General features: G+C 41.4%; 7 protein-coding genes across 18 annotated transcripts; 6 read left to right on the top strand and 1 right to left on the bottom strand.

The window, feature by feature from the left end:
* Nucleotides 1-9,086: 9,086 nt before the first annotated feature.
* Nucleotides 9,087-23,599, top strand: slc2a15b (solute carrier family 2 member 15b). The gene is made up of 12 exons (XM_029509194.1): nt 9,087-9,131; nt 11,757-11,855; nt 15,221-15,381; nt 15,504-15,628; nt 16,072-16,217; nt 16,605-16,737; nt 16,873-17,060; nt 18,945-19,055; nt 19,641-19,742; nt 20,248-20,323; nt 21,514-21,641; nt 23,381-23,599. Exons 1-12 carry the CDS (start codon nt 9,087-9,089, stop codon nt 23,597-23,599), a joined length of 1,533 nt encoding a protein of 510 aa, XP_029365054.1.
* A 21,436-nt stretch (nt 23,600-45,035) lies between these two features.
* On the top strand, nt 45,036-48,148 carry fgf8b (fibroblast growth factor 8b). Its single transcript, XM_029504468.1, has 5 exons — nt 45,036-45,128; nt 45,232-45,268; nt 45,841-46,021; nt 47,368-47,474; nt 47,743-48,148. The coding sequence occupies exons 1-5, from the start codon at nt 45,070-45,072 to the stop codon at nt 48,037-48,039; spliced, it is 681 nt and encodes a 226-aa protein (XP_029360328.1). The 5' UTR covers nt 45,036-45,069; the 3' UTR covers nt 48,040-48,148.
* A 1,657-nt stretch (nt 48,149-49,805) lies between these two features.
* dpcd (deleted in primary ciliary dyskinesia homolog (mouse)) lies at nt 49,806-52,817 on the bottom strand. Of its 2 annotated transcripts, none has more exons than XM_029512346.1 (6): nt 52,557-52,817; nt 51,967-52,047; nt 51,730-51,854; nt 51,491-51,624; nt 51,229-51,325; nt 49,806-50,730 (listed from the first exon to the last, which is right to left on the bottom strand). In XM_029512346.1, exons 1-6 carry the CDS (start codon nt 52,618-52,620, stop codon nt 50,626-50,628), a joined length of 606 nt encoding a protein of 201 aa, XP_029368206.1. In that variant the 5' UTR covers nt 52,621-52,817; the 3' UTR covers nt 49,806-50,625. The 2 variants fall into 2 exon arrangements, with proteins under 2 accessions (XP_029368206.1, XP_029368195.1); XM_029512335.1 differs by having other exon boundaries at nt 51,223-51,325.
* Nucleotides 52,818-52,881: 64 nt separating this feature from the next.
* poll (polymerase (DNA directed), lambda) lies at nt 52,882-57,914 on the top strand. Of its 2 annotated transcripts, none has more exons than XM_029500800.1 (9): nt 52,882-52,928; nt 53,677-53,820; nt 53,987-54,284; nt 54,471-54,588; nt 54,767-55,105; nt 55,268-55,441; nt 55,779-55,907; nt 56,581-56,749; nt 56,837-57,914. In XM_029500800.1, the coding sequence occupies exons 2-9, from the start codon at nt 53,706-53,708 to the stop codon at nt 57,196-57,198; spliced, it is 1,704 nt and encodes a 567-aa protein (XP_029356660.1). In that variant the 5' UTR covers nt 52,882-52,928; nt 53,677-53,705; the 3' UTR covers nt 57,199-57,914. The 2 variants fall into 2 exon arrangements, with proteins under 2 accessions (XP_029356660.1, XP_029356670.1); XM_029500810.1 differs by having other exon boundaries at nt 52,910-52,928; nt 53,677-53,744.
* A 302-nt stretch (nt 57,915-58,216) lies between these two features.
* wbp1lb (WW domain binding protein 1-like b) lies at nt 58,217-75,206 on the top strand. Of its 3 annotated transcripts, none has more exons than XM_029503347.1 (4): nt 58,218-58,587; nt 68,149-68,251; nt 70,005-70,166; nt 71,963-75,206. In XM_029503347.1, exons 1-4 carry the CDS (start codon nt 58,513-58,515, stop codon nt 72,763-72,765), a joined length of 1,143 nt encoding a protein of 380 aa, XP_029359207.1. In that variant the 5' UTR covers nt 58,218-58,512; the 3' UTR covers nt 72,766-75,206. The 3 variants fall into 3 exon arrangements, with proteins under 3 accessions (XP_029359226.1, XP_029359207.1, XP_029359216.1); XM_029503356.1 differs by lacking the exon at nt 58,218-58,587 and adding an exon at nt 64,225-64,299; XM_029503366.1 differs by lacking the exon at nt 68,149-68,251 and having other exon boundaries at nt 58,217-58,587.
* Nucleotides 75,207-80,170: 4,964 nt separating this feature from the next.
* as3mt (arsenite methyltransferase) lies at nt 80,171-84,807 on the top strand. The gene is made up of 11 exons (XM_029506582.1): nt 80,171-80,379; nt 80,538-80,571; nt 80,664-80,791; nt 80,873-81,023; nt 81,570-81,706; nt 81,799-81,868; nt 82,016-82,097; nt 82,177-82,308; nt 82,863-83,002; nt 83,080-83,202; nt 84,103-84,807. Exons 1-11 carry the CDS (start codon nt 80,363-80,365, stop codon nt 84,208-84,210), a joined length of 1,122 nt encoding a protein of 373 aa, XP_029362442.1. The 5' UTR covers nt 80,171-80,362; the 3' UTR covers nt 84,211-84,807.
* An 843-nt stretch (nt 84,808-85,650) lies between these two features.
* cnnm2b (cyclin and CBS domain divalent metal cation transport mediator 2b) lies at nt 85,651-120,350 on the top strand. Of its 8 annotated transcripts, XM_029500478.1 has the most exons (10): nt 85,651-87,360; nt 109,798-109,941; nt 111,344-111,485; nt 111,776-111,777; nt 113,298-113,464; nt 114,652-114,745; nt 115,996-116,058; nt 118,061-118,239; nt 118,753-118,867; nt 118,937-120,350. In XM_029500478.1, exons 1-10 carry the CDS (start codon nt 85,863-85,865, stop codon nt 119,032-119,034), a joined length of 2,502 nt encoding a protein of 833 aa, XP_029356338.1. In that variant the 5' UTR covers nt 85,651-85,862; the 3' UTR covers nt 119,035-120,350. The 8 variants fall into 8 exon arrangements, with proteins under 8 accessions (XP_029356338.1, XP_029356329.1, XP_029356313.1 ...); XM_029500469.1 differs by lacking the exon at nt 111,776-111,777 and having other exon boundaries at nt 111,344-111,481; nt 113,295-113,464; XM_029500453.1 differs by lacking the exon at nt 111,776-111,777 and having other exon boundaries at nt 111,344-111,481; nt 113,295-113,464; nt 118,753-120,350.
* The last annotated feature ends 1,546 nt before the right edge of the window (nt 120,351-121,896 follow it).

The raw sequence follows: 121,896 nt of genomic DNA on the forward strand, positions 1-121,896 counted from the left end.
CGGGAATGAGTGATGAGCCAGTGTTTGGGTTAACGACAGGGACGGGGTGTTAAACCTGAAGTGTTTAATTAACCCCACAATGGGCCTGCCTGTCAGGCTGTGCCCATTCCCTTTTGATGAAGACTTCAGCTCTTTCTCACACACACACACACACAATCAAAGACAAGTGTGCACACTCATACAAATTCACATGAACGCACACAGGCACATAGGCCCTTGGAGACACACTTAATAGCAGGTGCACACACACACACACACACACACACACACACACACACATACACGTATATATATGAACGCACACACCAGCCCAGGAGGGGAGAGGGCGAGGGGAGGGGAGTAAAGTGATAATGCTCCGCCACAAACGCAAGATTGCTTTTTTTTCTCCCTCTCCTTCTCTAAAGTCCATTTTCTGGGTCACTGCATTGCATTCATTACTGTCTTTGAAGACATTGGCCTGGGAAGGAATAATGCTTCCCTTTCACTCGCACTGAGAAAGAGTAGAGAGTTGTGAGCACCGGAGTCAGGGCCAGAGGCCTGGGAGGGAGGAGAGGAGGGCGTGGACGAGGTAATATGTGACATCTTTATCTGGTTTTAATTTCAGTCATAAATATTGAATGCTTTATTTGCTCATCTGCAGCTGCCTCCACTCAGTTAGTGTTTGTGTCTCTTGTCTTTTTTCTGCTCTGCCAGCACACACCATGTTTCTTATGTTATAGCTTGGGGCGAGTGAGAGAGAATAGGATTAGGTAACGATTTTTCCATTTCCAAATGAACTCGAAAATGGACTTTAGCCGATTGAAACACTAAAAATCCAGCCCGTGGACCCCTTCAGATTGAATGAATATGAATAAAGCATGATTTAAAATACTTTTGTCTCAGATCTACATCAGCAGGCAGGGAGGAGAGAGGCTATCGGACGCTCTCTGAGAGGGTGACACTGACATAGTGAGCATTATGGGAGTTATCTCATCCCTTGGGTGAATCAATAGGTGCCATATGACAGTGGCTCACCCATCAAGTGGTGCGGTGACTGGGGGTGATGCTGGAAATTTGCTTAAAGCCTACACCAATTAACTTCAACATGACAGATTCAGTCAGCCAATGAGTGAGCGCTTTGCATTCTGCCGCCTGCCCGACTCTGTGGGTACAGAAGGGAAACCTCAGCTGTGAGACGGATGGTGAGCTGCTTTTGTGTGTCTTCCTGTGTGCACACAAGCATCAACCCTTGTACATTAGCATGTGCTTGCTAAGATGAGGTGTGTGCGTGTTTGTGTGTGTGTGTGTGTGTGTGTGGGAAGGGAGGTGGTGGTGGTGATGGAGAGTAAATCTGCAATGATTCAGGCCCTGCTCCCGCTCCTTAATGATGATGTCAATCTGTGAAAATGCACGCACACATTGGAGCTGTCAGGGCCTCATCAATCAGAGAGGGGTTTGTCAAAGGAGCCCAGGCCCAGATTAACGAGGCGGGGACAATGACAGCGGCCCATTTGCATAGAAAATTACCCTCATCTTTAGGAAAGTGATAGCGCCATGGAACAGAGGCTGACAATGGGGATGTTAAGCGTGCGTTGTTGCAGCAGTTATTGAGGAAAGAAAGCATTTTGAGCTCTGTTTTTGTATTTAACTTGAATGTAGGAACGTAATTAGAACATTGATTGTAATATATTTCATGACATTTATTCTTGAATACAAACAACAAACTTTTGACATTTCAGCTGTGATAAATGGATTGAATAGGTTTTATGAAGGCAGGTAAACTGGGGTGCCTTTGTGCTTCTCACTGACTCTATCCTCAAACCTCCCTATAGAGGTACAACACTAGCAGAGTGTATCCCCCCTGCTGTCCATTTGCTTTCCTGCCCAAATGAGACAGTGATGAATCAAGTGGGTTTTAGTTCTGTTTTTATGAACTCCTCCAAGAATACATGCCGAGTCCATCTTTAGCTGCAGTTCCAGTGAAAGCTCCTCCCTCCCAGCTCGCTCCATTGTCAGGCAGAGGAGACAATGGTTAAAGCTACATATTAACTCGGCCTGTTGTTCGCAGCCATTCGGCTCTGCTGCCATCTGGCTGAATTGGCTCCACTCTCTATGACAAACAGGACAGTAAGGGTCATGTCACCTGCAGGGACAGGCCAGAGTACATTAAGGCAAAGGAGCTGAGTTCCAGCGTGTGTGTGTGTTTGTGTGAAAGAGGGTATCAAAAGGAGAATTGTCTCCGTTAGTTATGCAGAGAGTGTGTGGGAACTGCAGTTCAGAGGCAGTTTGTGCTTGTGCTGGCATGTGTTTTCAAGTATGAGCTCCTTGAGCTTGTGCACAAGTTCATGCATTTCCAAAATGCACCTGTGTACGAAAAGTAAGTTATTGTTCACCGTTTGTGTCATTGTGTTTGTCCTTTCACCACTAGAAGTGTGTGTGTGTGTGTGTGTCGGCAGGGGGCCTTCCTCACTAAGCGAGAGCAGGACAGTTAAGGTGTCACCGTCATGATGGAGAGGGTCCTCCTTCACAGGAGGCCAGCAGCTGCCAGGTTTTCAGCAGCTTGTGCCGAGGTCTCCACATAAGTTAGTGGTCAGAGGTTTGGGTAATGTGTGACGAAAAGGCCTGAAAAAACAAGATTTACAGCAGAGGTCAGGGGTCGGAGGTCAAAATGTGGAAGGTCAGAAGGTGCAGTTTCCCTCTCTAACACACACACATAGTGGGAGGCTTCTCTGGAAAGTATTGCTGAATAATGTTGAAATATTTTTGGTTTACTTCACTCAAACTACACAAACTGTATTTCTTCATTAACCTGTGGTCGCTTCTAACCATATAGATGACTTATTTTTATTAATGCAGTCACATTTCTATTTCATTTTCCCCGCTTAATTATATTTTCTGCTATTTTTTTGTTCAAAACATTGTTATCAGGCCAAATCGTCAGAAATCAAGAGCAGCTGCTGACTGTTTTGACCCTGGGAAGTTTTAAGAAAATTACTCACCTGTAAAATAGAGCAGTCTCTAGTGGAAAAATCCTACATCAGCTCTTTTTAATTGTTGGTGTAAATTAAATGTAAATTCATCTTTAGAAAAATACTGTTAAGATCTGAAACATATGCACGCATGAAGTGCAGGTTATGGACCTCGCTAAGCTTTCTCAGATTTAAATCAGGGAACAAAACATCAGTGTTTTCATTGGTACTGCCCCGTTACAGCCCTGCAAGCTGCACGGCGCGACACCAATAAAATTAGGGATAAAAATTATGTTGTTTTTTACGACAAAGATTTTTGAGTCATCTTTACAAGCTAAACAAAAAAAGGCCAAACTGATAATAGATGCCCTTTCTACTGTATTTCCTCAATGACCTTTAAACCTGGTTAAAGGAAAGTATCTCCACAAACTGTATTTAAGGACAGTAAATAAATAAATAGCCTCATTAATCACCTCTCGATCAGAGTAGACACTTAAACACCCTGACAGTCGACTTGGCATCCCCCCCTTATTACACTGTCATGAACCAATAAACACCCCTGCCAGTGCCACTAGACCAATCAAACACCTGGCATCTGCAGGTCGTTAGGGATGACGACGAATCAGATCCCGCGCTCAGGCGGAGGAGGGGGAGTCGGCTCCATGCCCAGATCCTCCTAATCTCACCAATGGGAATGCAGCACTCCTTGTAATCCAATTAAAGGAGCGTAAGCGGTTTGTTAGACACTGTGTGTTAATGTAAGCACTATCCAATATACTCTGGGTTGGTAACAGCATGGCTGGGGATACACTCTGGTCTGTGGAACATAGGAGTCGTATACAGCTGGAGGGGCTGCTGTGGTAATATTAGGATCAGCAGATTTCCATGGTATTTGCTTTGGCCTTTTGGAGTCTCATTTGTACCATCTCAAACCAGGCTTGTGAATACAGCAGAGGGGGGAGGAGGACTGAAGCTCTCAGAATAATACTGCTGACCTTTGGTTGTTCTTCTTTAGGCCTCATGACGAAGACCAAAGAGATTTAGGAGATGAAGGATGAGCTAGGCCTCCCACAAAGTCACTGACCAAATCTGTTTATCATGTACTCCATGTGTTTTCTAAAATACTAGTGTTTTCTAAAATGGAAATACTTCCTGTGCGCCTTGACTTTTTCCTCTCATTCTCATTCAGTCCCATTCACTCCTGGAACGTACAGTCGTGCATCTTAATTGCATTTTACTGTTGGTTTCTTTTGTACCATTCGCAGTCAATGTGGACGGAAAGATAAGTTTTGTTTTTTTTTTCTCATACTGGCACTTCCCATTTCCTCTGATTCAGCAGCTGCTCGTGAACACGCTGCATCTGACACAGAGGAACTTAATCATATCTCCTTTTTTCCCTCTTTCCCAGATGCACCGAATTGAACTTAATTAGATGCTACATCACCTCAGCGAGGGTCTGCATGGCAAATCTTATTAAGAAAAAGCAGTGTGTTTCTCCAACGCTCACTGATTCCTTTACATCTTGGCGTCTGTGGGAGAAAACCCCGCCGAGGCGTATTCTCCAGCCCCTGTAACTAATGACGGCGTTGCCCAGATCTGACAGTGAGCTGTGTCTGTATATTGTGCTTAATATCATAATAATAATGAGAGCAAATTAGAACAATCAATTTCCATGGCTGGTTGTTGATTGGAGGAGGAGGTGGAAGTGACAGGGGGTGATCCATCATCCTCAGCCAGTCACATTAAGGAGAGCGCCGAGGAGCAGGTGGGCTGGGCTGGGGGCCAGCCGCAGCCAATGGGAACGGACAGGAGGGGAGGAGGGAGATCCATTACACCCAGATCGAGCGCTAATGTAGCTGTGAAGTGGGTAAAACACAGAGCAGGGAAGAATGAGAGGAGAGGATGACTGGGTGTCAGCGAGACTTACGACTTCTTCAAGTGGACTCTTGAGTGTGTGTGCATTGTTTGGCTCATTTGTCCGTCTAGCAGCCAGAGTGTCCATACATCCTTCAGCAAGAATCACCAGCAGTGTAAACAAAGTCTTACGCAGCATTTTGTCCTTTTGTTTCAGTCCATAATCACAGACATCATGAACTGAGGCACGCGTCCCACAAGAGGTCACCAAAATCCCACTCCCTTGGCCACAACCCTGTTGCCGTTAAACCCATGGTATCATGTGTTTTCTTTTTTTGTTTTCTTGTTTGTTTTGTTTCGTTTTGTTTCTTTGTTAAACACCAATCCTAAATATGCATGTAAAATAAAAGATTTCAAATTTTCTGCCACAAGCAGCTGACCGTAGTAAAAACATAGATAAATAATTACAGTGGATGCAACTATTGTGAAAACAACCAGCATGGAATTGAGGCCTGGCTAATGATAGTCACTTCACTTCGAGCTTTTTAAATGTATAATCTGCGGAGAGTGACATCACACACTCCCACACTTCATTTACCTAACTCGTGTTCATCACACACACCAGGAAACACAGCCATCACTCAGCGGCTAATGTCCCACACTTCCGCCGGAGTTGCTCGAGCACGGCCAAAGCTGGTCAATTTTCAAAATCTGAGAAAGCAACATTAAGTATATTTCCACCTTTTATCAGCTCATGTTGGAGTCTTTCTTTCTAATCCTATTTCTGCTAAACGATGGCATGGGGCGAGTATATTAGATTTCATCAGCTGCCATCAATCATGGCCACACTTAACACGATCAGCTCCCCAGTTTATTCAGAGCGAACAATGGGGGACAGGCACGTCCCGCCTGCAACAGAGTAAATGAGGAATTTAAATACTGCACAAGAGACTACGGCAGCTCGGAGGGGGCTGACTGATTAAAGGCCACAATATCTGCTTTTCTAGGCAGATGATTTGTCAACGGGATGCAAGAGGAGGTTTATTGAAATAATGGGCTGCTAATGTGAGGTTATTCTGCACTTGCTGCACACACACAAACGCTTGTGAGGACACTCACTGAGGCAAAATGCCTTTCCAGTGTTTGTGCTCACACAAAACCGACAGACAAACAGATACACATGGTCTAATTTTCACACATCGCACATCCACAGGCCATGTGTCTCAGCACGGCATCCCCTACTGTTTGGTATTGATGGGTAATTCATCAAATGGCATCTCATTCACTGTTGAGAGGAAATTCAATTACATAGTTCCAGATAGTGATTATGATCCTGAGCTGTCCTTCTTGGAAATTATGTCAATGAGATGTTAATTTCCTTTCACAACTATTTTTTTTTTTTTTTTTTTTTTTTTGCCCCCATTTTTTCACTGCTATCTTAATGAACTGAGGATGGTAACAGAGGTGGGAGAAGCTGGGTGAGCTTCATTGCAATATAAAGGTCAGCTGTGCCAAATGAGAAATTATCTGAAATGATTTCCCCCCAGCTCTTACGCAGAGCCCTGATGACGTCACATGAGCCATCAAATGTGTATTCTATAATTATATAGCTACCGTGAAGCTGTAATCGTGTGGTCTTTCATTGTCTGTTACAGCCTCCAGGCTTGGTCTTGATCTAAGTCACTGGTGAGCAACAAATGAGCGCAGGGCTGACGTTGATGAAGCTCCATCAGGAGACACAGTTGCTGAGCCTCCTTGTTCACTTTTAACTTTGAACCGGCTCTCAGATGAATTACAGTAAGAGGAATCAGCATCTTTGCTGTTTCTTTGGGATCATAACAATTTCAGGTTTTAACATTACAAAGTGTAACGTGTTTTTACGATGGCCTGGTTAAAATGATGATGGCTGCTTGTCATTAGTTATGATTACTATAATGACGAGCTGTTCTACACATTATTAGTGTGATTTACAACAAGATGCTTTATGTATATATCACCAGATCCTTTGGGAGTGTGAAAGGGTTTAGTCTGTGCTGAGGCCCTTTGCGATGTCTCATACTCCCCGACTTTCCACACTGTCTCACCCATTCTATGACCAAGCCTAAAAAAACCCTTTAATAATAATAATAATAATAATAATAATCTTTTTCTTCTAACTTTCTGATTGATCACATGACCAAAAAAGAGGCAAAGCAACCAAAAGCAGTTGTGTAAATTAGTAAAGCTCGAAATAGTAAGAAAAACCCTTCAGGTTAAAAATACACTTGGCCTAAATCTCAGCAATGATTTCAGTGGGAAAGTAAGAAGAATAACAGAATACTAATAGATTAGTATTCTAATAGCATTTTGTGGAGTAAAATATAATAAAATAAATAAAACTGAAATAAAACATAGACTGAGGTACATTATCAAGAATTCAAATAAATAAAAATAATAAAAATAGTTGGTTAAAATTTTATTTATTTTACTGATTATGTTATTTCTAGGCATGATAAACACATAAAGTCCTTTCTGTTTGAAGCTCATATTGTTGTAGTTACTAGGCTGAGTAACCTCAGGTCATTTCTGAAGTCACTGTTAGTGGTCAATGATCAAACTTTCAGTCCTCCTCCAAAAACTGCAGCCATTTGAGGAATAAACTGATTCTTCGATATCTGCAGGAGATCAAATGATCTCTCCGCTGTATTCACGCATCCCGTCTTGAGAATATTTTCTTTTGTTGTAATAGAATAAAAGTTAGCCTGTCCCTCTTCCTGTATGATGTCAGCGCTGCACGTTGTGCCCTGTTCACACAATAATTGATTTGTCACCCATAAGCAGCACGATGCCACGGACATTTCACACTGATGGAAGTCATATGACACGAACCATTTGACTTGCATGATTGGCCATCTTGATTTGTTGAGTTGAAGTTATAGGATGAGCTGAAGGTGTTGTGTATGGGAGGCTACTCTGTGTAAATCTGAACCGTAGCAGGTAATAACAGTGACGAGGCGACAGCATCAGGAAGGTGAAATCATACAGAAAAAATTTTCTTCTATTCTTCCAGGACTTGAGGAGTGGAATGGAAATAACCACCACTCATCTCAACAGCCAATCCCAGCAACATTTTCTTCTATCATTTAATATGTCTCTGTTATTCTTGTGTGTGCTCGGCCAAAATTGTCCACATGAGAGCCACACTCCTCTAAAAGCTGTACTATTAAACTAGACTTGACAGGAAGCAGCTCTGCATGTCTGCCCCTCACTGACACCAGCAGCTTTATTGAGAAACAGGATTGAGCGTAACTTTGAAATTCTGTTATATTATTATTCCTGATCTGCTTCCTTCATGTGGTCACATGGCTGTCAGAGAAAACAAAAAATGTAGCTAGTCCACCAGTAAATCGTCCCAAGATTTCCAGTGCGAATAACATATGACTGGCAGCAGACACTGTGACCAAAGCCCATGAAGAGCTGGCCAGTGAGGAGCACATGCAACAAAGTCATGAGGAAGAAAGAAGTTTTCACACTATCTATCTTCCAAAGCTCAAGACAAAACATACTCCTAATGAAAAGTTTAAATTCCCTCATTTGAATTATTCATAGATGATATTTCAAATTAAAAGCCAGAAAAGAAAGACCACTGGTGCGGTACTGGAGTAAGTAACACAATAAAGTCCAGGATGAACCTTTGACTCTGTAAAAGGTGTGTCTGGTAAAGCGAACACACAAATTGAAAGTAGCTTTAGTAAAAATAATGAATTTGATACCTGAAGTTGAAAGAACTGAGGTACGTTGCTATGCTACTATGCTACCGCGCTGCCATATATCCTTACATTCAGATGTGCCATCTCAGTGTTTGGTTTGCAGGCTCTTGGGAACCAGCCAAACAAGTTTGCCAATTATATTACGATTACAAAAAACAGACAAAAACAAAGCAGGAATTAAAAGATTTTCCATTTGTACTTTGACTTAATTTTGATTTTAAGGGGGGCTCATTTTTCTTTAAAAATGCTTTTGAATTGCTGCTTAAGGCTGAAACCCTCCCACTGAGTGGGGGTGGGTGAAGGTGCCCCCGGGTGTCAGTCATGCCCCTGATGTTTACCCATCCTGGGACCGCCCCTGGACACGGTCACTTCACGGCCTGGACGGATGAGACACCACCCCCCACCGGGACACGCCCCCCTCTGTGACATAGCAGCATGGCCGAAAGATATAAAATGACTGATGCTGAGTGAGGGGGGTGAAAAAGTTGTGGGACTGTTTCGCTTCCTAAAGAAACAGGGATTATTTATGATTTAAATGGCGGAAGAACTGCTGGCGGACAACTATGGAAAAATCCACAAGGTGAGTGATCAGAAATGGGCTTCATTTGTGTGTAACCACACCATGCAAACGAAGTTGTCTCTGCTTCTTATAGCATCTAATTCTCAAAGTTTTTCATTTGGCACTTATCAGTCACAAACTTTATGACGCTTGCTTCTTCGCTGACCAATCGTCAGGGTTCAGCTTCAGTGCTCATCTAAGGTGCATGGAAAAGTTTCACAGGCGATTCAAACTCAAGCATCCACAATATCATTTCGTTGAGCCCAAATCTATGAAAAACAAACTTGCAAACGGATCTGGTTGCACAGCTGAAGAGTTGTTAAAGCTTTGCGGTCAGAGCTTTGACCAAAGTGAGTTAACAGTTTTGACTGGGCATCATTGTTTGCTGTGTGCTACTTTCGTGTGTAGTTGTCTAACAGTCTCCGTCAGGCCAAATGAAATTTCCCGAGGGTTACTGTGCTGTCATTGTTCAGTCAGTCCAGAGGCTTCCTTACTCTGCTGGGACTGCTGGATCTACTCAGCAGCAGCTGCCCAGCTGGCAATGGACTGACATTAAACGTTTAAATTGTGTTGAAATAATGTCAGTTCATGAGAAAACAAACAAACAAACAAACCATTAACTCAACATCAAAACAACCTTCAACACCAAATAGTTGAGGTGGTGTTGTTGACTCGCTGTGAATTCAATGCTGAAATATCAACAACTTTTGAGTTGTATGTCAAATCACATTATTCTCACAACCACGACTTTTAAAAAAAGTTTTTTGAAATATATATGTTGAAAAAATAACGTTGTTCCAACATCCAAACAATGCTGAACAATGCTGAACTGTTGAAAAAGTGTTGATACATAATTAATTGAGAGATCAGCTCTGAATTAAATGTTCTAAAAGAGGATGCTCTAAAAAACCACTGAGAAGCAGCTCAAATGGTATCAAATGGCATACCTTCTGTCAAAAATCTCAGGTAAACAAAAGTCAGGCATATATATATTTTACTATGACAACATTAAATATTTACACAGCTAATGGTCATATATAATATCAGATAACACCAACATTATTTAAATCATTCACGGGGGCGTCGGTTTGACGTTGCCAAGGAGATCTGTGCCAAATCTCACAAGAGTGTGTTGTTGAGACAGAGATAGGTCTTGAACAAAGTTAATTTTCTCCTGATGTGTCTGTCTGGAAATAGTCATTTTCGTGTGAAAATGTTTAGAACAGATGTGAAAAACGAGTTCAGCATTTATTTGAGTTTCTATGGGGCGGAAGGATCGACCATAATCTGTGTTCACGTAGACTTTTCTTATTGGAGTAAATCATGGGCGACGCTGTGGTGAAGGCAGAATTATGTCCAATAAGAGAGCCATGCACTGATAAACAGTGAGATTTACATCACTTGATAAAATTGTAAACATGGGTCAAATACAAGATTTTTTTTTTTTGCACCGTGTTTCAGGACATTCGTAGATCTGCAAACCGAGAGTGTTGATGTTTGGTGTTACTGGAGTTAGTTTACTTTAGAGATACTTCAGCAAAAACAGTAGCAAGAATATATACGATATATATTGAAAAGCAGGACTTTATAGTGACATTGAAATTTGAATGTTGATTGCATTTGCAAAATCTAAAGTAAAATAAATATTGAGTCAGTGTTGGCAAATTCACCCGTGTTTGAGAGACGTGACGTAGCAGAATTCAGTGGTTATCCAATACCGGCACCTGATGTTGATTCAACAGTGGCTCAACGTTAAAATGCCACATTTTGGGTGCGACCGCATCACTTTTACTTCATATAAGCAGCGGCGGGGTTTTATTCCATCACCGCGAAGGATGCTGGTACAGGCGGGGATATGTTGTGGTCCTTTTCGTCCTCGCTCCATAAAATGGTATGGATGTTTAAAAGCACACTATTATCCTGCTGACCTTCTGCCTCGGAGGGTTAGAGGACAAGTTAAGCTCAGTGTGCTGGAATTCAGGATGGCAGCTCCAGGCCTTTCCTAATGAAAATACGGTTGACCTCTGAATTGGGGCTCATATGACTTTGGACAATTATGTGATATTTAACATCTGTTTGTCATCTGTCCTCGTGACTTATAGAAAACGTAGTTATCTCTCTCTCTCTTTTTTTTTTTTTTTTTTTTTTTTTACGTTACAGAAGCCCAGTCAGGGCCGGAACAGACTGAGTCTGCTCAGCTAAATCAAAGTGCTTCTCTCAGAGCTAAGGGTGTTTATGATAAACACTTTGTGCAGTTTTGGGTTTGTCGCACAAACTCAGTCATGTGTTGCTCTGTGCTGCAAAGTCCAAAGCTCACAGACTTACATGTAACACATAGTATGATGCAGTGGAACACTTAATGCACTCAGAACGAGCTTATTCCTACACGTCTCGAGGGACTTCATTTCCAATACAGCGTTTTTCTGTCAAACATATAAAGCTGCTCATTATTATTGTTATTAAGTTCAGCTTTTTGTATGAGAAAATCTCCGGACTGTGTTAAATACACACACATTAACTTAATACCTGAGTTCATCTTAATCACCTGCTGTGATCTCTCTTTTTGTATTGCTGTGTGTTTTGACGCCTCTGGACATTTTTGTACTTATTGTCACTTTTTGTTTTTCTCCTTAGCTTTTTCCTCAGAACCTCACAAAGTCACTGCTGGCGGTTGCGCTGCTGGCTTCGTTAGGCAGCTCCATGCTCTATGGCTACAATCTGGCAGTTGTCAACTCTCCTGCGCAGGTTTGTGTCACTAAACATCATCAGCATCAATAATTGTCATCCCAGTTGAAATACTTTTCTTCAGTATTCAAAGTGTTAGTGAACGCTGAAGTTATGGGGGTCACCCCATCAGTTTAAACTTCAATATATGTTAACAGACATAGAAAAGATCAGATTTTATTTTGCTGTCTCATGGAGTCATGTGGACATGTGGCCCCCCCACCCACCATGTCATCAATGTTCGACATTTCTGCCCATCGTGCACTCTCTTCTGTACCGCTGATGTTAGATTTGTTGCAGTGCAGTGAGCTCTGGACCATTCCTGTTTGGCCATGGATGGCCTGACATTTAACCATGTGAGCTTTACTGCCGCGTCTAATGCTGGTGTAATGTTCTGTGCTAAGAAGGCAGTTACATGGAAAGAACTGCATCTGCTGCTTCGGGGCCTGCCGAACATGTGGCCCTTCACTTTGAAACTTTCTTCTCTTATTCACAGAGGGAGAATGCACATGTCCGGTTTGCTGCTCCTTCCCTGGTTTTTCTCACTGTGATTCATTCTTCAGTCGCTTGAGTGGCAGACAAATACAAGCTGCACGGGGGAGGGCTTGTCATCTCTCATTTAAATCTGTTTGCTGCACTTTGATCAAAACGATGGAGAATTCCGGTGCCGTCGTCGGATCACTGTCCACCCACTCTGTCCCCAGGTCGGCTGCAGGGCAGGTGCCACTGATCGCTGTAGCCCAGAAACACAGTGGCTTTACTTTGACTTAGTCAGCAAGATGGCAGACCATGTGCAGACAATACTAACTACATACAAACCTTTGTACAGAACGGCAGCACAGAAGTCATTTGAATATATTTTACAAATGAGTTTAATAGAACCAAGTTTATTTCTCCCAGCTGGGCCCTGTTAGCCGTCAGAAGTAGCTGGAGAAGAGCATATCCCAGCTCACATGGAGACAATTGCTCCGTCACGCAGTATCTTAATTATTCGCTGCTGATCTGTTGGGATAGAATCTTTAACCACGGTCCGTGTGACTTCAGTGGCCAGCGTAAAGTTTACTGCTGTGAATCCTGTGTGCTCCAAATCCAATTTTAGCTCTGAAAGGGTCAAATGGTTGTTTCTTCAAGTGGATATCTAAAAAGTTGTTCTGGGTTGACTCTGACAAAAGAGGAGTAACTTTGGCTTGAAGCACAAATATAACAGCTTTTCAGTCTTTTGAATATATTTTATTGCGATAAGCCTGAAATGAAAAGTTATTGGCTCTGTATTTTGGTTTTGCCTTAAAGTCAGAAGCTGGATTTGTGTTTGGTCAAAAGCGCTTTTATAGCTTCCACCAGTCCCTTGTTCTCAATCTTTCTTCTTCTTTTTCCTCTAAGAAACTCTCTAATATGAATTGATATCATGCTTCATCGCTCCAGGCGATGTTCCAACAAACTTTCATACTACTAATGTGATCGACGTGCACACAAACCAAGGGTGATCAAATTTGAATTGCTTTGTTTTAGGTAAGACGTTTCTTTTTTGCGTCACGTTTGTCAGTGACATCTTTAGACTGTTTTTGTGCAGGAGCATGGTGACGAGTTCCACCTTCCCTCCTCTGCCCTTTCTTTTCCATTACTTGCCACGTGCGCTTCTGCATCCGTATCTCACTGTATGCTGCTGAGTGACTGGCGAGAATGTGGAGGGAGCAAAGATTACGTACAACCGCATATCACCTCTGATCCACGGAAGTTACGAGTGCTGACGACATTCTGCAATAAATGAACAGAGCAAACCAGAAAACAAGAGTTAAAGGCAGAAAAGGTTGTGCACAGGATAACTCTATTGCACTCAAACTTTTTTGGTAGTTGGTGTTGGAACCCTTTTAACATGGATTGATGTGTGGCCGATGCCTGATCAGTTTAGTTACACTGATATTCCTGCCAATACAGATATCCGTTTTATTGGCTGTGTCCCTACATCCAGCAGCACAGTGCAGTTTTGGGCTCAGGACGGACTGTGTCTCACATTGTCCACTGCCCGTCTCATTGGACAAGGTCATACGCATGTTTAGGCTCCTTTATGTATGTTATGCATCATCAGTTTCCCTTTGATACATTCTTTAACCAGTAACCCCAAGTAAATGGAAATGTTTGGCAACAAGGCTGTCAAGGCTGAGTAAAGATGATAGCCCTCCTTTAAAACAGCAGGTATGTGTACATTATGTAGACTACACACTGGCTAACATGATCAAGTCGTGTTTCGCCAGCAGCAGACTCCTGCAAGATAATAGTCATTAACATAAACATGTTCAGTTATACGTCCTCTTTGTCGTACTGACCAATGTGAGTATATTGATCAGTGCTGATACTAAAACCAACCTTTTTCTCTTGTTTCAGTTTTTTTTTTTTTTTATGCTTCCCTAAAAGAGTATGAAGGAATTGTGTCTCTTGAGATAAATTAGATTTAATGTAATGGATTCTCCAGCCCAGTCTGATCTCAGTGGAGTCTTCACTGTCAGATAATCCTGAAAGGAATCTGATGGATATTGTTGTTGGCCCTTACAATGCATTTTTGTCACACCATAGGGATAACCACTTTCATTTTATCAAGCATGCAGTTTATGACCTCTTTCTCATCAAATCCAATTTGACTTTGATGGCGGGGGCTTGATCAGCTTCCTGTCGTATGAGGATGCCTGCATGTCCTGCCATCCCCCACTGCATTTTACACCCAATGCTGGTGAAATGGCAAGACGAATGTTGACATTTAGATGTGTGGCACTGCGGGAAATAATTAATGCTGTGTTTATGTAAAATTGCACAACCACTTCATTATTATATTTAATATGTGCTCAAGGTCCGTTGGCAGGGTTCATTCATTCACCTCCTACGGCTTATCCGCTTCCAGGTGATGGTGGGGGGGGGGCATCTGGAGCCAATCCCAGCTCAAACTGGGCCAGGGACGGGGTCACCCTGGACAGGTCACCAGTCCATCACAGGGCCAACACACAGAGAGACCAACAGCCACTCACTCTCACTCAGACCTACAGACAATTTAGAGTCACCCATCAACCCAAACATGATGTGTTTGAACGGTGGCAGGTTTCCTCAAAGAACATGCAAACTCCGCAGAGAAAGGCTCCAGGCCGGAACCGAACCTGCAACCTTATTATTGTGGGGTGACAGCGCTAACCATTATGCAATAATTAAATATTGTAAATATATATTTACTTTTTCTTTTTTTCTTTCAGAATTTAGGTTTTTTGGAAAGGTTTTTTTTTCATTATTTTTTTTTTTTTAGTTGTTCAATAGGTCTTGCAATTTTGGCTGTAAAATAAAAAATATATATTTATCTATTCTCTTGCTGAAAAAGGTTGAAATGAACTTTTTGTTTTGACCAGTTCATCAAAGATTTCTACAATGAGACATTGACAGAATTCTACGACTGGACTCCAAATGAGAGTCACCTCACCGTCTTATACTCTGTCACCGTATCAATCTTTGCTATCGGTGGGATGATGGGGTCCCTGCTTGTGGGCAGACTTGTTACCAAATATGGAAGGTTAGTGTTTTTGTGTATACAGCTTATGCACAATGCTTATTGTGTGTTTTTGATAAATACCTTTACCTCTGGCAGTACTAAGGCTGTCATTCATTCTGAGGAACCACCATGTGTTCGGACAGGAAGGGGACGCTGGTGAGATCCAGTGTGCTGGTGTTTACAGGAGGAGCCATGATGGGCCTCAGCAGGTGGTTACAGATGCCTTTGATGGTCATCTTGGGACGATTCATCACAGGCATACACTCAGGTAAGCCTGTCCCGGACATGTCACATTTGGACCGTTAAGAATATTAGACAGTTAGGATTAAGGTAAATTAAATCCCAAAGGACTTTTATTAGTGCCTCAGACAGGAAAATCCACATGTGATCGCAGCAGGTTCAGAAATGTAACCAATACAAAGTAAGCAAAATGGAGCTATTATATAAAAACTATATTAAAAAAGTACAGTGAAATTCAACCAATGCAGTTTATGCAGTATAGACAGTGGAACTGCACAGCTAGACTACAAGCCACACAACATACTGACTCTAAACAAATGAGGGTTTTTTTGTCGTTGTTGTTGATTTTTTTTTTTTTCCCAGGACACTTGTGCTCACTTGTAGATCCATCCAGTCCTCACACAGGCACCTTTGAGGTCTGCTTGTATTGGCCAGTATTAACCTTTTTATAATTACATTTTCTTTTAACAGGCATCTCTCTCAGCGTGGTGCCGATGTACCTCGGTGAGATTGCTCCTAAGAATCTGCGAGGTTTCCTCAGTCTCATCCCCAGCATGCACATTTGTCTGGGCGTCTTCATTGCTCAAGTCCTAGGCCTCCATGAGACGCTGGGGAAGGTACTGAAATCAGGGAGCTTGGCGTGGTGGTGATTTGAGGTTCAGCCATTAATTCAGACAGTGAACTCTGGCCAATCCTGATCTCGCTGCAAGCTAAGAGGGTGTGATCAGGTCGCGAGCAGCAGCACAAGGGCCTGCAAACAAAAACACCGTATGCCAAAGAAAGGCGTCACACCAAGCAAAAGTCGTATTATACAAAATGTGAGGAGGCTGTTTCTCTAACCAGGAAATGGAAAACAGACAAGAACTTTTCCTGCCATCCTCTGCCTCTTAATTTGGCCCATGCTGAGAAGCTTTAGACCGTTTTATGCCACGGAGATCATACGTGATTGCTGAAAGCAGCTGGTTGTTACTTTGAGTAAAGTGCTGTGTTTTCTTCTCATACAGGAAGAGCACTGGCCTCTGCTGCTGTCCCTGGTGGTGTTTCCTACAATGGTCCAGGTGATGCTGTTGCCATGGTTTCCAGAGAGTCCACGATACCTGTTGATAGAGAAGGGAAATGTACATGCCACCATTGCGGGTTAGAAAGAGGAGTCTTCTTTTTCGTCGTTCTTACGTTTGTTTCGTTTTGTGTTTAATAACATGGACTAACGACGTCTGAATTCTTTTTCTTTATCGTAACTACTTGACTGCCTTTCTCTTTTTCTTTCTCCAGCCTTAAAGTGGTACCGTCTCAAAGAAAACATTAATGCCGAAGTTGAGGAGATGCAGGAGGAGCAACAGTCCTTGTCCTCTATCCAGACTGTCTCTGTCTGCAGCCTGCTTACGGACCGCTGTGTCCGCTGGCAGGTCATCACCATTGTGGTGGTCAACATCGGCATGCAGCTGTCTGGAATTGATGCGGTGAGCGGAAGAAGCCTTGTCTGTGTGTTTGTGCGTGTGCTCACATTTTAAATGTGCAAGGACTGTGCGGCTCTCATAAGAGAGTGAGAACCCCTATTGCTACAGTTCCCAGCTGTGTTCCTCCCATTGGCACCTCCTCCTGTTCATACATCACAGTCCCACATGCAGCCACTGAGTGACGAAGCAGGGGGGCAGCAGCACTACGGCTCATTATCTCCTGGTCCTCTCTCTCTCAGTGTTACCCCAAATAAGAAGGCCCAGCCGCTCACACACAAAGCCAAACACATCTTTTCACCCATTGCTCCATGTGGATGGAAGCTGTAGGCATGCTGGCTCACGTGCTAGTATCATTTCCTAGCAGGGCTACACCCTGCCGAGTCCCACGATCCCAGTTGTTCCATACAGGAAAACCCTCAGACGCGCAGGAGAACATGTGTCCCTGTGAGTGCAATGGATCAGTGCATTTATTTCAAAAGAACTTAAGTTGAAATATGCCTGATAATTTCATGCAGAATGTTAAAAGTGCCTGTTCGTTAATTGTTTTTTTTTTTTTTTGTTGTTGTTTTTTTTTGCAGGGGCAAACAACAAAATGAAGTTGAATTTTTTTTTTTTTTTTTTTTTACTCGATAGCTAAACAATTTTAAGAAGTGTGTGCTGGCAGAGAAATGACTGCTGTGTTTTGTTTGCTAAGGAAATGCTACAGGCCCTTTCAAACAAGTGTTATCAGGGTTTGTTGCACTCTTGGCATGAAGTAAAGCTTATTCAAGTAGTCTTTCAACCATTCAGTTTGTTTGCACTTGGCCAGCGCTCCTCTTTATAAGGGCTGTTTATTAAGACAATTACCACATTTGGTGACATGGGATTGGTATATTTACACTTTTCCAGATGATGTTGTGTTGTGGCTCTTAAATGGCTTGTAATAAAATCAAAACAGCCAATGGTTGAGATGTGAGAGTCAAACAAAGGAGAGAATCAAGCCCATTGAACCATCCTAATATGTCTAAGGCATCTATTTTATTTCAGGAAGAAAATGGGGAAAGTGGCGGAGTTCAATTCGAACTTGTAAAGGCAATGTAGCTAATTGTCAGTTAGTAACAGCACTAGCTTCTACAATAAAAAGTGCAAAGAAAAGCAGGGTAGTTGCTGGCCAGTCTTTCAGATGGAAAGACTTTGGAGTCGAGCTGCTGATTCTTCAAAATCCGAGGTTTCAGATTACTAGCTTCAGAAAAGGGGCAGAATTTTTTGGTGCCTTCCTCTCACTCTATAAGACGATTTTCATGTGCAAATAAATGCATAAAAGAGACAACGCTCATATAAGCTATTGACTTGTGTGCAGAATGTCTGCTTTGATAACAGAAAAATGGGATTTTAATTGGGTGATGAAGACTTATAAGCCCTTTATTATATGCTCACACGTAAAAGTCTTCATACACTCAAAACAAAATCGTTAGCTCTACCTCTTTTTAACTTGTTCTAATTGTTGGTGTGTGTTCCCATTTTTCCATCGGTGTGTTTTTGCATATATGCTGCAATGGTGATAAAATGCTTTACGTATGGTTACTAAATCAACAAGACAGCATTTAACTGCACCGATCACGATCTTGTCCACACCTCATGAATGATGGATGTTGCATCAGCAAAGTGTGATTAATGAGAATACACAAATTAATTTCAAGGGGAGCACTTGTCAGGAGTCTGTACTGACTCAAATGCATGACTGATGGTTGCCCTGATGATAATGATCACCATGATGAATCACGTGGAAACACCAAATAAGCAGTGACTTTGTAGAAACAAAAAAAAAAATATATATATACTTTTGAGTTTCAAAGCATGTGTGTGTATGTCCGTTGTGTTCATCATATGTATAAATGTCTATTTCAGATCTGGTTCTACACCAATGACATTTTTAAGAATGCAGGAATCCCAGAGCCATATATTCAGTACACGACAGTAGGAACTGGAGCCATTGAGGTCATCTCTGGGGTGCTGGGGGTGAGTAAACCTTGTTACACTTTAAATACACTAAAAATGACACTATTGAATTTGTATGAGTGCTTCAACAACTCGTCATTTACTGAATTGATTTATTCCCAAAATATTGTCAGGTATGTATTCAAAGATCCTGGAAATTAAGGCTCTGCTGCTCCTCTCAGTTTTTTTTGGTTTTTTTTGTATGTAATTGTGAATTCAGGTTTTCAGAACCTGAATCAAGCAAAACAAAAAATTGAGTTGAGTTGTATCATTGTGCTTTTTGTTTTGTCTTTCTTGTTCGGTGTACATTTCTGTCATGGCTCATCTTCTACAAACTGGATTCTGTTGGATGCTGCGCTGCTAAATACCTGTTCCTATTACTATAAACATCAAAAAAATAAATATGAACCAGCCAGATTTAGAACAAAAGTTCCATGTTGAGCTATGTGTTACATAAACTGCCCAGAGGGCTTCAGGTATATGTATTTGTGTGGTAGCAAACCTGAAACAGGCTGAAGTGAATGCTCAGAGGATGACACCGTGACAGCATCAGGATAATGTTTTCTGCCAATCAGCCCCGCTCCTGCCTCTCTTTCCATCTTTCAGTGTTTCACTATCGAGCGTGTGGGCAGAAGACCTCTGATGATTGGTGGCTTCCTCTTCATGGGACTCTGCTGTGCTGGGATCACTATATCCGTCCTCTTTCAGGTACACTGTCTTCTGATGTCCTGCTGGTGTAGGAATATATTACATTGACTTGCAGATTGTGACATGGGGCACAGAGTGCAATGCTTACATTTAAATTTACGTGATTTACATTAAATAAAGCCTGCATCTTGTTTTTGAACTGGTTCCTTTCGATGGCATCCAGTCACCAAATGTTTATTTCAGTTCAATTTACTATGTAGCATGGAGAATAAATTGAGGATTATTGGTGAATATACCATATAAAGCACATATCTCCTCTTCAGTAAACAGCTGGGTGACTTTGGGAAACCCCTATTGACTCATCAATAACAGCACAAAGTAATTAATGTGCCATTAAGAAGTAAGTCAGGAGCGCCACATGGTGCTGCTCATATCTCATATTATAATCAGATTGAAAAGTAAAATGAATGATTAATTATAAAAGAAAACATTGCCTGTGCAAATTGTTTGTTAATGTTTACAACTCGTGACTTCAGACTCATGACTTGTGTTTGACCAATCACAGACACAGCTGGACTTCATGCGCTACATCAGTGTGGGCTGCGTTGTGGGTATCATTGCCGGATTCTGCATAGGCCCAGGTAAACATTATAGTGCCTCAACCTTAAAATGATCCCACACAAAAACTCCTTTTCCCCCTCTAAACCTTACAGCTGTGCTGGATTTAGGTGATCCTGTGTGTAAGGTAACACTGCTCCCTGGTGGACGCTTGCGCAATTGCAGGCACCAGACCTAAATCCCAGCGTCGCTCCCTCCCTTCTCCATCTCTGACTGTGAAGAGATATTGTATTTCATTAGTCTTGTAAATTAGGAAATTATAACTGCCACACTACATCCATTTCCACAGCCATTTGTAGTCTGGGTGAGTTGAATGAAGTGAATTAAGAGGCAGTAGTTTACAACATTGGGAGCCACGTTGAGTGGACCTGCGAGGAAGATGAATTAGAACAAATCTGGTTTACATAGCATCATCCGTCAAGCCGGCAAAATCTATAAGCCGGCGCACGGACGAGGATTTCTGTTTAGACTTTTAATGGCTCATTGTTCGTAAGCTAGCTGTGATGAATACGATCTGCTTCACACAAAACCCTGCATGCACAATGACACCACCCATACATACCACAGATGTTGACAAATTATGGCCTAGTTATTGGCTTGATGATATTAAACCTTCCTGTATGCAATTATCATGCACAGATAATGAGGATATCATTCAGAAAGCTCATCATTAGACCTTTTACTAATGTACATTTCTCCTCCATAGTTTTAATGTCTAACTATGAAGAATTGTTTGTTTAAAGCTAAGTAAACATTTCACAGACTCTATATATCAGGCTAATGAATTGCACAAGTCCGGACTAAGCTAGTCTGTTTCTTGTGGTTTGGAAGTTGGAGTTTTGCCAAGTTAACAAACATCTTCATCTCTTGTCAATCTCTGAGCGCTGAGTAATAATCAACACGTAATGAAGTACATGCAGAAAAAGGAGCGCAGCGTAATGGCACTGCTCATGTTCTGTTTATTTTGAATGACTACCAAAGAAAAGGCCTGAGTGGGAATATTGATAAACTAATTGATGAATGAAGACACTCACGTTAATTTCACGACACCCAATAAATTTCAACAGCAGCACTGAGTGATTAAATGTGATTTGTATTGCGACGCCCTGAAAGGAGGCCATTTAGATCAAACCAATGGATGAACCAGCTGAAGATGGTGCTGTTGTCAACATAAATCCACATAAATCGACACGTCTTTGTCTCTTCTGCATAGCTGGTGTTCCGTTCCTGATCACTGCAGAGCTGTTCAAGCAGTCGCACAGACCGGCGGCCTACATCGTGGCTGGGTGCCTCAACTGGTTGTCCAACTTTACCATCGGCTTCGTCTTCCCCTTCCTAGAGGTCAGAGCTAACTTATGTTCTGCTGTCCGTTTAACTGTCAGTGAAAATCTAATGATTTCTTTCTCGGGAGGCATTTCACATTCATGGGCTTTTGGTGTAACGGGACAGGATTTTGTTGGTGTCATTCTCCAGCCATGTTGGCTTGGAGGATTTTGCAGCCAAGGTCCATTTTGGCTCCGCACTCAGTATCAGACCCAGGGAAATAATGATAAAGGCTGTCTCGTTGAGTCTGAGTAGAGGTGACTCCCCAAATACCAATAAAATTACCAATTAAAATCTCAACCTTGCTGTCCTCTATTGTCCTCAGTGTTGTTCCAGTCGAACAAACCCAGAGGACAATGAGCTGTCCTGTGGGGAGTGATGATGTAAACCTTCATAGCCTCAGAGCTGAAAGTGATGAGATCCTGTGATCCTTAATCTCTGTTGTAATTTAACGGGAAAAAGAAGAAGAAGAAGAAGAAGAAGAAAAAAGCTTCAGAGCCGTCACAAGCTGTACTTTTACTTGATTTGCCTTTGCTAAGCTAAAGGTCCAGTTCTGCTCTGAATATGAAAAGACTTGTCAGGGCCAGAGCACCAAAGGGTGCAAGGACCCTACTGGAACTAGCGTTTATTATTTTAGTGTTCTGTTTATATATTTCAAGCCCTACCAGGAGTTGGAGGTGGAGTATGCTTGCTAATATAGTTTATAAAGATCCGACAACACTCAAACTGGGAGACAAAGCCCTTTAATATTTAGAATAAGGTATATAACCATCAGGTCCCTCTTACTCTGTATGAAATATGGCCCAGAAGCTAAAGAAATATTGTCCGTTTGCTCTTATTGTGTGGATGTGAGAGGAAGCAGCTCCTAACCTAATCCAGACCACCAGGCTTTTCTACGAGAGCTCTCCATTTATCACTAAAATATATTGTGTGGGTGGCGAGGACACACTTATGGCCATAAACAGATTTTAAAACTTATAAGCTGTGTCTGAGTTCAATCACCTGCTCACTGATTCACACCTCCCACTATAACAGCATTTTAAGTGAGCAGTAAATTAGGATTTCTGACACTTATTTACATACTGTAGTCACATGCAGGTGTAATGTTGCATGCCTATAAATCTACAAAGCATCAGCACATCTCGAAAATCTTGATGAATTGTGGGACTTTAAGAAGAAAAGCCTCTTTCGTGGCAGACGTTTCAACATGGAGTAGGAAGGACACTTCTGTTAATGATAGCATTTAGGGCGGCTCTCTTAATGATGCCAGAGAAAAGAAAAATGTCAGAAAGCAAACATCAGCAAATGTCACAGGTGTCAGGGTTTGCTTTGCTAACGTGCCCACAAACCAGTGGTTCTCGAATTCAGGGCTGCTGCCTCAAGTGGGACTCGCTTCCCCACAAAATTTCCTCACTAAAAGGCACATATTTTGCTCATGAGCAAATAGCAGAGTGAACTTTTTGAATAAAAATCCATAGATGAAAAGAAATATGCCTTTACATTAGTGGTGGTCGTTGAAGTGTGTTGTCTGGATATGCAGAAACTGTTTGCTAATACTTTAGCCACAATGACTTTAAAAGGCGGCAAATAGGGTTAGTGTTAAGCTTGTATTTAGTTTTACCATGGTGCCAAATAAATCACGTTTTTACTGGCTTCTAAAATAAATTTATCTGGCTAAAAAACTAACAAAAGTCAGAGGAGTAACTGTTTTTGTTTTTTTTTTAATCACACTTGCTTTGTATGTCCTCCCACTACAGCTTGCTATGGGTCCTTATTGTTATCTAATCTTCTGCGCGATCTGCTTGGGAGTGGCTGTCTACACCTTCTTCATCATTCCTGAGACCAAGAACAAAACCTTTATGGAGATCAGCCGGATGTTCGCCACCAGGAATAGCTTACTCAAAGAGGAGGTACTTCCTAACGGTCACTGTAAAATGGCTGTGATGAACAGCTATGGAACCCTCGGCCACCATTAAAAGTGAGAGCCCAGCAGGCGGAAAAGGACAGATGGACTGCTGTGATAGTGTTGGTGTCACCTCTGAGTATGGTGAAGGTAGAATCAGGTGGCCGTAAGGAGAGCTGGTGCTTCCTGTGGAAACAATAAGAAGTCTACTTTCACAGACTTAGCATGAACATACACACAAAGGTTGACAGTCATCACTCCTCACACGCAGTCAGACTGTAGCTCCTGTACATTGTGTGAGGTAAAAGTCAGTCAGTAATCGATTTCTCTGCATCTGGCAGCGTTTTTATGAGCCCAGTTGGTTTCTCACTGTACTCTGCATTAGCCTCACTTTGTCTGCAATCCATCCCGTGATCACTTTATTGTTCATAAGGTTCGCATTGATTGACCAAACAGTAACTATGAGTCAGTTCTTCCATCAGTTTACTGAGAGAGAGTATGCAAACTTTTTCTTTACAGCGGTCAAAGATATTGAGCAATAAAATATTCACCGTTGTTTTAACATGTTGACCTCAAGATGAATATTTTGACCAAGAACCTGAGCCTGTTTGTTTTGTCTTTCAGTAGTTTTCGTCTCTTTTTACGTAAGAGAGATAGATATTGTGGCTACTGTGGTAGCCATTTCATATTTCTTGACCAAGTATATGCATATACTTGTATGTAAAGCTTGTTAAAGATTTATAATTTATCAGTTTATCAAAAATGCTGTACAAATGTGTTCAGGTGTTTTTAACAGGTGTATGCTTTATAAGACCACTCTGAATAATGAACCATTGAACAAAGACTTTTGAACATAAAAATCTGTGTCATCCTTGTTTCAGATTTTTCTGACCCTTGTAATCACGAGAAGGAAAAAAAAAAAAAAACAGCAGCTAAATCGATGATGATGATAATAATCACTCTTTCTTCCACATTCGTTCAGCTGTGATGCCAGAAGTTGCCTCCAAACATAAAGAATTGAAATAGAGAAATATCATCTGGTGTTACAACCTGTCACCAAAAACAACCAACTCGTAACAAAATAACAGTTACGATTACAACAGAAATACCCACAAGTCAAGAAACGAGCACCAAAATAAAATTTGGGCCTCAGACAACCACGACCAAAACGACTCCCAGTACTGATGTAATAAAAGGAAATTGTGGAAGAAGCACTAAAAGCAACAGTGCTAACCGCTATGCGTGAGTGTTAACTCGCTGAGGAACTGCAATCCAGCCCTGGAACGAAGCGCGCTGTACACTGTGATCACACAAACAGCACCGTTGTGTGAGTGGGGGACAGCGCCATCGTCATGGCCGCAGCTTTCATGCTGTACCGCGTGACGTTGTATGGCAATTGTGGGAGCCGTACAGTACGCTGAAGGATTGGGAAGCGGCGATCGGCTCGCTGTCGTCCCTTTCCTCTGCCTTTAGGCTGGCTGATCCATCTGTCAGCACCCTGCAGAGGGAACCAGCAAACCCCCCCCCCTCCGACTGAGGCGGAATGGATAAACGTTGTCACGTCCCCGCTTGTCCTGATACCACAAAGGAGGGAGAGAGAAAGAGCAGGGGGTCGACCTGGCCAACAGCTAGAAACATCAGCGCATCACATCTGGATTGTTTCAGGGTGTGGCGCACTAGCTCAGGCTGCGGAGGCCCCTTCAGACAAACTGGGTGACGGAAGGTCAACCTTGGAGCTGGCGATCGGCCGCTGAGTGACAAATGGACAGAAGAGTCTTGAGTCCCGAGAGACGGCCACAAACAGGGTCGGTGCGGCTGTTCATATGTAACAAAGGGCTCCCTGTCACTGAGACTACAGTATATTTCTGTGGATAATGCCACAGTGTTGTGCACATGCGGAAACACACTCACACGCGGGGCTCACTCCGCCTCGGGCGGGCAGAGGCGATAAATCAAACAAATAGCATCACAGTCTGGAGAAGGAAGCATTCCAACAGATAAAATGCTCTCCCACACAACAAAGCCACACTCGCTGCGTAATTAATTGCAACAAATTACCTCTTCCTCTCCCTGTCGGCCCCCACCTCGCCTCGACAGGCGCACTACACGCCCGCGCGGTCGGCCGGTGCGTGAGTGCGCGCGGCGCACGCACACGCAGCAAAGGGACGCACGTGCGCGCGGCCCGCACCCTTCATAAGTGCTTTAATGTGGCTTATTGCAGTGTGCGGTCCCCTTAGCCGTGGAAATATTCGCTTGACGGATGTGCTTTGTCGCCGGCGCTCCCCGGCGGAGGGCGGCTGTCAGGGAGGAGATGATAACATTAACAGGGAGGCAAGGCGATGACAAATGCCTGTTATCAGCGAACGAGGCCGGTGACAAATCGAACGGCAGCGCCCAGGCAGCCCCGGCGCGGCGTAATAAAAAAGAAGATGGATGGCACACCCAGGCAGGGCCCGCGTTAATGCGATTTCCACTGCTCTCCCTGACTCCCAATTAAGGCTGGGGGAGGGGAGGGTGGGCGGATGGGAGAGGAGAGGAGACAGAGATTGTGTGTCTTCTTAGTGCGAGGAGAAGGAGCAGAGCTGAGGGATGGAGATGAGGAGGAGAGTGAGCTATGGAAGCCCGGAGGAAAACTTGAGGTGGCTGCAGTGGTATGGCAGAGAGAAAGATGTCAGCGAGCATGAAAGGTGTGACAAGAACAAAATGGAGGAAGCAGGAGAGAACATGCAGCTTTAATTGTCTGCAGAAGCCTCCCTTCCTCCTCATCTCAATCAGGGCCGTGTCTCTGAGGTACAGGGGCGTTATGTGTCTCCATGGCCAGGTGGAACATCAATAATCCAAAAAAAAAAATAAAAAAAATAATCCTTTTCCGGTATGAAATGTCTTGGCAAACTCTCGCTCAAAGGGCGAAGCTTCTTGATTAGCGGCATCACTGTGGATCAGGTCTGCATGCTCCCGCAGTTTTCACTTGGTTCCAGATTAAAGGGCTGCTCCTTAAATCAGATACTATAAAAACAGAGCTGACAGACAGTCTATGGCTCATGGGCAGACAGAGCTATAGAGATGAGCTACAACTCTTTCCAGGATGACTGTTCCAACTCATCCTGTCCAAGGACCCAGATGTTATCTCTTTGCTAAAAGGATCAGAGCAGGATATTGAGAAATTGCCTCGGGATGAGGGGGCATCTGTGCCCGAATACCCAAGGGCTGCTGTTTTGTCACTCTGACAGTGTTTTATAAAAGGCTGAGGAAGCTCGGAAGGCTGCAGAAACAGGGGCCCATATATCTCTCGCTATTACATCCAGGCTAGAAGAGAGAGGGCTGAAATGACAATGAAATATGGCCCCGGCTCAAAGGGAGAAAAAGAACAGGATCTAAAGAGGGATGCCTGAAACTGAGCCTGCAGGGACTGTGCTCCAAATCGGAGACAGATGCACAACTGTCCCAGGCACTAACCCTGTGCTATACTGCAAGCACACAGAGGTGAAAAGGAGAAGATATGTGGCTCAGAGTGGGAAGTCCTTAGAGAGAGCAGCCTCTCTGTGCCATTGCTGATATTAGTCTGAAAGAACAAGGAGAAATTAGAGCCCTGTAGGGGAAGGAACCATATAGGAAAAGAGAGAGAAGGAGGAGGAGGAGGAGGAGGAGGTAAAAGTCCAAACTCGGCAAAGACCCCTGCATCATTAAGTTGTCAAGTGGATGGGAGGCCCCGAAATATGACTTGGAGTTATTGCTGGGGCCAGGGCTGATGATATAAGAATTACAGTACATGGATCATAGCCGGATCGATAGGTAGACAAAGTCATTATGGAGGGGCTAGAGTTCAATGCCTCCCCAGGGCTGCAAGTGAGGACATAGGGCTTATATTTATCACCATGGCAATGTGTAACACGCACAACACACAGGTGGGTAGCTATATTTTGCTTGTTGCTCTTATTTTCAAAGCTATCTGTTCCAGCTGTATTGATCGTTCAAGTCATCTGTGGATGCAGAAAAGATTCTCCACGTTTCGTCACCTGGCGCTTGTTTGTATTTGTCAGCACGTGAAGGATGTCCGTACACATGTGCGTTCACAGGTAAGCTAAACTTCCTGGCCCATGCACATCAGTCAGCGGTGAGCATTTGTCCTTCTTTGCGCTCTGTCTCTGCAGCAGAGAGAAGCAGAGAGGGATGGGGAGCACAAGCGGGGCAGCATCGATCCTATCTGTGCCGAGAGAAATTAGGCATGAAATTAAAGCTCCCATCAAAGGCCAGGGCTGGCACTGTCACCTGATCTAGCACTATTTATACTCCCAAGAGATGATGATGATGTCTCCATCACACTGATGATTACAGGACAGAGTGAAGCGAGAGAGGGAGGGAGGTGGAGAGAGAGAGTCTCTCCACTCCATCCTCAGTGCCACTGACCTGCCATCATTTATACTGCCAGGGCCCAAGTGCAAGGTTAGCGCCAGCCTGAGCCCCCATAAATCACTGCTCTGCTGGACAGAGAGAGGCCGGGGTCAACGCCTCCTGCAGCCAACCTCTGCTGATGAGAGAGTATTTATAGATCAGGAAGGAGCGAGGGAGGGAAAAGTGTGAGGGCGGAAAAGGCAGGAAGTGTGTGTCAGTAAAGAAGTGCAGGTGTGATAAGAAATATTACCTATCTGCTATCAAACCTACGTGTTGGATAAAATGTAGCTTTAATACAAAAATGAAAGTGTTCTCCTGAAACAAAGTCATTCAGCACAGAACCCCTACAGAGTCGAGCAGAGCCCATGAGACAGCAGGGGGAGCCAGTTGACCACACATCCGACCTCAAATGCTCAGCTAGCTGTTTCCTCCCACGCTCAATGGCACGGGCAGGATTACAAAAATCTAAATTACTTCTGGCACCTAGCACTTCACTGGTATATGAAAATGATGTCCACAATTTGAATCTCACACATGTTTTTCCCCAGTCACATTCTGTTATGCCGAGCTGCTGCCAAGCACAGTGTTTTGACAGCAGTACCGCCGGCATAGCATGGGGCCGTAATGACCGGTGGCCAAAGACTGTCCAGGCTAAACGCTGGTTATGGTCAGCCACAAGATGACCGGGTGTCCCTCTGTCGCACTTTTCTTTTTTTGCTCCCTCTGTCTCTCCTCAGCCGTTTGCGTGCTGCTGGTCTGATGCTCGGTGCATCTCTCCAGCAAAAACAAACGGTGACAGTGGGCCAGATTTTGAAGAAAGAATAACTTAAAAAGGTGGTTTTCAGAGTGACTGTAAATCCTGCCCGTGGCTAATGCTGCATGCCCGTCGTGGGGATGCAGTAGGGGGGATTTTGGTAAATAGGCGAGACTCTGAAAATGTCGAAGGGATGACCATGGCCAGGGGCAGCAGCAGCATGGAGGTCAGACAAGCAGGTGACTGGTGACATTGGGAAAAGATATGGAGACTTTCCCAGTCAATGGCCCAGAGACTCGACTTGCTTATTTAACAGCAGGTGTTTTACTTTCTTGAGTACATTCGGAGACACTTTTACACTTTGAATTCAGATCTCAGAGGGAGAAATTATATTTCTGACACCATCTGTGTGACAGGGAACTTTAAGGCTTAACGAATTAAATTCAACATTAGTGCTCATGTAGCTTTGCTGGAGTTTAACAACTTTGACAAATATCAATATGTTGGCTGAATCTCGGTTTTTTGCAGTTAGTATTTTTATATTGGAAAATTTGGACGAAGGCAGATTATTTGCTGGCTTTAGCTTCTCATTGGGAGGATTTGTGCTGCACTGTTTTGGACTGCTGGGTAGCCACAACAAAAGAAGCTGTTTCAACATTTCAGTTTGGGCTCTGAGAAATTGTAAAATGGTTGTTAATGAACTATGCATTATCCAAATAATAGCTGGTTGCAGCCCTAACAGAGAATGCTTTTCATACTTAAGTTATGTCATGGATTTCATTTCACATTAAGCTCATAATGTTCTTTTATTTTACCGCCAGCCAACATCAGCTGTATTCAAGATTGTTATGTATTTACACAACCCACTACAGCTTTAGGTCACAAAAATGTTTCATGATCATTTTTATACTTTAGAATAGCTTATCATAAATCTGACACTTGGACGCAGAGCTACCTACCTTTAAATTAGCTTTTAATACATATCTTTACAATACAGACTGCACTTTATTTTAATCAATTTTCCTTAAACAAAACAAACAAACGAAAAAAAAAAAAACCCAACTCAATAATATGGAAAACTAAATTTTCTTTTTTAAATGTTACATTTAAATTACTCGATAATGCACAAATGTCAAATTTCTCTGCGCACAAGCTCTAAATTTCCATTCACAATCACAACCTGCCCCTGTCCAACATTACAATCTCCCCACCCTAGCGCCCCTCACCAGGACATGAAGGTCAGCGAGGCAGATAGGAGGGGTGTTTGATCGATAAGCACCACCTAACCCTTCGGCTCACTGACAGCTCCCGTCAAGTGTTCAGCAGGACTTGTATCAAATGGATCAACCCTTTACCCCCAACACCACCAACACCAGTACCACCCACCAGCCCCCCACTTTAAAGGAGAGCTGTCACTAACTGCGACTGTCACATACCAGTCAGGTGCTTTCAACACACTGATAAAGCGCCAAGGAATTTCACCAGGACTGTTGTCCCAACTGTACGGGGGAGGATGTGTGTGTGTGTGTGTGTGTGTGTGTGTATCCGTTGTGACCCAATTTTTTGGTCATCATTCAGATCAACCCACGAAAGTAAAATATCTGCTGAATAAAAATAGATATCCTCTGCATACTTTCATAGATTTTTCCATATTATATATTTGCTGCGACTAAAAGCGCCAGCTAGTTGAAAATCCAGACACAAAACTGCACAAAATCTTCATCTGAGGAAAAAACTCACTAGCAGAGATTCTTTGTTAGAAGAGACTTGCTACTTTCTGTATGTCACCGGAGAGATGCTCCTCAGTGACCCCCATCACAGATGTTGAGGCGGAAAAGTCTTTTGAGTGAAGTCTGAGAAAACTATGTTTGTGTGTCCTACAGCCGCCATAAGGCCCGCATTCTTAGGTTCTTAACACATCGACGACCGTGTCCTTAAACTGAGACGCAGCAAAGCGGGCTGCAGGCCCACAGAGTTGGTGTTTGTGTGTCTTAAAACAGCGGGGGGGTTTAAAGGAGTGACAAGGAGATAGTGTCGCTGATTGACAAGTGAAGAGCAACTAAAAAACGCTCCCCTTTGGAATGCGACAATCTCCCAGCGTCCCATGTTGCTCTGTGTCCGACAGTGAATTGTTAAAAGCATTCCTGGCAGCTGGGGTGAGTGTGAAAAGAGGGTGAAAGGAGACGGTCTGGTGCTAAAAGAGGAGTTTGTTTACCCCTAAAGAGGATGAAGCGTATCCTAACTGCCCAGAAAACGTGAAGATGAAGAACTAGACTTGGATGAAACGTTTCCAACTTAATTCACAGCATCTCATGTTTTTGATGTTTCAAAAAACACAACAGGCCCAAACTCCATTAGCTCCCCATCTTTTCTCTTTTCAAACAAGTCAACCCCACATTCTGCCTTTCAACTCAGGACAGTGGTTCAAAAGAGGCTTGGTGGTCCCTGAGCTCCTGCGGCCACATAACTACACCCCCACCCCACTGTCCCAAACCCACCCACCGAGGAGGGCAAGGTGGTGGTGGTTGCACTACAGGGCTAGGCCCTTTTGGAGCAGCAGGTTAAACCGACCACACGACAGGGGCAAAAGGCCCCGGCTTACAAGGTCTAATTGGTTCCACAGGTTGCAGACTACAGAGGAAAGAGGGGAACAGGGAAGAGGAGGAGGGTGGGGGGGTTGCGGGGTGGGGGGAACAGCAGGGAGTGAGAGACAGATAAATGGTGGGTCGGATAGTAAGGGAGAGAAGAGGAAGGAAGAAGGGATGGGGGGGTAGGAGACAGATAGAAAATGAGATCAGAGATGTAATAGACAGGAAAGACAGAGAGATGAAATAAGATGAGAGGAGTGGACGAATCCTCTTTCCATGATGCAACTTCTAGGTTTGATAGTGAATTTTACTGCAGGACTGAGCCAGTTTTTTTCTGAGCAGAGTTCAGCCTTTAGTGGTGAAGATTATTGTGCTGGATGAAAAGTTTTAAATATCCTTTTAATATCCATTTAAATATCTTTTCTTTGCCCATTTCAAAATCTAATTCTAACTTTATCTAACATTTTGCTGATGAAGTGATGCAAAGTTGCAGGTTGGCCATAATAAAAAAAAAACACATCATCCCAAACGCAATTAGTTTACTCTGTTCACAATCCTGATTTCATATGTTCATGTACTAACTTTAGCCATATTTTGTGTTTAACGTTAAACACAAAATACAGGTGCAAGAGTGATGGGAATGTTGTGCATTTTTTACCCAAAAGGGATCATAAATATCGTCACTGTCGAGCCCTTTCACGTAAAACCTCACATCAACGTCATGGTGAGGTGAGAACAAAAAGTGAGGGGATCACCAAAGTCATTAAAGAATGGGGGCAGTGAATTTCAAAATGAAGACTATATTTCACAGCAATCCAACTTGTGGTTGATGAGACAGATTATTGTACCGACTGCACTGACTGACCCTGCAACCGGGGCCCTGCTCACTCAGCATCGTAAGCGTCATCATGTTAGAAAAAGTTTATCATTTTATTGTAACTTCCAGGACTCACTGTAACTTTATAAATTAGACATGTGCAACACATAATGTTTTCTTTCAAGACATCACATAAAGTAATTAGCTCTTTAGAGGCAATAATGTTTTGTTGCAAACAATAAAAGCTCAGTGAGGTGAGGGACATTTTGTGAGCTTTAATCTGATGTGATGGTGTTTTCTCTGATAGTTTTATTTTATTGGTTAATTCAGTTATGCCATGATGAACACGTCCGCTAAATAACCAGAGAAGCTCAGCAAAAAGCCTGAAAGCTGTGATTCAGTCCTAAGGAGAAGTAAAATCTGGAACTGTTCAGCACATGAAGGAATGATTTTGTGAGCCCTGAGAGCATTTATTTCTTTTTATACCCTGACGAGCTTTAGTCTGTATTATTGGTAGTTATGAAGCAGAAAATGGTATTCCCAGAAAAGTCACCCTGGGCACTGTCACAGCACAGGGAATCTTGTCATTTAATCTAGTTAGGACTCTTAAAATATTGTTTTTTCTTAAAAAGAAAGACAAAAACTCTGCCAGTGTAATGCCCCTTGGAAAAATTCTTTACAATTTCTTGACAGATTTTTTTCTCATGAATAAAAATCTTTGAGCATACCGGCACATTGTGCTTTAGTTTATAATAAACACAGTTTTTTGTTTTTCTTTAAATTCGTTTTCAGAGATGGCGCCACCAAGACTCTCGATTCCAAATGTTTTATATGAAAAATAGTATACACTTTTTAATTGCAGACTGCTTCACCAACTTGCATAGTTCACCCTTTTATGAAGCAGGTCCAGTTTTACATCTCCGTGACATTTGTCCTAGACTGTCTAGACCATAGTAATAATACATATAAATTCCTAAAGTGAGTGGCATTCCCATTTGATGTAAAGCGATCCACTTTGTGCTTGCCAGGACTGAGCGAACAAGATCACTGACACTATTCCTGTTATATGATTTATTTGAACGAGTCACTAAGTTTTAATGTTCTAAGTCTTTGTTTGTTTGTACATGATGCTGCAGCTGTAAAATGGAGTGAAATCCACCAATAAAAGGTTTTATGAAGCTCCTCAACTAAAAGTTTTATTCCCTAACATATTATGCTGCCAGAAAACCTATTAGAGCTTCTTTTTATCATTTTGTTATCTCAAACTGGGCTGTAACCTGAATGTACGCACCTACAGCCAAGTTATATTACAACTGTAGTCAAGTCTAAACTATTATGGTCCAGATGTACTGAGGAGTATGTATTACAGATGTTAAATGGCGCGTTCATAGATGTGTTATGAATGTGTCAAATATCTAGTAAATGTAAGTCTTTACCACATCTTTTAAATGAAAAAGAACTTGAAATTATGTAAAATCTGGTTTCTCAACTATGTGTCAGGACTTTGAACAGGTTATTGGACTGTATCCCGACATATTTATAGAGCCCAGATCCATCCAGAAATTCAGCGGCGTAATGAGAGCAACACTGCCACTCTGCTGGCTAGAGAGACAGTTGGCTAACCACTGGGACTGTTAACTTTAGCAGAGGCAAAGTGTAGTGACCACAGGTTTAAACATTAGTGAGCTGGCCTGCGCTTCGTTTACAGTACGCAAAATATGTAGCGACAACTACCAGCTAGCTTAGCTTAGCATAAAGTCTGGAAACAGGGAGAAGGAGCTCACATGGCTGAGTCCACCCACCGGCACCTCTACAGCTCACTAATGAGCATATTGTGATCTTCATCTTTCTTCTTGTTCGGTCTATGGCTGGGCATGGTGACAGACTCACATACTGTGACACTCACTGGGCTTTTATTCCTCAGATCTGCTGCAAACTATTGTGCAGGCAGCGGACATCAGCCTGGCCTAACACTGTGATTCAGATTTGTGTAGATGTGTTTTGCGGGGCCTGGACAGGAAGAGCGCGTGCAGTCATCAGCCGGCTCTGCGTGTGAGGTGGGAAGAGGCCATCGGTTAACAAACCGAACAGGTTTGATATTTTTGATGGCGTATTTGAAGAAGATCGCCTCTGTTTATGTAGATGATCTAAACCTGTGTGTCCTTTTAATGTGAACATTTTCTGGGGGATGAAGGGTTAAGCCCTCAGTTTGGAAGCTGGAAGAGATAGGGACTGAGAGCAACCCATGAATCCTGCAGTCTCTGCAGGCCCAGCATGGTAAAATAATTAAGCTTGGCTTTGAAGGGGACTAAACAAACACAACAGCACTCAACACCAGCCCTATCCACTCTTTACCTTTTTCCTCCCAGCTTTAAAGTGGACTTTCCTTCTCTGTTTTCTCACTCTGTTATCTGCCACATTCAGCTCCTTGTGTTAACCGGCCACCCCCACCTTCACCCATACTTCTCATCCCTTCATCCTCCCTTTTTTCGTTTCACATTTTGCGGTCTCACTCTCTGTGCAGCGTCTCCTGGGGATGAATAGTGGAGAGTAGGAGGGAGGGAGAGAGAGAGACCAGGTGATTCCCAGGTCAGTTTTTTACATCTTCTACATTTGGCTTTAAACTTGTGGGGGGGTGGAGGAGGGGGGGCAATGCTGCTGGAATACTTAACTAGGCTCACTAATCCTTAATAGTTATGATACTATTAAAGTCCCCTCTGTTAAGTGGCCTTTAAAACACTTGACAGCAAGCGAATGGAAAACGTGTGATTAGATTCTTCTTGGTACTTTAAGTTCAGCCGGTGAGTTTTCAATAAGACAGAATGAGAAATGATTTGCCTCATTCTGTCACTTTTTTGTATTCATAGCATAAAACTGAGCACAGTTACTCTATTCAAGTCTTTTACGTGAAATTCCGACTTGCGTTCATGAAGAGTGGATGATGATGATGTTAGGTATGTTGCCTTTGTGTGTGATTCAGGATGCAGAAAGTTCATGGAAACTAATTTAAAAGAATGTCTTGTCATTTTGCAAAAAACTCAGTGGTTAAAACTTTCCCGGCAGAAGAGGGTCTAGATTTTAAAGGAGAAGTGCAGCACTTATTTACATTCCTGCGCTGAGTTGGATAAGAAGATCAATGCCACTCTCACAAATGGAGCTACCATTAGCAGTGTGTCTGCAAGCCTCACACAAAGACTGGAAACAAAGAGTAACAACTAACCAAGCTCACATTCTTCCTACCAGCAACTGAACGTCTCCGTTGGTTGATTTGTGTAAAAATTACACAAATAAAACATGATTCTCTCACGTTAAAGAGGTTTTTATTTTATCTGCGGGTGACCAGAGAAGGTCAGATGGTTGAAGACCATGCAATGGGCTTATTTACAATTTCCAGCCACATTTAGTGGTTTTCTCATTAGTGTTAGTGCTAACCTAAGCTGAGCATTAAGCAACCATAACTGTTAACAGCAAAACTTATTGTGCATGTAGGAAAAAAAAACCCACACATGGCTCCTACATTATATTAGCTGGAATAAATGTCCATCAGTGATGCAACCACAAAAGCGACACATGGCACTTGTTAGCTGGGAGGCTCGGCACTCACAGGAAAGTCAATTACAGCAAATTCAGTGACTGTGCACATGGCCACTTTTACCCACACACACAGCAGTTAAAGACATACAACCTACAACTTCAGCTTGGCATAACTACACACTTATGGCAATCGAAAGCAATCGGACGAGCCTGGATTAGCGCACTGATAGATTCCAGCAAGACTGTCCAGCACAAACAAATCAACTAATACAGGCAGTGCAAAGGGCAGCTAGTGTGTTCAGAGGGACAACAACAAGATTAGAAAGCCTAGAAGCTATAAAACGGAGGAGATATTTGAGCAGGACCCGAGAGGATGGTACAGATTCTCACCAATTGCTCATTTTTATATTATATCCCACCTCTTGGAGGAGTGTGAGGAATTTTAAAACCAGGACGGTGATCTCACCACAGAGAGGACTGATGGTGATGATGCTTGAGGGACATTACGTTCAGCTCCAAAACTGCAGCTCCTTTTTCTTACTTTACAGAAGCTGAGGCAGAAACACATTAACACTGGAGATGAGAACATTGTCCATTTGTCTTTGTTTCATGCCACAATCAGGGTTAGCACTGTGTCAGTGTGGCCAAACTAACATGATAGCGTAGATTTAAATCAGATCATACAGGCTGTTCAATGTTCAGCACCTCGTGACTGTCAAGAAGAAAAGGCGTATTGGTAATGGATGGAAGGTGTCCTTAATGTGATTACTGTTCTTATTACTGACAGCCCATAATCCTGCATAACACTTCTGACTGACTCTGAAACAAAAGGACAGACAGCTAAAAAAAACCCAGAGGTGGGCAAAGAAAGTTGAGTACCTAGACACTGGCTAGGAAGCGCAAGAGTTAGATATGTCACTGTTTTACTCAAAAACATGGGGAACACGTAAACTCCACACAGAAAGGCCCCAGGCCCGGGAACCAAACCCACAACCTTCTTGCTGTGAGGTAACAGCACTAACCACTATGCCACTGCACTGCCTGCATGTTGAGCTAGTCTTCACTACATTCAAAATGCTTTTTAGAATCTCATAAACGATATGAATTCTAACACGTAAGATAAGAATTAATATAGCTTCATGTACACAATATGAAGATTAGTTAGCAGGCGTCTGCTGTACCTTAAACTTCAGTGGTGGAATAATGCACAATTTGGAGAGTTATTTTCCAGACTTCTTGTAATGCCGTGTATTTCAGGCTATATATCTTGCTTATTTGTATTTGCAATCCTACCAAGTTATATTTGACAGTAAATTTTGAAATAGAAGGACACTGGAGACAACACCTGTTAGACCATTTCATTTCATTCTTTCTGAATAAAAGTTGAAGGCAGATAACTTCAAAAAACTTTTTTTTTTTAATTGTTGCATGTCTTTATCTTTTGAGTTTATGACAAGCCTCATTCAGACTCCTGATACAGCACTGACGGAAAATGTTTTTGATTACTATTTGAAATTCAAGTATCTTAACCGTTTTACCCAAATCTTCTTTTAAAACCTTTCTTGATTACAGAAACTTCATTGAAATTAAATGAAAAGAAAAACACCTCCACTATTTTTCATTTTTGTCACACTATTGTAAGACTATAACAGTTTAATTTCCTGAATGAACTTTCTCACAGCCGGCCTTGGCCCTACTCCTGGCCTACTTTCAGTTCATCACTGACCTTCAGTGACGCCAAGGATTACTTCCTTCATCTCACTTCGTTTTCACGCTATTGGATGATTTAGCGGTGAAATAGAGCGTCCGCGGCTGAAGTCGATGTGAATTTAAAACCTGGGTTCTTTTGGGTCTAAGATCTCTAACTGTGAGAGAGGTAAGGGGAGGAAATAAGTAAATAATAAGATTGAACAAGCTACTAAGAGAAGGATTAAGTAACAAAATCGTATCACTTCAATTTCAAAACAGTGAGAAAGCGAGAGAGAGAGATAAAGAAAAAGAGGAGAAAAAGAGTGAGAGAGAGAGAGAGAGGTATGGGGAGGTACGATTCCCAGAGGACCATTGAATTTCCCCTCTTTCTTCTCTGCGTTTTTCATGGTCCTCTCACTCCCAGGTCCACACAGCTGTTTCAGGGCCGGGGGCTTCTTTCTCCAGAGCCCAGATGAAAGAGGCGCCCTAAGCAGCCCTGCAGGTAGGTCTGTTAAAGCCATTGCTCTGGATGTGCACTGCCCAACACGTGAAAAAAAAAAAAAGAGAAAGAGTCAGGGAGGGAAAAAAGAGGGAGCTTGAAGGGGAAAAGAGGATGACATGAAAAAAGGGAAAATGACAAAATGTGTAGAAGAAGGAAAGGGGGAACAAACGACACATGTAACGGACAAGGAGAAAAGATGGCGATGGAGAGATGGGTGAGCGAGGGGGGAAGCTCAGAAAAGAGGGGAGGATACCTGGCCTCTGCCACCCCGATACCAGGAATGATGTCTGCTTTTATTGACTTTGTTAAACCATTTTCAATGCTACTTCCTATGTGTTTACAAGACAGTAAATCACGCTCCATTCGGGGTGGGGGGTTTGGGGGTGAAATATGGGGGAAACATTCAAGTCGGTCAGAACAAAGGCCGCTTCCACTGAGCCAACGACAACTTTGTAGCTTTCTACCTCGCTGCCAGCGCTGCACACCACACATGCACCTTTCCTCGCAGAGAATTGATGGTGATGCCACTGTGGGGCCTTTCGTCTTCATCGCTTTCATTTTCATCTGTTCTGACAAGGGCAAATGAGTAATTTAAGACTAAGTGAATGATAAAGTTGTTGTCGAGGTACTTAAAAACATGCCTGCCATGAGAAATAGCGAAGCGGAACCGCAATACTCGACTGTTGTTAAAAGCTTCTACAGAGAGCTTTGTTTAAGATCCCACAGAACACCACTCAAAGTCATTATGCAAACACATTTCAGTTATGGCAAAATTGGGTCCCCTTAATCACTTCTACACACCGGGGTCATTCCCAGACAGTCGTTTCATCTAGTTAAAAAGTCATTCTCTGTTCCAGTCAAACAGTGGCAAGAACTTTGACTGGATTTTCCAAATTTTCTCACTGTAACAATGTTCTCAGGCGCTGGCATTGTGACACCACCACATATACACTCACCAAATCATCACTGCATGTCCGGTCTGCTCCATCGGACTGAAAGGTAGACAGACACCCCGGACCCACCCCACCCTGATTACCTCACTTTAATGGCACAGTGCAGGACAACTAATGTCTTTCGAATGCTGTCTTTCCATCAGTCCAAATTCATTTGTAAAATGAGAAGAAATTAAACCTAAATCACGAGAACAACTTCAGCTGAACTTTTCATCTCAGGGAAGAGAGTTGCTGGATATACCTATGAGCACTTTATTGCTTCTTTACAGGGGAGGAGAGAAATGAGTGACAGTAACATGACAAAATATTTAGCTGAGCCAAAATGGATAAAGAGAAATGTCTCCAGAATGCGAATGTCTTCCCTAACAGAGTAACAAACTGTCAATAACCGGTATATAATAAGTCACCATTTACATCGTGCTTTATATCGTGGAACTGATTGTGTTAGAGAGCAGCTATAATCCTCTGGGTTATGAAACCATTAAAGAAAGTTGGCTGGAGGATGAATTATTGTTAAGTTAGATCAAGTTATTGTTTAAGTTTCTTCTAGGCCAACATCAAATCTACAAGGATTAATGTTAAGTCATTAACAAAGAGCAATAAAGTACACTGTTATGTATATTCATAAAAGATAACTCATTCAGTCATACACATTTAAAAATGAAGTATGCTGTTTTAAATTCATTCATTCATTAATCGAGTCTGTCTCAGTAAACAAGCACACTGCTAAGCCCCAGGTCACTGTGTGTCCATGGTAAGGTTACAACGTGGCCTTGACTCAGAGGTTTTTTTTTTTCTGCTCTGCTCAAAACACTGAAAATTATTCACAGTTAGAGTGGAACAAACTAGCACAGAGGTGTTTGTTGTACTAATAGGACTCTGGGGTAATAAGGTACACAGATGTTGGAGGGAGGGGGAGGGTGGTAAGTGTTTTAGGAACCCCTACATAGATAATCCAGCTATGGTAATAAACTGGGCATAAATGGCAACAAGTATGCTGCTAAACATAATATATCATTTATTCAAAAAAGGTAAGTGAACCTACGTTTGAATGGTAGTTTGTTCATTTAGATCCATATTGGTCAAAATATTAATATTAAATATTAATATTCAAGAAGGTCAGAGGTCAAATGGTAGATAGGAATAGTGACATATTATGGGTGGCATCCATTAGTCATGACTGCCAGTTAAATATGGGTCAGTTCTTAAAAATGTCAGTACAGAAGAGTCGAGATTAGCACATTAGTACAATGAATGCCAACCATGTCACCCTGCAGACATACTAGGAACAAATTGTAACTTCCAGTGATGTTGAGCCAGCACACTCTCAAGTCAGTTCAGGGTAAGTTTTGGTGTGGTGATTTGGTTACAGGCACATTATGTGGTTCACGTTGTTGCAACAAAGCAGCAGTGCATAATTACGACAGGTGTTTGAAGAGCCTTTCTCCTAGAAAAACCACTGAGGTTTGGGCGGCGAGTCACACTGCTACCAGATGACACTGAGATGCACAACATTTACTTTCCACCCAAACACACACACACACACACACACAGACACACACACACACACACAGACACACAGACACACTGTCTCATTATGTGTGTCTTCCTCCTTGGCTGGTATTTTTCTCTTCCTCTATGGTGTCTGCCTTTCCATTGGCTCTGTCTTATGCAAGAGTGTGTATTTTTATGTCTTGCATTAGCTAGGGGGGAATAATACCTCTTACTGAATGGTAGTCTGCTCTGGGGCCTTTTCAGACATTCAGTCACTCCTCTTCTAAGAATAACCAATGTGCATGTTTGCCAAAAACTTCCTCTCTCCGATTTCTTTTTTCACAGCGTCCTGTGATTACTGTTTTTGTACCTCACTCTCTGATGCTGAGGCTTTGTATTAGCAAACTGTGATCCAAATGAGAAAAGCAGCATTGGGAGACTAAGAGAAAAGGCAAAAGAGTGGGGAACTGGGGCAAAACTTGGACCGATGTCAACTTTTCTCCAACTCATTAAGAGGCCAGAGAAGCTGGTCACTAGAGAATCTCAGGAGTGGGGCAACAGACAGTTAGGTATGTAAAAAAGTAGCATAAAAAATTATAGCTTTTGATCATGTTTCAGAAGAAACCTTTCATGTACAGTCTGGAGAATTTTATCCAAACCTGTCTGACAGGTCACCTTAACCAAATGTCATGTAAGGTTGCCAAGATGGAATTGTTTCTAAATTATAAGTGGCGGTTGTGGACTGTAGTGAAGTCAAAGAGATATATTACCTCTAAAGCACTGAACCAAATGTGCTCTGTCAAGTTTTCTAAAGCAGCGAAGAGATTAAGGGTGCGGCTGTATGTGAGATGGCCAAGCTAAGTGTGTGTAAAGGAGCGCTTTAACATTTTTGTAATACATCTTATTTAAACTTACTTACATTCTTGCAGAATTCAATGAGAAGACTTATACCTCTCATGTCTGTTCACTCAGCACAGCAGCCAATTAACTTGCCTTAAAATAAAGACTCAAAACAACCAGAGACAAAAAGCCTTGCAACTTGCAACTAGCCTGTCCTCATATGTGTAATATGCTCATCATCACTTGTAATCCTCGCTAGTCGATGGGCTATATGGTCAGTGTTGGCACCAGCAGTCCAGCAAGTCCAGATGAAAGTTTGAATGCTCAGCATCAGACGTCAGGCCTTTACTCACAAAGAGTATGAACTCCATGTTGTCTCCACCAGGTCTGTTCTTCTAAATGGAGTTAGCATGCTAGCCAGTTAGCCCAGGCCTGTCATGTCCCCATAGCCTCCAATCTGCCCTGAAGCTGTAGCACTGCTCAGGATGTATTATGACCTCTTGTCTTGTAAATGCAATGATGGACAAAACTCTTTTCAAGTAAAAGTCACCACATGCTCCTGACATGAAACCACATTCAGCGGCACAGGAAACTTACAAATTGCCCCTTTAATTGTGGCTCAAACCAAGACTAAAAAGTGAAGTATGATTTTACTGGTTATTTCTTGGCCGGGTGCAGTTATTTCCTGGAGTCATGATGTCCGCTGGCAACCAACAGAGACTTATATTGAGTGTACAGACATATTACCCTAATAACATGCATCAGGTAAGCTACCAGTGGATTTTCTAGAAGCACAAGTGATGTTTTTTTCATCAAAGTCACAACTTCTATCAGAAACATCATTTTCCCAGAAAGCTCATCAAATCTCTTCACTTTCCCTACAAGATTGACTGCCACATAAACAATATTCAAGAATTAATTGAGGGAAAAACATGCATTACTTGGAAGAACAATATAAGAAGCTAAGTTCTCACAAAAACATTTTACCTAAAATTTCTTTTTTTTTTTGCATCTTATCGTGTATAAATTACTGTTAGTATCACAATTTTTAATACTCCTCAAATGCATCCCATGGCTATTATTCTTGAGTGAATATTTAGGGGACTGCTGTAGACAGCTTTCTCAGCTATGAAGACACGTGAAGACATGAAACTTCTGTCAGTGTCTGGTCTTGGCTCACCTGACCCAAGACCATGTCAGCCATACATCCATGATTTCTAAAACATGAACAATAAAAACAAAACTGATGCTTTCCATCAATCCCTCTACTGAGACATCAGTAGAACTTCATTGAATTTAAATCTCATACGAGCTACAGTAAGTTATGCGACATTGGTGAATAAGAAGAAAAGTTTCTATTCTGGAACAATTTTTTGTATTAAATGACCAAAACTAAAAGAAAAATTTGGAGCCATGTAAATTATTACAATGGATTTCAAATAAACACAGGCCAGCCATGTACACGAGGTTCCTCCTCTTGATTGAATTTTATGATAATTGACCCACAAATGAACATATTTGTGAAGTTAAACAGGCACTTTTGATGAGTCATTGTGTGGTCGTCATAAAAAGAAAATGCTTAAAAAAAGCTTTGATGATCATGCATGTGGATTTCAGATCAGGATGTATGATCGTTGCTTCATAGGGGTCAAAATACGAAAAAACAAAGTCCTGAATTGTTCCAGGTGGCAAAATCACTTGTTGCCGTGTCCCACTGGAACTAATAAGGCAGGTCCATTTTCACCCCCTAAATCCCCTGCACTGGCTAAAATGACTGATTTACAGCTAAGACATTGACCAAACTCACATAATTATATATATATTATATTTTACTCCTTTACAGCTGTTCCGTGTGAAGGGTACAAAAGTTTCCCATGCTGTTCACACAGTATTTGGGCCTGCGTTTATGAAGCCTCGCAGGTAAGAGCTGAAATCGGTTTGGCTCATTAGGACAGTAATCAGATTTGAGGCTTGGACTCAGTAAACCTACACTCTAGATTAGCACTTCTTGTCTGATTTAAGGCCTGAATATCCTGGCACTGACGTCACCTATAATCAGTCTCACTCCTGGTGTCATGAAAACTCAGATACACAGAGGAGATTTAAGGCGGTCCCTGATGTTTTTACACTATTTTGTGTGTTCAGGTTCGGCCCATCGAGTCTCAGTCAGCTCTCACTTATGTGTATTTCATCTGCACATTCAGGAGCAGGGGAAATAGAGAAGACGGCATGGGGTTAAATGTAAGATCTGTTTCATGTTTCCACCCATATTTCCTCGCTCTTTTAAGACACTTAAACTGAATGCAACTTCAAAACCTGGTGTAAACATCTGACATGCCTCTGTTACAAAACGTGTAATGCAAAGTTACATTGTCTTGTGAGACATACATCTGGATCCTAGTTACACAACCCTACTTAAACTTTAACTTGTCTCACTGACAGCGAGGATGTGCCAACAATTATTTAGAGGAGAAAATTACTTCAAAATCTTCACATGTAAAGCAGTAACTGATCAAGTTTAGAGTTACAACCGTTCCTTTTCCTCCCCATCAGATGAATGTGTAAAACTCTTGCTCCCTTGAAGGAAACCCTGCTGCTTTGTTGTCAGAAAGAATAATTACAATATAATTGCATGATGTAGTGTATACGAAACCATGCTGTGAATGTAGCACACCAGGCCCAGGACACACTGTTTGAAAATCAAACCGGGATTGTGAAAAGTTATGGAAGAGTGATTGTGAGCGAGAGAGCATTTGTATCCAAGGTAAGGGCTTCAGATGTTATGTGAAAACCATTTTGTGTCATGCGTTCACATGGAATACATATTACTTACATATGTAGGATGAAAAAGTACATCAAGGTCTGTCCTGGGGGACCACCAACCAACCTCTAACCTGCAGTCAGGGAATAAGTTAACGTAACTGTAGATTTTCTTAAGTACATGCCAGGGAATTTTTCCATGTGGATGCCTGTGCCTATAGAAAAACAAGTGAATACATGTATGAAGACAGTACGATATGATGGCATGTGCTGGGTGAGATTCATAGTCTGTGAACACTTGGTCAAATGTTTTGGAAGACATTAGATTATTTATTAATTTATTTATGGATCTAATTTAAATATGAACCCACAAATAATAATATAAAAATAAAAATATACCCTCCTGACAATGGTATTATTATTATTATTTATTAATTTTTTTTACAATGCACAATAATAATAATAATAATAAAAACTATGTTTATGGATTAGCGAATAGTTGCAAAGCAACAGACAAAGTGTTTTAACAAGTATTCAGTTTCAATTTGGCTCCAGTCCCAACGCTCCGCCTGCTCTCGCCGAGGATATTGACTTTCCCGCAAGTTAAAGTATTTAAATGTAGAGGGAGACAGATGCTGTATGCGGACTGGAGGCAACCACAAGAAACACACGTGTGGGAGGAAGGTTGATGTTGGAGCTTTACAATCCGCGCATCGTATAGGGACACAACTGTGGCATCGCTGTTTTAACTGCGCGGAGAGCTAATGAATCTGTGCTGTCAATCATGGGATCCATTCAAGCTTTTTTTTTTTTAATCACTTATTTTTAGGAAGTCCCGAGTGAGCATCTGACTGCTGATGCGTTCAACCCGGTGCACGAAGATCTAAATCGGCGCCGCTGCGGTGTGACAGAAAGCCACAGAGGATTTATTTCCACTTTGAAACGCTGATCGGGACTTTCATTGACAAGTGGGTGGCAGACAAGAAGAGGATCTGGCGGAGGTGGCGTGGTGACAGCGAGCCTTTCTCCGGACTGTTGGTTTGGACCGGCACCGCAGAGTCAGCCCTTTACCCGTATGGGACCCTGACACTTCTGGATCTCTTAATTGCCCCGATCATCACCTTCTATGTGCAACCAGAAGGGCGTAAAACTGGGCTGAAATCCCCACCAGGAGGAACTTTATTTCCAAGAGCTTCCAGCATCGAATCACTGGAGTATTCATGAAGCAATATTTGAACTATTACAAGATGAGACTGAGAACATCGAGGTTAGGTTGTCTGTAAGTAAAGAGGTGTCAGGGTAATATAGCTGCTTGTGTAACTCACTTAACTCGAGCAACAGGTTGGAGCTATTCATTTTCCCCCCTTTTCTCCCCCCCTCAGGTTACTTCAATTCACGGCGCTTTGCTTTTACGCACAGGTAACTCACATTTTCACTTCAATAAAAAATTACTAATGTTGCGTAAAGTTCTATAACTAAGTAAAACTTCACAGATATTCAGGCGCCGTGCTCAGCAGCTCATAGTCCACCGTCTCTACATCTGCAATGGGCTGCAATAACAATGAAAACATTTTATTATGAGTGCTATGGCAATTGGCAACAATTCAAACATCTTGAAAAGAGGTAAGCTCCAGACTAAAAAGTAATTGTTAAAACACATGTGGATGGAGAAATGCTGAAATGAGGAGAAGAAGAAGAAGAAGGAAAAAAAAGAAGAAGAAGAAGAAGAAGTCTAGATGGGGCGAAAGATCATCGGTGGTAAAAGGGGAAAAGAGAAGCAGGATGAATGATTTAAATATGATGAATGACATAATGAAGTGTGGGACAGCGGGGCAGGGCCTGGGTTGCTTGACTGGCAAGCTTCGCAGTTGACATTAATATTTTCAGGCTTTCTTGAGTTGCAGAGTAAAATTCTGCAACAATTTTTTTTTTTTTTTTCAAAGTGATTTCACATATATCTCGTACCATGTGTTTCCCATCTTATCCGACAGAACTCCGTGCAGTCTCCTCCTAATTTCAAGCACCATGTCACCGAGCAGAGCCGGCTGTCGGACCGGATGAGCCGCCGGCTGACCCGGACCTATCAGCTGTACAGCCGCACCAGCGGGAAGCACGTCCAGGTCCTGGCCAACAAGAGGGTCAACGCCAACGGAGACGACGGAGCCGTCCACGGTAAGGACACATCCACCGGATAAAAAGGCCCACACGTTTTTTTTTATATGCGTCAGAATTAAGTGTCAGCTGAACCCACAGACGGACGAAGAAACGCAACATAGCGGAATGTGTCACGTAATTAACTTTTGGACAATTTGCTGAAGTTTAGACTTCATTAGGAGGTGCTGCATGATTACAGAGAAGCCGTAAAAAAAAAGTAGGGGGGAGGCTGAAAAAGAATATTATGGCAAAACAAAAGTCCACACATGTTCATCTATTCAGGGAAGTCGCCTTTTTTTTTTTTTTTTTTTTTTTTTTAACTGTCTCCACAACGAGGAAGCGAGTTTACTTGTGAAAGCCCACATCCATCAAAAAGCGATGACAGCTACAGGCCATCGTCTCCTCCAAGCCTCCAGGAAAACAGTAAAACACGGACATGTTCACCTTACAGACACGGGAATAGTTTGGATTCAGCGGTATAAAACCGGGTGACCCAGGAGAAACAAAGTGAGTGACATCGGCGTCACCGTCCTTTCTGGCCTTAAAGAAGGTGACACCTGTTAGGGACCTGTTTTTCTTTAGCAGGGGAAAACTGTCCTGAACTTAAGAGGCAGCAGAGTTCCTGTCCCCAAAGGAGTTTGGTGTGTTTCGCCATCTTTCCACCATCCATCCACTCCTCCATGCCTGCTGCCTCTTTTTTTGGAGGCTGATTTTACGAGGAATTTTCATTGCTTTACAGTTCAATGTATGACTCAATTTATAAGGAGCGGTGAAGTCAGCATCTTCACTTTATACCTTTTCCTCTCCTTGCCTCTCCTGTGTGCTCTTTTGTCTTTTTTTTTTTTTTTTTTTTTTAATTTTCTCTGCTCACACCCACACAGTCAGTCATGCACACACTGGCTGCACATCCTAAGTGGGTGTCACTCTTGTAACGGGCCCAGATCTGACCGCTGCTCTGTGCTTGTGGCTGTGTCCCTGACCGCAGTATTCTCACTCTCCTTTATCCCCACTCCCAACTGCATCACAGCACAGCATTTACAGACATTCAACAACAATCACACCACGTGAAATCACTATCATTTGATGCTATTTTGGAAGGCTTGCGTGCTTCGTTAAAGGTGGCCGTTGGACCATTACATTTATTTGTTATCTTTGTGAATCTGGTGAATCTCTCAAAGCGATTGAACGCCATTTAATGATGACAAGATGTAACTCTAGTTTATTACAGTCTTGGCTGCACATAAGGAATAAATTCACAGGAAAGAAGGTGATTTGTCTCACACACTGTAACATAATAATCTGTACGTCTGCACCATGTCAGAACTGTGTCATCTCATTATTTGGGATTCGTTTTGTATTTGCAGCTAAACTGGAGGTGGAGACGGACTCTTTTGGAAGTCGTGTTCGCATTAGAGGGGTGAAGACAGGATACTACATATGCATGAACAAGAGGGGGAAGCTGATCGGCAAGGTAATCCGAAATTCATAGCTTTGTGGCTGTTTAAGACTATAGCAGCATCCTGATTGTTGTCTGTTTTTTGGAAATGTCAACTCAAATTTGCAGCTTATGGTGAGCTGTTGAGACACATTGGAAGCTAGAACAAATTAGATTTTTAAGATCTGTCTGAGTATACATATCAGGGTTTCTTCAAGGTTATTTGGAAACAAAGACAATGTTCCTGCCTTCTGGAATTGGTCCAGAGTCTGTAAACTTCTCTCCCCCTCCTTTTTTTTCTTAGCGGAAAGGACGAGGGAAAGACTGCATCTTCACTGAGATTGTTCTGGAAAACAACTACACGGCACTCCAGAACGCTAAGTACGAGGGCTGGTATATGGCTTTCACACGTAAGGGCCGTCCGAGGAAGGCCTCCAAGACCAAGCAGCATCAGAGGGAGGCCCACTTCATGAAGCGTCTACCCAGGGGGCATTTGCTAAGCGAGAGGAGGCCGTTTGATGTTCTTCCTCTCCCTGTCCCCGTGCACCCTTTCAGCAGGCGGACTAAACATTCCCATCACCAGCGCTCAGGGGGCCGCTGAGGACTGAAACCACTGAGGGAGAACTGTGGATGAACCAACAGAGAAGAACCACTACAAGAGAAGACAAGTGCTTCCAGCGAAACCTTTACAGTCAAGTTCCCGTATACTTTTTTGCCTCATTTTTTGGACTTATTATGTAATTCTTTGTACTGCATTGTATGTAAACATTGACTATCTAATCTGCTAGTTATTTCCAATTCAGACAGACTTTAGGAAAGATTTTTTTCTCTCTTATTAAATCAGGGGGTAATTTAAGGACTGAGGAGCTCAAGTACAATGACTTTGGTTAGAAGTTAGCCAGCTCAGCAACAAAGAATGTTTAAAAGAGAAATGGGTACAATGAAACTAGACACGGCAGCTATCTGTGGATTTTCTTGTGACTACAGAATCTCAGTTGACACACTATGTCGTCTTTAGGAGGCCATTATGAGAATTTTAACCTGTTTTTTTTCTACATATATGAATATATTTTTTCTGTAAAAATGTAAATTACGTCAAATGATGGAAATATTTATTGTAGAGTGTATATTAAAACCACTAAAGAATCAGTTCACGTGCTGCTTGGCTTTTCTCTTGTGTGGTTGTTTTGGGATGGAAAGCTAGCGTACAATGTTGGTTGCCCTCAAAAAAACTGTTGTTTTTTTTTTTCCCCCCTTCTTCTTCCTCAAGCTGGAGACCCAGATAACTGAGGGGCAATATCTGTGACAGGCTACTGAATTCAATGTGCTCAGCAAGTGAGACTTGGGCCTGAATGGCCCAAGCTATGCATTAAAAGCGATGAGGTCAGCCCACCATTTTGGCCCAAACAAAGGTTACCACCATGTAGTTGCATTTCTCACGATCGCACACCGTAACTCTCTGATCAAATGGGCCCTTTGTGAAACCTCATATAAAAGGGCATGTTATACAATAGTGGGTTCGAATAATAACACGAGGAGGGGTCAGTTATCAAAAAGAAGCCAGTCACACAGGGAGGGGTAAGAGGGATGGGGGGTGCAGAGAGGGAGTTGAGGGGTTGCAGAAAAAGCATCAGGGCCTGTGCAGCAAAATGTGGCATCGGCTGAAAGAGTGGGAATGGCTGGGAAGAGGCATTCGGGAATGAAAGGGAGGCAGAAAAGAAACCCTCTTCCCAGAGGCAGTTGAGCATGACCATCAGAGGCCAAACGACAGGGGAGGAAGAAGACCCGGCTGCTCTCACAATGCATGAGCTGGATGTCCAATTTGTTAGTTGGTGTTTGCTGCCACAGGAATTTGTTTTGACAGCAGCTCAAGCTCTAAACACACTAAAGCATTAAGGAAAATTAGCAAAATTAAGAGCTCTAATAAACTCTTCGTATTTAACGCTTCTGCACATACATTTAACTTGTTTCATCTAAAGCCAGCGCCACGCCTTTAAAGAGCAAATAGACAAACTTAATCTGATCAATTGTGTATGAATGAATTTTTGCAATGTCAAAATTTCATCTCGAGAATTTGTGAAACAATGCTGCTGAATGCTTTTAAAATGTTTTCTTGTATTCCTTTTCTTTCCGTCTGGAGGAAGACAAAGCACAATAGTGGGAGACCTGTGGTTTTGTCTATGCTTTTTGCACTTGCTCTCCGGGTTTGGACTGGTGGTAAAAAATGCAAGAAATCACAAGGTTGAAACAATCTATATTTAAAAGCTATTGTCTCTTTTAAACAGCACAGCTCTTTTTTTATCAACTAAGTATTTATGAAGGATTTTATTTGTTTGTTTGTAAAAATAAATAAATAAAATAAAAAGATTGGACATATGTCACATTTTGAGGGTCTGTACTGTTATTTTTCTATCTTGTGTATATATACACACATATTTTTGTAAGTCAAGGATGTTAACTGTCAGCTTGATGTGTCCTTAGATGAGAATATCTAATCAATTTGGAATAAACCTTTGAAACTGTTGCTACTATTTCTAACTTGCATCTTTTGAGTTTTAGCTGGAGACCACAAAGTCAGAGCGACCCTCTGTTGTAATGGGAAACAGTAACACTAGTTTCAGTAATGGCTTTCAGGGTGGCCTACTACATGCAAGGAACATAAGGGTATTCAGTTAGCACAAATGGGACGTGCTCGTAACAGTGACCCTGGAACGAACAGGGATGAGGCATTGTATGTTTTGAGAGTTTTACAAGGACATCAATGAAAGGAGGATGGTAAGGTTATGTGACCCACATGAACTGGCTCCCGAGAAGGTTTGGTAACAGCACAAAAAATAGATACTGTTGTGATTAAATATTTGAGTTTCTTACAAAAACTTTTAAATAAAAAATTATATGGCAAAACCGCAATGTGCAATGTGGGGATATGATGGAGACATTGTTTATTGAATAGGTCAGTACCAAGTGTAAATAGTATGGCAAATCTCAACACTACAAAATCCAATAAATGGACCCCAATTAGTAAGCATAAGGAGAAGCATTAAGCCATGAACAAGGCACTGAGAAAAAGTCCTTTGAATGAAGCAATTCAGATAAATGGGGGGCTCACATTTCACTGGAAAATGACGCTGTGACGTTCTGCTTTAAATGCAATGCAGAATTATTCTCTCGCTCCCACAGTCACATTTCACTGAGTTTTGCAGTCGCCGTCTGGTCCCGCAGTGTCCTTCACTTTCTTTATTACCTTCAGTAGCTCTTGCTCAAGGGTTAAGATCTCTTCTGGTTTTTTGTACTGGTAAAGAGAGAAGAAATGAATTATTTCAACATCCTCCCTGTCTCCCTGAACCTTAAATCCATTGCTGTGCTTTAGTCACATTAAAACACCATGCAAAATACTAAGCAAATTACACACACAAAAAAAAAAAAAAAAAAAGAGACAGAGAGAGAAACTATTCTGGGCATTAGTTATATTATTTTAATTGTCAAATAACTTTAAAACGTGACAGATGTAAAGAAGCTGGAGTACAAAATAAACAACAGCCAGTGTCTTCAATCAAAATCAAATGAAGATGATAAATTCTAATAACGTTTATTTGAATTTGTACATTAAAAAATTTTTAGATTTGCAATTATATTGCTCAGATGAAACAGTTCATGACCCTGCATCATTTTCGGTTAGAAATCATATATTAGAATAATTTATATTTATATATATTTATATTTTAAGTATACAGTGTCATAACAGACATGTAGATCAATTCATTTTTCATTGTGTGGAACTTACACTGACAATCAAAGTGTTGTTGGCGTGAGTGAAACTGAGGGCAGAGCAGTCGAAAGGAAGCCTACTGCGATCGAGATCAGGAATATTAAACTTCTTGTAATACCTGAGACGAGAAGGAGGAGATGTCATAGGTTTGTCATACTACTTCAGACCAAAGTATTGTACACAGTGCCATCTATGGGGAAGACATAAAGATTACATTCAACAAGTGTAAATCACAGGAAAGACAAGATGTTAGGATAGCAGCTGTTTTCTCATGCTTATTTACTTTTTGTTTGAGGTTTTTATAATGATGCATCTCTCGGATGGTTCCACACAAACACTGAAGACATCTTTAGAATAGGGAAGGTTTCGGATTCTCCACTGAAAGCTGCTCTTTGTGTCTTTACGCATGAACACAGGCTGTGGAAACAAACAGACAAAACAAAACAAAAAATATCCACTTTGGTTTAAAACATGACAACTGCATGAGAGTCAAAACCAGAGAAGAGAGAGAAGACACCCCACATTAGAGCAGTTCTCCTGGATCGCATCGCACTCAAAAGATGCGACAGGGGTTGGGAGCGGTTCCCCAACCTCTACCTGCCACTGGCCCTGAGCCCCAAGGGTGCTTTTATGACGCCACCGTCGTGCTGAAATGAACCAAATGCAGTGTAAGACACAGAAATTCACCCCATGCACTGGGCATTGTTAATCAATCAATGGCCCAATGCAGCTTTGTTAAACTCAAAAGTTGCTGCTTACCAATGAGCTCATCTGTTTTCAAGTCATATTCTTCTGCCATTTCTTTTCCATCTGCGAAGAGGTAGTGAATCTTCCTTTTTCCTGGAGAGGAAAAACATTGGCAAGTGAAGAGAGAAGAGTCTGGAACGCATTTCTAGTTTGGAGAAATCTCACTATGCACCCCCAGTCTGACATCTTATCGTTGAGTAAGCAGTAAATTACGTATCAAGTACACAAAATACAACATGCAATTTCTAATGAGGATTGTTTTTCAAGGACTGCTATTCAGTGAAAAAAAGACACCAGGGAGCTTGGTCCCAGTGGTCGGACTAGCCTCGTTCATTGTGGATTTTAAAGGTAACAAAATTCACTCCAAGTGTGTAAAGATATCCGGTACTGTTAACCACTGTAGCTTTGTTGAGTGTTGATACTAAAAGCATCGTGATAAGGGAGGAAGCACCACCTGCCTGTTTGCTGGTAACAGTACCGTTAGCTAACATTAGCTAACAGCCTCAACATAACCAGCTGTTGTTGGGCAAAAACGACACTCATACTTAAAAGTAGAAAGTTTTGTTCAACACGAAAAGCTCTTTTCCCTTCGTCGAACTTACCGTCGTGTATCAAAGCTGTTTTCTTTGAGGATTTTAAACTATCTCTCCAGCTCTGCACAGCCATGTTTCTTCTGGTGCTAGCGCAGGACCGTTTCCGTAACCATAGCAACCCAAGCCAACACACAACGAGGGCGGTACAATTTTTTGTGTAAAATCGTGTGAGTGTAGTACACACATATAAAATTAACCACGCGTTACCTTACTTTATTTAAAACGTACCACATACTCCGTGGCATATGCAGACTTTACTCTGAAGCTAAAATCGTCTCAACCGACTGACCCGGAAGTGAAATGCCTGAACGTTTGTTGTCTGTCCGACGTGTTCCTCATTGGTGTACCTGTTTTCGCGTGGACGATGCCACTTCCACAGCGGTAAGTCCCAAGCCTTAGTTTTACGAGTTTTGTTCTTAAGATTCGCAATTATTTCTCACGTTCAAACAACGAATCAAAGCATAGGTTGTATACCGAGAGAAAATGGCACTTAGAACAGTTAAAACACCCACTGCTTTCTGGCTTTCCGTTAGCATTAGCGTTAGCATAAGCTAAAGGTGGCTAACTGACTTATATATAGACAAGATGGGGCCGCAGATGGTTTATGAAGCAGTTCCAACTGTCTCTTTTCTGTCAGAAAATACAGGACAAAGCTTCTCCCAATATGTTCTTACTTAGTGCCTTGCTGTCAAGGCTGTGATCATCGGATAAATGTACTATACCGGCCTCTACTTATTGAAAATGAATGCTAGATATACTGTAGATTGACGTGCTATTGAAATTAAACGAGTATAATATCAACTACAATATATTGTAAAAGAGTTGTAGTAATGATAATATGACACTGCATTGGTGTTAAAATACCTACAATGACAATTTTGTATGATGTCATGTGCTTTTATTTTTGATATTTAATGTCAAACTATACTTCCATATTCTCATTTAAAAGAGATCTCTAATGTATACCCTTCTAAATGAACATGTTAACACATAATTGCTATCGTGAAGCTGTAACTTTGCAAAACTAAAATGATATCACTAAAGAAAACATTTAGTGTAATGCAAATTTGGTTCCATGCAGTTTTTATTATGAATAAAACTATTACACAATTTGTGCTTTGTGCCACAGACCATTGGTGCCCCCCTTTAACAGACAAGATGGAGCCTCACCATGGGATCACGAAAGCTTTCCCTAAGGTTAAAAGGGCCAGAGCACTTCAGGGGAAAGAAGCACCTCCATTTAAAAAGAAAACGGATGAATGTGATGTCACAGGTTGTTTTTGGGTCAGCTTTTTTGTGAGAATGACGGGGGGGGAGTAGCAGAAGAATTAAAAAAAAAAATATATGATTTCAATAAGAAACTACTGTTAACTGCAGAGTAGACACCATATAGTGACACACATTTCTTTATAATAATCCATTCTTCTGCTCTGTCTCAGGAAACACTTTTAATGGTGTCACAGTGCACATCCTGCCTGCTGGAATAGGAAATGCCAGATGCCAGATCTTTAAAAGACAAATTCAACAGAATGGAGGTAAGACGGAGAGTTCACTGTGTCCCGGTGTCACTCATGTTGTTGTAGATGACAGCATGGACATCGACAGGGCTCTGCGCCTCCTGAAAGTGGATTGTATGCCATCTGGAGTCCAGCTGTTGAAATGCACTTGGCTGAGTTTGTGCATCAGTGAGAAACAACTGCTGGATGTAGCCAGCTACAGCCTTCTTTCACCCAAGAGGTTAGTGGGCTACTTGTTAATTATATATAATAGTTATACAATAGCACTTCCATCTGAAATCATTTCTTAATTGTATCTATATTTCCTGATGTTTCCAGTTTATGACACAGACTTTTACTTGTCTATGTCATAAATAGCACAGCATAGCAAGTGATCAATTACTATGAATCTTTACTGTCAACTCAGGGACTATGAAACACAACAACACAATATCAAAGAAGAGTTGTCGGATGTCAAGCCTGCTGCAGGAGCTATTGTAGCAACAGTGTCCCATGAAGCTAAGAAAGGATGGACCATAGACACAGTAGGTTGCTGGGCCATTTCAAGGAAACACAAATTGAAAATGTCATTCATCAGGTTTACCAGTTGCAGTCAATAGAAATTTGCTGCGACTGGCAAAAAATAGAAGATTAACCAATTACACCAACAAGTCTATGTGTTTTAGATTGTAAGTATAGCTTTATTTCATATTTTACTCTTAGTCAGTACCAGATACCAAAGAGGAACCACAAACAGAAGAAGATGCTGTTTCTCAGAGTGACCTGGAAGATCTTATCACTGGCCAGCGTCCCAGAGAGGAGACTCCTAGCGTCAGTATCACCTCCGGCCCAGACACTTCTGCACAGAACAACGTCTTAGGGAAGTGGGTCTGTGCCCAGTCCTCTCAGTCCAAAAGTAATAACTTCAACAAGCACATCACAGACAAACTAGAAGTTCTGGCCAAGGCGTACACATACCAGGGGGACAAGTGGAGGGCACTGAGCTACTCCAAGGCTGTCACCGCACTGAAGAGTTACCACAAGCCTGTAACATCATATCAGGTTATGTAGTGCAAAAGGGCTTTTAATATTATGTTGTTTGTGCTGCCAGCAAAATATTTTGTTTGGTGATGGTTAAGTATTAAGACTAATTCAGTGAATTTTATTGATATTATGTTGTTTATATCCTATTTTCAATTATTTTTTTTCCCCCATTTCTTTCAGGAGGCGTGTCAGATTCCAGGAATCGGAAAAAGAATGGCTGACAAAATTGATGAGATAATGGAGAGTGGTCATCTCCGGAAACTAGATCACATTGGGGAGGCTGTGCCAGTACTGGAGCTTTTCACTAACATTTGGGGTGCAGGAGCTAAAACTGCACAACTATGGTACCAACAGGTAAATCATACAATGGATAGATTTGATATATTATCAGCTATTTAATGTGAATGCTTTGATATATATATGGACCTGAAGCATTTTTTTCCTTCATGTTAGACAAGTGTGAACAAAATATCTTAGAAGTCTATGCCTTCCCTTTTTAGCTGCACATGCAGCAAAGCTGTTGAGTGTTGACATACAAAACTTTGAACACAGTAACATAAGATACAGTAATATTTTATCCGGAGAGTTTTTTTTTTTTTTTTTTTTACAGTTGGTTAAAAACATGTGTAACAAATGTATGACCTGGTGCATTTTTCTAGCGCTTGCTAAAAAAAAGATATTTCTATATTAGGGGTTTCGCACTTTGGAGGATATCCGCACAAAAGCCCACCTGAACAACATTCAGAAAATTGGACTCAAGCACTACGATGACTTTCTGGACCGTATGCCCAGAGAGGAAGCAGCACAAATAGAGAAAGTGGTAATCCATCTTGATATGTCACAGCATCTTCATGTAATCATCTGCGATGATGACTGAAATTTGTTTTCTTTTTTTCAAAACTTTAGTATGTTTAGGCATATACATGTGTAAATATAGGAGCAGAGCATCACTGTAAAAGAAAATCCTCATCAAAGGCTTAGAAATTTGGAAGCAGTAGGCTTAAAGTAGGAAAAAGTTTGTGTCAGTTTTCCTTGACTGTTTGATAATGGGAAAACCAGAATGTATTCTCAAAAAGTTGAGCATCCCAAAAGGGAAAACTAACTCTTAAACTTGCTCCATCTTAAGTTAAGCCAGATAGCTGATGGTTCCATAGTGTTGCCTACAACGCTAGTTGTTTTCAGATACTATTACTTCACTTTTCTTTTTCCTTCTACGCTGCCAGATAGAGAGTGCACAACAGACAAATGACTAAAGCATGTGTACTCCCTCAGGCTTGTCAAAATAAAATGTAATGCTTCTGCGATCCCACCTCCCACTACTTGGTTGGGAACAGGTAAAGGCTTACTTGTTCCCCAGTGGAAGAAAATTAGAAACATAGAAATTAAACACCGTTAATGATGATAAAAAAAAATGTTTTTAAGACTCTAAGAATTTGTAATCTTCACTAGGAAGATTACAATTTCTGTATGTGCATCTTTGTGGGTATCTACAGGTAAAGGATACAACCCAGGCTATAGACTCAGGCTTGGTGGCGATGGCATGTGGCTCCTACCGTCGGGGGAAAGCCACATGTGGAGATGTTGATGTACTTATAAGTCACCCTGATGGCAAGTCCCACAAGGGCGTTTTCAGCAAAGTGTTGCAGAACCTCCATAACAGTGGTAAGCGCCATCTTTTTTAGGTTTAACGAATTTCTTGCTACTATTTTGGAAAAACAACAGTTGTTTTTGTTTTTTTTTTTTCCTCAGGATTTTTGACTGATGACTTGGTGAGCCATGAGGAGAATGGTGAGCAGAAGAAATACTTGGGTGTGTGTCGGTTACCGGGACCTGGCCATCGCTATCGCAGACTGGACATCATAGTAGTGCCCTACAACGAATTTGCCTGTGCTCTGATGTATTTCACTGGGTCTGCACACTTTAACCGCTCAATGAGAGCCCTGGCAAAGACAAAAAACATGAGTCTGTCAGAGCATTCGCTGAACCAGGATGTGGTGCGTCGGGGAAGTTTGAAGGTATATGGTGGCACTCCACTTCCTACACCAAGAGAGGAGGATGTTTTTGGTCTTTTAGGTATACCATACAGGGAGCCTCATGAAAGGGACTGGTAAAGATTCCTCAATCGCAATGCCATGTCCTGTTTTATAGAAAGATTGTAATGATGATGAGAAATGTTAATACACTTGATGCATTCACTGTGCTATTGATCATGTAAAAGCCTGGTTGACTTGAAATCACAGATTATATAAAAGATGAAATAATAGATAAAATGGTTTGTTATATATTAAAACTTAAAAACAGCATAATATTTTCTTAATAGTTGTATCTGTATCTCCACCTTAATTAAGGTTTATGCCCTGAGTTTTTCAAGATGTCCAGCCCTGGAATAGCTACTATAAGCTCAATGTGAAATTATTAAATTGAATTTTGATGTAGTTTCCATGGCCTTAAAAATGTTTAGGGTCACTTGATTAAGCTCAGTACAAGATGCATTGTTAAAAGATGTCATTAAAAAGCGGAAGCAGATGTTTCACTGGTGAATGCAATAATACCTGGAGGGCAAAGATACCACTAGAGGGAAATGGAAAATGTGTAATTTTGTAAATTGAGTGGCCGTGACCCTTAAGGAGATTTTAATATAACATATTTCAAGACAAACAAGTGGTAAATGCTGAATATGAAGGCTGTGGTTTAGATTCCCGTGGTTGTGTGGGTTTCCTCCCACCATCCAAAGACATCATGTTTGGTTGATTGGTGACTCTAAAGTGTCCGTAGTTCTGAGTGTGAGTGGTTGTTGGTCTGGTAGAAGATGAATGAGACAAAATGAATAAAACATTATGAAATGAAATGGCAACTCTCTTCCTGTCTATTCCTCAATTCGATGACAGTTTAGCATACTGGTTATACTTTTGACTGACTTTTTTTTTTTGCTCTGTACACAGTTTGAGGAAAGAAGATAAATGTGGTAAAACTGTCTGAAGCTGGACACGAAACAGGAGGACGCGGTCGTCGGTCGAACTCGCGAAGAGACGGAGGAGGAAGTCGGCGAGATAACGAGGCCACGCGCACCGGAGACGCACCGATCGGTGATTGGTCAGTCTCCTCCCAGCTTGGCCGGGCCGTCCAATCGCCGGTCAGTCCGCAAAACCAAGTGGCTGATTAAGGCGTCGGTACGCTCCTCACGTTGCGCACATGGACCAGGTCGACGAGCCCACGCCACACCCAGCAGACCGAGGCGGCGTGCCTGTGCCGGAGGGACGGCTTGTGTAACAGCTGTAACGGCCGTAACAGCCAGCGGCACCGAGAGCAGCCAGCATGCGGCGGCCTCTCAGCGCGACGGCGGCCGACGACTAGTGGATCGTATTCGGACAGCGGCGGTTACATGCTCGTGTTTTTCGCCGCGGCAGTTACCAGCCGTCGGAGGAATGAGAGGCGTGTGCTCGGCTCTGAAAATGGGGTTGTTTTTACACGCTGCTGGCTCCGAGTCCGCGGTAGACAAGGTAAGGCTCCCCGCCGCCGGCAGTTAGCTACCCCGGGCTAAGCTAGCCAGGCCGCTTCTGTCCGCTCTCGGAGTCGGACCATGCTGTCAGGACAGATGTTAGCAGACTGAGCCGTGATAGCTGCTAGCCGCTAAAGCTAACAGGTCCAGGGGGCCAACAGTCAGGGCCTCTGTGCTCCGTTTATGGTAGAGACATTTTAGACACAACTCAGCTGCATTAACAACAAAAAGCAGTTCTGCTGTGTCCGACACACTTTGGGACGTGACACGCTGAAAGTCTCTGACTGTGTTAGCAAACCTGTGTCAGCACAGTCACCCCGCAGTTTGACACTGATGATAATAGATGTTGATGTTTCACAAAGAGTTATAACTGTGTGTGTGTGTTACCGTATCTTCAGCTCATCGACAGCCAATGGCTACTTTTATCTCTGAAGTCACATCCCTGATTGGAAACGAAAGAAATCTCCATGCTCAAAATTGATTGAACCAGCGAAGAGAAGAGACAAGCTTTACAAGCAGCTTCACTGAATTCCAGTTTGTTTTGGAGATGCGTTGTGGTTGCAATGTTTTGATTATTATGACTGCACATATGCCTGTAATTTGAGTGGGTGGATTCGTGTTTCAAGTCAGCATCCGGCACTGTTTCTCATCAACATCACATTCTTTTTTCCCATGCAGTAAATGGCGAAGTTTGACAGGAATTATTTGATCATTTCTGGCTGTCTGGTGTAGAAAATGTAGAGAGCCCGAACACAGCTTTAAAACTCATACTTTGCATTGGTTTTGAAAAGCAGACAAATATTGAGCGGCTTCACTGTAGTCAATGAGGAAAGGATGGTTATAAGAACACAAACATGCTAGCTTCAAAGTTAGAGCAGTTCATAGTTTCATGCTGGATCACAGCTGATGTAGTTTCATATTGTGTAAGCATGTGACATTTTTGCAGCTCACAGACTCAAGAATGTGCCAAAACAATTTCTCCATGAGCTAAACAAAGAATGAATTATCATCTAATATGAAATTCAAGCATTTACTGGAAGATCTGGAATTGGAGACATCACTGTCATCGCCCACACTGCTCTTGACTAGAAATACAGTGCGTCTTGATAAGACATTTCACTTTGCTGGCATATCAGAACCTGACCAGTTCGTTCATACAAGATTGCAACATCTCTCTTTTTTCTTTTATCTGAAGCTGAAGTGCTAAAATATTTATCAATGATAACACAAGTGCTAAAGTTTAAAGTCCCTGTGTGCTCTGAATTCCTAAAGACACCAAAGCTCATGGGTCAAAACCTAATGGAGTTTGAGTTCGGTTTATTTTTTTCTTAGGAAAATAATTTTACTTACTGTTGTTATTGTATGCCATTTCATGTTGCCTGTCTGTTATCAGTGCATTATGTGGCATTATGAAAGGCTTATCTGCACTTTAGTTATCATTGTTTTGAGGAACACAAGTATGATGCCTGGAAACAAAAGTATGTTCTTTGATGGTGCATTGTAAGGCTGACAGCTGCTGGTTACTGGGAGACAAAAGTCACATCTTCGTGTCCGCGAGTAATATCCGCTACATCCAGTCATTGTCTAAAGCAGAGTAAACTATACTGTGCCACAGTTTTATGTTCATCAGTGATTGCTTGATTCCTGCTAGACAACATGGTAATTCTTTCTCATTAGGACTTGACAGTCTCAACACAATTTCATACAGTCAGGCATTTGAGAACGGTGTCATACCTTCTCTTAAACTAAAAGCAAAATGTTCCTTATAGTGAAAGTGAATGTGCTTTTGTATATCAATGTAGATTTTGTTCATAAGGGGTGGGAATCTTTTACTCACAATTCTCAGAGAAAATCTCAGAGGGGGTCATTAATAATGCACGCTCCCCTCCAGTGAAGTGGCCGTCTGAGTACGAAGTCACTCACTGAGCTCAACTCAAAGGCTGACTATCATGTACTGCAACAGACATGTCAGTAATTGGTGGAAAACCAAAGAGCATGGGGATAGAAGAAATTGAAAAGTTTACAGTGGATTTGATATTTCCACCAAAGTTGTGGGACATATGTGTTATTGTTTTATAGTTTTTGCTTCAATGTGTAGAAGCATTAAATTTTTCAGTTATAACTGAAGAAAATGATAAGAACAATTCTCAAAAAAGTAAAAACTGGGGAGAAAAAAACAAATATGGGAAAATTAAAACAGAATTTGGGGAAAAAATGAAACTGATTTTATTGGGCTCTAGTTAAAAACCAAAATGAGTGAAAATGTGTGCCTTCAACGAGGATGGGGCCGGTTGAATCTCTCTTTCCTCCATTATTCCATTATTGTAGTTTCCTCCTTGTTTTGGTGCTTACCACGCATGCGTATGTTCCAGAACCGGCTCTGTGCTGACGTCAGGACGTCCCACATACAAAATAGAGGCAGACAGCCTGCAGATTTGTTTTATTTAATTTTTTCTTTAATCAATTTAGGGACATTTTAAATAGATTCTGAATTGTAGTAAATGAGAATCCCGATTCTTATATGAATAATTTTTTTGGCACACCCCTAATTTATGGAGCTTTCTCAAAATTTTCTAGCTTAGCAAATAAGAACTCTGTCTGTGTGATGTGATTCAGTGGCTGTTGGCTCAAAATGCATGAAAAAAGTTCTAAACCCAACATTTTCATGTCACCTCTTAAGATGACAGCAGAGGTCACACATACCAAATGTTTCGACTGAATATTTTTTAAAATCGTGATAGAAAAATCTGAAGATCCGAAGGCTGTCATCATTTTTATGTGGGCAGGGGGTTACATTGCAGAGGTAATTGCCTGCCATAGAAGTAGCCTAACTCACTATCTGTGTGATGACAGCAGGCAGAAAAGCTGCACACTGGAGGCCTTGGAGCACAGCTGTTACCAGTATGGATCACTGAGGGGTGCAGAAAGAACATATGCTCTGCGTAGGATTTCCTCCCAAATGAAGCAAGGGGCTTGCATGGCTGGGAAATTCCATATACCATATACCTTATCACTTAACAGGATGAAAGCTTCCCAAATTCAAAAAGTGTGGCTGAACTAGTTTCAGTCTCCTTTGTGGCTGCAGACCTTACCTTAAAAGTAAAATGCCCCAAATAAGCCAAGAGAAGTTATTTTACTTTGTCTAAGATGTGAAACTGAATGACAGTGTCCTTTCTTATATTTCAGTTATATTCAGTTCATATTATGATTAGTGACATTACCATTATAGCTTCAATCATTAGTCTATTAATGGATTGAGATAAAACCATTCACTTTTCTAATCATGTAGTCTTCAAGCCAATGTCAAACATTTTCTGCTCAAATGAGGTGTTTTTTTTCTTTTTTTCTTAGTTTTAAATGAAATGAAATTGAATAATTTGGAGTTCAACAATATTTAGTAGCATCATTCCAGGCCTGGGGAATTTCTGTTTGGAGTTTGCATGTTTTTCCTGTACCAGCATGGCTTCCCTCTGGGTGCTCCAGTTCCCTCCAGTTCCCTCCCACAGCACAAACACATGAGGGTTTAGGTTAATTGGCGACTCCAAACTGCCTGTTGGCATGAGTATGAGCATGAATGGTTGTTTTTCTCTGGCTATGTCTCCATGTGCTGGCCGTACACTAGACTGGTGACATTCCCAGGGATCACACCAGTTGTGTTGCTCATCAGTGTGCTGACTGGAGGGCAAGCGAGCTGTCTCTCGTCATCGCTGGATTATTGCTTAGTTGTACTCACGGGTTGGACCATAAGTATCATCACACCCAGGCTCAGTTTGATCTCAACCAACTGTGAGAGTTTTGTTGCTGTATGTTGCACAGTTTTGAGCCTGTCGTGGTCACAAAATCTGCCCACAGACATAAACACCTGCTAAAGTATTCAAAAGTGCCTCTGCGGTAAGTCCTGTTATAGTAGCTGTCTCCAGGATCACATTCTGCCATGATGACTCACACACACTAACACGGTGAAAAAAATAACAACAACCATATAGTTATAGCTGATAATAATAAGTTGCAGCACTAATTGTTAGTATAAAAAGTTATTGCAGCAGCTGCTTTATGTAAACGACGATCGTGCATATTGTGAGAAGCATAACTTGTTTTGGGGCTGCTAGCTGTCCATCCATCTAATGTACTGCTTGACCCTGCCTGGTGTCTGGTTTCAGGATACTTTGTAATGTTGGCATTAACTCTTACTGAGCACCAACAGTTCCCTGTCAGTGAAGTTATTTGATAGTTGCAGCTGGAGTTTATCTAAGTGTTGTATCCTGAAGTGAAGTCTCAGCTGCTTGAAAACACATTGTATTTTCTCTCTCTGAGATAAAATTCACCAGTTCACAAAGTTGTGTCCTGTTTTGCAGAACAGCACAATAAAGAAGGGTTCAACGAAGTCCATGCTTAGCTGGTCTAACTTGCTAAGTCCTACAGGACGATGCAAAGTGGATCAGCAGCTGTGCAGTACAACATTACATCAAGAAATAAGGCCACTTATCTCCAAGACCAGTATTCAATCATCACTGGTGATTATTGAACTGTTTTCATTGTCTGCTCATTTCACCAGCTTCTCATTATTAAGGCTGATTATTTTCTAATGCAGGAATAATTTCTGGGACAGAGACCAAATTCGCTTTTAATCTGCTCATAAAGCATGAAAGTGTTTAGTAGTTTTTATTATTATTATTATTGTTGTTGCCTGTTCAGTACAGAGACAGAGAAATATCTGTCTACATTTTTCACTCAGTCACTGTCTGTTAGGAGAAGTAAATACAAACAGTTCGAAATGTTCTCAAATGACCTAGATTTTTTTTTTTTCAGGTTCAGATGTTTTATTGATTGCCTGTCACTTTTCTTGCAGCACAAGTCATTTTGAGGAGGGAATTGTTTGTAAAAGATTAGATTTAGAACTTTTCTTCCCTATGCAAGCCTTTTCTGAAATGCTGACTCCCTTCAGTGTACTGTTGTCCTTTTACAGCGCACACTGAAGACCCAAACAAAGTTGATGCCTATGTCTGCATCACATTGCGAAAAAAGAAAAAAAAGTCCAGCCTGCAAGCAAGTGGTGCAGAATAGTGGGCCAGCAAAAACTGCTATCAGTTATCAGAGACAAAGTGAACGCAACATCATGAGTTTATTATAGTCAGTCAAATCTCTCTGTTGGGCAGGGCTTTTAGAAACATGTCAATAAATACGAAACAGCTGATGACTAATGATTAATCTGGCAGGTTTCAGGTTGTGGCCATGTTTAATGTCAGCAGTTTGATTTGTGCTGATCTGGTGTGTCATGGGTGATTAATCATTGCTGTGTTACTGCTCTCTGTCTGGATTACCCAGAGCTTTTCTTGTTATTCTCTTCCAGCCTCACCCCTTGCATCGCTCTGGGTGCCTTATAATCATACAGCCAGGGCCCGGCCAGGAGCTCACAGCTCCCGTGCTGCTTGGAAATTTCCGCCGAGCAATCCTTGTCCGCGGTTTGGGCCTGGCTCGGAGTGGGGCAGAGGGATAGCGTGTGAGTTTGTGTGGGTGCATGTTGGGAGGGGAGGGGAGACAGGGGGGGGAGAGAGAGAGTGTGTGCAAGGAGGGAGGGAGGGAGGGAGGGAGTGTGTTTGAGAGCTGTTTGACTTTTTTCATCTTATGGGATAATGACGCATGAGGTGGAGTGGACTTGTTTGACATTTTTGATTCCGGTATCACCATGCCTCTCAATCTGGGACCTACACTGGTAATGTAGAACTATGGGTAGCCAATCATTAAGTTAATGTAGAAGGAAATATCTACTGACCTTTCTCACCAGGGAGGGGATTTTGATAAGAGTGCTTAGCTGTATGTGGCTCTCTGCTGATTTCTTTGGTCTGGTTGTCATTTAGCCACTCCTGTGAGTGTCCTTTTCACAGGTATGGTATTAGTAATATGTAAACCTCTTCACCAAGTAACCCTGCTTGTTTGGTCTTATTAAATTAAATGTCACATTTGCATGGAGGAAAATGTCCCACTGAATTTGGATGGAAGTGGACTGTTGGGTGCAGTCAGACGTTCTAAGTTCTTATTAGCTCTCATCTTAACTTTCAAGTTGAAATCGTGTTTTAGATCTCTTTTGCTGGCTGCAATTCAAATATTTCCACTTGATATGGATCCTAAACGCTGGTGAAATTCTAGCAGCTTACCAGCACAAGTGGCTCTGACTTGTTTACTCCAGTCCCATAGCCAAGTATAAATGCTGGCTACAGGACATCTGCAGCTATTCTAAATGAACAAAAGGCACTCTGCATAAAGAGAAATAAGTCCCACGTAGTACATACTGTTTTCACACATCATGGTCTTTATTCTAATCCTTAAACAGGTTTTTTTTTTTTTTTTTTTCTGGTTTAAAATAAAGCGGAGGTGGTACTTTTCTGATCAAGCACACAAATGTACATGTATGCACATTCCCACGACTCAAGCAAACAACACAATTTTTTACAAACAGTTTTAGGATTTCTAACACCACTAGGCGTTGTTCTAATTTACTACCATTTAAGTGATTTAATGGTAAAAAATGTCCACTTCCAAAATTTGCTGTGTGTAAAGCAGTATGAAAAATGGCATATAAATAAACGTACTTACTAAGTGCAGATGCAATTTTTATTTATAATTAATTCCATTTAGGATGTATATGGTAGCAAATCTGCCATATCTGAGGCTATGATATCCCCAAAAATGTGTTCACATAAAAAAAAAAAAAAAAAAGACTAGAAAAAAGGACAGTGAAAGACAAAAAATTGTCTTACTGGAAAAATCTTAATTTGAATTCCAAATCTTTTCAACAGCAAAGCTCTCTTGCCATATGTGATAACACAGCCAAAAATCTGGATAGAGTAATAAAAACTGCTCAGCTCGCATAAACACTGTATTTGCATTAATATAATGTTACTTTTTGGCAAATGATTACCATGGCCTCACCTTCTTGTCCTGTCCTGAAATCTGTCCCTCCCCAGCACTTATCCATCCCAGTTCTTGAGACTGTATACTACCTTCAAACCTAACAAATTCACCGCACCTTGTCAGTAACACGAGTTACTGCTGTTTAACTACCTGTAATTGACTCTCTTTTTCATATGGACTTGTCTCTCCTCGTCGTAAACTCAGCTTGTAAAGTATTCACTTATTTTACGAGACATTGCTGCAAAGCCAAAAACATTAATGTTACACTGATAGAATATAACGCTCCTGTCGGAGACTTTTTATTTCTAAGAAACAACATGTGCTTGGATACAGAAGATACAATATTTGTCTGTTTAAATAGCTACGAAACAACATGAAATGCTGCACAACTAATCTGCTGTAGGAGAGAAAAATGATGACTGTGACTTCCAGTGCTCTGTTACTGATACAGGGCTGCCAGATCGGCATGATATTACAATTGGAATTAAATATGACCCTATCCTAACTTGAGTGCTTGTCAGAAAACAGCTTTCATGATGCCAGAGTTTTGAGAGCTGGGGGCAGAAAAAGATTTGCTGGAGGTGGCTGCCTTGTAATTTTATATGCAAGAAAAACCCTGTTAAACAAGTTTTTTTTTTTTTTTTTTTTATTGTAAGTATATAGGAAATCAACATACTTTGCATCATTGCAAACCACATTCCCCACATTAGTTTTGGTTTTGCAGCTTGGAGTAAACCCTCCATTTCCTGTGTACATTGCAATGAGGTGCCTCACATACCAAAAAAAACTTAAGGTGCAAGACTCTTTCATATGTTCAACTTAAATGTGAACTAGAAATGATGAATACGACACACAGTGCAAGTTTCAGTGGACTGAAGAGAGAAATGTCAAGATGAACTAGCTCCATAAACAAATGAAATGTCACAGAAGGAAAAATTCTAAAAATTCTAAAAAAAAAAAAAAAAAAAATGAAGCTGGATTGTGCTTATGTGCTGAATTCCCGGGACAGTTGAATAGAATAGTGCTGTCGTAAATGCCAAAGGAATCCCTACTGCCATAAAATGCCATAAAATAAAAATGTGCTTTATATTTATTTTACAGTTGATCTAAAGTGAAAGCAAAAGCGTGGCCACTCCACAAGACGACCAATACTTGCTATCAGTTATAAGAGACCAACAAGAGCACTTTGAGTCATGTTGCACACAATAGCTAGTTGTTCGCTGCTTTTGAGACACGTGTGTATATATATTTGAATTTAATCTTTATTTAATTCCATTGAGATAAAATTCTCATTTTCAAGAGCGACACAAGAACAAGAAGCAATCATGAGACACAACAAGAACCAAGACATCATAGCTGCACAATGCAAACATTGATAATAGTTACAACAGCCACATTAAACAATAAAACTTTGAATTATCCTGGAAACTGAAAGCAGTTTGTGAGATGTGTAATATGCCTGCTGTCAGGAACAACACGGATTCTAGTAGTTGACGTTGTTGTGTAGTGTTATTGATTAGACCGCATGATGATCAGACTGAGCAGCTGCTTCGTCACAGGAAAGGCCGTTGAGTGGTTAGTGCGCAGGTCACGTATCGTAGTGTCCTGGGTTTGATTCCAACCTCCCATAACGATGCTTCATGTCATTCCCCTTTCTCTCTGCCTGCTTACTGTCAACCTCTCCCACTGTCAAGAAAGGCTGACAAAAAAAATAGGTTTTGTATTTTAGCCATGGTAATTGTTTTGTGACAGCTTGAGTTGAACATAACCGTAAAAACACTGAAGGAGATTGAGTCAACCTACTATGCAAATTTCTAATATCTTAAACTCTGACAGTTACTCCATGCATACTTTGAGACCGGTCCGAAAACACACACAGAGACATCAATGTTGTGGCTTTACCATTGGCCATTTGACTTGATTGCGTTGTAAAGAGCATAAGGCTTGTGCTGTGTTTCTATTTATATCACGGTCACACTTTCCCTCCTCTGTTACACACTGATGATCTCAACTCAAATCTGCTGTGTAGCTTCTAAATACAGCTGAAGCTGATTCAGTCATGATTTGAGTCATAAGATAAGATAAGATAAGATAAGATAAGATAGACTTTATTAATCCCTTGGGAGGTCTCCGTCAGGGAAATTGTTGTTCCAGCAGGTACAGCACCGACAAGAACAGTAAAAGAAAGCACACAGTTTGAAATATATAAACAACAAATGTACAACCATAAATATTCAGTTTTTTTTTTTTTTTTTTATCATGTCGTCATTGTAGGGAAAAATATTTCCCAAATGAGTCTTTTTTTTTTTTTTTTGAGTCAGGCCTCCACTAACCTATTCACTAATCTGTGGGCCATTTACCAGCTACCTCTGCAAACAGTGACACCCGAATAGATCCCATCCAACACTTTGTACAGTGGCCTGCTGTCACCGCTGAATGAGGGACAGGAGGTCAAGCTACGTGAAGCAGCTCTTTACTGTTGTTCCTGACTTAATGTTGATCATTTTAAAGATCAATTGTTACTTCGAGAATAAACAATACATCTGTTTACCATCACAAACATTGGTAACCGGATTCCTTGTGATGTTTTTGAGTTGAGATGTTAATCATGTCCCCTGTAAAGTCAGTGTTTCTCCTGCTTGTCTCTTAGAGCCTGCTGCACTGTGAAGGTGTGAACAACCAGAGCTACGTCTGTGAGTCTGGACATTGCTGCGGAGAGTCTCAGTGCTGCAGCTACTACTATGAGCTCTGGTGTAAGTGTCTCTGTCTCTGTCTAATCAGCATTCTCTAAATTCTAGTTACATGTTCTCATGTGGAAGACAAACTGCTAAAATAGTGGAATAGTCAGAAAAAAGCTGGCGGTCATGACAAGATGGACCAAGGTCAGGTGATGTTAAGTTAGCTCTCCCCTCTTCCACTTCATGCCATGATTATTTTTGACAGGACAGTGTAGAGAGACAAGAAAAGGGAGGGAGAGAGGGGGAATTACACACGGGAAAGAGTATGGCTGGTTGGGAATCGCACCACAGACACGCCTACTCAAAGCACCCGGTATGTGCCCTCGCCACTCAGGTCAGAGTGTTTTAAAAGAAGTGCTGCAAGATGATAGGTGCCGCTGAAATGTTAAGGTTCACTTAGGCATAAAATAGGTGCAATGCATAGCTGTGTGTGTGTCTATTTAAGTTTGAGAAAATATTGTCCAGTTGCTTTGCTTGATGTCATTGTATGTATACATGTAGTTACATTAATAAAAAAAAAGTTATGAGCTTTTTAAAAGTTAAAAAGCTAAAGTTATGCAGGTTATTGGTTTTCAGCTGTTCTCTGATTACGATGTGGCCCAGGGAGTGACAGTGTTATACCAGGTTGGCTGGTCCTCTATTTCTACTGACTGCCAGACACAGAATTTGTCCTTGGACCGACCTTTCAAGCATGCAGGACTCAACATGAGTGAATTAGACATTCCGTGTCTCTTATCAATCCAAATGAACCTGTGCCTTAGAAGTAACTTTCAACCTGAACGGTTCATAGCACAGTTGCCTGGATCTCGTGTTTCATACAGTAAAGCTGCTTCTTCAGAATTTGCACAGCGTGAAAAAGGTAAATTCAGAGGCGTGACAGATGTGACAGCCACTCGTTGAAGCTGGCAGCTGATCCACTATGGTATCGTATTGTGCAGTTTATGCTCTTATTTCTCAGAGACACTGGCTGCCCTGCGCTGAAGTCCTTGAAGTGAAGTTCTTCACATTTTTCTCTGCCGACATAGTGGCGTGTGCACTTCAGACGCACAGTAAACACAAACTGGGTAGTTTTTGAAGTCTCACTCAGTTTGGATTCTCTGCTGCTGTTTTGACTGGACTGTAGATAGTACAATTCACAAATAATACAATTTGTTAAAAAATAGGACTGCATTGCCTTACTGAAAAAGCACAAAATGTTCAGTTGAATTGTGCTGGCATGTCTTTGTGTTTATGTCAATGAAAATGTTTCCCTAAATATATGATATTATGGTTTCTTCCCAAGATTTCAACAGTCTTGAATCAGAAGGCTCCCATCGTCTTTTTCCTTTTGTTTTCCCACTACTTTCCCACATACATTTACAATGAGTAAAACACTAAACTGTGGCCTTAAATAAAGCGTTGTTCAAGAAGTGCAAAAGGTTTAAAGCTGCCAGTTCTTTGTTGTAAACATATGTATCGACTTAAATCTTTCCAATAATGCTAATTAAAAAATAAATAAATATATATTGCTGGATTCTTTCATGAACTGCATAATACAGTATGTACAGAAAAAAAGCATGTTTCACTATGTTAGAGCCAGATGTCGGCGGTATATGATTCATTGTGTTGTGTTTGTGTTAGCAGCAGGGACTTAATGTTACATTGCCACATCAGTGCAGTTAAACATTGTGGATAATGGAGCACAGTTTCTCCTGTTCATCACTATGAGTTTGTAAAAGTCTGTGGCGTTTACCTCAACAAGTCACCGCAGTGGTTCCTCCTCCTACAGGGTTTTGGCTGGTGTGGGCGATCATCTTCATTTTAAGCTGCTGCTGCGTGTGCCACCATCGCCGCACCAAACACCGGCTGCAGCAGCAACAGCGGCAGCACGAGATCAACCTCATAGCCTATCGTGAAGCACACAACTACCCTTCTGTGCCCTTCTACTTCAGTAAGAGCTGCAGCCGGCACATTTTAAAACTGAATGTTGATGTTTTTTTTTTAGTTTATACAATTCACGCACCTGTTGGAACTCCAGGATTGTTGATAGCAATTAATCTGATTTAGGTTGTTCATTTAAACAAGCCTACAGATATGGCTGTCAGTTTAAGGAGAGGTTCAGTGTCTTTGGTTCTGGTTCCCCCTCACCATTCTCATGTTACTGTGAGCAGCCAGCTAAATATCAGCAACAGACACACCACATTAACAACTAGGTGGAAAACATGGTGGCGTATTTAGCTGCTTAAGAGCTTTAGATCATCTTGAAGAGTTGGACACCAAAACATGTGCGACCCTTAGACGGGGTCTGGGCTCTGCTCCTCCTATCACTAGGGGGAGCTGTGAAATGCAGGGATGATCAGTGTAATTCAGAGATCCAGAGATGCTTTCAAAGCCAAAAGGTGAAAGGGTACAGGGGTTTATTGGGTAAAGAAGCAGTTTTCAACTGTTTAAAAACAACTTTGTGTCCAGTCTAGTCCATCGTAAAGTGCTGTATATTAGAATTAAAAATAAATACATAAAGCTAAAATACTAAAATAAATAAATAAATAAATAATAATAATGTCTTATTTTGTGGCAATTTTATTTTGACAAAATGAATACCACATGGCCTCGTGGTTAGCGCTGTTCCCCCACAATAAAAAGGTCCCGAGTTTGGTTCCCGGCCAGGGTCCTTTCTGTGCAGAGTTTGCATGTTCTCCCCATGTCTGCATGGGTTTCCTCCCACCGTCCAGAGACAAAGCTAACTGGTGACTCTAAATTGACCGTAGGTGTGAATGCGAGCATGAGTAGATGTTCTGTCTGTTTGTCTTTGTGTGTCGGCCCTGTGAGGGACTGGCGACCTGTCCAGGGTGTACCCGCCCCTCGCCCGCAACGTTGGCTGGGATTGGCTCCAGCTGCCCCGCAACCCGGAAACTGAAAAGCAGTAGAAGATGGATGGATGAGCACCACATGTTTCAGAATCAGGCTAAATGCATGACGAAACAAAGTGTTGGTACATGCTTTGTAGTTTGTGTGTAGTTATCTAATAGTGTGCTGTTAAATCTTGCCATTTGCAACTGGTAGCTGCTTAATCGAGGACATAGTCACTACAATTAAGGAGATATAATATTGGACATGTACATTGGGCGGGAACCCAACGCTAAATAAATGTTCCATGTCTGTATCGTGAGGAAAGGCAACTCTGCTGGAATCATCCCAGGTAACACAAAGGCTAAAGCAAATATTGATTCACTGAAAGTTTTATTTCTGGTGTGTGTGTGTGTGTGTATATGTGAGCTGTTTGGACAACTGTTTGTCTTTTTGTTTGTTTATCTCATCAGTAATTTTCCAGTCACACCAAAGTGGAGGTGCCTGGCTTACATGTAATGTTTGCACTGAGATCCATCCCTGGTTTCACACAGTGTCAGAACTTTCTCTGTTTGCATGCCCCAGTTTTCAGGAAACAGTCAGAACTGCTCTCTTGGGAGCTTGCCAGTGTTGCAATGATGTTGCAACAGCCCACAGCACAGAATTGACCCAGAAATGAGCTTGTTTTGTCACATTTTCAAAATATTCTGTTGGGAATTCTTGAATAGGGGAGTTGGAAGTTCAGCGAGGTCACATTTAGACTGTGGTGTTTATTTATTTAAGAAAAACTAACCCATAAAATTGTTGAATTTAGACATTTCTTCATGTCCATTTATCAGTGAATATGCAAATTTATGTTCTTCCTCCTCTTTTTTTTTTTTTTTTTTTCCTTCTCTGCAGGGTTTCTGCCAAACTACCTCCTGCCTGACTATGAAGAGGTGGTGAACCGGCCACCGACTCCACCCCCTCCCTATAGTGCCTTACACACTGGCCCATCCTCAGTGGTTTCAAGTCCACTGGCCTCCGAGCAGCAGGAGGGTCACTGTCCAGCGATCCAGCCCACTCCAGTGCACCAAGTCTCTGACAGTCTGTGTTGCAGATCCAGCACAGAGGAGCCACAACCTCCAACCTTAGACTTTAGGCCAAAGCCTGTGCAGACGGCACAAGATTCAGGCGTCATACTGCCGTTAGATGGGCTCAATAGGGAGGGCCTCACCAGCCAGGAAAAAAGGAGCGGAAGTGGGGAAGAATCCTGCAAGGACCCCTTGCTGAAGGACCTATCAGCTGAGGACAAAGATCGACTCCCCAATGGAAGGAGGAGGAGATTTACAGGGGACTCCGGGATTGAAGTGTGTGTGTGTGGTACACGTGGAGGCAGCAGTTGTACCGGAACAGGAGAGACAGGCCAGGAAGGCAAGGAGTTGAGGGAGCTAGAGAGCCTGCTGGGGCGCAAGGGAGATGAGGAGGGGGAGGAGGTGAGCGACTTCTGCGACAGCTGCGGCCATCCGGCCTCTTTCAATGTGGAGGAGGAAAAGTCACCGGGCGGCTTGGAGAGGCGGGCCACACATGGGCCTTCAGGACCTCCTCAGCCGACGCCGCAGACAGCCAGCGGCTCGGTCCACCCTCCTGTGTGTCTCCTCCTCCACACCATCAATGAGCAGGAGGGGCCTCACCACAGCACCAGCACTGAGCCACAGGGCTGAAAGACAGCTGACACACCTTTGTCATCGAGGGAAGGAGAACACTTGGGACAGGACATGGAGGCATATGCTTTTGTATGTGAGCGAGTATTCATGTCTATTTGCTTTCTAAGTGAGTATTCTTATAAATGTATGTATCTTAGATTAAGCAGGTGTGGGCACAGAAAGGGGACTCTCATCACAACAAGTGATCCAACGGTTTAGAAAGCCTGGTCCTCCCCACACTGGAACTGTGGCCTTAACCTGTGTATTTTGGGTTATATGGGGGCAGCACAAGCCCTTTTACAGCCTGTGACAATCCAGACTTCAAACACACACACACACGCGCAGTCAGTCAGATGTCCTGCTCCTACAATGGAAGCTACCGACGTAGTCGAAGACATGAAAGCTGAAGCTGTGATGTCAGAACAGGACGTTTTTGCAGCCGTTGCTTGAATAATAAAAACGCGTACACCGAAGGAACAGTTTGAATGGGCGCAAGGTGGGATTAGCAGTGTGTGTTTATGCAAGTTGATACTGTACAGGGACACTGTAACAAGACTATGCGGAACATCCTGTTAGAATCTTGCTTCCAAGTGCTTTTTCAGTGATTAAGAACTGCTCTGCCTTGTGTCTGGTTTCTCTCTATCTGCCCCAATAGTGATAGAGGAGTATAAGTGTATTCAGATCTTTATGAGAGCAGAAACTACTTTGCACAAAATGTATTTATCCTTTGCAATGAAGCTTTTGGCTAGAAAATCAAAACAAAGGTTTTCTTTCACAGGTTCAATCTTAAATTGCAGTACATGATTAGTTTCTTGAAGTCTTATTGCAACATCTGTAAAAATTGTACTGCTGTTTAATGTTAGTAGAGAATGCAACAGATTCTCTTGATATACAATCATTTTCAATTTTAATGGAATGAATGTCTGTAATATGTGCCTACCCAAAGAATGCCGAATGATGATGAACAATAATAAGATTCAATGAAACTGAGTGATCATCAAGAAGCAAGGACTAAAACTTAGAAAAACAATATTACTGAGATCGGTGTCATCAGACGTCATTTCAGTAGCATCACCGCCTTCACCAGCTATACAGTACGAAAACTGAGATTTACAAATTACTCCTTATGTTAGAGTTTCATATCAGCACAGTATTTTTTTTATTATTATTTTTTTTAACCGTATTTCAGCTATGAGGTTTGTCATACATTTCTAACTAATCCCTGAAGAAAAGGTTTCCGTTAGGTCATTTTTAACCATGGGCTATCCTGCCATTCTTCTGCATTTGTGTCCGAGAGAGGAAATTTTCCTTTTTGTTGATAGACACAAGACTGAAGCAATATTATGTATTTAGCCCCACCGGGTATTGTAGAACAAAATTTCACTGACAACTGAAGCTTGGTGAGTGGTAAAATACATCGTAGTGGGGGGTGAAGCGTGAGAACAGACTGAAATAAATGTAGCTTGGATTAAAAAAATATATATATAATGAAGAAGCAAACAATCTGATAAGCTAATAACATTTTTATAAAAAAAAGTTTGTTTTTACGGTTTTTGTTGGGGAATGTGATTAAAGAGCAATTTGTCTTGTCCACTTAGAAAAAGCATTCAAAGATATCCAAAATATCACGTCATCACTTTATCTTATTAATGCATTAACTTATTTGTTTGAAATGGTTCATAGAGCTTGAATGTAGTTAGTCAAACCTCCTAATCCAAAATTTATGGATGATGATGACGACGTAATGATCAGACCAGATCATATTAAGGACATGGAACTTAAACTTATTGACTTCAGTCATATTTTCTGTTTGCTCCAACCCTCTGAAAGGCTAATGTGTCAGGGACATGTCTGCTGAGCACAAATGTTTGGGCTCTGAATCTCTCAGATTGATCTACGTAACCTAAAACAATCGGAACAGAAGATGTATCCCAACATTTCTAGCACAATTAAACTCAAACTTTCTGTATTAACAGTAAGATGATTAAAGCTTTATATATAACTGCTTTTTGTTAACTAGAAAATGTAATTGTGGGACATGTAGTACAAAAGATGAGCTATTTTTCCTATCAGATAAATCCATAACAAAATTATTTGTGTATAAAAATTTAAAAACCACTTTATATTTGCAAATTGAGTACAATATTCTGTAACGTGTTTGTGAACCAAATAGTACTCGTCTAATTTTTTATGAAATCATTAGCTTTATTGTTTATTTTCTGTCCTTATGGTTGTTGTTATTATTTTTTCTGTTGAAAAAAGACTAACTTCTTACCCTGAAGGTGTGTGAAGGGTGCATTTGACTAACAATAGAGTAGTTGATTTGTTAACAAGATCAGGGGCATCTTGCCAAAGACGCTATAGTGTGTAAGGTGGAGTTGCACATATTTTTTTGAATGTTCTGATCATAAGCCATTTATTACAACTACCAACATGGATGTATGTTAAATAAACATACTCTTAAATTCAGGCAGACTATTTTGTCTTTGTATTTTTTTTTTTTTTTTACAGAGTGTAGTTATTGTAACTAACTGCAGTTCTCCGTGGAGGGCAGTTTGACATTTAAAATAGGAAATAAGGAAATGATAAGAATAACCATAATAACAAAATCTGTCCATATTCTTTTGACTTTACTGACTGTGCCAGCTGAGATTTCAGGTACTGAGGGATAAGCTGTGCAGAAAGTCAGCTGTGCTCGACTACTACAAGACACTCCGACTAGAGGACATGCTCCCCTAAGTACTGTACACTGCCAGACCTGCTCACGGAGAATTCACTTTGTGACAGTGAAAATCATGAACTTTGATAGAATCTTTGATAATTTCGCAAATGGTTACACTTGTACATTTTACTTGTAGTAGGTTAGATGAGGTGGAAGATGGGACTGAACTTTGAACAGATCAAATAGTTTCCTACAGGAGGAAAGTTATACTAAAGATGGGCCATGGAGTCATAATCATCATTGTACTTTTACTTATGTAATATTTTTGACGCAGCTACTTTTACTTGTATTGGAGTAATTTTTGACAAGGAGTATCTACTTTCACTCAGGTAGTGAAGTCGTGTGCTCTGTCCACCTCTGCCCATCAGAAGTAGGGTGGGTGGTCTGGGAGACCTTGGTTGAGATTCTAAAATACTTGGGAAAAAATTTGCTCTAAGTTGTGAAACTCAGGAATTATTGCTTCTAAAATAAAAATAAATGGCTGCTGGACATATTTTAGCATCCAGCGATATGCTATTTTTCTCCTCCGAGTTGACTTGTTGCGTGAATGCTATGATATTGGAAGTCTGAAATTTCCAAGTTGTAATATAGAATTCTCACTTCCGAGTTTTACTGAATGAAGCATCCAAGCCGGCGTTTTTTTTTTTTTTCCATCGAAGTCACTGTTGGAGATGATGGAGGAGATGATGGAGAGTTTATGAAGCCTGATGTTGCTGTTGCTTGGTTTGGCTTTTTCTATCACTACTGCTTTCTTTTTCTGTTCTTTCCACCACCAGTTTGTCAGTCTGTATCTGGAAGCGTCACAGCGTCATTATGCACTCATTGTCAACCACCTTGGGTGGTGGGGGTGTCACAATGGGTGGTAGGAAGACAATTCCATCTTTTGTGATATAGTCATTTGTATTAATGAACAGTATTTATGAAAAGATAATCTGTGCATGTGTCAGACATGTGCAGTCACCAGTGAAACCAAAGTGTGAAACGGCATCAATAACATCAGTGATCCCCCAACCAGCACTACCAAATCAGCGTACTGTCCTCTTTTTCTCTGGCTTGTAAAGGTAGAGTGCATCTTAAATGCTGAACTGCTGCCACCTCCTGAAGTTATTTAACTCTCACAGCTTTGAGAATGTCAGGGTTTCCTCAATAATTTCCTCATTTAGAAGCTAACGCTGTTCCCAATCAGCACACTTCAGTATACCGTGTAAACCATAACCTCTCTGCCACATTTTCCATGCAATGAACAGGCATCATCCCACATTAACAAGCAACCGGTCAGCAGCTTCCATGTAATGTGAAGTGCGTGCATAATAGTTTGTCCTATTCTTAACCTTCTCATGACACTCATCTTTTGTATTTTAATAATACAAAGTGCTTTTACAAGTGCTCAAAGGCGCTGTTCATTTTTCACAGTATTAACTCTATGATGGATGGAAGACAAATGTCTTTGTGTGTCTCACAATCCCAGTGCTGCTGCCACTTTTCATTAACTTCTTAATAGCTGGTTTGGTTAATTAGCTCCCTCTTCCATTTCCTAAAATGCTTGTAAGAGTAGGAATGCAAATTAATGTGACGGACGTAAATCCAGATATGGCCCATGTGAGCCATTTCTCTTTGCTGGTGTTTGTGCTGTCTCCCTTTACCAGCTGGTCAGTAAGATGACTACCTCAACGCAGGCTTAGATTTCTCCACTAGTCGAATGGCAGCTATCTTCATGTTCTCACTGCAACATAACACGCACCCATCATATGTTCTCAACAACACAGATTTTAACCCGGTCGATATACTACAGTCCCATCGTCTCGTCTTGATTTATTTAGAGCTACACACATGCTGCAGATATTCACACGTCTTGCTACTCTGCCCTCAGTGAAGGTCAGCACAAATTACTTGCAGCCTGCATCCCATCCCCATCCTTCGGCTTAAATGGATCATTATCGAGTATATTTATTGTGAAGACAACTTTTCGTCTTCTGAATACGTTTCGACCTCATGAATCTCATCCTCTATTTTCTTTTCTTTGGCATCCATGTGCTCCACATTACCTTCCCATAGCCATAAATATAATTAACAAATATACCATTTATGGGCCCTGCATCAATCCTGTAGGGTGCTCCACTCTCTCCAACATATTTGCTTGATAGGTCTGACACTATTTTCATCTGGATTGATCTACCGCCACTCAGCCGCTCTCTAAAGTAACATGTCATGTAATATTCCACATAAAAAAACACTGTGGCTGCCATCTTTTGATTGCTTGAGCTTTTCTTACTTATCCTCCAGAGACAGCGCTGGCTCCATAGTGCCTCCTCTGTTCCTAAATCCGCTTTGGTAATGTAGCCATCATACCTCTTTTGTGCAGGTATCATATTAGCCTCCCACTGGTTATCCACTCCATCATTTCACAAACATGCAATGTCAAGGCAATAGGCCTGGAATTTGTCCACTTGCTGGCATCCTTACCTGGTTTCCTGACTGAATCTGATTTGTTTCCTTCCACCTCTCTGGTCTTATCGTGTTTAATTGAATGATATTAGAATCAGAATGGGAAATGCTTTAAAAATCCCCATGGAGAGATTTGGTTCATTAGAGGTGCTCTAGAGTGTAGATAGAAATATTACTCAAAAATAATTAGACTTTCAATATAGATTGAATGTAAAAATGAAATAAAAAAAAAATTAGAAATCTCCTGTATCATACGTAAAAAGGAAAAAATGAAAAGGCTATAAGTAAGTAAAGGATTAAGTTTGGTAAGGTGCAGCAGCGATGCTGCAACCAGCTGTAGTATTGCACCCTTGTTCTTATTAATTAATTAATTAATTACGTTTATTGCAGTCATAGAGCCTGATGGCCACCGAGAGGAACGATTAACAACTTCATATTTATATTTATAAACAGTCTTTCTAGTTTGACGGATTTTATTCTTCTGTTCTATACTAGACACATTTTCATTTCTCCTCTAAGATCTGGGTTCCCACTGTCCAGTCTACATAGGCCTCTCTAATGTCCATGAGCTTTTTTTTTTTTTTAAATGACCAAACATTAGTCAGGGCTGAATTTCACTGAATGGCAACAATAATTAATTAATGAAGAGTATTTTTGAACCACTCTGTTATCTGAGCTGCATGTTACTTTGGACTATGGATGGATGGATGGATGGTCTGGAGCTGGACCCAGACCCAGACCGTAGCAGTCTACAGTGGTTTTACAACATTCATGAGGTATTTCCACATTGACTTCTACTGATGGAATCAGTGGCTCTGTTCAGGGAGGAGGCCCTCGTGGCTCCTGAGTACCCTTCAGAATAATGTCTCTTTTGGCTCTTCTTTAAAAGCAGGTTTGGATTGCAAGGTTTAGCTATGAAAAGCGGACTATGATCACCATAGAGCAGTGCTTCCCTTTTGACCTCCTGGGGACCAAAGCAATAGCATAGCTTTTTCATTGCCACGCCAAAACAAAGTGTCGTTGCACACCCGCTACAGTAGGTGGCAGTGGCGCCTTCCTGCGGCGTGCCATTAAACGGTGGGAGAAGAAGAAAGACCGGCGTGTGGATTGTGTTTAAAAACTCCGGCATCAAATAAACGACCAGACATTACAATCAGGCTGACGAGTAGCTTGAGTTTGACCATTAATCCTTTGAAAGACTTCTTAATTTTAATTAAAAAAAATTATTTTATTCGTTTTCTTTTTGAGGGGTTGAAGTGTTTTATTTGCATTCGCATAAAAAACTGCAGCCAATTCAGTCATGCAAGTCACGGAGCTGACCTGATGTGGTGACCACGAATAGGGAGAAAATCCGGAAGAAAGAAAAAGGTTAAAGTGTGTTTTTCTTTATTTATTGTGCTCTGAGGCAGTGATGCTGATAAGTTTTATACATTCCTATTTGTTGACTTTAGTTACGTTTATTTTTCAGTAACAAATAGTTCAAGCAGTTGTAAATTTGTATTATAACTTATTTCCTGGAGACTGATGCCCAGTCGCATTTATTTTGTTGATTGAAAAGTGTTTAAGGTTTACCAGGATTCAGGCTCTTATGTACTATGTCCAAAATGTGAATGATGTGTGAGTGAAAAATCGTTTTAAGTTTGTCGTTTTTAGTATGTTGCATTTTATCGTTTTGTAGTTATGGATTACTCACTTATTTTAATTTAATGCAGAATGGTACAGGTGTGTCCAATCTCGTTGTAGTAAGCATACAATGACAATAAAGCATATTCTGATTCTGATTTAACTGTCGAAGTTAATGCAAATTGATGCACTTTTGCTCTTTTCAGAAAATGCACTTTAATGAAGTTAATCTTTTTGTAACTGGACGTGTCTTTCTTTTCTTTTATTTTCTTTTATTTTTTTTAGTTTTGTTTGAGATGACTACAAACACAGTACTCTACTACAACTGAGAACTTCTGACTTGCAGTAACATTTAGATCAGCTTCAAACCAGGACACAAGTTGAGCCACATCCGTGCACTTTGTGTATTTACCTCTTCGAGTTTAATCTCTGTATGCAAACTATTGTGCAAAATAAGTTGCATTGACCTGACTCCAATTAATTGAGAAAAAAAAAAGATCGTACCAGGTTTAACTTTTCGGAGTGGCTCTAACTGATAAACTCTGACCCGAATACGTCACGCCTCCTTTCTAAACTCAACCAATCAGAAACCCACAGGCAGAAAAGGGGCGGGCCCTTGTTTTGGAACCTGAACCACACTTCCTCAAACATTTACAGTAAAAGGCAGGCAGCAGCCAAACTTGGCCACAAAGATAATAATAATAATAATAATAATAATAATAGAAAAAAAACTCCATCGGCTCTCAGTAAGAAGGACTCTGCTCCCGCAGGTCACACCGTTCACCAACACAGAAACAACAGCACTGACTTCACTTGTCAGAGTCCATGGCCGAAGGAAACAGGTAACGACAGATTGCGTCGGTGTGGACGTCATTTTCACAAGGAACTGTTGATTATTTTTGGTGTAATGCTCCCATTTAAGCCAGCATGCTGTTCATTAAGGCGCTTTGTACCAGGCTAACGTGACGCTAACGTGTCTTTTATGTTCTCGTGCCCAAAGTTTCGTGAGCAGCACCGTGCACGTGGACGTCAAGGTAATGCAACCTCATTTCGCATCATGTGATTGCTGCCAATGACTTTTGGTCTCGTTGTGCTTGGGGAATGATTAGCCATTGTGCTCCTGCAGGATTACTATGGAAAGAGGCTGCAGAAAACCTCCGACCTGCAGAGCAACGCCTGTGTGGCCCCGGCCGAGCCCACACCTCCCTTCATCCGTCAGGCGCTGAAGAAAGTGCACCCTGAGGTCACCGCCAGGTCTGTCGTGGCCTCTTCTGGTCTTCACACTGCAGCAACACTTGTGCACAAAACCTTACATTGTGTTTTCATCCGCTTCAGGTACTATGGCTGTGGTCTGGTGGTGCCAGAGTGTCTGGAGGGCTGCAGGATACTGGACCTGGGCAGTGGAAGTGGGAGAGATTGCTACATGCTGAGTCAGCTGGTGGGCGAGAAGGGCCATGTCACTGGCATCGACATGACTGAGGGCCAGGTACTGTATGTCTGACTGGCTGCCGTCTCCTCCTGTTGCGTTGTATATCACTGACAGTTAAATGATGTTTGGTAAAATTCAAAAGAAGCCCTAAATAGCATTATTGAAGGCCATCACTGGCCTATAAGACAATAACCTTCCCTGAAAGACTAAATTCTCCTCAGCTGCACAATGAACAAAATCACTTTGCGATCACAATATGTTTTTTTTTTTTTCTAATTTTATTCAAAATAACAAAGATGGGAACTTTGCTAAACCAGCATATTCGCTTGCGTCTGGAAAACATTATTTGTAATCCAGGCAATATCTACAGCACCAAAACACCTATGGTGCTCGCAATGCACTATAATGTTTGGACACATTACTCCTTTTTATTAAAGAAATTGCAGCTCATGCAGTTTGGATATTGCACTTGGCCATCCAGTGATTTTTGATATATATTTTGATAAATTGTGCAGCCCTACTAAGCAGCTTGTCATTTGTATTCTGAGCATAAGAGATGAGAGATTTCATAGCCTGTGTTTTTATTTTTTTTTTTTTTTCTAGCTTGCAGTGGCCATGGCATATGTGGACCACCACATGAGGGAGTTTGCCTACAAGACACCCAATGTCAGTTTTGTCCAGGGCTACATTGAGGCCCTATCAGAGGCAGGTCTAGAAAAGAATTCATTTGATATCATCATGTAAGATATCCGTCATACTTCTCATTTTCACATTTTAATATTGAGTGATTCTTCAGATATTGAGTTATAATGCTTTTTCTGCCTCAACTTAGTTCCAACTGTGTGGTGAATCTCTCCCCTGACAAGAAGAAAGTTCTATCTGAAGCATACAGTGTACTCAAGGTACGCTGTTTTGGAGCTGTTTAAGCAAATCACCCAAGACATGATGACAGGGCCCTTAAAAACAAAACAAAGACATCTTTCGCCATTTGTGTGAATCAAACCTCATGCATACATTATCACTGTGCTGATTCTTTTTTATTTTTTTAGGATGGGGGCGAGCTGTACTTCAGTGACGTCTACAGCAATGAAAGACTAACAGAGGAGATAAAAAATCACAAAGTGCTGTGGGGTATGTCAGACTAATATCCTACTTCCATAGCAGATCATAGATGCTTGCCAGAATATGAGAGTGTGGTTTGCCTTGGCAGGCGAGTGTCTTGGTGGGGCGCTGTGGTGGAAGGATCTGCTACAATTTGCTGAAGAAGTTGGATTTAGCCCCCCACGGCTGGTAACAGCCAATGTCATCACTGTCGACAACCAAGAGCTACAGGATGCCCTGGGTGCGATACTATTTCCTCTCTCTGAGACATATTTACTTCTGTTTTGCTATTTACATGTTTCTGAAGGGAATCTCAGGGTGGGTTACACTAATGAGCAATCATTTCCAAACTGCACCAGACTTATTTTTATTTGGAAACGCTTTGCAACACATTGAAGATTTTATTGAATTCAATTGAGTCATTCAATTGTCTATTTTCTTCATTTGGATGTGCAGTTTTGAAGTAGAAAGGCTCCATTATTGCAACGATGCTAATCCTAACTTTTATCATTTGTCGTGTATTACAGTAAAAAGATCATATTGTGAGGTTAACAAGGTAAAATATTGATTAACCTTTAGTGTAATAATTTTGCTTTATAACACAAGGCTTGGCATAAATTTCCAGTGCACAGCTCCGTTAAATGTGTAACTTATGTTTACATACATCATAGAAAGATAACTTCCACTTAACATTGGTTAGTGCAACATGGCTATTTACTCAGCAAGCATAGCACACATGACATTATAGATAGTTGCATTACATTTAATTATCTCTTACTTGTTGTGGCAATACAGGTAACTTCAAGTTTGTCTCAGCCACATACCGCCTGTTTAAAGTCCCCAAAGGTAACACCAAGCCATGTCAGGTCATTTATAATGGGACTATCACTGGTATGGAAGAAAACTTCAAGTTTGACTGTCGCTACACATTCAAGGTCTGTAGCTCCTGCAGTAAACACAAAGCTTTTAAATGCCCTTTGCAATGTAGATTAAATGTGGGTGCTTTTTATAGGTCAATGAAGTGGTGGAGGTGGATGCAGAGGTTTCCAGCATCCTGACCAATTCCAGATTTGCAGCAGACTTCACTTTCCAGCCACCTGGAGGCCCCTGTGGACCCATCGGAGTCAAACCTAAGGTCAATAACACAGCTGAAAACATCTATGCCTGATTTCCCTTTGAGCACTAGATGTCAGTATGTTTTTAGTATCAGTTTGAAGAGTGTGACACACCCAGAGAGCCCAGAGTGCATATTGTCAGACATGTCTGCGTGCACCGGGATGCATGCTGCAAATTCTTATGTGCACACACTCACATAGCCATTCAAACATACATGCGCACACATCCACACGCACAAGGTCAAGCAGCTGTCTTGAGTCATAACCAGACTGTGGAGTCATGCTGGGGAACCTTGAACAGGAAGGAATGTTCCCTTTTCAACTAATAGAATACCATCTTATCAGCTCCCATGGTCTGTCTGTGCGCACACGCACGGACATGGATACACACACACACACACACACACTCACATATTTTTCAGTGACTACCCTAATCCTTTAATCACAACAGCATTCATTGCTATTGATGGTTTTCATTTTCTTTTTATGAGGAGATGAAGTTAACTTAAAATCTTCGTGATTTCTCAAAATCTGCCCCTTGGTTTAACCTTTGGACTGCCCCCGTGAGGTAAAATCTGGCCTGCGATACTTTATTTCAACCAACACAGCTAGTTGGTGATAATAGCCATAAAAAGCCTTTGGTCTTGTTCTGAAAAGCTGATTTAATGGACAACCGATGTCTGATAACAGCGGCACTGTGTGCCCTGCGAGAAAACATTCACTAAAAAGCTTAGCGTTCAACAGCATTTTATTTTGCTCTGGTGCATATTGTTCATCAAATTGATCGCCCTTTAATGTTGAAAAATATCTTTTCTACACTTTTACAAATGGTTGTGTATGAAACACAGTTATTGGGCAATACTTAAGAGGAAACTGGACCTGGTCCTAATGATTTCTACCTTGTTGAACTACTGATACAGGCAGGGATTGTGGATCCTTTTGAGCTGGCCCTTCAGCAGGAGAAACAAGGTCCAGGTTCTGACACAGGGGGGTGCTGCAGAACACAAGATGCTACCTGCTGCAAATGATGGTGACAGACCCAGCATCAGGAATTGCATGTATTAAAACAGTAGTTCACATTAACTAAATCGATGATGCCTTGCTCAGTGTCAACATAGAGAGTTTTAAAATTTTTCATTTTTTAATTAACATAAAATAATTTATCAAAATTTAAATTGATTGCATGAATATTCAATTGCAACAATTTAAATGAATCCTTGTAAATTAACGTGTGTTCAGGCTGTTCTGTTCACGTCTTTCCCAATCTCCTTCAACAGAAACTACAGAAAAGTTTCAATTATTATTTTTATATATATATATGTATTTAAAATAATATATATATATATATATATATATATATATAAATAAATGCATTAAGACAATAATCTTGCATGGAAAAAGTGTGCAAATTAGACACAAAACTTTGACGTCCATTTGTCAGCAGACTTGAAAATCTAAATCTTTACCATTCATACGTCATCAGTACTATCCCATTTTTACCAAATAAGTTATATTAACTCGGTCTGTAATTTACCTCATTTTAAACCAATTACTTGCTAGTGTTTCCAATTGCTATCAGTAGTGTAATGAAAATTATTTTGTATGACAAGAGAATAAATATTTTGAATGAACTTAATGCATAATTTTCATTTTTGCACATATGACATTGTGGGTTTCTCTTCCAATACTGTTGAAAGGGTTTTTAATTTTGGAGCAATTTGCACAATTTAATGGAAAATGCATCTGCTTTTTTTAAAATAATCCTTGAGTCTCTGCCACTGATCAATAGAAACTTTTACATAACTGTTATAGCAACAGTTCTCAAGCCAGAGGTCAAGACTTATTGAAACTCTCAGATAAACTTGAAAGAACAAAGATGTTTAAAGGGGAAAAAAGTCACATTTTTAAATATTATAAACAGAAGTTGACTAATAACTGATTACTTTCAGACCTTGAATTTTTTAAAATTCAAACAACCTGAGTTTTTTGTTTGTTTGTATTTTACTTTGTGCAGCTTGTAGCTCATCCTGATTAAAGATCTCAACTTCCCTGTGAGGAGGGATCACAGGTAAATTTAATGGCCCAGAGGCCTAAAAGTTTGGGACATAGTCTTAAAAGGGGGATGCAGTTTTCACGTATTGCTGTAGGATATAGGAGCATCAACATGGCCTCATATTTAAAAAAAAAAAAATAAATAAATAAATGACGACCTGCCAATCTGAAGGCAAACGTCACATCATGTGATGTGCTGTATTTGTGGGAGTGCAGCACATCATTGTGTCCATCCTGAGACGGACACACACACACACACACTCCTGTAGCGGGATGTGTGTTTAAAAAAAAAAAAAAAAAAAAAAAAAAAGTCACGAGTAGAGTCCTGTCCGTCTCTTAACATGAGGTGCACTTGTTTTGGATTTTGATTGGCCGAGGAGGCTGCGTACGCCCCGCCCTCTGGGCAGCGGGGCCTCCTGATTGGCCGCCGCCGTCGCCTGTCTCGGGGACATCAGGGGAGGCACGAGTTGGCCCATAAGCCTGCGCTCGCGAGTCATCAGTGTCGGACACGTAGTGGGAACGAGCAGGTCCCGATGCTCAAGTCACGGCAACCCTCGGCGGAGATGAAGGCGGACTCCGACTGGCTTTGATTTTTAACAGCCCTTTTCATTCAGGAGGTTGGTTGCCAATGGTTATCAATATGGCAGAGCCGTTATCCCAAGCGCCCACTGCTACAAAAATGGCGTCACTTAACCGGGTCCGAGCTTTGGCGATGATTTTCCTAACTGTCACTGGCTGTTGTGTCGCCCCGACAAGTGGCAAGGAAGGGTCCGAGGAGACCGTCATCATCGGGCTCCGGCTGGAGGACACGGATGACATATCCTTCATGGATAAGGGCTACCTGCGGGTGAGCGAGAGGTCTCGGGTGAAATTGAGGGTGTACGGGCAGAACATCAACAACGAGACCTGGTCCAAAATTGCCTTCACGGAGCACGAGCGGAGCAGGGCGGTGGGCGGCGTTGACAGCTCCTCGGGGGATAACCAGAGCCAGGAGGACCCGTCCGGCTTGCATCCCTGCGGCATTAGGACTTCGGATATAATTATATTGCCCAACATCATCCTGAACCGAAAGACGTCCGGAATAGTCGAAATCGAGGTCAAACCTCTGCGAAAGACAGAGAGGAGTAAAGCCTATTACCTTTGCATCGCCACCTCCACGCCGGCTGTGGCCGGGATGCACGACCCGTGGACGGAGAACACTTGGATCTACCACGACGGGGATGACACCAAAGTGATAGTGGTGGAGGAGAAAAAGTTTCTGCTGCCTTTCTGGCTCCAGGTCATCTTCATCTCCATGTTGCTCTGTTTGTCGGGTATGTTCAGCGGCTTGAATCTGGGGCTCATGGCTCTGGACCCCATGGAGCTCCAGATAGTCCAGAACTGCGGCACGGAAAGGGAGAAAAATTACGCCAAAAAAATCGAGCCGGTCAGGAGCCAAGGGAATTACCTGCTTTGCTCGCTTCTGCTCGGGAACGTGTTGGTGAACACCACGCTGACCATCCTGCTGGACGATATCGCCGGCTCGGGATTGATCGCCGTGGTCATGTCCACCATCGGAATAGTGATTTTTGGGGAGATCGTCCCCCAGGCCATCTGCTCCAGACACGGGCTGGCGGTCGGCGCCAACACCATCTTCCTCACCAAGTTCTTCATGCTGCTCACCTTCCCCGCTTCCTACCCGGTGAGCAAGCTGCTGGACTACCTGCTCGGACAGGAGATAGGAACCGTGTACAACCGGGAGAAGCTCCTGGAGATGCTGCGCGTCACGGACCCCTACAACGACCTGGTGAAGGAGGAGCTGAACATCATCCAGGGCGCGCTGGAGCTCAGGACTAAGACCGTGGAGGACGTGATGACGCCGCTGAGAGATTGTTTCATGATCCCGGGGGATGCCACCCTCGACTTCAACACCATGTCCGAGATCATGAAGAGCGGTTACACGCGCATCCCGGTCTTCGAGGGCGAGAGGTCCAACATCGTGGATCTCCTCTTCGTCAAGGACCTGGCCTTCGTGGACCCGGATGACTGCACGCTGCTCAAAACCATCACTAAGTTTTACAGCCACCCGTTGCATTTTGTGTTCAATGACACCAAACTGGACGCAATGCTGGAGGAGTTTAAAAAAGGTGAGACTGCAGCAATTTGTTCTCCGCTGTTTACACTGAGTCGTCAAAGCTGATAACCAAACATGACATTATGTCTGTCACTCACATGCCATTTCTTAAAGAGCTCAACTGAGAGGCAGAGAGAAGTGTTAGGAAAGCTCTCCTCGTCTTTAAGTGGTAAACTTTAAATTGCACAAGCTGGTTGGCCTTTCACCTGTCCACCCTCCTCCTCATGGAGGAGTCCGGACAGGCAGAATGGGGTGTCAGGTGTTAAAAGAGCTTCAGCTGCTTTCTTCAATATGCACTGATTGTAGTTCTGTCTTCATCTATAGGCCAAATTGTGTGAGTGAATCCAAAATGTCTGAAACCTGATTTTCAGGAATTAAAGGAGAAGGAGGAATTCATTATCCCCTTCGAGATTTCACTGTAAGTTCCAGGTAGTGAAGGAAGAAGAGCAGGAAGATAGGGTTGGTATTTTGGCACCTCTCATCAGGGGTGCCTCTCAAAGTATTGATGCAGCCGCATCAGTAGTGAGGTGCACTTGCCACAATCTCACTGGTCACTTCCTTTGGAGGGTGAGGAGGAGGAGGAGGAGGAGGTGGTGTCCTTATCATTCTCCATCGCTTCCATTCACTGTTAATGTTCACACGGTCTCTCTCTCTCTCTCTCTTTCTCTCTCTCTCTCTCTTTCTCTCTCTCTCTCACCCCCCTCTTCCTCTTCCTCCTTTCTGTCTCTCTCTCCTCCTCTCTCCTTGACTTCCTCTCATTCATTCATTCATTCATCCCTTTTCTCCCTCTTTTCCCTTCCCTCCATCTCTCTCTCTCTCTCTCTGATTTGTGAATGCATTAGGACATGTGGGAATGGTGCAACGGCAATGCTAAGGTTATCAGGTGGGGGCATCTTGTTTGAGAACCTGCTTAAATCCCTCTCTACCTCTCTTGTGCTTGCCTCTGAGTGATGGTGGCGATAACTCCTTTTGCCCAGCCCTGGAATGCAGTCGTGTGGATAATGAATAACAGCCTCTAACACCCTCGAGCCCCCCATGTGTTGTGTGTGTGTGTATGCGCATAGTGTTTGAGAAAGATGTTTACCTCACCCATGGTTTACCTGATGTTTTGCATAGCCACCCCCTCTGTTGTTGCTTCTGACTGTGTTATTCCTGGCACTGTTTGTCAATTCGTCTCTCTTATATGAAGCTATAGGACTGATGGACAGGCATCCGTTCAGCAGCTAGCAAATTTGTTAAAACTGAAAGTGTAAAAAAAAAAAAAAAAAAAAAGACAAGTATGATGAATGCATTGCATGCTAATTGGAATATTCACTTTACTTTAAGGGGATTAATTGGGCACAGAACAAATCATTGAGCTCCATTACCAGAAATTAGGCGTAGATCTCCCTGCCAAATTAGCATTACATAATACACTAGTTGGGGGCTGTTGTTTATTTTCATCACAGCTAACTATTTGCAGACATTCACTAGTTTTCTAAGAAAAGCAAGTATTAAGTTAGTGACTGCACAGCATTAGCTCATGTTGTCACTGTAATGATATGACTGAACATGACCCTGCCGTAAATTTCTCCTTATCCTTATCACATTTTATTTAATTTTTATGTTGAATTTGCTTGTCTGACGTCAGGATTCTCTCTAAGTGTTAAAACTCTTTGCTGAACTTATTTTTTGGTTTGTGGACCTGTGTGCTGAAACTCAATATCTTAAATTTAAAGGCAACCTTTTCTTATACAGAGAAATTGCAATTGTAGTGCATACTAGTACCCCGTTTTCTAACATTTGGCATAAAGTATTTGGCAGATTAGCTGCAGCCATAGTGACAGTGACAAACAGAAGCTTGGAATAAGTGTTTGTTATTGAAGTGTGATAGCAAAGTTTGCCCTGCTGGTGCAGGATCAGTGACCAAACAGAATCTGCTGCTATACATCAAGCTTATTTGTTTTGACTAAGAAACATGTGTTCTGATCATGTCCATATAGCGAAAAACAGCAAAACAAACTTGAAATTCTTGAAGGCATTGTTATGACCCATTATTTTGTTCTCTAAATTATTCAGGAGAAAAGTCAACAAATTCAGCTATAGAACAAAATGCAAATCATGTATGAGTTATATATGGACATATTTTTATAGACTGCATTATTGACTTAAAGACTAATACTATGTAATGAAGTTAATTTACAAAGCCCTTTTCAAAGAGGCACTCCCGAGCTTTTCTTCCAAAGTGTAGTTTGGGTTCATTTATGTGTTACTCTGCTGCCATAACCACTCACTCCAGTGCATCAGGTAATTTCCCATATTCTCTCTAACCTAAACAATAACTACTCATCTGTGAACATGACAGATACTAACATCATTTATGTCCTGGTTACATGAGAGCGTCATTGTAACACAAGTCTAGATTAGACTAAATGTTGCAACAGCTCTGTGGCCACTTGGTGTTTGACGACTATAAAATCATATATACTTTCACATATTTTTCAAAACACAGAGAATAACCTTTTGAATAATTTCCATATTCTGGAACATATTGTTTAATAAACCAAACATTTTCTTATGATTTCCGTAATATTGATTTGTCATGTAGCCCATGTTGATTAGGTTGAATAATAGCCTAAATTATAAATAAAGTGACATCTACATAGCGTTCATGTAAACCAAATAACAAGTTAATCACCGACTAATGTAAAAATGTTTTGCTGTGCGGCCTGTTCTCTACTGAAGTCAGCGACAATTTATGAATTCTGTTTTTTGCCATTAAGAGAAACTTGACATGTTCGCGTTATGTTGCCAATAAACTTGTTACCGTTGATCCAGTAGTGGGTCTGGTGTGCAGTGGCTGAGGCAGTGTCTCTGTGGCTGGCCCTGCGCCAGAGGGAATTCGCCTTTCGGCTTCTCATGGAAGGCATAAGCAACTGTTGTAGGGAGGGCTGCAGGGTTAAAGTTTCCTGTCAATCTGGCTCTGTTCGTAGCGCACACTCAATTCAAAGTGCTTTGTATTGTAAGTCATTGTTAATCAATTTAATGCCACTTGCAGAGCTGCATAGTCATCTGAAGTCTGCTACAAAAACGACAAACCCACAACATGTTGCTCATATTACAGACTGTGTTGGAGCAGCTGGTGTTCTTTTGCATTGGATCTGAACTTTTTGAAAAGGTGTTTAGTCTGTATGGTTGTGATTTTGTAGGAGATTTTTTTTTTTTTTTTTTGGGTACTCTCTGTACAACATTACATAACTCAGTATAACGCTCATTATTCCATTCAGTGAGGCTCCTAATCTACAGAAATTAATGTTGCCCTTAAAGAAAGCAGAACTACAGAAAAGAAACGTTTTCAGACCTTTAGATCCTGAACCCTGCTGTGTTTCACATTGCTCGACCCAGGCCCTAGGTCAGGGTTTACAGTTAGCTTCATGTGGGAGCTTTTTAATTCGGGCCGACACCTTTCTGGAAACTTCTGACCCCCTTCATTAATTGCTCTCTGTCTGCGATTGAAGCAATTACTGTCATCCAGCAGCTGCTTGTCAAGCTGCAGGTTTGCTGGTTAATGAGTGGATCAGCGTGTCCCATTTTGGACCAAACCAACTACCTGAGTCACAAACATGCATTTAGCTGCCCCTTCTGACTTCCAAGTAATGTGGGATATTTCTGAAAGTGAAAGTTGTCCCCTCACTCACATGCGGTGTGACCAGCCCTGAGTGAGGAGGAAGGGATCAGCTGTGCGGCGGCTTGGAGCGCTCAATTCAGGTTATGCACAGGTATTCCTCTCCACCACTCTCCGTTTTCCGCCCCTGGGGGAGGCAGGCCACTTGCCCAAATTGTATATGGCAATCCAGAGTGGAACTGGGACTTGACCCAGCCAAAGCAGAGAAAACTCCCCCCCATTAGTTGTCTTCCTTCTTCACTAAAAACAGGTCGCAGGCATACACATACACTCAGTCCTTATTATTTCTGACACTCATTTAATTACTGCACCATTTGTCACTGCCGCAGGGCTCCATATGTGCCTTGTTATGGCAGGTATATGAGCCATTATGTAAATATGATGGCTCCCTACAGTTCTCACTTCAAAGCCCCCAGTGCGTGTGATATTTTCCTCCACATTCACTGCAGTCCTCACTCATCTGAAACCCTGCAGAATATCAGGATCTTAATAACGTATGCTCAGCAAGTCCTCCACAGCCCCATCTATATGTGCCTCACCCTCTCAGAGTATACCCGTCCCAGTGTAAAAGAGCCTACATGAGGCCTGGCACGTCTTGAACTAGTTTCCCAATTGCTGCAATATAGGCCAATCTATGCTTAATTCAGATTCAACAGCCTTCACGGTCTCTTTGCTCAGTACTTTGTCTTAAAGTGAAGCTCATTCCTTCCTTTAGCGGCCTGGGTGAAAAACTTAAAGCAATTTTGTGTTTTGCTTTGGATGGTGATATTCTTTCTGGGTGTTTGTGTGGAGCGTATCATAGCAAATGTCTAGAAAGCGTGTTGGAGTGTTTGCCTGGTAACCCTTGGTGCTAACGCTGCAACAAGGGTTGGGATTAAATGGCATCATGTTGGTAAGAACACTTAATGTTTCCTGATGAGGGACACCCTTTTGAACTCAGCAAGACTTCTCCTGCCAGCCGCTCACTTTATCAGAACTAATTACCTCAAATCAAAGGTTGTCTACATTTCACTATACTTTGTGTTACCGGAGATGGCATTAGTAGTAGATTATCTCTTGCAGGGAATGTAATCTTTGAATAAACGTACTTACATGTAGCGAGTGCATGCTACAAGCAGCATAGCCTTTAAATCACATCAGTTGTGTTGTGTTTCACTCATCTATTCAGGTGCATGTCCTTCTTTGTGGCACAGACTGCGGCCTCACTACATAGATAGTTTATGAAAACATATATTTTCGTTTGGTTTCGTATGGACTTATGTGCCTTAAATTCAGCCCATTTGGCAGGACTTTATGAAACAACCAAAAACTGCTGTTGTGGCAACCTGTTGTGTGGTAACTTGTGTGCTGTTGACTCCCAAGACAGACAAGAGCAATGCAAGATGGTTTGTATATTTTAGGCTTAGTTTATTAAAATCACATCATTTTCATCCCTGCCAGCAGTTTTTCAAGAGTATTATTTTATTTCTTATTTTACAGAGACTTGTTGAAATTCTCTAATTCTCTAATTCACAGAAGGCCTGTCACAATTATTACATGATCGCGATCATTTCAGCTGATTTCACAATCCCTTGTGCTGTGTGGTGGTGCTGCATGTGTATATATGCAGGCGCCTGATGTAAAGGAGGTTTAAAGTTTAATTTACTGGTCAGAAGCCACAAAAGGCTCATAAATTGCTCCTGTCTTCTCTTCTGTCTTGTCTTCTCATTTATTTAATCAATAGAAGTGACTCTTAATGCATTAATCAGTAATTTGAATGATTCTTGATACTGAATTGTGCAGCTTTAAAGGTCTGTTAACAATTAATGTTTTCAGAATTTCTGATTTACATGACCAGATGCAGACAGATTTGAATTATTTACAACACAAAATTTCCTCTGTTTTGGCTTCTGGGGTTGTTTTGTTTTTGCACTAGTCAAGCTGTGTCCTTGAAATCACAACCAAGGGAAGTTTCCATAGAGATCGTTTAGCAGCAGTAACTGTGATGAAATGTTCATTGAAAAGTCTCTCAGCTGATAACAAACTCACGGATGTATGCACGTGGAAAATTGCAGTTGACATCACTGTTAGTTTACATTAGTATGCTTTGAAAACCATTAACTATCCTTTAAAACAAGGTGATAATATAATATTTTCATATTTTGAATTTGTTTGAATTTCATTTGAGTTTTTAATTTTAGTTGAGTTTAAATTTGCTTTTAGCAAGTTTGCTCATTTAGTTGTGGCTAGTTTGTGGTTTCCTAAAGTTTCAGTACTTTAGGTTTTGATAATAAATAAGTGATAATCATAAGTGATTTGTTTAGAGGCCAGATAAAAAATGGTTATGCCAGCAAACATCAAGCCATTTTAAAAAAATTTATTAACTGGTAGCAGACAAAAAACTTTCCACGTGAGAAAATTATAAAAAGGTAGTATTAGTCAATGTGTTTGTGTCATTAAAGTTCAACTCAACAATTACAATGAAAAGAGAATCTGTACTCTAGATGAAGATACGCAAACAGTTGACACAAGATACAGCCTGAAGTGTGATATTGTGTTTCTGAGATAAAATACAGGTTGAGTCAATGTTAGGGAAAAAAAAAACTTCAAAAACCTCAACAAACTCTTGAGATTTAAATTCATGTAGAAGAACCAATTCATCAGCAAACTGGATAAGTCGCAGGGGCTGCACCTCTGTGATTCATCACGGCAGTGAATTAACAGGAAAACACTTGACATCTTTAATACAGTGACTGTTTTGGACATTTAAAGCAGTGGTCGTACACTGTAAGTCACCACTCCATCTGTCACGGCTCACAAGTTAGAAAATAGCTACACAAATGTATGGCTAAAGTGATTTATCAATCATTTTTGTTTCTTTCAGAACATATTTTCCATAAAATACAAAATGTCTTGTTAACTGTAATTTTTGGTAAAGAGAAAAAAGTTTTTGCAGATAGTTTTATTTCTTAAGTTTTAGCCAACAATAATAACTTTGATGTAAAATCATAAGCTTGTTCTATTTAAAGCTGTCACTATAGTGGGGATAGATTTTCCGTGTTGTATACAACATAATTTATTATTAAAAAACGTAAATGTTACATTTATTGATTGCAACGTAAAATAGAAATGAATGAGTACGTGATTGACTTTTAGTGATTTAGACATCGTCTGGATTGAACTCTTGTGTTTGTTGTGTTAGAAGACTGGCTTTTGAATTGGCCTACATTCTTCGGATTCTGGTACAACATGGAGTAGGCTTTTAAGACCCGATTAGTACAACAGTTGAGGAGTGTGAATGTAGGAGCGGTGCATTCCCAAAGCCTGTCTGTTCTGGCATTATGACTTTTCTTTACGTTTATTTTCTTCCCGGTGCCTCATACTACGGCTTTAACTCATATACGGCAGAGCAGTTTTGGTCCTGATTTACCATCCAGTGTGGAGAAAAAGGTAAAATGTTCGCCCAGTGTGTTCTCAGGTAGGCTGTGCTTTTGTGCGATACTACCTTACGACTCCTGCTTTTGTTGTTCACCATACAAAGAACTGTGTCAAAGTCAGTTTGCTATATTTGGCCTCAGCCTCCAAATTTGTCCCACTTGACAAAACTTTGTGTAACAAACGATGCGTCAGAAAATAGAAAATAAATGCTTCAATGAAAAAAAGACAATCAGAAACCATATAAAAAGTCCCGCTGCCTTGAAGATGACATGTTACGAAACATCATTTGAAGAGAAAATTGCATGGATGTGTTTTGATCCAAACATATGAAATCTGGCCTCGGTATGGCAGATTTTAGGTTCAAACAGTCTATCTGAATGCTGCTGGTAGAGTGACAATGGGCTTTTATGAAAATTTGAGACACTTATTGTACAAGGTATAGTGGTGTTATTGTTTCTTGTGCTTTTTTTAAGCTCGCTCTGTGGGGAAATAACAGTGACATGTATTGTATGAACTGCCAAAAACATCTGCATGGCACAAGTTTCAAAGGCTATTCTTCTTTGGCTCAGTTGTAGAAATCATATCATGTCATTTCACTCACTAATGACTCATTTCATTTGTTGTCACTTCTGATGATGAAGAAATCTTTTGATAGTTTTGTGTTGTGGATATGGTTAAGGAGCTGGTCTGCTTCCAGCACATGTTGCCTAGGATCTGTAGTCATGCACTACTGAGCAAAATTTGTTATTATGCAATCGAGAATACAGCCGCCCCCATGTTCCTCTTAATAAGCCAGTTCCCAAAACACAGATCACACTGGACCTGTTTTTGAAGGACCAAGGTGTTAACAGGGTGCTTTGGCTTCATTGTTGACACGATAGAAGCACACTCACCCTAAGAGCTGAGCAGCAGTGTGTGTAGCATGAGCTAACATCACCATAACATTACTGTTTTTTAGAGTAAACTGTTCACAATTTAAACAATTATTCAAATTCAAATGTGGGCAAATAAAAGCGAAAATAACCATTTTTGTTTTGTTTTGTTTTTTTTGCTATCCTAATGGCATACCATTTCCTAATCAATTTCTTTTATGAGAGACTTGTTAATGGAGATTGAATGGCTCAAGGCATTTGTGAGTTCAATGGCAAATCTCAAAGGAAAGTACAATTAAGAATATAATTGGATTTAATTCAGTAACATTCAAAGTTGACATTGTGAGAACTAAAACCCATAAAAGCCAGAACTTTATTTATGTCATCAAGTTTAGATAACTCATTTTGCATTTCAATGCAGATTTCTCTTTCTCCAAATTAAATGTAATTAAAGTTTCATTTTCAAATTAATAATTTACGAAGAAATCTATAATATAGTATTAGCGCAGCTCTCCGTTCTTTGTGCTGCTGCTGAGAGGAAACTGTCATAGACATGTTTGTTTTTGCTGCAGCTTGTCTTTAAGATATTATCATAGTAATTTGGGTGTTGTGCATTATGTCATTCTTATGAAATGGAGGGAAATTGCTGCAATTAGTGTCCCTGTATGATGATTAGGAGGAAGAGAAGAATAATGATGATGGTAACAGTGCTGCAGTAATAATTAGGTCTTATTATCAGAGGCTGGAGCATGGAAATTTTTTGGAAAAAAAGATTTGCTCTTAAAATTAGGCAAATTTTTCACACAGTATACTGATGAAGTTACTGAGCACAATACCATAATGACACAAGAAGGTTGTGAGTCAGCTTCCATCCTCTATCAAACATATACAGTCATTATTTTGGAATATTTCAATCAAATGTTCCTCCCCTCTCTCCTCTCGTTTATTTTTTTTTATTTATTAGCACTTGCATATGATCTATACAAAACTTTATCTTTATGTAGTTAATGTCTCACTCTGACTGGAGCTAAAAGGAAAATAAGGCCCATTCAGGCTGTGCCTCACAGAGGGACAGAAAGCCCTCCAGCTTGGTCAGCCTGGTAACCAGGCTCTGTGCAGCACACTTGGGGAAGCAGAGCCACTTGCTTGTGCAGCAAGTCCCATCCCCCTCCTCCCACATTCCCTCTCTCCCTCTTCTCTACATATTGTCCTCTTGCCCATTTCCCTCAGTGTTATAAATTACAAGCGACACAAACCTCCAGGCCTAATGCCCTGCCATGGACGCTTTCCAAGCTGCACTTTTTGGAGAGCCAAGAGGCTGGCTTCATTGATAACACCGGGCACACTGTCCGTCTCTCCATTTACTGGCAGAAGGAAAAGCCCAAGTTGGGCCCTTCACAGGCCCGAAAGACACCAGCACTTTTTACAATCAGCTGATGGAGCCTGCTTTTCTGAGGTTTCAGCAGTGGAGCTGTTTCATTTCAGTCAGCCCTGAAAAACATAAATGATAAACAGAACATAAATTTAGGATCAAACTTTACACTTAATCCTAAAGGATGGCTTATGATTTAATTGTTAGTGAGGGTTTATTGATTTAGTCCATGGGAAACTAATCTAGTCATTTTGGGCACATTTGGAAAATTCTCACACCGCCATGTTGGTGTCTGAGAAATTGGCACCAGCTCCCTGTACGCATTTATTAGCATAAGCCAATGGGCCATGAAGTGTCATTCTCAAAAGTGCATGTGACCATTTTGTGTGCTCACACCCCCAAAGTGATATTGAAGGGGAAAATCCACCCAAAATAAACCTTGACAACTAAAAGGAGCTCTATCTCAAGAATAAACGTTTTCTTTCATCACAACTTCCAGTTAGTTGCCATCATTTCAAAGCAAAGAAAACATTTACTATCTTAAATCCCCATTAGATACATATATGCCTCTCACAGTAGCTTCTAAAACACTCAATACAAATTGCTTTCTCACAGGCTTAATTGTGAACAAAGAAAAATCAGTCATATATTCTGCATATTCTGGTTTTTACTTTTTCTGCAGTAGCAAAAAGCGATTAGAGAGAAGATTTCTCTTCAACTGTTTCTACTCTACAGGCACAGATGCATTTTTAGGTCAATCAGTTCTCTTGGTGTGTCTTCCTTTATTCCCTCACTGGTGTCTCCCAACTAACAGCAAAGGGTGGGGGGTTGGGGGGGGGCTGCTGCTAGTAGAGCCCCACTATGGGCTGCAGGCCCCTGCCACTGCTCCAGCTGACCCTCCAGACCCAGATCCAGCCTCCAAGTCTCAACCCCATTCGCAGCTGACCTTCCAGTTTGAATTATTATTCCTGTCCTGTTTGGCTCCGTTGCAGATGGTGCATTTGGTGTGTGACTGTAGTATTTTGGTTGTTTTCGGTCAGTCTTTAGTCTCAATGTCGCATTCTTGTGCTTCAGAAGTCAGCTGTCAGTGCTTGTTGGTGACTTTACTGTTTCAAATTATGAAATAGTGCTTCTACTTTTGGCTGGATTTTCCCTTTTGGGGAAAGACTTAACCCAAGCTAAAGGCCAGGTGATTTCATGACTGATGGTTAATTAGTCACCTGGTGGCCGTTAAGTTAAGAAGCTGTGTTTATGGCTATTTGAGTATCACAGGGTCAAGACCTTCATTGCTTTCATTCATTCATATTCTACCGCTTATCCGTTTCTGGCGGGGGGGGGGGGGGCACTGGATCCAATCCCAGCTCACAATGGGCGAAGGCAGGGTACACCTTGGCCAGGTCACCAGTCCATCACAGGGCCAACACACAGAGATAGACAGAGACCAACAACCACTCACACTTACACTCAGACCCACAGACACCCCTAAACATGCATGTCTTTGGACGGTGGGAAGAAACCGGAGTACACGGGGGAAACCCATGCAGGCACAGGGAGAACATGGAAACTCTGCACAGAAAAGCTCCAGGCTGGGAACCAAACCTGCAAATTTCTTGTTGTGAGGCAACAGTGCTAACCACTATGCCACCGTGCTGCCCTCATTGCTTTCAGCAATTAATTATTCAACATCATTGACACTCTTTGCTCAAGGCTGCTCACGTGCAGCATTTCACTATTTCAATTAACACAAACTTTGATGGTAAAATGATAAAAGTAATCATGGTAATTGTCACTACAGTGTGAGTGAGCAGAACTTTAGCCATTAACTTATTATGGTACCAACTTAAAATGTTAATATATTAACATGCTGATTGATATACCTACAGCTACATTACAAATGAAATCTCTTATAAAAAACAAAAATAGTGCAGTTAAACATGGGTTCCCGAAGTTCTTAATCCTCATTTTGCAAACCTTGCACACTTTGAAGCTCATTTTAAGTTCGGTCTTCCCAGGCATTCAGTAAATAGGGCCCTATAAAGTCTGTGATCACAAAAAACTGAATTCTTTATAAACACGGAATAACACGGAACTGGCCAACATTTTACATAATTTTTTTTTCCCCAGAATAAAAATAAACGTATCTGTCAGGAAAATGCTCCAAGGGGGGGTCGCTAATAATGCACGTCCCCCTGCCCGTGAATGAATGAATGAATGCGGTGACTTGAGTGTAGTGAGCGCGGTTCATTTCCCAGTGGGGGCACCTGAACATGTCTAGGTTAATTGATGTAGATGTACCTGGTGACCTGAGCAGTGGTGTAGTGGTTAACGCTGTTGCCCCGCAGTAAGAAGGGTACAGTTCAATTCTTGGTGTGGGCACTTGAACATGTTAATTAGGTTAGTTAAGGTAATAGGTTAATTGGTGATGAGTAATGGACTGGGCCCACCAGTAGCTAGACTGGACCAGACTAGACTGGTGATGGCATCCCTCCAGAGACCAGACAAGACCACACTAGACCAGACCCCTGCAGAGACTAGAGACTAGACCAAACCAGAGACTGCAGAGAATAGAGACCAGACCAGAGACCGGACCCCTGCAGAGAGTAGAGACTAGACCAAACCAGAGGCCGGACCCCTGCAGAGAATAGAGACCAGACCAGAGACCAGACCCCTGCAGAGACTAGAGACCAGACCCCTGCAGAGACTAGAGACTAGACCAGACCAGAGACCGGACCCCTGCAGAGAATAGAGACCAGACCAGAGACCAGACCCCTGCAGAGACTAGAGACCAGAGCCCTGCAGAGAATAGAGACTAGACCAGAGACCAGACCCCTGCAGAGACTAGAGACTAGACCCAACCAGAGACTGGACCCCTGCAGAGAATAGAGACTAGACCCAACCAGAGACCGGACCCCTGCAGAGAATAGAGACTAGACCAAACCAGAGGCCGGACCCCTGCAGAGAATAGAGATCAGACCAGAGACCAGACCCCTGCAGAGACTAGAGACTAGACCCAACCAGAGACTGGACCTCTGCAGAGAATGGAGACTAGACCCAACCAGAGACTGGACCCCTGCAGAGAATAGAGACTAGACCAGACCACACCAAACCAGAGATAACATACGCGCATGCATATGTTCCAGAACCGGCTCTGTGGTGACGTCGGGATGTCCCATGTACAAAATGTAGGCAGACAGCCTGTGGATTTGTTTTATTATTTTTTTTAAATCGTAGTAGTAATTGTAGTTCTTAATTGTAGTAAATGTGAGTAGCAATTCTTATATGAATCAATTTTTTTGGCCCTGATAATAATAGTGTCTTGATACAGTGGATTTGCAAATGAGTAAACAGCAACTCTATTTATAGTCAGTGGCAACCTGATGAATCTGCGTAGACGTAATAAAAACAATGTGAGGATGCAGGACATTCTTGCGGGTTTCATGTTTTCTCCAACAGCCCACATTCTCAAAGCTTATTGCACAAAGCACGGGAGCTTTTTTTATCGAGTACTTAGCTCATTGTAGCTTTAAGGATTTCGCCCGGCTAATTGTTTTTATCGAGGTATTAATTATGAGTTTTAAAGCTCCAAGTACTCTGTGCCAATAATGCGTGTTTTCAGGTGTTAAATTAGTTTCCTCTTTCTGTGTCACAAGTGAAGAGTGTGTCAAATAGTTCAGCGGCAGTAATGAGGGTGCTATGTGACAAATCAACGCTCCAGAAGTTTGTTGCTGCAAAGAGGTAGTTCTAGTAAAAACATATATTGCAGTACTTTATTGCACCCTTGCTTTCAAGCAGTGTGTTGTTTTACTATATGAAGATTAAAAAACAATACGAAGTGCTTACTGCGCACAAAATCTGTTTCTACTTAACTTCTACTTAAGTTGACTGAACTTTAAATATGCCGTATATGAAGGGAACTAGATAAAGAACTGAATTCTGAATGACAGCATTTTCAAATGAAAGAAATTACTAAATAATTTTCACTTCAGATGCAATTGACACTACATGATGTGATGGAACAGCTTAAATTTACAGTGAATCAGCATTTAAAGCATCTTCAGCCATGATGTATTTGAAATTCTAAGACAAGATTGTATGGAGATATTTCTCCATGTCTCCCTGCAGCCCATTACAGAGACGCCACGGTCACTTTGCTGCTCTGTCCTAATAGATCTGGAAACTGAACAAACCTTTTTGGCAGCTAACAACCAATCACACATCTCCTCCTTTACAATGTCCTGCAAGCTACTGCAACCCACAAGCTAACGGTGGGACACTGGTTAAAATGATGTTTATGGTTAGTTGGATCAGATCACAAGCTTTTTTTGTGTGTACAAAGAAATAAAAGAATTAAAACAAAGGAAAGTGATCATATATTTTTTTTATTTAATTACCTTTAAAGAAATAGTAAGGACTAGTAGTTTACGTACTTTCATTGATGAAATTTGTGTTTGTATCAGCTGTGTTGAGCTAAAAAGAGGCTACATACCCTTTTTACAGGCCCATTAACACAGAGTCACTTTGACTGGGATATGTGCTCAGTCACTGCTATTTTTCAAACAAAATGTTCAAACATTTAATAACCCAACATTAAAGGCTTCTGTTCTTGTCTTTATATACACATTACAGGATCAAGAAAAAGCGTATTTAACTTTTGGCAGCACCCTGTGAGCTGTTTCACCCTGCTTCATGTCTTTATGCTAAGCCTGACTAAACACCTTCTGGCCTCATCTCTATATTTAATGCGCAGCGATTTATTTTTTGCAACAATAACGAATACAAATGAAAGGTATTACTTTTTCCTGATGTTATGTGATCTGCAAGCACTAGATAGCACACTCTATCCAAAGTGCAACAAACTGCAGTTTCTGCATTCTGACCTTCTGTCCTGGGTGTCACTATTGCATCAAGTTTTCACATAGAGCTTTAAGGAGTATGTATGTGTGTCCATGATGGACTGTGTGTACTGAGTAAGCTGCTTTTTGTTGGCATGCACATGTTCTAAACTGCAAGTACGTCCAAACTACAGCAATATCAGAAATCAATATGACACCAGCAGTGAAACTTAATCAACAAATGTATTCCCAGCATGAGATAATTAATTCTCAAATAAAACAACTAATTTCATCAAGTCCTCCTATTGTCTCTGCCAAAAGAATAGCTGTGATGAGACAATTTTGCATACAGAAATTCATAAAGTTCAAATTTGAACAAACTTAATTTTCCTTTCAAGATCTTCTTCCGCTTTAAAAAAACAAAACAAAACACCCAGTTCTTGTCATGGTTGTATGATGTGCTCACCATTCAGAAGTTGCAACACTCACATAACAGAGCAGCACCTGACCACAGGCCCATTCATTTATTCCCACTGGTTTCCCATTGATGCCTCTCCTTATGACTGAGGCCCAAAGGAATCTCCACCCAGGGGACCCTTCAACAACAAACGCAGCCAGCTACGACAGCAAGCTGCTTCTCTGAATGAACAACAATGTAATTCCAGCAGTGTGCGTCTGTGTGACTGTACTGTATTTGTGTGTGTGTGTGTGGTGAAGCACCACTGGCTAGTAGCAGCAGAATGATCTTGTGACTAAGGCCTCTTAATGATGGTTAGGAGCTATGAGCAGACGTAACGTCTCTGCCTTACCCTGATTAGTCCATATCATGCTAACTGAATAGTTTGACCCAAAGGCTGTCTAAGGCCACCGAAGCATCAGTAACTCAATGCAAACACCTGACCAGTGGTTGCCCCACAGAAATAAGTCTGTGTTAGGCTGAGTTAAGAGTTTTTCAAAGGGTTCATTTGAGTGAGAAGGTGGATATTTACTGTCTCCTAAGTCACAATGAACTGGAGTGTATCTCAGGTTGTATTGAGTGACCACAGGCCCACCTTGTTTCACATCCAGGCCACTTCCTACAAATGGACAGTGCATGATATAATATTGGTGCAGGTAGTTCCACAGGCATTGTAGAGTGATAGACTATCTCTCACCCTATTGGATATTTCAGACACTGGCAAGCAGGCTTTTTTAGGCTGGTCCATCATAGCCTCAACTTCACATCTATTCTGCTGCTGTGTCATAACAGTGGAAGTAGTGATGTAATGATCACATTCAATATGTCCTCTGTAGGTGCATATCTTGTTAGAACTATTTTGCTCGGGCAGTTGTTTCTTTGCGTGGATTCTCTCTATCTATATGACCAGTTGCTGCCTGTGTAAGAAAATTAAGCACTGTGGTCTTCATCGTGTCATGTTATTTCCTCTGCATATGATGGCAAATCATGATAATTTAGACATTCTCAGCTTCAGAGAGTGTGAGGAGTTTGAGCAGGAAAAAGTTCAAATGACACAAATGTTTCTCACACTTCACACACCTGGATTGGTCACCAATAAAAAGACACTAATAGCAAATTTAAGTTTAGATATTGTTTCTAATGTTATATAGAGAAATCACTGACTGTATTTGTATTTCCTCTTGACACTGCTCTGAGGATAATGAAATTTGTAATGGGCACCATGCTGTTGCTGTGTAGCTACTCCCCAAGTGCCTGGTCTTCACAGCCTTATTTAAAGATAACACCCAGAGTTGGGAGTGTTAGTTTTGTAAGGATGCATGCAAACTTGTTAAAAAGGGTTTGATGATTAACCATCTTTCAAAGAGACACAAAGAAACGAGAACATTAACTTACTTTATGACTGTAGAAGAATGAGTTTAAAAATTCTTTTAGTCAAAGTGACTAAATAAATGATCTAGTTTTAACATTAGCATAATATTACAAAACTGTATCTTAACTATATACTATCTATAGAAACGGGCTTTAATACCAGGGCTGAAAAATACTGATAACTTTTAAACCTGCAGTCAAGCTAATGACTATTAGGGGAGTGATGCCATTAGTTGTAAAAAGAAGTCAGATTGTATTGAAGTCTATGAAAATGGCCCAACTTTGCACTTGATTTATTACCTCGGTAAACATTTTCCCAAAGACTTTATGGTCTAGAAATGTAGCTATAACTCTTGATGCAACTCTCGATGCAACGTCATGTTCGGTCTTTTACGTTTTCCTCAGCACCCCACTTCTCTACCAAATATGTTTTCTTGTGTTTTCAAAATACCAAGATGGTGACGGCCAAACTGACGGCCATACTTGAGGCTTCAAAACAGCTGTTCACAAACCAGTAAGTTAACCTGGACTCAGTGCAATCAGGTTAACACCTGTATGTCCTAAACCCTGCTGTTTCTTGTTCATCTCAAACTTTGATTGCCCTCCTACTTAAAAAAAAAATTGTGCACATCACACAATGTGGAGGGTCAGAAAATTGAGGAAACCCTTGTGTCACCAGTTTGACTTGAAGAAATGACATAACTTGTAACTATATTAATGTTATAAATGCCTCACATTTATGTTTTATCTATAATCCTTGTTTAGGAAACACAAACACTTAAACACACAATCATAACTGGACATGCATTTCACTTATGTCTCCAGATAATACAGGCCATTAAACTCAATTGGGTTGTTTTCCTGCATGTGTACTCAGGCTAAGTGTTTATATAAATGAAAAAGCTCTAAACAATCGACATGTTACCAGCAACTGGGTGAAATATTTGTCCATGTCAATGGAAAAATGGGTCAAAATGCCTGGAAACTCTGCTCCTTTTTTTCACCAGAGGTAGATCTGGAAGAGAGACCGTCCAATGAGTTCCCATCGCCCTAACATTGCACTATATTTGTCAGTGTTCAAATATTTGGAAAAATAGGAGGAGAACAAGACAGGGAGGGGGGCAATGATGAGTGTCCAGGACAGATACTGACCCCTCATACTCCCACCCCAACTCTCCAAGCCTTACGTGCCTATTTATAGGGGAAAATTGCGCTATGGAAAAATATGACAACACTGCATTCCATAAATAAGCTGGGAATGGTGGAAAAGAGCATCCAGCTTAGTCTCTGAAGGCCTGAGTGGTCGTTCTCAGGCTTAGCTTTGCAGCCTCCACACACCAGAGTTGCAGAACTGCAACTGATACTAATGGCCAGGTTTCCATCCACATGTGGCACAAATTTCAATTTCCCAATGCTTGACAGAATTTAAACCAAACTGATAAGCGATACCATCCAACGTGGATATGTGATGATGGTTCATCAACAGCAGGTGGAACTGGTTTGATAGTGAGGTGCGATCAAAAAAAAAAAAAAAAATCACATGGGTAAAAAGAGAAAAGTCTTTATAAGTACATGCATGAATATATATATATCAGCTGAACTTTCTACATTCATTGTATTTAGAGCAGTTCCACCCCTCTCTCCTCCTCAGCCACTGTAAACATTATTTTTTAAACATGGTTTCTTCTAGTTTCTAAAATCCAAGTTGGTAAAATGGGAGGCACAAAACAGCAGTTCACTAACCAGTGGGCGACATCACGGACTGATAGAATGACTGTAGACGAGTCCCCTTTAAAATTGGCACATTTTAATATGAATATTTTCAGTACAAGAAAAATCCTCATATTTTCAGATCCAGCTTTTGAAGCACTGAAATGTGTTAACTAAACAAACGTGTTGAAGTCCCCAACTGTCTCATCAGTGCGATTAAGCACTTCCTGGTACCTTAGTCATCTGCTGCTTTGTTGTTAAGGGGAACAAAATAATCCTCTGTGTGTGTGCGTGTGTGTGTCTTGACTCAATTATAAATGTAAACTGAACGGCCATTTACAGAGCTAATGACACAACCACTGCTTTAGAAATGTTTACTAGAGTCTTTAACAACTGAAACGTTCCAGTTTTGGACCAATAAAACATTCTGCTTTAATAGATGAAATTGAAAGTGAATTGACCCCCAACCCTGATGTGTGCAGTGTGCCTGTGTGCTGGACTACCCAGCATGCATTCAGTCTCAGCCCAGCTAGACAGCCCCAGATGTCAGGCAGCAGTGGTGGCTTATAGGACCCCAGACGACCGGTCTTCACAAGGACACACACTCCCTGAGGCCCACTGCCAAGTTCCAGGCTCCAGAGGGTCCAGAGGGGTCAGCCTCCCCTCTCTACCTCCAGCCCACCATCCCCCACACCCTCACAGAATCCACTGCCATAACAGCAGCTAAAAAGCAATGAATAAACACTCTGTCATTGTCTCGTAATATATTTACGGAAGACAGAAGCTGCATTTTTTTTACTCAATTGCTTGTTTGGTATTTTGTCTTTGTGGGAAACTGGAAAGTATGCACTCATCTTCTGGGACAGCGAGACAAAATGGTTTGGAGTGGAGCTACTGTGCGAAAGGCAGTTGTGTGTGTTTATGTGTGACTGTGAGTGTGTGTGACATTGAGAAAGACAGAGCTAGACTTTGGATAACAACAGCACCAGAAGAGTTTACATCAGTACAGCACTTAGAAAAATGGCAACTTTGAGATCATCATTTACTTAAAATAGTCACACCAGAAGCCTGTTAGATCAACTGTGAAACCAGCTGGTGTTTGACAGACTAAATTTAGGACATGGTTTGTCATGTCACTTCAGACAAAAACAAATAAATGTAATGCAACGGGAAGAAACAATCCAGACCTATCTAAATGACCACAAAACATTTCTGAGTTGAACAAATAGTCAAATTTTTGTATGATTTGCAACTGATTTGAGAAACGTTGTCATAATGACATTGTTAACATGCAGATTTTAGCGAGTAATGTTATTCTGGTCACCATCCTGCTGTTACAGATTAGCATGCTAGAAATACAAAATATGAAATGCAGTGCTGCAGTGAAGGGATCTGATTTGAGATTGGAAATTTCATCAAGTAGTAAGACATCTTACTCTGAGCTATAACTGAACAGCCTCTTGAGGGTGCTAGAGTAAATGTCAGGAGATCACTATAGTAAATACCAGATTCATCATCTAGTAGCCTTGAATGTTGGTACCAAACTTTGTGCCAATCTGTGTCGAAGATGTGAATACATTTCAAAGTACAGGCAATCCATTTGCTTGCCGAGGACACGTGTTGCTCTTTCCAAGTTGTTAATTTTAGGCTCAAAATGTAATGGCAACCCGTTTAATAACTAATTAATGTCCCTCTTTAACAAAGTGGTCTCCCTGGATTCAGAGATTGAGCATGGCAAACTATTTTCTGATGAGTTCCATTTAAAACATACAGAAAAATATGAGGTATATGATTTTTTTCTTTGTTCTTAGTTCAATGGAATTTGTGAAATTTCGGTCTTCTCACATTGCAGCCCATGGGATAGACCCCAGAATAAACATTCACTTAACTTTGCATAAACATGCTTTTCTGTGTCATTTCAATAGTTTCCCGTTCATTTTTTACCCTGTCATTCTTTTTTTTTTTTTACTGGTGACCTTCATGGCCTCTGTTAATAAAGCTCTTAAGATAGGTCATCACTATTAGTTTCCCAAGTACCCTCCTCAGTAAAGACAGACGATGGAAAGTGGTCTTGATGTGGACAAAGATCCTGATGGGATTAGTTTAACTTGTCAAACAAGTGCCCGGTGTTGTTAAGATTGTGTGTTCACCGTGTGTGCAAATGGCCTCTTGAAGAACAGAGCAGATTGTGAGTTATCTCCCCTACACCGCTATCAGCATAAAGGTCAGCGGTTGGGGCTCAATCTGTGTCAGAGAGGTGAGGTTATGTTGACGCATATTCTGATTGGTTGTTCTGCTTCCTCTGATGATACCAACCCCGACATTCCCATTTACACAAGTTGGAAACAACAAGTTTTATAAGATAGAATATATATCTAATCAGTGCAGTATTTGCTCTTTGTTGATGTGGTCGACAGTGGCAGCAAAAGTTTTGGGTTTGTTTTTTTATATTAGTATGATATGGGAGTCGTCTTTGTTGAACATCAATCCTCATATACAATTTGCCTTGTTTTAAGACTATTTCGTCAAACTTTGAAATGTTGCTCTTCAGGAAGAAGAAATATTTAGAAATGTGGGGAAATATGTTCGCTGGTGGGCAGCACAAACATGGTTAGCATTGTTGCCACACAACAAGAAGGCTGCTGGTTCGGTTCCCCGCCTGAGGCCTTTCTGCGTGGAGTCTGTTCTCGCTGTGGCTGCATGGGTTTCCTCCCACCGTCCAAAGACAACATGTTTGGGTTAATTGGTGACTCTAAATTGTCTGTAGGTCCGAGTGTGAGTCTGAGTCAATAAACAAGATATGACACCCAAATGAGGAGTCATCCTCCAGTCATGGAAAACAACACCGAAGTTAAAGTTAACAAGACTCCAATGTTGATACAAACAAATGACTTTGTCTGAATGCAAATCATTGTAGCAGAAATGAAATCACTTTGTGTATTTGAGCATTTCCATGTTCAGTCCATTTTAGCTCACACTTTGAACATTGAGGTGACATTAGCCTGTGAGAGCCAAGTTTTAATTTGGCATGCATGTTGTTGGGACTTCCAGGCCATTTTGATTGTATGCTGATCTTTGTAATGTGCTTTAGTGACCACAAGATGACACAAAAAGTATCCATGAATGAAACTCACAGGTCTGAGTTAAGCAAAATTAAATATAATGGCAGACAGAACCCAAAATGTAATGTCCTAATATGAGGAAGCAGGGTCTTAGGAGGAGTGTATATTCAGCAGACAGCCATGTTTGTAAACCTGATGTCAGTAGAGTGGATGCCATTAAAAGAGGAAGTGAGCATTGATCTGTTTCACCGTGCTGCACTGGCCACTCCATTTGCTTTTCCCTCCCAGGGCAGTTTAGAGTAATTGCTTGCTCAAAGACTTCAGAGGCCTGATTGCTTTAACCCACCAAGACTCCATTTGTGTTTGTCCCAGTTAAACCCAACCCCGCAGTGATAAAGCAATATGCTCTAAACATATAAATAGAAATAAGCATCCTGCTCTTGGAAGAGACTTTTGACTCATGTACCAATTGCCCAACTCTGTGCATTACTGTATTTCTGTTTTCATTATAACACCTCTATTTGGGGGTCCCCCCCCCCCCACACACACACACACTGTTTGTAACTGGAGCATATTTGTTGAAAGCATCATTTCTGCCCCTCATGCTCTCAGCGTTCTCACATTCAGTCTCTCAGGCTCTGTACACTGCACATCAGTGTGCTGTCATAGTGTTGCGAGGAAGCAGTGAGCTGCAGTGCAATAAAACACTCTTGGTGATCAGCCCAGAAGTCTTTTCAGCCAATGCTTGCCTGCACCAAAGAAGCCAATGTTAGCTGAAACAGCATCCGAGCATCATTGCTGTGGTGTACCTGTGTTCTCTAATAACCGCACACTCATTCGCACACCTGTACACTCTGGCACACGTACGTGCACACATACGCCCGTGCACACTGATGTCCTGCATTATTTACACCCAGGTGTATCTGCATGCAAACGGCCCATTTCAAGACAATCTGATCACACAGTGGAGGCTTCGCCCAGTCTGTTCCTTCACTCGGTGAGAATATCGCCGGGGCGGAATGGAAACTTCATTTTGCAGGGGCTAATATTAGCCTGGGCCTCTGGAAAATTCCTTTTAAATGATCACAAGCTGAGAAAAGGCAAAGAATTTGTTTAGTGTTTTGCCTGACAGTATTCTCTGCATACACTTTTTTCTCAGATGGTACGGCACCAGGAGGGTCCTGGGAACACAGATGTTGAGGGAGGGAGATCTATGGGGGCTCATATGATGAAATGTCGGGCTGGTTGACTGTCAGTCGGTCTGTGTCTCTCGCGGTCTGAAAATGAGCTGGCACTCTGAACACTTGAACACTTGAACTACCATATTCTGTTTCCCTCCCCATTTAACTGATAAAGAGATCAGATTGCTTTGGGTCCTCTGCTCTGTGTGTGATTTGAATTGTGATTCATTCTATAGCCTTCTCACCACAACAGCCACAACTCTATCTGACATAGGTGATTTATTCAGTTTTCATTTTATGAAATGTAATGGTTAGTATTTTTCTTGAATAGATACCAGATGGACATGTTATGGATGGAAATACCTGTTTGTGTCCCTGCCTGTATGTTCCATTGTCTCCCCTATCACTGCCTGACATGCTGCAATAAAGATGCCTATATTGAACTTTTCTTGTCATCATCTGACTCTAACTTTATCTCCTATGTTTGTGTATTGGTGTGTGTGTTTCGCTAGGAAAATCGCACCTGGCCATAGTTCAGAGGGTAAACAATGAGGGTGAGGGAGACCCTTTCTATGAAGTTCTGGGTATCGTCACTCTGGAGGATGTTATTGAGGAAATCATCAAGTCAGAGATCCTGGACGAGACTGACTTGTACAGTAAGTCCCCCTCTTGAAACTCAGACTGAGACTTAGAGTTTAAGATTTCTCCATGTCAGCAGACTGTCAAATCAGGACCCCCAGTCCTGAATTCATTGCTTTTTGTAAACTGATCCGAGCCCAGTGGTTGGGTTAGAGTCTGTAATAAGACAAGAAACAGTAAGCACATTTACATGATGCCTAAAAAACCTAATTATAGCGTCAGTCTGACCAAATCTGGATATTTAAAGTATATGTAAACACGTTAGCTCGGCTGAAATCAAACTGAAAATCATCAGACTAACACACCCAGGTAATGCGATTGAAGTTCGATCTACTGCTGCATGTATACGGCCAATCGAACTGGAACCGGAGGAGGCGATCTGCTTACGTTTCACGCCAAGCTATGACGGAAGTCGAACAGCATTTAAAACGTAAACGCAAACGTAGGAGGTGTCACAAAAGCAGCCGGCTAACATGGCGAAGTGTAACATGCACATCATCATTTGCTGTTCAGCATTCTGATGTCATAGGGCTCTAAAAAGCTGGTAAAATTTGGGTTGAGAGCATCTTGGCCTTTGGTAATGTGATGCATTTCTGAGTGATCTATTTGTGAAGAGCCATTTATGATGGCTGTTGCTTTTTGTCAATCGAGGCAACAAACATACCTTCATAGTATAATATTGTTCTGCTACGACTAAGAAGCTGACATTCAGGACTGGCCGTATATAATGGAAGGGGCTGGCCAGTTGCTCCTTAAATTTGACTGGGCATATTCATTTTGACAACCTCAAGGTGCATGACGACTCAACAGAACTATTGAAATAAGACGGCCTTAATATATAAACAACAACAAGCGATTAGAAGTTTGATAAAAATCTCCTTTTTCTTCTTGATATCAGTTTTTGTGTGAAGACTTCTAGGTTGGAATTTATATTTAAACTTGATTTATCTCTTGAGTTTGTTTCATTCACAGAAGAATTTCAGTTTATTGTCAAATTTTTATGCATCCGAGGATGCAAAAATTAGATTTTTTACTACCAAACTATATTATAACTATATTTCAGTTTCAGACCAAACCCTTTACAGGCCATGCGGTTATGGTCCTATGGTATCGTTAAAAACCTGCAGACATAGAGTACGTGCCAATCTATTTGTTGCCCTAATACATATGGTTTTAAGTAATGCTAAGAATGTGGTAAGCTAACAATGTAGCCCCCTATAGCTCTCCTTTAGTTCTGAGAAGGACGCCACAGCTACGTTTCTGGAAAAAGCAATAAGCTTTGGGTAACTCAAGTTTAGTGACCTTATGACCCGGGACGACGAGCTCGGTGTCTGTGGAGTGGTATGGATTGACCTTTTTCTGTTCCAGAGAAGGTTTCAGTTTGTGTTTTACCCCAAACTTTTAATTTTCCCTCCTCAGCTGACAACAAGACAAAAAAGAAAATCACCCATCGGGAAAGGAAGCAGGATTTCTCAGCCTTCAAGCCTACCGACAATGAAATGAAGGTTAAAATATCACCTCAGCTTCTGCTTGCTACCCTGCGTTTCCTAGCAACAGGCAAGTGGGTTGCGTTGCTGCTTGACTTCCCCCAGTGTGCCCTCAGCCCCTCACTGTGGGGAAAGTGTGTGTATGTGTGTGTTTCAGTGCAAACTGTTTGTGTGTGCATGTGCCCGTATGGGCTTTGAATTTTTGGGCAAGTGGGTGTAGGGGAGAGTGAGTATGTGTGTAGAATGAGTATCTGTTGTGTGTTCGTGTGTGTCCTTGTGTATGTGAGGGAGAGAGTTGTGTGAGGACTCACAAGAAGTGTGTTGGTATGCATGTGTGTGTGTGTGTGTGTGTGTATTTGCGAAGACGTAGAAGGCCTTTCGGGAGCACGGCACGGGATGTCTGTGCAGAGTGTGCACGGATCCAAAAAAAAAAAAAAAAGCAGGCGTCTATTTGCTTGCATGTCATGCACTGAAGGTTACATGTTGAGTCACAGCTTTAAAAACACCATCCTGTTTGCTTACGCTCGTTCCTCAGTGACATCACGCCCAGCATTTTTGGCCTATGAGCGGGGTTCTCACACAAGTCGACATATTTAGTGTAAAATGTGAAATATGTCACCCACTTTCCTCTGGGAAATGGATTTGTGAACAGTTAGTAGAATATGTGTAAAGTCCTCCAGGAGCAGCAGCGATTCGCTGCAGTTGGATTTGCTTTAGAACTTTGACCTAGCAGCTAAGCATTGATTAAGTTCCTCTAAAGACTATTAGGGAGTTTAGTTCCTGGTGGTGGAGCCAGCAGCCAGCTGACACACATCACCGCCGCTGAGTTGAAGGAGCTGATTGGCTCATTAGGCGGTTGAGGCAGACCGGTCATGATGAGGATACATCTTTTAAGTTTTAAGGAGTCTTTGGTTAGTTTACACGTATGGAGAGATTTGTTTGTATTATAAACTGAAACTATGGCTGAAGCTTTGAGTAACAAAATTCTTTACCAAAGAGGGAGCTTGAGGAAGCAAAGCAGAGGAGCGATCATTCCTCCAGGATGGACAGGCCATATCTCATAAACACAAGTATAATTTATGGAAATAAATTAGGTGTAATGCTTGTAATGCTTTTATCTTTGAAGTTTTGTTCATATAAGAAATTTGTTCAACTTTACCAGTGCCACCTGCTTAGAGGTGTGCGTTTCTAATATTTACATAGTAAAATATACTTTAAAATTGCGCCATTCTGTAATTCTTATTGTTTGATGTTAGAATTTCCCACCACAAAGATTCATCTTTCATTCATCTTTGTAGAAAAGTGAATGTCAGTATTGGCATCAGTGGCCCTGAAAGGGAAAATATGTCAGTAGAGCTGCCAACAATATGTCAGTGCAGTGACAGACATAAAGCGTGAACAGTTTGATATGAAATTCTGTGTAATAATGTAAAGCAAGGTGCTGCACAACTGAGATTGGAGCCAGTTAAGTGATATAGTGACAAGGTGGAGTAGTTTCCTAACAACTGACCTTTGAGTTGTTGTTGAGTTGTTGTTGAGTTGTCATTTTGTACAGATTCCCTTTGCTCTTTTTAATTTCTGTGACATATTTAAAAACCAATTGTAATTCATATATGTCAATACACACACTACACACCCTATAGTTAAAAAAACAAATCCATTTGTGTCAGTTGTCCAATTTGAACCATTTGCTTCACAGATGTCAGAAAATTTAGGACAATTTTCAAAATTTTTTTCTAATTAACCCTTCAGAGTTATTATAGAAGGATCATTTATAATAATAAATATGATAAAATGGGATATACATGTATATAAGTCCACTGTCTGATGGTATACAGTGTATGTTTGATCTTCCTCCCGTCACACTATCTCCCTCTCCTCAGAAGTTGAGCCGTTTGCACCCGTGCAAATGTCAGAAAAGATCCTGCTGCGTCTGTTGAAGCATCCCAACGTCATCCAGGAGCTGAAGTACGATGAGAAGAACAAACGGGCGGCAGAGCACTACCTCTTCCACAGGAACAAGCCCGTGGATTATTTCATCCTCATTCTGCAGGTGTGTTGACTTGATGAGATGCTTTAGCAGATTTGTTCCAAAGCAGTGTCCATATGGTTTCCCCTTTTCACCTCTTTCACCTCATCTGGATAAATAGTTGTTAATTTCCTCTTTCACAACTTAAAATCTGTGTTTTCACTGCAATTTACACACAACACTACAAGTTTTATTATAATAAACATGTTCACACAGTTTGAAGTTCTACTCCAGGGACCATATGTTGTGATTGTACTGTAGGAAACACACAGCAGTACCATGGATATGCAGCTCATCAGTAACAAAAATAAGGGATACAACGCTTTCATTGTGACTGGTAATAAATAGAAAATCTGAAAAGTGTTATAGTAACCTATGAAAAGATTTCTGAACAAATCATAAATATTTTTCCACTCAAAAATAAAATTGTGAAATACAAGAGAATAATAGATGAATATTCAAAGTGTTGTGTATGTCCTTATATCCCAGACACCTGAAAGAAATCCTGCTAGTTACCATTATTTATTCAAAAGCAGATCAAACCAAGTTCTTCTGACCTTCATGTGGCCTTACAGTTTGAAGCGTGGTGTGAATGTCTGCTCTGTCTCTGGACATGCTGCTGCTGACAACTTGGCCTTTGTCTTTGCGGAGTACGAGAGAATAAAGTACAGTAAAGAGAGTGTAAGTCCCAAATCTTTGGCCACTCTTAAAAACACATCAAAGAACTTGAAATATTTCCAAACACTGATATCGATATATGCAGTAGTTCCGGCTCAAATGAGGTCCAGGTTGGACAAGTATGAGGTCATGGTACTGCTCCAGGCTCAGGAGCAGTTTGGGAACTGTTAAAGAGAGTACAGATTTTCTGCAAGTAGTCCAAAGGAGAAGGGAAAAGGGCGGGTGGGTGGATTTGTTCTCAACTCACAGGCAGGGCGAATAAATGTATTTGAGCAGGAAAAGAATCAAAAGATTTTCAATCGGGTGAAAGAGGAATTGCAAAGCACAAAGCTGAAGCGGAAATCCCAGATAGAGAGGCTGAGAGAAATCTACTGTAACTGACACAATGAAGCACTAATGCCCCAAACACAACATCCGTACATGCAGGTGAATGGATAACAGTAATTGTGGGTGTCTTTAAGCTGAGCAGTCCACTTTGTTGTGCCCTGCAGTTGGGTGTTCTCTCAGATAACACTGGGTTCTTCCCGTCACAGGGGAAGGTGGAGGTGGAGGCAGGAAAAGAGGGGATGAAGTTTGAAGCGGGTCCGTTCTCCTTCTATGGGATGATGGCTCTGACCTCCTCACCAGGTAAGACCTCGCACTGATACGTCCTGTTTTTGTCTTCAGTTCAACATCAGGAAAAACACTGTCGTGGAAAAATGATCATTCACTTTTTTAAAATGCAGCTTTTAGGCTCCTACTGCTGTGGATATGAAAACTGTCAAGTACCAAAAAGTAGCACCGGTTGTGGTAGATGGCCGCACGCCCTGAGGCTGCTTCTGCTCGAGGTTTCTGCCTCTTAAAAGGAAGATTTTCCTCACCACCATCGCCAAGTGCTTTCTCTTGGTGGGAATCGTTGGGTCTCTGTCAATAATATCTTTGGAAAGTGCCTTGAGATAACTTCTGTTGTGAACTGGTGCTATTTAAAAATAAATGGAGTTGACTTGATCTGTATCAAGAACTTCCTTAGCCTCAAACTATTTGTTCATGTTTTCTTTCATCAGACAGTTTCTATTTTCGTCATTTTCAGACTTTATGTTAGTTAGGTAATGTGGATTCAGGCAGCACTTGACATATAAAACTATTTCATAAATTTAAAAAAAGGATATCATAAGACACACACAGTTATGAGACCCAGGCGTCATTTCAGCTGAAATATTAAACATTTAAATTATTTCTAAACTTTGCCATTGCACTTAAAGGAAAACATATCTGCACTGTTACTTATTTCTGGCTTGGTGAAGCTTTGAGGAGCAATGCACATTCAATTTAGCCAAATAAAATGTGATTTTTTTGGTGATTTTAACTTTGTCTGTGTCCTATATCCTGTGGAAACAGACCTGCCTGGCCTTTATTTTTTACAAGGAATGAGTTTGCTTTGCCAAGCAAAGATCAATTTATGATCAAACCCATAAATTGACTTTGGTGAACAGCAGATGTCAGGCTGAAAAGGGTGTCCTACAGTGACATCATGAGAAAGCGTCACTCAGTGATCCGCTCTGTCCCCAGTTCATTCATAAACTACAACACTATTCTCAGCATTGCACAACTCCCCTGGTTGGCTCTGGTGATGGGATATGAGAGACACCTACTGGTGGAAAAGTAGAATAACCTCAGTCTTCACTCAGCATCAAAAATAAGAAAACAGATACATGATGAGGCAGGATTTAACCGTCTGAGGCAGCTGGGAGACTGTGTGTGGCTTTAATCTGTGTTTTTTTTACCATTTGATCCCAGAAAGTTTACAGTTTGTGAAGTTGTGTTGATCTTTTTCCACCTTGACTGACTTCTCTCCCCTTTTTCCCCTCTTTGCTCCCTCTGTCTTCTCTTTCCCCAAGTCCCTCTGTCTCTCTCTCGTACGTTTGTGGTCAGTAGAGCTGAATCATTAGCAGGATCTCCAGGTACAGTGGCCTATTCCGTCTACACAAACATACACGTTCACGTGTAACACCGCAATAACATCATCCATCAATCATCAATCAACATTATTTTTCAAACAAAAGTAGAAAAAATGATGAATAGTTGGATTTACCATCTATGTAAAGATGCACGAGCGTGTCTCAGCTTTCTGAGCCTCATTGTTTGCCTGAGCAGTAGTTTGTTTGTTTGTTGTTGTTTTTTTTTGTTTTTTTTCTTTTTGTCTTGTGTGATTTTGTGGCCAATTCAGGGTGCATGCTTGATAGTCTGTTTGCACCTGAATGCATCATGCTCTGTACATTTTTGCGTGTGCAAGTGAAAGAGAAGGGAGGCTAAAAGAAAACAGGTTCAGATGGAGACCTAACACCCTCGTCCCCTGAGCCATTAGTCAAATGGCTGAATGGTGTTGGGGACTGGAGGCCCCAGAGTGGACCCAGGCTCCGCCCCGCTCGCCCCTAACCTTTAACCCCCTGACTACATAAACAAGACCTAAAGCTACAGCCCCCTGCTGGACACCACCGAGCATGCGTACAGACACACACATGCACACATATGTTTACACGCGCACAACGCACCCACATGTATCCAGAATCGCAGTTGAACAAATACGCTCTTGACTTGTGTGTCTGTGTTTTTTTTTTTTTTTTATCCAGCGTGGTCACGCACACATTTGATTTTGCACCTAAGTGTAGGTGAAGACATTTTGTGTGAATCCATGACACACACCGCCATTTTTTTGTATTGACCTGGCCCCTGCGGCCCCGAGAAAGTGGAGTACTAATCCGCAAGAGTTCACATGCCAGGCCTTTGCCCAACTGTGCTCAGTTAGAACACACACACACACACAGTTTGTGAGTCTCACTCCTTATCACGCACACACATATTCCAACATGAGATTACATACATTCCACTTGGCGTAGTAGCATTAGGCCCGGCCAAGCCGTTTCCACTTTGTTCTGTGTGATTTTCTCTAGGCTTCTTTAAGAAGTGGAAAACATAATCTGGCTTTAATTAAAAAATGACAAAAAAAAACCACACACACACACAAACACAGAGCAAGTTTCCTGTAAGGTAGCTATTAGAGCGAAGCCACGTCATTGGAGACTCCTGACTCATGAAACTCCCCTCACCTAAAGGATTATACAGCGATGAGAGCTCCATTGGGTCACAGCGAGCGTCTGTGCTTATGTCTCACACTTGACCTGCAGAGTTTGAACCAGTGCTCAGGATCTTAAGTGCTGCTAAAGCTGCAGCTCAACTCGTTTGAGAGGAAACTGTGAGAAGGTCGGACCGGGTACAGCAGAGAGTTCAAATGTCTGAAACAACCTAAATCTGAAAAACACAAGCTGATAGATACTGAAACAATACGTGCCAATACCGTGCATCATGGCAATTTAAAGGTACAACCGATTAGATCATTAGAGATTTCAAACACAGTCAAACAGGATATGATCACTCAGCTTTGCTTTTCTTCTTAGGTAGAACAAATCCTATCAAAGTCCTCTTCCTGCGTGACATCATGGATTTGCCATGACTTGGACATGTGGAAGTGTTTGATTTGTGGATATGGCAGCAATGACGCAGCAACAACACAGTCTATAAGAAGAAAGACAAGCCAACTTTCTTAAATTATAATTCCTGAAAGGCCAGAAGTTTTCAGAAATATGCGTTTCAGCCTTTGCATTGCCAACACATTTCCTGGGATCGTCAAAAGTATTGTGTGTTTGAACAGCTAAGGGGAATGGAATTATTTTGGAAATGTGTTCCCAACAAGGCCTCTGAGGAGCTCTGATGAGGAATCAATGACCTCGCAGCATTATGGGGTTTTAGGTCTCAATCATTTATATTGTTTTCTCTCACTCATCCCTTGAAGGAACAACAGACACCATAGAGATTCAAACTAAATGAATTAGCACTGACGCGGACTTGTTTCGCTAACCCTAACCCCTGGGCTTCTAAACATGTTAAACTTTCACTTCCTTACAGAAAATAAATCTCCTCCTCGGCCGTTCGGACTCAACCACTCTGACTCCCTGAACAGGAGCGATCGCATAGACGCCATCACTCCGACACTAGGCAGCAGCAACAACCAGCTCAACTCCTTCCTACAGATCTACGTACCCGACTACTCAGTCCGAGCGCGCTCAGACCTGCAGTATATCAAGGTAAGAACACGTCCTGCAAATGTTTTCAGGCTCTTACTCTCACAGTGGACACAGATTTAGACAAATCAAATGAATTAAATAATAAACAGCTCGATTAAAGGAAAGATGGTTGGAGACAAACTAAATTCTTTTTGTTTTGCTGCATCCTTTGTTTTTTCAGATTGTTACTCCCAGAAACCGCCATTAATGTCACTGTTTGCCTCCAACATACACTGAGTGCTACCTGTGGCTTGCTTTGATTTTATTGTAAATTATTCCCAGATCCTAATAAAAAAGCATCATAACATTTGAAGGACTTATGTTACACTCTGCCTTCACATCGGACACTGGCAGTGGCTGACGTCATTAAAAGAAGAAATGAGGCCACTTTGTAGTTGTGATAAGCAAATATTTGATAAAAATAAAGACATCTATGTTTAATTACAAAACAGTAAATCAGTTTACTCCCAGATCAGCCTCTATACAATGCAACATCAGTAACAGTCAGATAACGCCATGTTCACTGTTTCCTAGGTAACACGCCAACAGTACCAGAACGCCGTGATGGCATCACGAATGGACAAGACACCCCAATCCACAGATAGTGAGTTCACTAAGATCGAGCTCACACTGACGGAGCTCCATGATGGCGTGGAGACTCCGGCTGTTGGGACCAACACAGCCAGCACCACCAGCACCACCCCTGCTGTGGCCATAGCTGTGGCCAATGAGACATCCCACCTGCTCAACCAGCAGCAAAACTGTGTGGGCCTCAGCAGAAGCAACCACAGCACCCACAACGAGGGACCCATCTAGCCCCCACCGAGCCCGGTGGAGACCCAGACCCTCCACCCTGTCTCGTGGACACAGGCAGAGCGGTGGCATAGATGGAGATGAGGGAAAGTGGGGAAGTGAAGGCGGGTGGAGTGAGGGTTCTGCTCCGACCAATAGCCCCCAGTCAGTCAGTCAGTCAGTGAGACCCTTTCAATAAGGGGCAACTGGGAAGACGGGTGCTGCGTCACCATGAACGCCCCCCCACCTGAACGCTGTCAGAATCCCTACGTACTACAGCCTCGTGCAGAGGCGGCGCACGGACACAGCCTGTGCCCCAGCCTCTTTTTTGGGACTCTCTCACACTTTCATCGCGGTGACTTGGACCAGAGGACGACAGAGTGCATGCAAACCCCGCCCCTTTATCCTACACTACACACACACACACATACACATAAACAGTCAGGCAACATAACACACACACACTCACACATGATTGCTGTACTTTCTCCTCAGGCCAAAGACTTTGGTCCCAACCCCTCTTACACTGGACACAAACTATTTTCGCACACATATTCAAATACACTCACACACACACACACACACACACACAAACACAAATGCAACCTACCCACCTGTGCATCTTTCAGGGAGGCTCAGTCGACTGTTGATCCCATCAGCGAGCACTCAAACCCAAACACGCAGAAAGCAACGGTTAGTCAAAGACTGCACCAAAAACCGCTTTGAAATAAACCGTGAAACCACGCACCAAGAATGTTTTCCTGTATTTATTTATTTTATAATATTGTATGTATATATGTATGCGTGGGAACATGATATGACCTAAACTGGCATTTGAGCATGCACGTGCATAAACAGAGGTGTGTGTGGGGCACACGTGTCATATCAAAAAGGACATGCTACATATATGGAAATGAACATCTATTCATGTTTATGAGGAGGTGAGGGTCTTTTACAGATACAGTATGTATATTACAGATCTTCTTATTTTTACTATTATCCTAAATCAGGCTTATGGTACTCTATCTTTTTCAACTTAAAAAAAAAAAAAAAAATCACACTATTGCCTTTAAGAGAAATCATATAATTAATTATTTTAACAAGTGCAATGAAACCCAATTTATTTAAGAGTTGATTATGAATAAAAAAGAATCACTGTATTATAAATTGACAGATATATTTGTATGTATGTACTGTATGTATATGTATATTTGTTTTTGAAAAATGCTAAACTGCAGCCATCCACAAGCAAATTTGTCTTTAGTCGGTCGCTGTTTTCTCTTTGTCTCCTTCATGTTTTTGCATCCTTTGACCTCAAACTAGTATACGTTCATCTGGGAGTTATGATGCCTAACAAGTTTCTGTTTTGGGGGTGGGCTGGGGATTACTGAAGGGTGGGATGTGCCAACACAGCACCTATGCATGTGGAGGCGTTATCTTTGGGGTTTTGTTTTTTTTTTTTCATTGTTTTTTTGCAAATTTTACGGATAATCAAACTTGATAATTGCACAGTATTAATGACCTCATCTAACATGTTGAGCATCATCAACGTCACAAAAAGCAACCTCGACATTAAACGTGTCCATGAATGATACACAGCTATGCTTTTCCACTGTTTATGTGTGTGAATGTTTTGTTTTGTTTTTCTCTTTTCCTTTGTTCTCATGTATGTTACTTGTATGTGTGTGTCTTAAGTTCATGGCCCGGTCTCTCAGCCCTTAAAGGCTATTTTCTGAATATTAATGATAATTAACTAGAACTTACTTGTTCTGGTTTCCCACATGTTCTAGACTACATCCTGTGTTTAATAAATATTGAGTTAGTACAGATCAACTAAACTTTTATTCTGAAAGAACAAGTCCAGACTATAAACCTGTAAAACAACAACTTATCATTTTTGAATGTAAATTAATGATTCTGTGTCATTTTTGTTTATTTTATATCAAGTGTAAAAAAAAAAAAAGAAAAAGGTCAAGTTGTGATTTTTACAGCTAGTTATATGCTGGACTAAATCTTTGCTGATTTTGACTTCTGAGAATAACTAGATTCTTTCTCATTTTGTTTTGTTTACTTTAGCCTGAATGAAGCTAGGCTAGCAGTTCTGTGCCATCTTTATGCTCAGCTAAGTTAACATGTCCTGGCTACAGCTGCAGATTTAGCGTACTGATGGTATCGATTTCATTCTCTGAAGAAAAAAAAAACAAAAAAAAAAAAAAAAAGGAAAAAAGAACGAACGAAGTAAAAATAGAAATAAGCTCATTTCCCAAAATGTTGAATGACTGTTTGATTTGTTTCTTTAGTTTTTTCTTTCTTGCCCTTATTATTTTACCTCAGAAAGACAGGAATGAGTTTGAAGGTACTGTATGTGTGCTTGACATTTTCCCTGAAGCTACATGAATCTAGAATACTTCTGTTTACTTCATGTCTAACGGGGCTGGAGATTTTAACTCTCTAACTATAAAATTATTTTGGACTCTACTTCCAGGTCTGTTCTTTAACATTAAATGTACTGTTTATTGGCAGTTTTCTAAGCAGTGTCCTCAAGCTGAATGGTTGGTTAGTGCAGTTTGTAACCACTGGTGGTCGCTGTTTCCTCATGTAACTCACAGTGTGTGTGTGTGTTTATCACAGTCTGTGAAAACACACACACACACACACACACAGTCCTTCCAGCCGCTCACGTCTGCATGGTTTGCAGCCGTCTTTGCTGTTATTGTTTACTTGAAAGTTCTCCTATCCAGCAGGCCTGCTCGGCTCTGCAGGGACAGTCACTCCAGAGAGGAAGCAGTGAATCGTGTTTGACACTCTGATGTTCCACAAGCAGCTGAATCTGAGAGCCTGACAGCAGAGAGAGGAGCAAGGCCACAAGTCAGAAGGCTAAACGCA

The sequence above is a fragment of the Echeneis naucrates genome, chromosome 1, assembly GCF_900963305.1.
Source record: "Echeneis naucrates chromosome 1, fEcheNa1.1, whole genome shotgun sequence".
NCBI classification, from domain to species: Eukaryota; Metazoa; Chordata; class Actinopteri; order Carangiformes; family Echeneidae; genus Echeneis; species Echeneis naucrates.

Bases quoted from the DNA above. Each gene is read 5' to 3' on its own strand.
- slc2a15b (XM_029509194.1), top strand. From the start codon at position 9,087: ATGGCGGAAGAACTGCTGGCGGACAACTATGGAAAAATCCACAAG. The intron at 15,382-15,503 runs GTTAGTGTTTTT...GTGTTCGGACAG, and splicing joins CTTGTTACCAAATATGGAAG to GAAGGGGACGCTGGTGAGAT. The intron at 16,218-16,604 runs GTACTGAAATCA...CTTCTCATACAG, and splicing joins TCCATGAGACGCTGGGGAAG to GAAGAGCACTGGCCTCTGCT.
- poll (XM_029500800.1), top strand. From the start codon at position 53,706: ATGGAGCCTCACCATGGGATCACGAAAGCTTTCCCTAAGGTTAAAAGG. The intron at 54,589-54,766 runs GTAGGTTGCTGG...TTTTACTCTTAG, and splicing joins AAGGATGGACCATAGACACA to TCAGTACCAGATACCAAAGA. The intron at 55,908-56,580 runs GTAATCCATCTT...GGGTATCTACAG, and splicing joins CAGCACAAATAGAGAAAGTG to GTAAAGGATACAACCCAGGC.
- as3mt (XM_029506582.1), top strand. The intron at 81,869-82,015 runs GTACGCTGTTTT...TTATTTTTTTAG, and splicing joins AAGCATACAGTGTACTCAAG to GATGGGGGCGAGCTGTACTT. The intron at 82,309-82,862 runs GTGCGATACTAT...GTGGCAATACAG, and splicing joins AGAGCTACAGGATGCCCTGG to GTAACTTCAAGTTTGTCTCA.
- wbp1lb (XM_029503347.1), top strand. From the start codon at position 58,513: ATGAGAGGCGTGTGCTCGGCTCTGAAAATGGGGTTGTTTTTACACGCT. The intron at 68,252-70,004 runs GTAAGTGTCTCT...CTCCTCCTACAG, and splicing joins CTACTACTATGAGCTCTGGT to GGTTTTGGCTGGTGTGGGCG. The intron at 70,167-71,962 runs GTAAGAGCTGCA...CCTTCTCTGCAG, and splicing joins TTCTGTGCCCTTCTACTTCA to GGTTTCTGCCAAACTACCTC.
- dpcd (XM_029512335.1), bottom strand. From the start codon at position 52,620: ATGGCTGTGCAGAGCTGGAGAGATAGTTTAAAATCCTCAAAGAAAACA. The intron at 51,326-51,490 runs GTAAATAAGCAT...TTCTCGTCTCAG, and splicing joins ATAAAAACCTCAAACAAAAA to GTATTACAAGAAGTTTAATA. The intron at 50,731-51,222 runs GTAAGTTCCACA...TCTCTTTACCAG, and splicing joins ACAACACTTTGATTGTCAGT to TACAAAAAACCAGAAGAGAT.
- fgf8b (XM_029504468.1), top strand. From the start codon at position 45,070: ATGAAGCAATATTTGAACTATTACAAGATGAGACTGAGAACATCGAGG. The intron at 45,129-45,231 runs GTAAGTAAAGAG...TCCCCCCCTCAG, and splicing joins ACATCGAGGTTAGGTTGTCT to GTTACTTCAATTCACGGCGC. The intron at 47,475-47,742 runs GTAATCCGAAAT...TTTTTTTCTTAG, and splicing joins GGGGGAAGCTGATCGGCAAG to CGGAAAGGACGAGGGAAAGA.
- cnnm2b (XM_029500453.1), top strand. From the start codon at position 85,863: ATGGTTATCAATATGGCAGAGCCGTTATCCCAAGCGCCCACTGCTACA. The intron at 87,361-109,797 runs GTGAGACTGCAG...GTGTTTCGCTAG, and splicing joins GCTGGAGGAGTTTAAAAAAG to GAAAATCGCACCTGGCCATA. The intron at 109,942-111,343 runs GTAAGTCCCCCT...TTCCCTCCTCAG, and splicing joins GGACGAGACTGACTTGTACA to CTGACAACAAGACAAAAAAG.